Here is a 116,005-nt window from a genome sequence, read left to right as displayed (position 1 = left end):
ATAATGCTGGAAGACGGTTCAATGTTTATTTGTTAATATAAAGTTGCATAGAATTGTAGGTCTTTTATAAAGGCATCTGTCTGTGTGGTAAAGTCTCCCTGACCTACTGTACTTTGTCCGACAAGCAGTACGGCAGAAAGGCAAGGCCAGTACTGCTCCTTTGAAATTCCGTCCAGCACCTCTAAGTAAAACAGCTGTAGAAAAGCACCATGCCTGAAACATCCAAGAGGACAGCACGTGGAAAATCTACTTTGCAAGGCTACCCATTTCTATATCTCTTAGGAACTGTTTGCCACCTGGGATCTATTAATACCTTAAACTTCTTAAAAACACCTAAGAACATTTGAGAGAAAAACACTTTTGGCCAGTCGAAATACTTCACTATATTAGGCATTTCACTTGACTAATGCCATTCCCTTCTGGGCTGACAAGAAACTCCTGTATATGTGTGCTGCTAAATTAATTTCTCTCATATGAGACTGTTAATCTAGTACTAGAATCATACTCATTAAAAACTGCCACCTTAATTAGGAAATCCAGCAAAATTCTTCCTTGCCACTCCTGCACCTGACTCACATGAATGAACAAAAGGCATGGAAGTGAGAACCAATCTCATCTAAACGTACCAGAAGCTCTCCCCAAAATTACTCTTCCCATCCCAAGTAACCCGAGCAGCAACAGTCCACACTGGCCAGGACCACTGACCGTTTTTTTGCTTTGGGAGGAGTGCAGGAGAACAGGGAACACAGCTCTAAGGCTGAAGGAAATAGAGGAAACAATATTTTGTCTTGAGTTTGACCTCTCAAGTGGTAATGTCAGCTGAGGGAACTAGTTCACGTGTATTTGTAACTGGCCTCTTGGGTCTTCAGAATAAATACGTAAAAGTTGATTTTCTTTCAAAGACAAACTTACCACTTGCTGTAAAACGTTAATTTCTTAAAAACATCCTTAGTGTTATTCTTTTTCACTCAATTTACTGTAGGATAAGGATTTGCTCAACTCCCTGTAACACCTTGTAGTCTCACATACTTTACTTAACAGCCTGCTCTCTCTGTGAATCTCCCAGCTTTGGTCCTACTACATTTCATAGCCACTTACTTGTGGTTGAACATTCCATCTCCTTTTAATTCTAATGCTATGTTAATTGTAGCAGTTTACACTGGCAAGTTGGCTGCTGCAGCTGCATCATTGCTCCCCAGCTGAGGGAAGACAGTCTTAGTCTTCCTCCCCACTCTCCCTGCTCCACAGGCTTTGCTCTCCCTTTTCCAGCTGCAAAACTGCTATTAGAAGCAACTAAAAATACAACTGCTTGCACAGTTACTGGTCCACCTGAGTAACAGTTCAACTTGCTCTCAGCACAGTTCCACCTGTGAAGAAATGGAATTGATCCAAGTGTGACTGAGTATGAGAATACTAATAATACCAGTAATTCAGTGCTGGAACCTTCCTGTAACACGCTTTCAGCAGTGTCTCTCATCATCCTAAAATATGATCATGGCTAGGGAAGTAGCATTTCCAAGTGAATGTCTTCTCTTACACCAAGTCTACTACAATATTTGGACCCTTAGTTTTTATAAAAAGGCTTAACAGACTATTTGAGAGAAAGAAAAAAATTCCTTGCTTCTGCCAGCTGTTACTAAGAGCTGTGTAAAACATGAGACTGGAAAAGCTAAAACTAGATAAAATATTAACATAACGGGCTATTTAATTGCAGCCTAGTTAATTATAAGACAGGCAAAATGATGACCGTACTTAAGCATACACCACCCTGGGAGTGGTTCATTAGTGGAGGAAAATTTTAAGTGCAAAATAGTTACTGACACTAAGGAACGGGATTAAGCTTGAAGTAACTGGAGGGTTCTGATGGTATTAGCTGGTATGTGCCCATTTAAAACATCCCTGCAAGTGCTTCTTTTCTGCTAAAGGAAGCCCACGCTGGCAGGTCATTCCAGCAGCAGGTGGGCCCAACGCGTTGCCACATTTCAATACGGGAGGTTCAGGCTCTCCAGAGCTGGCAACTAGAAGCTATACAGATTGTGCAGCAGAAAGTCCTTCCTTACCACCCAGGACATGTTTTCTCACACAGTTTCAGGTCTGTCACTTCCCGGGCAGACAGGAGACCAAATGCTAAGCAAATATTAAATAACCCTATTATTTCCTATACTAGAAAGAATTTAGTCACAAATAAGTGGGTGAAATTCCTAAAACAAAAAAATGCAGAGACCTCATTATGGAGGAAGCACAGAGCTAATACTTGTTTTTTTTTCCCGTGGTCAGAACAGAAAGGATTGGGTGATCGTCACTGCACTTCAACTTGGGAAAGTGATCCAGCTCATCTGAGTTCCATAGGGTTTTGAAGGAATTTTCTTCTTTCCCATCAAGCAAAATAGATAAAACCACATCACGGAACCACACAGTTACAGTACACAGAAAAGCACTGATGGATTCTAACAGCATGAAACCTGGTGTTGCCGAGAAGCTTCAAAATTAGCGTGAATGCCAAAATAGTGTCACACAGACCACAGAAACTAACAGCTTGCTTATTTAGAACACACGATAATAAAAGCATTCTTACCTTCTACCTACAGCTTTAATATGCACACTGATGTATGTGAACTGGCCACTGAACGTTCAGTGTGAATGAAGATCTTCCCAAATTACAGCTTCTGTTTTACTGTTTCAGATGGTTAAACAGCTGCTTAAGAGATGTGCTATGTCACGAGTCGGTGAGACTGCTATAGTGACCTAAATACTGCTAATGGCTGTAATTTAACCTACAGTGTAGAGTAATATTCTCCAGGTATGTCCAAGTAAATATTTGGACATAACTCTTCCTATGAATCTTTTCTTTCAGAAAAAAACCAACGAACTTTTACAGATGAGTTGTGTCAGTTTTTAATTGCACACGACCTGAACATGTGCACATCTGCTCTACTAAAGAAACAGCAGGTTAGAAGGATTTATCAATGCCTGAAATTAAGGCAGCTCTGACCACAAGTCTTCATAGTGTAGTGTATGTGCTCAAGAAGGTTGCTGCCTCTCTCTTTGGTTATGCTGTTAGCCATAGAAGCGTTGCTCTGAGTGACAGCAAGGCATGCACAGGAACATATTTGCTTTTTAAACTATAAAATTAGCTTATTCGGATTGCTGCACCTGCACATGTTTTCCTGAAAACTTCAAAACTGATTTAGCACGTTCAGTAAACAGGAGGCCAGGTTCTCCCCTAGTTACTCCACTGAAGAGCTGCAGTGCAGGACAGCATATGGCTTGATTATAGCACTGAAAACAACATGAACAGTTTAGAGAAGAGTCTTGGAACTGTACAGATTTCGGATGCAGTCATTACAGACAAATGCCCCCTTGATTCAGTAACTGCAGGTCTGTTAAAAATCCTAACTCTTACACAGTTGCAAACTCGAGTACTAATAAAGATGTCCAAAGTCCAAGTGACTGTGCAAATATTCGTCTGTTGTGGATATTAATGTCCAAGTAGCCTTAAACCTGCCAAAAGAAAATTAAGGATACTCAAAGTATTTATATATGCTTTAATGATACTGAGTACTGACTGGGCTGGTCTTCAGCTTAAAGGACCCTGTAGAAATAGTTGATACATGAAAGCTTCAAATTTTTAAATAAAATGCAGATGCAGTCCCACAAACTCCAAGTTACTCACACATCTATTTAAAAGGTTTTAGGTGACTCTATTACCTTGGGCTTTCATATTAGTGTCTTAAGTGTGTATCAGACTGGCAAATTAGAGAAAGTCTAAAGTAAAAGTCAACCATGCCTGAAGCTGTTACACAGCAGCAGAATTACAATTTAAAGTGCTTTCATTCCATCTTTCAAATATCCCACCTACAGACTACGAATACACAAAATCTATTACCTTCTATTGCTGACTTAGTGACTTTTCCGAAAATTGAGTACATCCTAAACATCATTAATGATGATCACAGTTTCTGTCTAAACTTAAATGGACTATACTGGACCAGGAAGAAAAATTCTTTAAGTATCTTTAACTTTGAGAGGTTCTAGATTTCAGGATTGAAAGACTCCCACAAATGATACACTGAAGAGATAACAAATCAAGTCTCCTTCCCCTTTTTATGAAAACATTAGCTAAAAACATATTTGCAAATCACTAGTTTTAATGCCCAGTGTTCCCTAAGAGAAAATTCCCTCATTTGTTTTCACATACCAAGAGAAAAGAAAAGTAGTAATCTAGATTTTAAAAGAAAGCAAGTAAATCAGAAATGATATAAAGTTTACTAATCATTCATAGAAAGCAGAAAAGTTTGCCAGATGGTCACAGAATTTAAAGAAAATGCTTTTTGAGCTTACTTCTGTTCAGATAACTGTAACTTCCCTAGGTTTTCGTTTTACACTCTCTAGTCGTGTCAGAGGGCGGAAATTTGTTGACTTCCTGCTTCCTTCTGTAGTAGTTAATCGACAGTCCTTCTGCAGCCCCTTCAGCAGCTCCATTAATTCCCGTTTTTCCAGCTCCGCCTGCTCCAGCTCTTGACGGTGTTGCCTTTCTGCAGCCATCAGAGAGCGTACATCTGACATCATTCGTGACATCTGACTCTGAAAAGCAAATGCAAATTTATTGCAAGAAATGAACTCTTTTCTAATGATGGTGGTATGAAGCTGAATTGGTCATGCATGCAGGGTGATGGATTATAAAGAATAAGCAACACTGAAATAATTTTTTAATAGCTGAACAAAGGTAAACAATCTGAGACACAATCCAGCAGTAACCTACTGAAATGGCCTTGTTTCAAAGATTCCAACACAGTTTTCCTAAAAGTGCAAAAAGTTTCTTATAAAGTACAATAAGAAACAGTGGATTTACCCAGTTGCTCCTTAAATTTTGTATTTCAAGACCCCAACCAAAATAAGGTTTTGGTTACGTTCAGATACATTCTTCAAGGATTTAACATCAAATCTAGTAAAAACAGAAATGTAAATTATAAAGCACATCCATTGCTTTGGGCTTTAAAAATCATTATTCTGTGACACACTAAGAACTGGATGAATGAAGAGATAAGAGGGCCTTGCTCGTTACTTGGTTAAGTCTATGGTGCAGCTTTCCAACCTTTTGACCACAGCTGAACCATAGTGTAAACACCACTGTCTGCAGTAGGGCTCTGTGTCAGCCCTGGATTAAGCTGCTTTGGACAGCACTAAAAAAGGAGCCGGATATTTAGTTACAGCTGATTTGTGATGTATGCCCTATGTTTAGACACTGAAAATGAGTTTCAGACTGATTTGCTGATGTGTAATGTACGCGCAGAGCAATGCAGCCCTGGTACGGGGTATAGAGGTTAGCTCCAAACAAATTTGAAGTAGATAAACCACACGAATACAGCACTTGGCATGCTTCTCGGCAGACCTGATTAGCCCAGGCAAAGTGTCATGCTAACACCTGTTTTTGTTCCCATACTTAATGTAATTCTCATCTGTACGAGACTACATTCACAAAATAAGAGACTACTACTAGGAAAAGCAAAAGGCTAGACTGTTAGGAGATGGGGAAAAAAAAGAAAATAAAATTATCCTATTTACCTTTAGTTCTTCAATTTCATTTTGCAGAACACTCTCTTTCTGGACCATATGCCTTCTCTGTGAATCTAACCTTGACTCCATCTCATGCTTTGCCTCCTCCACTCTGCAGATCATTTCTGACCTAAAAAGTTTATTTCTCCTTGTTAGGTCTTGTAAGCATGAAAAAAAAATAATTTTCAAATTTCAGAAAGCCTTCTTGCAGCCGAACAGCCTGATCCGATTCCCATCATACTCTACAGGACACCTCCCTAGAGGCATGATAGTACTATTTATTAATTTAAATAAAACTAGCATAAGAAAGTGCGTTGTGCCCAGGGGGCACTAAAGTGACCACGGACAGCCTACAGAGGGGACAACTGTATCGTAATCCCAAAATAATTCTGTAAGTTCAAGATCGTGTATTTATGACTTCAAATAATTTACTGCCTTTTACTTACAGTACATGCTTGCTTAGTATTACTATGCACAGGTCGTCACGATAAAAAGCGTGAATACTACAGTATTGCTCAGCACGTAATCTTGTCACTTTCATGGTGGACACTAAACTATCATATGCAGTAAACTGTAACAACTTCGTCACTCACACAGAATCAGAGCCAAAACCGAGCTGTTACTACAGCTCTACTAACAGCCTTTTGATAGCAGAATCCTTTGTGCCTCAAAGCACTTAAACCAGATTTCAGCCTGACTTCACAGCAATGTTCAAAGAGCACAAGACTTAGCGAGCTGAAAGTTAGAAATGGGAGGCAGCATGGAAAAAAAAAAACAACAGTCCAACCAGAATACCATGGAAAGGGAAAGCTATGGAAACATACGTAAGAGGAAAAAGAGGATGCCGGTAAGAAGAGTATTCATCAAATGTTATTAATCTGTCAGGATTTTAATCAAAATTCAAAATTAGATCCTCAGAGGTTTAATCTACCAGTCTGTACCTGCCAAAATAATTAGAGATTTTTATATTTGAGACCTGTAAAAATATAAACTAAATATAATTATTAAATAATGTGACTTTGGGTCTATATCAGGCCAATGAAAAAACAAAATTGCCAACTTCAATCCAGTTCTTTTCAGGTATTTTTTAATTTTATATAGTCAGCTCACAGTCTGGTTCAACTGCAAGCAGTGGTATTTTAGGATTTATAATAACTTGGACCAACAAATAAAACAGCAAAAAAAAAAATGAAACCAGTAAGAATTTAAAGTCTATGCCAACACGTAATAACATTCTAGCCCATCCGTACCAAGTAATTAACAGACTATTTAACACAAACCGGAATCCACTGCTAGTATGTGAAGTGCTTTACGCAGTGATTTTGGGCCCAGACTAACACAGACACCAAAGAAACAGAAGATTTTGTACCGCAGTAGTTCCAGCTCGGTTCTCAGCTCCGCCACGCAATTGTGCTGCGTGTCTTCTGCGCCGAGAACGGTGTAACCACAGCCGTTGGGGCACTCGCGGCTCCGGTGCTCACACACTGCCAGGTGGCCGTCTAAGTTACGTCGTTCGATCTGAACCGTACAGCCTGAACAGGGGGCAGTAAGGTAACGTAAGCCAGTCATCTACTACTTACAGAAGCATTTTAATTAATTCCTAAAAAAAAACCCAACCCACTCAAGCAAACAAGCTGCAATATCTTGAGCTAAGCAACTGTCAATCTGTTAAGGCAACGAAAAAAAGTGTTTTCTCTAGAATATGAAATGCAATAGTCATAACACACATACTACTAATAAAACACACTTAGAATTTTTCTATCAACTGAAAATACATATTAAAAAGTAGGTACTGTCTGTGAAGTCTTCTGCCACTGGTCTGGCATTAAAGCAACTTCAGTAATGACAACACTGATGTCAAGCTAAGACTCTAGCAGCTTGCCTGCACTCTCACCGCAGATTGCAATGACTTGAATCGAAGACGAATGCACATGTGTAAAAAAAAAAATTATGTATTAAATTTAGAAAAAAGGTCCAAGGACACGCAGTAAAACCGTGGGTGAGATGGAATGTAACCTTGTTTTCCTTAGCATCGGTTGGTCCTGTGCATAACATTCTAGACCACATAAACGAGAACATTTATTTATGAACATTTAATACCTGATGCAAAAGGAGAAACGTTTCCACAGAAATTCTAGAACAAAAACTTTACAAATCTGTAGTGTAAAATGTGGAGAACCAAAAATGAGCACTATATAAACTATTGCTACATTTAACACTCTAAACTTTGTCGTCTCTAATCTTCGAGTCACTGTTTGATGTAATATGTACTATAGCTCCTTCTATTTCATTTGAAGACAAAATAGATGTAGGAAAACTGAAATGATGGAGCAATGAAACTTGCCAACAAACCATACCAGAAAATTCCAAAAGACAGCCCTCTGGAAGAGCTTTACTGATAAATATAATGATTTGTAATTGGAGATACTCAAAATACACTCTGATGTACTCTTGAGGAAGAGTTCAACAGATGCAAGAGCCCTCACACCCTGAACAGCAGACATCAGAGATGAGGTGTGATAACTCTGTAAATGCTACTGTTTCTGTAGAAAGTAAAGCAGGAAGCATCTGCAGGAGCCACTTACTGCTGAGAGGAATTAAAACTTCTAGTGGAGCAATTCTAGCAACTTAATCTTCTTATAATTAATTACAATGGCAGACTTGACTATGTCCTTAGCATCATTAATTAGAAGTTAACTTTGTCTAGGAACATAAGACATTTTGAATAAAATCTGACTGAGAAATTTTAACAGGATGTTTCTTTTCAGCAGTATGTTTCTTCCTCAGGATGTGTCAGTTTGTTTTAAACAAAGGCCTTAACATGAACACACCAATTCTAACCAGAATTTAGCTTAAAAGAATTCTCATTTCCAAGATACATTTTTGTTAAAACCATGAGACAGAGCGAGCAGCTGCACATGCACCAGGCAATGAGACGTTTTATAAATGAATTGTGGCCCATAAGCATTCTGTAGGTGCTATTACATTGATTCAAACATCAAAACGAACAGCCAAAGTTGAAAAACAAACTCAAAACTTGACAGAAAGCAAAAAACCCCACACTACTGTATTTTCCTAAATTTGAAGCCCACCATTCTCATTCGTCTTTGCTAGCTCTTGGGTAAGAAATTGTTGCTAATGATCATGATTGCCATAAACTGGTAACAAATTTTGTTCAAGACGACTGCTGTACAGAGTAGACCATGGTAAAGTTTTGAATTTCTGTTTGGAAATAACAGCCGTTATCGCCATTCTGTTGACAGAAAGACGACCAACACATGTTTTCTGAATACAAGGGATTCAGCTTCTTTGAATGTCACTCACCGGCATTGGAGCAAGGTATCCGACTGTATTCACACTCCCTTTCGTGCCTGTCTATAGACTCCAGAGAACAAACCATTTCACAGCCAAACTCTCTGTTTTTGCAATGTAGCTGAAGGCGGTTCAAATCATTTTTCATATATCTACGTGCAAAAAAGATTAATTTGTTCTTAAATCTGGGAAATTATTGAAAAATTTGTATTGCCAACTTTTGGCAAAAGAAAGTAAGATTCTAATCTCCGTTAGGAAAAATTGTGAATATCCAGTTTAATTTTTTTTTTTTTTAGAATTCAAGTGACTGTATTGGAAAAGAACAGGCTTAAAAGAAGCAATGTTCATGGAAAATTCAGTCTCCGAAATTAAATGTGCAAATGAAATCTTTATTTTTGAATAAATCTTTAACTGTGACCTTTCACTAGCTCAGCAGATATTACCAATAATAAACACTAGGGCTACTCATTCATCATTTAAGTTTTGTGTTTCTAAACATGCCAAGCCAAACTGACTACAGTGAATACAGACAAAACAACCTATAAATTAAACTCTAGGCTTCTGTCCACACTGTACTTCAACTTTCCACGCAGTAAAATCTCATTAGGAACAAAAATACTGGGAATACTAATGGAGTTAATTTAACGTCTGTGGCTGAAGGTTTTAAACACAACATAACCGTTAATCTGAGCAAGATTAGACAACGCAGGGGTTAAACAGGAAGCAGTAACTACTGATGAAACTCTGTGCTGGGAAGGAGTTAAGGAAGACACTTGACAAAACAACCTGCTTTACATGACAATGTGGCTCAAGACAGAAACTTATGGCTAAATAGCTTTTTAAAAAGGATTTCAATGTGAGAAGTTTGGCTCATATCTACAGGAATTATTCAATACAAACCCCACTACAGTATCTAGGTAAGACTGAAAAGAAAACCAAAAGATGCACAGTGTTTAGTGACTGTTGTTTGCCTGCTTTCTCTAAAAAAGCATGGGAAAGTTTTGGTGCAGTAGAAGACTAAACTCGTGTAACTTCAACATACATATTGCATACCTGTAGAGAGGTCGTAGCAAAGACACGTCAATCATCTGTCTGTCTTCCGGGCAGTTACTGTGATGAACAAGCCATCCATGTATACAAGCAGTACAGAAAGCGTGTTCACAAGGAGCCTGTAAGGGATCTTCCAGCACATCACGGCAGATGGAGCATAACAGCCCTTCATTCACGTAGCCAACGAAACGCTCGATATCATAACCCATGCTCTCTGCACACTTCCAACCTACTAAAACAATGCAGAGAAATAAAGCAGTCTTTGTCCTGCATCTGTATAGCTAGGTCCACAAAAAGGCCTGGAAGCAATTCTAGAAATACGGAGAACTCAACATGAATAAACAACTTCACAGGTAAGAATGCGAACATGTACGTACTTTGGAGACCTTGAGATTTAAGTGAGAATTTCAGGATTGTATTGCTGGATGCCAGAATCTCAATTTTATATCAAGATTCTCTGAATTCTGAAAGAAAAGACTTTAGCAGACAGTTGAGCTACGCTTGTTCTGAACTCTGGTACTGAACGTAGTTCTAGCAGCCACTGTGAAACATACGGTTTCTATTTACCTGAATTCTACCTGAAGCAGAAACATCATAGAAGTTCAAATTACAATGTTTGCTTTCCATTTTACTGCCTTTCATATAATTCCTTACAAAACAGCGTTCCTACAGACAATAGCTGTGGTACTTTCAGCCAGCAGATTTTGTAATTATGAACTGCGCATCACTTCATGCGTTGCTTTCACGCTGAAAAAAAAAAAAAGGCTAAGATTCTCTGCTCCTTGTAGACTTCCTTTCCAGAGGGAACAGCATGAAATCTCCACACGCCTAGAGAAATACTTAATATTTGGGCAGAAAAAAGCGCCAAAACTGCACCAAACCCTAAAATGATGAGAAGCTACTGTCTTCTCCTACACAGTCTATTTTATAAAACTGAGTAGCCTTTAAATGGATTTGAAAGCTTTGTGAAGGCGAACTAACAGGCAACCTGCCTTCATTCGGATCCTGCCATGAGAATCCTGGTAGAACTTGGTAAGACTCCATAGAACTCACTTCAAAGAACATGTTTTAGGCTCTGCATTCCTCCTTAATACACAGAATTACTTTTGTAACCTCGCTGAGGCTCGCGGAAGAGGTTTTCATTAGTTAGGAGGTTTTCCAAATAAAACAGAACAGGAAGATATCCTACCTTTTCAGATCTTGCTACATATATATGTAGTTTGTCAAAATACTTCAGAAACAGCTTTCTGATCAGCAAGACAAGGAAACTTCCTTCAGTTTCTCTTCACTGCTTTATTATGCCTATGAGACAAATTAGAAGGAAAGAGGCTCAGTAGTGTTTCCTAAGTTACTGAGTCCTATGTCTGACCAGCCAGCTGCTGAACAGATGCTGTCCTAAGAGCCCATTAAAACAAAGCTTTTCAAAGCAAGCCACACTAAAACCTACAAAGCAACACAAGAGTTCTGACTAGATTGGTGGGGGCAGGGGAACCCATCACTTTCTCTTTCAATTATTACTGATCCAGATACTCATCACGAAACTGAACACCCTGCTGCCATTTAATTTTGAAGCCTTACAGTTTTGTTTGCAAGATTGATGAGAACAGAATTCAATATTATTTAAAAGTAGTAACTGAAATCTGATATAATTATATTCCTTCAAAAGATGAAAGTTTCTCGTCTAACCCGGCTTTATCCAGGCATGATATACAGTTATTTTTTAAAACAAAAGCATCACAATCAAGTTCATCGTACCAACAAATAACTTGGCTCTGATTTGTGGCATAACTAAGGTTGCTCACTTAAAACACAAAAGGAAAAAGGATGTCATCACTTAAACCCTTTAAGTTGAAATCTAGCAACTGCAATATGACACTCAAAGAGAATTTCAATTTGAACTAGAACTGTGTAAAAACGATAAGGATCTCTAAGGACTAGTGTCAAATTTTGCTCTGAAGGGAAAAAAGAACTTTGCAATTCCTCTTCGTGAACACGGTACAAATCTGGGATTTAGCAGATCTTGTATATCTGAGTATCAAAGCATATCTTCACTGATTATGAAAGCTGGTTGTGTTAAAAGGGTATTTGCTAAGATTAAAGTCAATACAACCTGCAGTGAAAGCATGGATGACACCAGCAAGCATGCATACTACCCAAACACAAACCACATCATCTACTACACAGTTTCCATATTGTGTTTTGTTTCTACTGGCATGTTTATCACACAGCCAACACCCTGGCTTGCAGAGATGCCTGAGCTAGCTTTAGATGAGCTGGAACACCTACTAGCCAGGTGACCTAGTGACAGCATTGCCACAGCAGCAGGGAGCACGACCCATGGAAGACTCCTGGCGAGGTCCCAGGCAGATTTCACAGATTGCATTCAGCTCCATGCTTCTACGGCTACGTTGTTATCCACAACACAGGGAAACTAGATTTACAAGTATCTAGGATATGCTATTCCTTCTGCCACAGCATGGATCTTCTACGTCTTAGAAGTCTGCTCAAGAAAATACCATATTATGAAGATGATAAACAATTATTTTTAAACTGTTGTTTCCTTGTGTGCCTACACAGGTCTCCTGCAAAGACAGGAATACGCAACTTTGCTATATTCAGCGTGAAAAAAATTAGCATTGTGTTTGCACACTGTGATTGTAAGGACAGCAAGGACCACAATGGAAAACTGAAGAAGTGGAGAACAATGCTGATAATCAGGAGCAGAATGTGAAGTCAAGTACCAGTTCCCAACACTGATGAAAGCATTAAGACATAGAGTATATTTATGCTGAAGGACTGTTAAACAGCATATATACATTCTGTAATTCGAATTGCAAGCCTAAAATTTTGATTTGGCTTGGTGGATCCCAGAGTATTCCGCTTTTGGAAAACTTTCAGAGGTATGAGATATATCAACAGAACTGTGAGTATTTTTTGCTGTCCGAGGGTTTCTGCTCTACTCGAATTGTGGACGCTGCAAGCTACATTTTGCACACACACTGCTGATCCCTGAGCACTAAGTCTTCAGGACACTCTTCGGCATATTTTAGCAAGTTTGAAGTCTATCAGAATGCAGGAAAGATTATTTTTATCAAGTGGGAAACAAAAACTTTATTTGTGCATGACAGAAAAATTAGGTGCAACAAATCTCTCTCTCTCAACCCAAACAAAACTAGAGTCCAAATGGAGACTGGATGTGAACTTTGAGGCAAAAAAGTAAAATCAAGGGAGGTTTCTGATGAGTCTTTCAAGACTGATGTTGGAGAAGCACCATCCCACACAGTGACAGAATCCTTGTGGCTTTGAGTCCGAGACGTACAACAACAACTGCCACTGAAGTATCAGACCTCTTCCAGTAGAAATTTCCTGACCTGAAGAACTGGAGATATTTTACTTTCTGCCAACTTCAAGACATGCACTTTAGTCAACAGATAAGCAGAGGGAGATCATCAGATGAATGCCACGCACTCTAGCAGTACAAATCACTTTACTCAGTACTTCCATCACAAAACAACATCGTTTTGAACTTCTGTTCTTCCCCAGAAACTTCTCTCTTCTCAACTTGGCCTCAAAACGTCTTCTTCTGTTTCTATTACAATTCACCAATTGTCACACTCCTTTTTAGTTTCCACCTAGAAACTACAATATTTATCACTGCCTTCCCACAATCCACTAAAATTTCCAAACCTTGCCTTGTCTTTAGTTTCGCTGGTCCAGAATTTTGCCCATCACCTGGCCATTACCAGTGACACTGTCCACTATGATATCTGGAATTTGTGGATGCCAAATCTGGAAGGCAGAAGAAAACCACACTATTACCTGCTATTCTACTTCCATTGTTTCACATATATTTTATTTCTCCTTGTAGTTTTTCACAGGCAGATGCACACCTAAAACCAGCCTTGAGCTATGACCTGTACTGCCTTGAAACAGAGATGCTGTGTGGCTATTAATAGCAGGGAGAATACAGATGGGATGTAGTTCTCAATAACATGACAGCACAGCTGGCTAAACGTTTGGCACAAATCAAAGCTATTCCATTGTCAAAATCAGGGCAGTGAGATCAGATTAGTGATTTGTGTTTTCACTTCTACAGTACTTTCTGATTTTTAAAAACTGCTTCTTTTCCACGTGACAAAACAAAGCAAGGCTGGAGGGAATCACAATAGAACTACAGATGTGCATCATCAAGACAGCATTTCCAGAAGTGCCATGTGGCTGGAAGAACAAATGAGCTATGCAGGGCCCAGGGACAAGGTGACATTAAAATACACTATTGCTTCAGCTTCTATTTTCACAAAGATACACTGTGCTTTAAATCCTGCAATACAGAAACAATGTTTTTGGATGTCTTATGCCATTCTGCCACAGCCACAGTCACTGTAAACCAGTTTAAGTCAGCATTAAAGCCCAAAGAGGCAGACTCACCCCTTCAACCCTAACAGCACAAGCTGTTTCTACAGCCACTTGATGTATCACACTGGGTAACTAACCTGTTTTAACACCAAACTGGAAAAAAAAAGTTTTTAACTTTGACAGTTGTCCTGCAGTAGCCCAAGCCAATCTATCCACTAATTAATGTCCTCCTAGCCTCCCTCTACTTCCTCTCGATTCAGTTAGAACATTTAATTTGGCCCTTTCCTGAACTGGGTCAGACAACTAACCATACAGACAACTACTCCCCTATTTGCTAGGCAAGATTTTCTTGTACAGGGCTCAGGAAAAGCTCCAGTGACAGTGGAAATGAGGCAAGACAAGGGATGAGAAACCACAGCCAGGGCAGAAAGGAAAGAAAGATAGCAGCAGTGTCTTTGGTTAAGGCTGCTGTAGTGCTACTCCCTCAGCTAAGCTCCCCTTACTAAGTATATTGTGGAGTTTCATGAACATTCATGTAAAAAAAAAAAAAAGGGAACAGAAGTAGATAAGCATGAATGGATAGCAATATCAGCTTACACTGATATAAAAAACTGACTTAATGAACAAAAGCTTCTATAACAACCAGTACGAGACACATAACTAATTTAGAGCCTACGCCTCTATCAGGAGCTACCTAAGAAACTAGAACTACTTCAAATATTTTAACATAACGCTTCCACTTGCTGTCCTGCAGCAAAACCTACTCAAAACAGAGCAACAAAAGATACCGATCTCACAGACCACCTTTGAGGCTTTGAAGGGCTGGACTCTGCCAGAGGCAAGACCAAGGGCAGAGGAGCTCTCCTCAGAGGCTCTGGTGGGGAGGGGGTTACTTTGCACAGGTAGGAGGAAGGCCTCTGGGTCATGCCTGGGTAGGCTCTTCAGGAACGGCCAAGGATCTTGGTCACAGAGACCAAAACTGGTCTGGAAACACCTGGAGCAGCAACGCGACGCCAAGCAACCACGCCTCCGCGGACTCCGACAACTCACCGTTACCTTCCCAGCAGGACGGCGAAGCCGCCCCCAGCCCGGCACAGGGGCGGAGGGTGCCGGCGCCGGGCCTGCCGACAGCGAGCGACCCCAGACAAACGCCGAGGTGCCCGCGCGACGCCTCCCGCCCCACGGCCCGGCTCCGCACAGACACCCGCTTCGGTCCCGTTGCCTCCGGCAGCGCGACACCCCACAGCCCGCCCCGTCCCAGCCCGCGGGCGGCCCTCACCACAGCCGCAGCCACTCACTCACTCACCCCGCCCGCCGCCGCCGCCGCTCGCTGTCGCAAAACCGAGGTTACTTTTGCGGCCGCCCTTGCTTGACGGCCGCAAGGAGCGCGGCCCCTCCGCCATGCTGTGTGTGGCACAAAACGCTCCGCGCATGCGCCGCTGCCGACGACGTGCGAACCCGGCACCGCCCACGGGTCGGCACTACGCGCGCGCGCACCTCAGTGTTTGCCGTCCGGGCTCGGGCATGCACAGTGCAGGTAAACACCCCCTCCCCCGCGCGGCCTCCGGAGCATGCGCGCTTGGCGGGGGGGGGGGTGGGGAGGCACGGCTGCGCGGGGCGCATGCGCGGCGCGGCCAGCGGGCTGACGGGAGCCAGCGGCGGGATAATTGAGTGCCGAGCCAGCGGCCGGGCCGGTGGCGGGACGGGGGGCTGAGGTACGCTCGGGAATGGGCGGGTCCCTCCGGGCGGCGGGTGCAGGAGTAGGAGCCGGCCGCGCGCTCCTAGCCCCTGTACTTGCCCGCAGGGAGATTCCCGCCCCGCTCCCTGCGGCTGTTGCCGGCCGGCTGAGGCAGGGTGGGCCGGGCTAATGAGAGTTTGAATAGCATCGCTTTTTGGGCCGGCGCTAAATCCTTACAGATATTACTCGTTTGAGGTGACTTTTCCCTAATACTGATATCCAAGGCGAGGCACTCGCTGCTTGCTGTTTCACTGAGGAAAAGTTGATCCTGTTGCCTACAAAAATCATTTAGCCTGGTCATCTATGCCGGAAATGTCTCTTCAAATGTTCAGGAGAGCAGCCTGTTAAATTTGTGCTAAAATGGCTGATGCTTTTAGCAGGACTCCATTCATACTGTGTTGAGTTGCATGTGTAAAATTTTGAAATATTCTTTGTATATGAGTTTCGGCTTAATGCAGCTGTTAAGGTACTTGTAAGGAGAAGAATTCAATGCTTGCAAAAACAGGTGTGTTCATGAGGCGTTTTAGGATGTGGTTTCATGGTACGCTTGGTTTGGTCAAGCTAGGTTGCTAATAAAAGGCAGGAGCAGTGCTTTTCTCATTACCTCCAGCTGTTTCCCTGCAGCCATATCTAGCCGTATTGCATGTCCAAGGTGATTCGGCATATTGGTGGCTGTCTCAGAGGAAAGGGCATATTTGCTTGTCAATTCATTTAGTGGTAATGCTATTCCTTCCCCTAGCTACACCTACTCTGATCCCATCTCAAAGATCTAGCATCAATCAGTTGTTGCACATCTGTAATGACCTTTTTTCTGTACAGCAAAGGTACAAAATATAAACATTTGGTGTATTATTTTTGAAGGGTTTTTTTTGTTATCTTTTTATAAAGTTTATATTTTCAAGACAGCGAGAGATGTATTGCTGGAAGCAATGTTACATTTTAAAACCCACAAACTCTAGTGTTTTTTGTAGTTGCAGGTAGGTAATACTGGTAATATAGAATCATGGAATGGTTTGGATTGGAAGGGACCTCAAAGATCATCTAGTTCCAACCCCCCTGCCATGGGGTTCTTAAATTTAACAGAAGTGAAGTCACTGAGTTATCAAGGGTCATATCTTTATATTTCTTAATAATTTGCAAATCTCTTAATGAGTCTGTTTTTGTGGTTTAAGAACAAGTGACAGTGCAAAGTCCAAATGGATTTGGAAATCAGAACACTTTAATCACAGATGCATGCGATCTGTGAATTGCACAACTCCCCTGTTCCATGGGAGATGTGACAAGCTCTAGAAGTGAAGTGAGCCGGGTCAGTGTAGCAGTTCAGCCGTGCTGTGCATAGTCCTCATGTAGAGTCGTGGGATGTCCTGGTTTGTCTTCCCAAGCGTCACCATGCATTATGGGACTGGGTAGACAACTTATTCAAATTCACGTGGCACCTGAAGCTGGCTGTGGTCAGCATTCGCACTCGAAGTCTACTCCTCTGGAAGGTTGTTAACACCTTTGCAGCTTTGATAGTGACTATCACCTGTTTACGCTACAGATAATCCAGTTTAATAACCAAGCTACTTCCTTATTGCATAGGATTAACTAAAGTTCATGTGCCAGCACTGTTGTCAAGTAGACCTAAGGTGTGTGGACTGCTGTTGACACAGCCAGAGACCTGTTTCCTTGTATTTTTAATAACAGCCACCATGGAAGTGACAACACTTCGAGCCACTTTGCCATTAAGGTTTACATCTAGTAACAGCATCGTATATATGCTAATCTTTCAGATATGAAGGGGATAGCAGTACTTATGTTAGTGTTTGCATGTTTGCAGAGTATTTTTACAGTACTCTGTTAGTACTTCTCTGTAAATCTCGGAAAGAAAGGTTGTTGTGCCCTAGTATGCCACTGGAGTGCAGGGTGGCGTCAAAAAAAAGTGCAGAAACACCCTGGCTGTTGCAATCGGATGCAAACATGCTTTCATGATGGTATAGGTAAACAAGTTTGTCTGCAATCAGTATTATGGCTTATTTTTACCTAATCAATTAATTCATTAATCAGTTAATTGAGAGGATCAATTAAAATAAATAATCCTTGTATGAATGGAGAGTTAAACCAAAGTTTGTTCCATAAGTTGCTGTACCATGCTCGTCTTCATCATTCCAGTTGTGAGGTTATTCTATTGAAATTTTCTCTTCTTGTTTTGTTTCTACTACTTTGAAGTATTAAGATCATAACTTGTTATTCTAGTGGTTGCAAGTATGCTTTGTCACGTTAATATTGGGGTATTTTTGGTTTTGTCCTGAGGTTGTTTAGGGGGATAATGGTTGAAAACATATAATTCATTCCACTGTTCAAGTAGACATAATATGGAGTGATAATCTCCACTGTAATTTTGATATAATTATCTGATGAATTAGAATTTTATGATAATGCATCTGAATGACCAATATAATTGACTGTTTAATAGAAAATACCACTCCCAGATATGAAACATACCTTCAACATTCATTGTTCATTGTGCACTAATAACGAGCTCTTCAAAATTATGTTTTAAGGGTTTAGAATAGTTAGTTCTGTTTCATATTGTCTTTCTTTTTATAAACTGGTGTGAATTTGTGAAGAAGCCCTACATTGTGCCCCTTCAGACCACTTCTTGCTATTGAGAATTGCATTATTGACCTTTCAAATGAAAAAGTGTTTGCTGCAGAATTTGCTGTAGTCAGTATTTCTTAGTACTTAAACAATACATTACAATGATACTACTTTTTCTGAAGTTGTATTATGCTTGTGAATTGTTATTTGAAAATCTTTTATGCTATCTTTTTTGTTTGTTTGTTTTAAAATAGTGCTTATGTTGTTATCTATGGATATATTTTTACATTTAAAGCCTATTCTGGCTACCGTTATCTTTATCTACTTCCTTCCTTCCTTCCTCTCCACCCTCCAGAGCAGTACAACTAAATATGAGGCGATCAGCAGCTCCAAGTCAAGTGCTAGGAAATGTAGCCAAAAAGCCAAGGTTTATACCACCGGGAAAAAGTATCACGTTTTGTCTCAAGAACGAAACTAAGGAGATGGACCAAGAAATGAAATTAAAGGAGGTAAACTGAACAGTGCACTAAATAGTATATATGTTTGTACAGTGTTATTACTAAAAGATAGCATCTGAGCTCACCACGAACAATCCCTGCTTAAATAATCAGTCTATTCAGAATAGATTTAGAGACCTTTGCTCTTACTACCTTTGATCTGGCTTCTCAGGTAGGTTTCTGTCGCTCTCTGAAGTGGATGCAGAAAAATGTTTTTCAGATAAACAAAAGTAAATTGTATTAAGCCCAAATACAATCCTCAGTGTAGCTGAGGTATGGATTGCATCTTGGAGAAGGCTTTGTTGGATTCAAATGTTTGGAATGCTTTGGCAAAAGCACTTAAAAAGCCAAGATACTGAGTAATGAAATGTCAGTACATTGAGTTGTGGTTTTGTTGCAAGGAAGTTTATCTGAAACTTTCAATGTTAACCAAAAAACGCATCACAGTTTTTATTGATTTTATCTACAGAAGACTTCTGTAAAATTCAGTTCATAAAGTACTTGCACAATTGGTGTTTGGCATTGTGTGCACATGCTTTTTGTTGTGAGCACTGAGATCCATATATTTGTGTAGATAGTTTGATAATGAGGATGAGCATGAATTAGGAACCCTTCTCATTGCATTTTTCTCCATTTCTCTTCAACTGCATGAAGCAAATGCTAGTGTGAACTTGTTTCTCTTTTGCAGATAGATGAGAAAGAGGGAAGTGCTTCATTGCTTTCTAAATTATATGGTGAGAATCAAAATGCAAATTTTACACAGTCTGTGGAGTCAACTGGAAAAGTAAAGACTACAAAAACATGTTTCAGCATTAATAAGTGTAGCAAGGTGGAAACAAAACCACTAAATACGCCCAAAGCTGGTAAGTTGCTCTTTCTTTACTGCCATGTATCATAAGAGAATTTTAAAGCTTATAAATGATATGCTACTTACTAAACTTTTATGAAGTATGAGGTTTTCTTTTCTCCAATGCAAGTTCTGAGCTGTTCAGTGTCTCCAGTGGGCACTCAAGGTTCAAGCATGGGCTGCTGACTCTAGTGTAGCATCAGAGTAGAACTGGCTCCATTCATGTGTGTGCACTTACTCATTTGTTACCCCCGGTAGTGAATTTTACTCTGAAAAACTAGGTAGTAAGCACTGCAAAGATACTGAAGTGTCTGAACTGCAGCAAACACACTTTGGACCTGAACGACTCTGTGGGGTTGATTGTCTTCGTTTCCCACTCTTCGTGTGCCCTGACCACAGACATAGCGCAGGGATGTTCTGCATTGTGTGAATGCAGGTGTGTGACCTCAGGAGCCGAGTGCATCTTGAAAGCGTTGCGCTTCAACTGGGTAACTGACATTGCTGGATGAGAATCACTCCTCTTGGAGCCAGCTCAGGCATTTCAACATCTGTTTTACAGTTAGTTCACTGTTGTTTCCTCATAATTAATTACATTGATAGTGATCTTTCTCTTTGTTTTAGGATTCATTTAATTGATAATACTTTGTGTAATGAGTCTGGAGTTTTAAGAGAGCATTCATGACCTCTTATCACCTTGATTCCATAACACTTGAAATTATAATTCAAAAGGCTTCAACAAAGTTATATTTATTTTTGTTTGTGATAAGAACTGTTAAATCTGCAAGCCCGATGGAAGCAAAGCTGCCGTAGCTCTGTGTCCAAGGTCCAGCCAACAGTGAGGCTGACCACGTATTCCCAATAGGCATGTGATGTACAATACATGTATACATTTACATTTGGCTGGCAACATAGGCCAACACAAGCAATGCCAGTGAACACGTCCTGTTCCCCTCTCTGGCTGATCAGAGTGAAAGCCTGTTTGTAGAAAGTGAATATACATATATAGACACAGAGAATATAGATCCCTCCAGTAACTGGTCTTACACAGTCTGTTCAGTAGCTCCTTGATTTGTTGAACACCCCAGCTGTGGGCATGTGAACCACAAAGGCCCACAGCTCCCAGACCAGTTGCTGGTACTACTCAGACCTGCGCTCCCACAGCTGAACACGCTATAGGTCCCTCCACTAATTGGTCTTAGACACTTGGTTTTTTTAGTAGCTGGCTCCTGGATCCACTGGTCTCCCAGTTGCCTCATGCATAAGAGATGCATACATACAAACATGTCTCTCTGGCAGCTAGACTTACCAGTAGCCAATGCTCAGATGTCCTGGTGTCTCCAGTAACTCACTTGGACTTCCTGGTCCCTCCAGTAGCCAAATCTCAGACTCTCTGGTATCTGGCCCAGACTCACGGCTGCTCTGATACTTGGCTCCTAAGCCTCTTATCCTACTCACCAGATACTCCAGCTTGGTGTTTGCCAGCGATCACGCAGTCGTGTGTACCCAGGCCGAATGGATGGGCTCTGGCCTCTCCACTTGCTGGCACATCAGGTACCTGAGCCTATGTGAGGTCCAGCTCCAGCTGCTGGCGTGTACACTTCTGTACACACTTATGCATGCAGAATAGAGTCTGTTCACCAAGGAAAATATTTAAAGTGTAGTTTAATAAGAAGATGGGACAGACTGTGGCAATAGGGTGCAGAGCATTGCTGGACGAGCGTACTCAGCAGTCACCCGCTTAAAGCTGGTGCCTTTCTGCCCTGTATTTTCCCATGCTTGTTCCTTCCTGAACCACCTTCATTCTGTCCCTTTTGCCTGTCTTAGGTTTTTTTTTTTTTCCCTTTAAAAATCTCATTATAAGCCTTATGGTATCTCCAGATGCTCCTCTAGCACCTTATGAGTTCCAGGCCCCAATTGGCAGCAATCCTCTTCATTCTGTAAGGTGCCCTTCCCATTGACTCTTCTTGTTGAGTTTCATCCCCAGAAAATAGGGGCTGCTCGGTCCCCTGTGATAGCTTTGAGAGGATGCTGCCGTTATCATGTTATGTGACCCAGGTTATATACACTCTGCTTGTCAGAGCTGATGTGGGAAAATTCAGCCTCCTTGTATGTTTTAAGTTCCTCTGGTCTTACAGCTTTTGTGTTTATCTGCTGCATGCTGTAATGTCCAGTTCTTCTGATGATTCTCATACTCGCTGATTTTCAGTGTGTACGGGACAAGTTGTTTGAGTGGTCCTGCTTCCCTATATGTACATCTGCAAAAACTTGTGTCTGCTGGTTCTGTCTAGCAGTGCGCTTGAAAGATAACTAGTGGATTTATTTCCAAAATAATCTTCCTGTGGCCTGGAGGGGAAATCGGCAGTCTTGCCAACAAAAAAAGTTGTGAAGTGGAAAGGATGCTAAATGCTTTTTCAGTATTATGAATTCTGGGTGCAGCTGGTACGGGTTTTCTGTGATGACTTCAGAAAAATAACCAAAAAGTTGTGGAGTGAGACTGGGTGAGCTGTTTCTGTTCATGTTGTGCTACTGCCTTTCTGAGTGACTGAACTTTTGTGCCAAGGCCTTTCTATGTCTGTAGAACGGCGCTAACCCTGCAGGTCTTTGTAAAGCTACAATGAAATGTGGTATAAAATAAGAGTATCTAATGTCAGTGTTAGTTATGGCCGTCAGGTTCACTGGTGATGAACCAGTACTGTGAAAACAATCCTGTTTTCACTGTACTGTGAAAACAACCCTGCGTCGAGGCTCTGTTAAATCTTATGTAATTTTTTAATAACTTAGATTTTCCAGGACAGCTTCTGCCCTTCACGTCACTTTTGTCTGCTATTCATTACAGCCAATGTAGCAATTACGTAGGTTGTGTAAACCATAACCTCCTTTGTAGTGTGAAATGAAATTGTTTTGTCAAAGCTGGTTTTGGTATGAAATTCAGAAGTAATGGAAACCAGTTGTGAAAGCCAGAGTCAGTTTGGAGTTTTTATTATTATTATTGTAATGGAATTATATCTGACTGCCAGCTTCTGCAGCCAAAGATGACTTCTCTATTAAAGGGGCATTAAAATAACTTAAAGATTGAAAAAGTCTGTGTGTATGCATTGTTTTTGGTTTATTGTCTCCATATCGTTTAATGCAGATGATAAACAGTTTGTTAACTTTATATCATGCTCAAAGCTGCTGTGTTTGGGTTTCCAGCGCAGCAGTGGAATGTGTAAATAAATATCCTAGTTTCCATTGAAATTCTTGTGAAACACCTGTGGACCATTGGACAGCTGCACTGTTCATAGAGCTAATCTTTCTGAAACCCAGCCCTGAAAATGCTGCACATTCTTTCAAAAAAACCTTGTTATCTGACACATGGTGTCCGTTTCCTAGAGTAGACAAGTAAGGGTTTGATGAGATAGCATCAATCTAAAAATTACAGCATGTCTGGCTTAAAAAAAACCCAACAACTTGCTTTTCTAGGCTTCTTTTCAAAATAAACTTTTCCCTAAAATTTCACTAATAAAAGTAAAATGAAAGGGACTCTGAAATTCTGTAAGATGAGATATTTCTAAAGAGGTTTTAGTAAGACTGTAGCAACTGTTCTAGAGTGAAACCTACCTATGTGTTGTAATTTTAAGACAGATTTGGTGATATCAGGGTTTGAATTTTAAGGTACTGGCCATGCTGTTGAACAGGCAGTTTACTAATTGTGATTATGATGAGTTGTGAATACTGGAAAATGATGTTTTTTCCATAAATACATATCTTTGTAGGAAAATGAACTTTACTACTGCTTTATGAATCAATGTTTGCTTGTTTTTAAGACGCAAAGAGCACAACAATCTTTAGCACCTGTTTTGTGTTCAGAATACAGTACTTGCTGACACTGATAACAGATGTGTGTAGGGGAGGTAATTTATTTGACATTGTCATTAGTGCTTTTCCTTACATGCTTCCAGAGAATTGTCTGATATGTCTCTGCACTCTTTAAAAATGAATCTTTCTTTAACATTCTTAAACTATTTAAAAGTAGTCGAAAACTAAATCATAAATGTGTTTGGAAGGATATTATTGTGGCTCTTAAAAGTGCTTGTCCTCCTTACATTCTGAGATCCTATAAGCAATAACAAAAAATACAAATAATTTTAATTGGAAGAAACAATGGACAGGCAGATCTCTGAACTATACTTAATATCTCCTCAGTCTTGCTAGGAAGCGGGACTGGCAAGGACTGAGGTTTTTACCTACATTACGGTCTTCAACCTAATATTTTTGGGTTTTTAAATATATATTTAATTATAGAAAACGTGTATATAATGAATTTAATTCATGCTTATTAGCTGAATTTACAGCTTGTTTTCTGTTGGTGTTTTTAATGTAGGAGAGCGGTGTCCTGTTTTAACTTTGGGCTTACCATATCACGTGTGGAGATGAATAGCTCTTTCACCTGCACACTTAGACACAACATTCTAGTTGGACTGAGATTTCGTTGTTTGAACCTGATGTATGTGAACAGAGAAGCTGGATATAGAGTCTCATTCTGCTACAGCTCACTTCTTGTTTGGTTTTTGGTTCAGGAGTACTTTCTTTTGTCCATCACTAACATCTGCTATACTTCTTCCAAGAGGAACTTTGTCAGAAGTTGCACTCAACTGCTACCTTTGAGCTAACAATGCAGACAGATTGTAACTGTATTTCCTTACAGAGCGAATGTGTTCACCCTGTGTCTCTCGACAGATGTTTCTGAATGTTTTTCATGCCTGTGATATTAACCATATTTATTATTTGCATATAGATTTGAATATAATGTTTCTAACTTAATGTTTGCTGAGTACATTAGTCGATAAGGTTTAGACTCTTTATTCATTTAAGTCAGTTTTATTTTCATAATAGGAATGTTTGTTGGCTCCTTCAGCTTTCTAGGACATTGTTACAAGTTAGTCTGATATCTCCTGTCACCTGGTAAAAATACAAAACTCTCTTAACCAGTTAATTTAAATATTATAAAGGAAAATCCACTTTTCATTCTGTTATGGTAGCAGCAATTAATTGCCTATCACTTTTAAGCACAGGATTAAAAAAATGTTATTTTGGGGATTTTCATATTGTCTAATTTCAGTCTAAGGGCCTACTTTTGGTTTCTGGATAACACAACTAAAACATTCAGCCCTGACATCTCATAATGAAGCATATTATTGCTAGAATTACTTGGGTATCTGCAAAAGTAGAAATATTAATTGTAATTTCTATTATTGCATTCATTTCTATTGTTGCACTTCACAGATTGAACTGGAAAAGATGTTCCAGTCAGGAGTATTTTTACTGTCTGTCTATTTTAGTGATGGAGCTGCATGTATAGCTGCAGTTCAGTGGGCCCCTTAAATACTTTTATAAACAGTTGGTAAAGCAGTTAAGTCTTTGGGTAAAAGATACTGCATAAACATCTGTAGCTCTTAATAATTACCAAGTACACCTTAGTACTACTAGAGTGTTTATTGCAATTTATTACTGCATTGTTTGTCAGTTAGATTTTACAAGTTTGTAAATTTTGTTACTATTTTGAATAAGTATCAAATTACTTTGCTTGCTTTTTATGATTTAAAATTACCTCCTTCTCCCTGCAGTGCTACAGACAGACAGGTTTATAGTAGTGAATAGACAAATGAGTAGACAAGCTGTTTCTAAACTCAGGATAGTTTCTTTACTGTTAAGGTGTCATCCGTACCTGTTTGATCAGTTCATCTCAGGAGATGGGGATTGGTTAAGAAAACTAGATTGATGTAAATGTATCAGAAGAGAAATTGTCTGTGTTTCTGATCTGATGCTGGTTGCAGAAGCGTTCATTTATACATCAGTCATGGTGGATATACACACAAATTGTCATGTACTGGCCCAGTACCCCACTGCCCAGCAGTCAACATGTTGCAGGTAGACTTCTCACTGAGACTTCTGTGATTTAGTCCTCGATGGCTTGCGTGTTCTGGTCTACTGTTTTGGGACTCTCTGGCATCTCCTGAGGACAACACCTTTTTCTTGGTGCTCTTCCTTGGGATATGAGATGATGTCTTCTACTCTGCAGCTGGCATAAGACCTAGTATTTCCCCAGCTGATTATGCACACCCAGAGTTCCCCTTGACTGTGGTCGTGCATTGTTTACAGTTATGCATGGAGATGGTATGATAGCAAAGCAGGGAACAGCATTTTAGCAAAGTTACTTTACTACTGTAATCTTAAAGTGTTCAAAGCAATCAGGTCAAAAAAAAAAAGAGTAGTTCTTTGATCTGACATTGCTTGTTCTCATGACTCTCAAAGGTTTTTCCAGGTTGGGTTTTTTTTTTTTTTGCCTTCCTCTTCCTATAGATTCATCACCTTCTGTGTGGTAGTGACCAGAACTACATACAAAGCAGAACACTCCTCAAGGGCTTCTGTTTCTGTGCTTAGAAGCACCAGTACAGCAGCCATGAATTCCCGACTTTAGTTTTAAAGTCTATCAGCGGAGAAACCATTATTGTAGCAATAGTCAGGTAACGTGGAGTCAGTTGCCAAAGACTGAAAGCCACAAAAGAGTATAGTGTGCTTATTGGATACACTAGCCCGTTGAAGTTCCCATCCTAACCAGTGTTACTCATCTTGAATTTGGGTGGACCACCAGCAGAGTGGTAAGATACGCTGTGGAAGTAGAACTAGCAACCAAGAGTGAGATGGGAAGAAGGAACTTACACCAGCTTCACCACCAAAGGCGATGTATCGTATAACGCCCAGCAACTGCAAAGCCGCTTTCCTGGATAAGGTAGCCATCTGCAATGCAGTATAATAGACTGCTGTAAAACAAATCCAGCCTTGCGTAATTCTGGTGTGGTATTTCTACAGTTAGTACAACATGAATTATAATTTGATATGACCATATCTTGCTGTCATGTGAGTAACTAGGCTTTATGTAATGATAGGTGATATAACCAGGATGTTCACACATTTGAGAGAACGGCAGTGAATTGACACTGAAATAAACTTTTCGTTTGTCTTAGTTAAGTGTGCTCTGATATGTGTATTTGAACTAATGGAGATAATGAAGGAGAGGAGAAGGGTATTACATGGTCAGAAAATAAAGCAAAACAGAGTTATACTATATGTAAGATATTCAACATTTTCCGAGAAGTTGGAGGGATAGAATCATAGAATGGTTAGGGTTGGAAGGGACCTTAAAGATCATCTAGTTCCAACCCCCCTGCCATGGGCAGAGGAATCCTTCACTACACCAGGTTGCCCAAAGCCTCATCCAACCTGGCCTTGAACACTTCCAGGGATGGGGTATCCACAATTTCTCTGGGCAACCCGTTCCACTGCCTCACCACCCTCAATGTAAAAAATTTCTTCCTTATATCTAATCGAAATCTCCCCTCTTTCAGTTTGAATCCATTGCCCCTTGTCCTATCACTACACGCCCTTGTAAAAAGTCCCTCTCCAGCTTTCCTGTAGGCCCCCTTTAGGTACTGGAAAGCTGCTATAAGATCACCCTGGAGCCTTCTCTTCTCCAGGCTGAACAGCCCCAACTCTCTCAGCCTGTCTTCATAGCAGAGGCGCTCCAGCCCTCGAATCATCTTTGTGGCCCTCCTCTGGACTCGTTCCAGTAGCTCCATGTCCTTCTTATGTTGGGGACTCCAGAGCTGAACACAGTGTTGCAGGTGGGGTCTTACGAGAGCTGAGTAGAGGGGCAGAATCACTTCCCTCGACCTGCTGGCCACACTTCTTTTGATACAGCCCAGGATATGTTTTGCTTTCTGGGCTGCCAGTGCACATTGCTGGCTCATGTTGAGCTTCTCATCCACCAGCACTCCCAAATCCTTTTCCTCAGGGCTGCTCTCAATCCATTCTCTGCCCAGCCTGTACTTGTGCTTGGGATTGCCCCGGCCCACGTGCAGGAGCTTGCACTTGGCCTCGTTGAACTTCATGAGGTTCTCCCAGGCCCACCTCTCCAGCCTGTTGAGGTCCCTCTGGATGGCATCCCTTCCCTCCAGCATGTCCGCAACACCACACAACTTGGTGTCATCTGCAAACTTGCTGAGGGTGCACTCGATCCCACTGTCCATGTGTCCAACAAAGATGTTAAATAGCACTGGTCCCAGTACTGACCCCTGAGGAACACCACTCATCACTGGCCTCCACTTGGACATTGAACCGTTGACCACAACTCTTTGAGTGCGACCATCCAGCCAATTCCTTATCCACCGAGTGGTCCTCCATCCATCAAAACCATGTCTTTCCAGTTTAGAGACAAGGATGTTGTGTGTGACAGTGTCAAATGCTTTGGATAAGTCCAGGTAGATGATGTCAGTTGCTCTTTCCCCTATCCATCAATGCTGTAACCTCATCATAGAAGGCCACCAAATTAGTAAGGCAGGATTTGCCCTTAGTGAAACCATGATGGCTGTCACCAATTATCCCCTTATTTTCCATATGCCTTAGCATAGTCACAAGGAGGATCTGCTCCATGATCTTGCTGGGCACAGAGGTGAGACTGACTGGCCTGTAGTTTCCTGTGTCTTCTTTCTTCCCCTTTTTAAAGATGGGAGCTATGTTTCCCCTGTTCCAGTCATTGGGAACTTCACCAGATTGCCACGATTTCTGAAATATGATGGATAGAACTTCATCTGCCAGTTCCCTCAGGACCCACGGGTGCACCTCGTCTGATCCCATGGACTTGTCCACCTTCAGGTTCTTAAGATGGTCTCGGACCTGATCTTCTCCTACAGTGGGCAATTCTTCATTCTCCCAGTCCCTGCCTTTGCCTTCTGTGACTTGGGCTGTGCCACTGGAGCTCTTGCCAGTGAAGACTGAGGCAAAGAAGTCATTGAGAACCTCAGCCTTCTCCATATCCCGGGTAGCCAGGTCCCCCGTTTCCTTCTGGAGAGGGCCTACATTTTCCCTAGATCTCTTTTTATCACTGACATATCTATAGAAGTTTTTCTTGTTGCCCTTGATGTCCCTGGCCAGATTTAACTCTATCAGGGCTTTGGCTTTCCTAACCTGATCTCTGGTTGCTCGGACAATTGCTCTGTATTCTTCCCAGGCTACCTGTCCTTGCTTCCACCCCCAATAGGCCTTCTTTTTGTGTCCGAGTTGGATTACAGTGAAAGTTTTGCAGTAGTAACTTGCCTATTGAATGATACTGTCGTTGCCTCTTTCCAGTGAAATAAAATAGAAATTGCTAGGTTCTCTACTTTTGAGTAGTGATATATCCACTATTGAAGAGAGCTGTGCTGCATGTAAGGATAATAATATTTTATGCATTTTTCTTTATCTTATTAAGTTTCGGAAAAATGGAATTTGTAAACAAGAAAAAAAACCTTAAATACTTTTTCTTGTGCAGAGACAGAGATCTAATTTTGAAACTGCAGGTCTAAAGCAAACTCCCGTTTCCAAGGGATGGCGGGGCACATGCTGGGAAATGAACTTACTATCCCAATATATTGTTGTGGTTTAACCCCAGCTGACAACTAAGCCCCACGCAGCCGCTCGCTCACTCACCCCCGGTGGGATGGAGAACAGAATTGGAAGGGTAAAAGTGAATGAACTTGTGGGTTGAGATAAAGACAGTTTAATAGGGAAGGCAAAAGCAATGCACACAAGCAAAGCAAAACAAGGAATCCCTTCACTGCTTCCTGTGGGCAGGCAGGTGTTCGGCCACGTCCAGGAAAGCAGAGCTCCATCATGCGTAACAGTTACTTGGGGAGACATACACCATCGCTCTGAACGTCCCTCCCTTCCTTCTTCTTCCTCCAGCTTTAAATGCTGAGCATGACATCATATGGCGTGGAATATCCCTTTGGTCAGTTGGAGTCAGCTGTCCCAGCTGTGTCCCCTCCCAACTCCTTGTGCACCCCCAGCCTACTCATGGGTGGGGTGGGGTGAGGAGCAGAAAAGGCCTTGACTCTTGTGTAAGCACTGCTCAGCAATAACGAAAACATCCCTGTGCTATCAAGGCTGTTTCCAGCACAAATCCAAAACAGCCTCATACAAATTAACTCCATCCCAGCCAAAACCAGCACAATAGTTGTTACAATTTAGCTCCCAAGAGTTGTATGCAAACACGTCATGTAGTCTGCAATATGTAGAAAATGAGATTATCTAATACCGTAACTTTAAAAATGAGGAACGTAGGAAATACTCTGTATAGAGACTGTTTTCAAGGATTTAGAATCATAGAATGGTTAGGGTTGGAAGAGACCTTAATGATCATCTAGTTCCAACCCCCCTGCCATGGGCAGGGAAACCCTCCACTACACCAGGTTGCCCAAAGCCTCATCCAGCCTGGCCTTGAACACCTCCAGGGGCATCCACAACTTCTCTGGGCAACTTGTCCCAGTACCTCACCACCCTCAATGTAAAGAATTTCTTTCTTTTATCTAATTGAAATCTCTCCTCTTTCAGTTTGAATCCATTGCCCCTTGTCCTATCACTACACGCCCTTGTAAAAAGTCCCTCTCCAGCTTTCCTGTAGGCCCCCTTTAGGTACTGGAAAGCTGCTATAAGATCACCCTGGAGCCTTCTCTTCTCCAGGCTGAACAGCCCCAACTCTCTCAGCCTGTCTTCATAGCAGAGGAGCTTCAGCCCTCGAATCATCTTTGTGGCTCTCCTCTGGACTTGTTCCAGCAGCTCCATGTCCTTCTTATGTTGGGGACTCCAGAACTGAACACAGTATTGTAGGTGGGGTCTCATAAGAGCAGAGTAGCGGGGCAGAATCACATCCCTCGACCTGCTGGCCACACTTCTTTTGATACAGCTCAGGATACGGTTGGCTTTCTGGTCTGCCAGCGCACATTGCCGGCTCATGTTGAGCTTCTCATCCACCAGCACTCCCAAGTCCTTTTCCTCAGGGCTGCTCTCAATCCATTCTCTGCCCAGCCTGTACTTGTGCATGGGATTGCCCCAACCCACATGCAGGACCTTGCACTTGGCCTTGTTGAACTTCATGAGGTTCTCCCAGGCCCACCTCTCCAGCCTGTCAAGGTCCCTCTGGATGGCATCTCTTCCCTCCAGCGTGTCCACAACACCACACAACTTGGTGTCATCTGGTGATTTAGGTTTAGCAGTAATAATTTTTTCAGTTTCCTTGTTTGTTCTGAGGGAAGTTGTACACGCAATTTCTTCTTGTTTTCTTCTTGATTATCAACATTTATTATCAGGTGCTGTGTGTTTAAGGAGGGAAGATGGGCAAAAGAGAAGTACATGGCTATTCTAAATTTCTCAGATGTGTTTCTTTTCCACTCTCCCACCTTTTGGCAAGCACTAGTTTGGGGGGTAGGGGTTGGGGTTGTTTTTCCTCCCCCAGCTCTCCTGTCTCCAATAGATACAAAGATGTATTTAAGGGAAGATAGAGAGACTGTAGCTATCAGGTGGAGGGACAAGAAATGCCTTATCGAAGGGAACTGGAAGGGTTTTTTTGAGCTATCATGAGTATTATTACAGACTTGGACTGCATCCCTTCAAAGATAGTCGCCAAATCTTTCTGTGGCTCTGCTGATTGTTTGGGTCCCCTTTGTTGCCATGCCAGCACAACTAGAATTCAGTCCCAGCTTTTGGCTTTGGGCCTTAGGTTTTCCCCTGAAACAGAAGCTTTGTGGCAATATGACTTTCCTAAAATCAACAAGATAGTGTTAAGATGGTTATCTCACTGTCCTCAAAATATTCACTGAGCAAAATTAGAAGAATGGGGCAAGCTGCTCCTATGTCAAATGCAGGGAATAGTATAAGGGGAAGTATTTTGAGGTTAGTATTTAAAAGCATAATCTCAATAATTTTAATCTCTATGAAAACATGGGAGAATTGCAGAAACTTGGCTTCTCTTACAGTTTCTTTTTCTAGAGGCTATCTTGCTAATGGGGATTTAAGAATTTAAGCAAAATATCCTGAGAAAATCATACTTTCAAATCTTTCTGTATTTCTCGGCTGCTTCTGATCAGTCATCAAAAAGCTTGTTGGAATAGAGGATCAGAGAAGACACAAGCATGTGTTAGGAACTGGACACACTTCTGAGTTTGTAAAGAATGGTGCTAAAAACTTTTCTTTTTTTTAAGGATGTGACTTACAAAGCAAAGAACTAATTCATGGTGCTGTATAGTCACTTAGTGTTATAATTCCTGTAGCTTTAAGACAAACTGAAGTTTGAAGGATGGTTACAGATCTGAATGTGCAGGCCCTGGAATGTCAGACTGAGATGAAGATAAATTCTTTAAAATTCGGCAGGGGGGGCGTTTTAATTGTCTAATTTGAATATTTCCCATTTCAGTGGGCTAAATGTTGAGAGAATGCCTTACATGAGCAGAGAGGATGGAGGTGCGGTTAGCTTTTAGGCTAACTGATTTGCTGTGCTGATAAGAGCTCTGGAGCAGGCCATGTGTAATTCAGGCTCGTTTGGAAGAGTAATGCAAAAGTAATAAATACACTAATGTCTGTGTTTTCTGTGCTCGTCATGCTGTACATGCAACCTCGTTCTTCCAGCAGTTGCAAGAACTGTCAGATGTTAGAAGTTGATACGTGCTGGTGATCACAGAAACAGATGCAGAAAAAAAGACGTAAAGCTTCCCCTTGTTCTCCTTGCCCTCAGTGCAGGACAGAGGTTTAGAAATAATCGTGCAGAAGAAAGGAAAGGAGTGGTCTGAGAGGTTCAGGTACAGCAAGGATAGGAACAAGAAAGTGCAAAATTGATGGTGAAAGTGTTGATGAAGATGAGAAAAAAAAATCAAGTGAAATGAGAGTGCTATTTTAAACACAACTTAAATGATCTAAAAGTATTTCTAAAAACTCTGGTGAGAATGTATTTAAGCACTGTAACTTCCAGGTGAAGTCGTCTTGCAACTTTTGACTCACAAAACGTTGTCGCCCTCAGCCCTCTCCTTGATGAATAATGCTTGCAACCCTCAGTTTTGGAGATTACCCATGAAACAACTGTCCCTATGGGAGACTTTTGGAGTTGAAAACTTTCTCACCCACCCTTTGCTGCAGTAGGCTCTTAAGACAGGCGGATCGAATGACTTGGCACTGTCTTTGCCATCATGTCAGTAAAGAGGACTATATGATGACATAATGGAACTTTTGCAGCCCTTACTACCTATAGACATTCTCAAGTCATTTTATGCAGCTGCCAAATTAATTTGCAAGAGTGAGCAACTGCCTCAGTACTTGCCAAATGTTTCTGCTGCCAGTGTGCCCCAGTATATTCAGTGATATGTAACGTGCCCCGTCCTAGCTGCTGAATCTTCTTACAGTTTCTCATAAGCACAGGGGCATCAGGGTTTCACTTCAGCTCTGATTCAAATCTTGCAATCATCCTCTTGTTCTTGAGATTTTCAGGTTCCTAGGTGATTGCAAATGCTAAACCCGGGTCTCTGCAGAGCTAGTTTGCTTGCACATTATGAAATAAGAACAGATGTCCTTCAGACTTATTCTAGGGCTGCCACTTTGTGGGCAAAGCACCTTCACAGAGTTTAGCAATCCCTTATCTGTTGAGTTTATATTTTTTGCACTAGAAGGTTCCAGTCTGAATCACTTAAGCCAGTGTCGTACCCTTCCGTGTTCAAGTTTGCTGTCTAAGCCAAACTACATTTTTCAAGGTATCTTCTTTCTTAGGGCATCCTTTTTTTTTTTTTTTTTTTTTTTTTTAAGTCTATCATGGAGAGATTCTTCCTCAATTCTATGTGACAAAGGATTTTTCCTCTCCGTCCATCCAAGATACTCCCTTGATTTAAGACATTCTCCTTTACAAGGTGCTCTGTCTCATAATGTGCCTAAATTCACACAGGCCACTTGATGCAGTTATTTGCCATGATACAAATCTGTTACTGGTAAAATTTGGGCCCATTGAGCTTTTTCAGTAATTCATAGTTTTTTGGCTACTTTAATCCCTGACTGTATTATAGTTGTGATTCATTCCTCTCTTGGTAGCTCTCCAGGATGCACTATTTGTATCATTTTTGGGGTATTCTAGACTTTTCCACAGCAAAACCCTGAACTTAACTCTTACCTGTAGTTTCGAGTCTTACTTCCCAACTGTTGAAGTTCTGCAACTTTAGCAAGCAGCTGTTGCTCGGTTTTTGAATAATCATGCTGATTTTCCTTTCCCTGGAGAAATACTCTGATCTGCTCTCACAGCTCCCATTTGTCATGAACTTCCAGAAACGAAGATTTCATCCACTTGAAAACCAAGGTTTTAAATATTAAAATTTAAATTGGGAAGCATCTGGCTTTTTTAAAGGAAAGAATCAAGCAAATTAAAAAACAAATCAAAACAAAACGCTGAATCCAAGACTGTTTGCTTTTCAGAATTCTGAGTACAATAGTGAATTCCACCTTGAAGATATGAAGGAAAAATGAGCTGTACCTTGTGCATAGGATTAAAACAGGAGGTACAGAAGGCAGTGAAGTGATATGAGGGGTGCATGTATGGCAGTCTTCTTCAGCAGTGGAAAGAATTTCCTCCTTGCTATCTGTGGTTTGCTGTCCCCTCAGTAACGCTAATGCAAGGTTTTATAAGGTGCATTGCAAACCATATTCGTAAAATCATCCAGATAGGGTCTGAAGAAGCTTTTTTCAATGTATTTCTTTTGTGCAAGTTATTTGTCCTGTCGCATACTGGATCAGGGAACTGCTGGTGTTTAAAACCGACCCAGCTCAGAAAAAGATATTAATTTGCAGACAAGTCAGTTCCCTGATGTGACTTGCTCAGATTTGTGAGTGCTCATATCAGTGCAGTGAAGGGGCAGGAACATGACAGGGTTGGAGGGAAGCAGAAATTCCTGTTTTGGCAATGCTCCACATTTATGTTGACTTAAACCACTTATTAAACTCTATGCTTGTCGAAAAAATATAAATTGATTAGTCTGTAGCTGAATCATCGCCCTGAACTGGCTGTGAACTGTGTTGCATAAGTACTAGTGGTGGTTGAAGGTGTAGGATGAAGGGTGGACTGTGGTAATGTTTCTTTTTTTGTAATTGTCTTGGAGCTACACCTATTGTTTTAGCTCAAAGAGGTCTATATGTAACAGTAATATCCGGGCTTCTCACCTTCTGTGATTTCTCGTCCATTTCTCATTCTGATCTCAGGCTGATGAGCAGAGCTATTTTGAAAAGAAAAAGAAAAAAAAAGAAAAACAACAACAAAAACAACACAAAAAATGAAGAAAAAAGTCTTGGTTGGTAGCCAGCTTCGTTTTTACAAGGGTTATTTTACACTCCTGCAGAACAATATGTAATTCAGACTGATTCCTTCAGGCACTTGCTCAAAAGAAATCTTTGTAGCAGTATTTTGCTATAATTGCATCAGTGTGGAAACCTGGTCTCTCTAGCAACATTAAGCAGCAAGGCGATAGAGTAACATAAGTTTAGATACATCTACGTGAGGAGTTGCTGCATCTGGTAGCCCAGTATAGAGGAGACTGCTGCAGCTCCTGTGGCCAGGTCCACAAGGATGTAATCCCAAGCAGCACACATGCACATTGTGATAAATGATTTAGTTCCAAACAGGATTTCAATTAAAGTTTGCAATTTATTAAATGAATAGAGGCAAGCAAACAGCGCTGGGTGCGCTAGGAGTCTCTGCTCCATCAAGACGCACACCGTACAGTTCCTGTTTCTGGTTTATATTTCTTTTACTAATACATATTCTTAATTATTTCTGAGAAAAGGTGGTCTTATTACAATGAGTTCCGAGAAGTCATCTCCATAGTCTCCACCTCTAACCCCCCCCAGTTGCGTGTGCACAGTGTCTCCTGGCGGTCATGAGTAGGGGTCTCAGGGATGAAGGCTGTATGTCTTCCTCGTGATGACCTTTTCACCTCCCCGAAAACCAGCGAAGTCATCATGACTGTTCTCTGCGAAGTCATCAGGACCGTCCCTGTTCTCCATCTTGGCTCCTGCTTATCCTACACAAGGGTTGTGCAACTTAGAGATATATGGCTTGAGCTGAACTGACTTAAAAGTGGTTAAGCAAGATTAAGCACGTACAGGCTTCTCTTGTTTAACACTATGTGATTAGCAAAAAAACAGGCTGGTATACTAAAATGTTAGGTGGCTTTTGCAAGAAGCGAGAACTATATACGTACCATCCTGCTTCCTCTAGGTCTGTGGTTATACAAGAACAAACAGAATGGTTAAAGGTTACATATACAGAGAAGGTCATATTTCACTATGCGGCCCTAGCATTGTTTTATATTGACACGAAACAGGTGAACACATTTCACACACATGTGCATGCTATACGTATATATTCAGCCAGCCATACAGAAAGTGCAGCACTCGTGCAAACACAAGCAGCCTTAAGGGCCTCATCCTTTCCCTTCACTGTCTGACTGGAATGGAAGTTTGTTTGTGGAAAATACATAAGTATACAATATGGATCCCTCCAGCAAGTGGCCTTAGACTCTTATTCTGCTCAGTAGCTGGTCCTTGGATCCTCTGGTCTCCCAGGTGCCTCACAAACCAGCACTGGGTCTCTTTGGCAGCTGGTCCAGATTTATGACCTTACTGGTGGCCAGTCCCCAGGGGTCCTGGTCCCTCCAGTAGCCAAAACTCAGACCTTCTGGTCTCTCCAGTATCTGTCCCAGACTCATGGTTGCTCCAGTTCTTGGCCCCCAAGCCTACTTGCGGGCTAGTCTGACTTGGTGTTTGCCAGAGATCGCACACTGACATGAGTACCCAGGCAGTTTGCATGGGCTCCAGCCTCTGCCTGCGAGTGCCCCAAGCACCTGGGCCCCTGTGACCCGTGGTACAGCTCCGGTTGCTGGCACGTACAGTGCCATGTACAGTCATGCATGCAGAATAGAGATTCCCCTCACCCAGGAAAACAGTTACAAATGTAGTTTAATGGGAAGACAGGACAAACTGCAGTGATGGTGCAGGGCAGCATGGCTGGACGACTGTACTGAGCAGCCAGCCACCTGTTCACATGCACCTGGCCTCTTTTAACACTTTCCCCCCAGTATTTTCCTATGCTTGTTCTGCCCCAAACCACTTTTATCCCTCCCTTTTCTTGCCTTTGGTTCTTCTTCTAACTATCCTGTACTATGCCTTCTGCAATCCCAAAATACTCTTCCTGGCATCTCATAATGAGTCCCACACCCAGTGGGCAGTAACCCCTCCCTTCAGTCTGCAAGGTGATCTACAGAGAGCCTCTCCTTTGGACTTGTCCATCTGGGTCTCATCCCCAGCCCACTGGGCTGCTCCTGTTTCTAACAGCCCTGGGAGCAGCCGAACTGACGGCTCTGTTTCATTTGTTTTATTGGGGTTCCTCTGTCTGACACTGTTCATCTGTGCTCTTTGTGTCTGTGAGGAGGAGCCTTTAATCACACAACTTAACACTGACTTCTTTCTTTTTGTCATTAAAAAGTCAAGAGACTGGGCACTGCACAACTGCTTCAACAGCAGAGGGTACGGCGTGGGCTCGCCTGTGACACCTTCATTCTAATACTGCCAGCAGCCTAAACTATCTGAGGCACATTCTTCTTTTTTTTTTTTTTTTTCCAGTTACTGAAGAACAACCAAGTGTATAAATTTAAAAAAAAAAAAAAAGATAACCACCAGCTTTCTGCTCTTAATATTAGCAAAGTGTGGGGAAATAGGGAAGATTAGGTGTTTAAAAGTGATCATTTTCATGCAGTGCTTCTAACCACACGAGTATTTTGTTTCTCAAATTCTAGCGTAATGGGCTTCAGACTGTAAAATGCTTTATTTAATCTTGGCTTGAAAGCAGTTCCAGCAAAGTGGACTGGTCGCAATTTTGTTAGGTGGTAAGGACAGGCCAACTCTCAGAAACGGTTCCAAACGTTCTTGTTATTCTAAATGCTAATTGATTTTTAGCAGTTAAAAGTCTCCCTTTGTTTAGTTTGAATTTCTTGCTTTGAGTACGGCTTGTGTCTGCTTTGGTTTTTTTTTTCCCCTTAGAGCCAACAAGTTTATACCTACATCTTTATAGCCTTAAGATATTTCAAACTATAATTAGATTTCTCTTTCCCTCACCCCCCTTCTAGGCTCCCTCGTTTTCAAGGCTGAACACGTTAAGCTTGAGAAGCTGTTGCCACTATCTCAAATGGTGTTTGTTTCCACCCTCCGGACTCTTTTTCAGTCGTGTATGTCATTTTGCAAACTTAGTTTTTCCTCTTTGTATTTGAGAGCACCTTTCCTTATGTCTGCAGGTTTTTCTCCTCTTTCTCCGATTTGTTGACTTAGTTTAGACCACAGAAATTTAAAGCCTTGGATGCGTTTTTAGGCGAGGGCTCGGCTTCAGGTGATATGTTTTCGAGCAAAGATTTTTAGAAATGCATGCACATGGCACGCACATCTTGTTAATAAAAATCAGATTCCAGAATGCCTGGAAGTATTATTGTCAAAGTGGGTTGTTTCCTGGTGGTTATAACAAAAAATCCCAGTATCCACAGGCTATAATGCACTCGGCGAGTCCGAGTCTCTCACGACTGACTGCAGCCTTCATGGCGCGCAGCCCCGGCGTCAGATCGTGCCGTTTCCCCGTCCCGGCGGGCCGGAGGCCGATGACACCGGCGCTGGACGGCGGGCGGGTTTCTGCGGGCGCCGCTGCCGGCCCACGTTATCGTAAAGAGCCGATCCGGTGCCGCGGCGGCGTGCGGGGTCGGCTCCGCTGGCGTCTTGTTGCCGTTCCCGCCGGCGTCGCAGGCTCGGCCGCCGAGGGAAGCGGCCTCTTTAAGAAGCCCCCGTGTCGGTAGCCGCCGCCGGCTGCCAAGTGCGGGAGAAGCTCAGCTTTACTGGGAAGCCCGCGCCTGAGTGTAACCTAACCGGCTGGGGGAGATGCCGCCGCTGACTGACAGCGGGACCGGCGCTATGCAAATGGCGGCGCGGCGGCGGCGGCCGGGGGCTCTGCCGGGGAGCTCTGCCCGCGCCGCCCGCGCCCCGCAGCGCTCCGCGCGTTGCACAGAGCAGTTGTGGCTTTTTTGGGAGACGTCGTGTTTCGTGTAAAAATCATCTCGAGCGCGGTTTCAGTTCGAGATTCGTGCGAGAGAGCTGGCGAGATGTGTCAGAGCTTGTTACTCGAGCTAAATTAGGTAATTTTTAGCCGGGTAACGTGCTAATCTTTAAACCTTTGTGTTTTTAAATCCTGCGTGTGTCTGGTCTCTTCATACAAAAGTGTGTTTTGCTTGTTTCTTCTCGTCGTCTTCAGTCTGAAGCCTTATGTAGGTCAGGCTTGGCTTAAGCAGATTTCCTGAACCTGCGTCAGCTTAAGCTGAAGGAATTTTAATAAACCCTCCCTTGTAGGCGTGGGCCTAAATGAGACTAGCCTAGTTAAGCCTGATCTTTTTCTGTTTGTGAAAAAGAGCCGAGCAGAGCTAGGGACTGCATGGTGGCGTCAGAAACGGCTGCCTTAATTCAAAGATAACAATGGTTGGGAAGGCCAGATCTTCTAATTTCACCTTATCTGAAAAGCTCGATTTGCTAAAACTCGTGAAGCCGTACGTTAAAATTCTCGAGGAACATACCAATAAGCATTCCGTAATAGTGGAAAAAAACAAATGCTGGGATATCATAGCTGATAACTACAATGCCATCGGAGTAGATCGCCCTCCTCGCACCGCACAGGGCCTGCGCACGCTGTACAAGAGGCTCAAAGAATATGCCAAACAGGAGCTATTGCAGCAAAAGGAGACCCACTCAGATTGTAAAAGCAGCATTTCCGAGCCAACCAAGAAAGTTGTGGAGATGATTCCACAGATTTCCAATGTGTGTTTAAGAGACAGGAGCGGTGTTCAAAGGTGAGATGATTCTTTTTATTTTGTTACTGAATGACCGTGATGGCGCCTCCTATCTACTCTGTAACGCTTTGCTTGTGGTCAGGCTCCGAGAGGAAATGTTTGTCGGAGACAATCCCCAAATGGGGAACAACGACAAAATAACGTTGCTTTTGTTTTATGGGAAGCTTTACGGTGACTTAGCACTGCATTCGTTTTTCCAGCTCTCTTTCAAAGGCTGTTTCAGAGTCTTTGTCATACTCTGGAAAGTGAGGGTTAAGAGAGAATCAAAGAGAAATGGTAGCTCCAACCTCCACCCCTCCCCTACCTTTTAATAGGCAGATTATTCAAACACTGGCAAAGTGATGGCTATTCTCCTCCATTTAAGGTAATACTGCAGTCATTTTGCAACATATGGAACTATTACCAGTTTATACAGGATTTTTAGGAAAGTTAGTTCACAAAGCTAAGAAACCTTACTCACACATCTTTTTTCTCTCATTTACTCTGATGTTTGCATGTTACGTTTTAACTGATCCAAATCCTTTAAAAAAAAATTGACTCCCCATACCACAGTGCCTTTGTGAGTGCAAATGTTTGTTTTTTTTTAATTGTACTTTTCTTGCATTGACGGTGGTTCTCTGGAACTGGAGGAAAGCTAATTGCAGTCTGAACTCCAGGCAGTTCTGTACCATAGGTTAGGTAGTTTAAATGCAGAGAGACACTGAGAGGTGCTGCACTAGAAGTTTTCTCCTTTTTGTAGTGTTTTCTTTTTTTCTTACTGCTCAGTAAAGTGAGACACAATGTCTAGATTTGAGCCAGACATAATACAGGCAGGCAGCACACAGGCTTTCTCCCACAGCTGGCTAATGCCCCTCGTATCTGACTTGCAACACTCTGCTGGTTCTGTATTGGTCCTTGAGGGATCAAAAAATGCCTGGGTCAGGATTTGGTCCCTCCAGGTACAAAAACTAAGCTACGGAGGAGGGGAAAAAAAAGTCAAATAACTCCCCAGCAACATTGAGAAAGCTCTGATTTTTCTTATTTTCCCAAGCAGATTAATGGGAAGCGAACTTTCCGTATTTTTAATCAGATATACTGATAGCCAGTGCAGCAGCAAAACACTCTTAAGAAAAGCTGGCATGCGCACACACGCTGAATTGGATTCATGGTGCCACTGGTTGAACTGAATGGTAACAATTGTCTAAATCCCAACATGCCAGATGCTCTAAAAATATGCTGTTGTGAGTCCTTTGCGTAAAGAAGTCTGAAGCAACTGGGCTGTGCTGCTGCTCCTGGTGAATGCCCCTGAAGGAACCGTTCCAAAGAATTCTCTGGAACAAAACGAGGCTTTTAATTGCACTAATAAAGGTTGCAGTGTCTTGACTACCAACTTTTGTGAGGAGGAAAAAAAAATAGTGTGAGAACTTTGGTTTGTAGATCGGCTTATAAAAAGCACTGACGCTTTTCATGGATGATTAAGAGCTAATGATCTCCATAGTTTGTCTCCTATAATTTAAACATTTTTTGCAGTCCCTTATGAGTCTGGGAACATTGACTTGATTACTGCTTACCCAAAATGGTTGTTCCTAGGAACAGCCAATACACCGTGCGCTGAAGGAAAAGACTCTTATTAAAAAAATTATTTTTTTTTCCCTGCCCAAATAGATTATTATTATTTGATGGTTCTAATTTTAACTCTGAGTTGCATTTTACCCTAATTTTCAAAACCCTGTATTGGGTTTTAACTCACCAGGATATGGCTTAGGTTTTGTAGGAGGGAAATACAACTTATAATGAATCCAAATTTTTAATCGCACCTTTAAGCAATTTCTAGCCCGCTCTGATTAAACAAAACCCGCTGAATCATGGGTGCCCGCAGGGTTATAAACACCATCCCCCAATTGTGGTAACTGTTGTTTGTCTTTCTTTCAGTCAAGTTGTCAGAAACATTACTAAGCACCATACAGGCGGCTCTTTTGTTTCTCAATTCCTTCTTTCTCACTTTGCTGTCTAATTGTTTTCCTCTTAAGACTCTGACTCTAAGAAGAAAAAAAAAAAAGCCTCATCAGAGTTACCTGAAGATTTGGTAATTTTCAAGTTCTGTGTGGATTACACTTTGAGAGATGGATTTTTCACTGTTTGGAGGCTCTAGTCAATGTTAGACTAAATCTTACCTGTCTGTCTTCTCTTTATCCTCTCTCACTTTCTCTTTCTGCTCTCTGTTTCCTTTTGTCAGAATGACCTGCTTCTCCTGCTGGTTGTTTCCACTCTACTCAGGCTAGAAGCTGGCTGAAAGCCAGCAAATAAGAAGGAGGGAAGCTGTATTAGAAGCTGCGGTTGTGAAGAGGGGGAAACCCAGAATTACAGTCAGCACTGGGGAAAACAAGTGAAAATTTGTGTGCAGGAGAATACTTCCGATGCTCAATGAGAGGAGCAAGAGGAATGTGAGGAAGAGGTATATAGGGAAGGGTGAAGCTTTGTGGCATGAGGAGGAGGGAGTAAGGTGATATAATTGATACATCTATAGGCAGCTGAGGTAACAGTCAATAGAATTAAGATTATCCTGGCATTTTCTTCAGGGAATAAGTGAAAGGTCTATTTTCAGTACCTGTTTCAGATGGACTTTTTTTTTTTTTAATCTTTAGTTAAAATAGTTTAGGTGGTTGACAGGATTAATTTTTGGAAAATATATTGCTTTGATGCTATAGAACATTTTTACAATTGAGTAGTGAGAAGGTTTCATGCTTTTATTCTAGAAAATGCACTTTCATGTTAATGCATGGCGGGCTAGATCAGGGTCCTTTGGAAACTGCAACGGTGACTGCTTAGTTCTTTTAAACCGAAATTTCTAAAGACCATGGGAGATGCAGAAGAGATGATCATGCCACTGTTCGATTAAGGAGTTAGTGCACTTACACGAGAAGTGGGATGTACAAATTAAATTTCTCCTTTGCTTCGGGGAATTTGAACACCCGCCTATTTCTAACCAGGACAGTGTTTTAATAATCAGATAATGTTTCTCAATTTGTGGATTGTAGGGCTCGCAAGAAGTTTAAAAAGTGTAAACAAACCCCTTTCCACCCCCCAGTTTAATGGACAGCAACTCCGATCCTCCAGGGTTGGGGAGCATCCGTGAAAGTCATATTAATCATGGATCCACTCGCTGCCTTTAGCTGCTAGAAACAGTTCAGTTCTTCAAGGGCTGGGGAATGTCTCATATCTGCAGCCACCGGTTGCCTCTGTTTTAGACAGTGATGGCTGTGATGGTGCACCGTCTTCAGTATTGGTACCAAGTTAATATATTCTGGTTCCCATGTTGCACTATACTGCTTTACCAGTCATGCTGAAAGTATTCTTTGTAGATGTGTACTGTAAAATAGATCAAGAAGCTGATCTGGCTTAAAAAAGCATTGCCTGAATAAGGGAGTGATGTGCAGAAGTGTAGCATTTCAAACACAACTGATGGTAGAGAAGTGGCAGGAACAGCTTGAGCCATTATTATCATCAAAGCCAAATCATGATTTGAGGTGCTGCTGACTCAGGGGTTTACACAAAGGCAGATGAGTCAAGTGGGCGTTGTACTTTCGAAAAGAAATGCGCAGAACTATAGGCTGTTCTTAATGGAAACATTTCTGTGTCTTCTCTCGAGGCTTCAGAAAAATGCTGAGGTCACCGATTCAAAGAGAAGGAGCAAGGATTAGCTTGATTCCCTAATCTACTGGCAGGGTCATCGTTTGGGCTCTGGTTTCTTCTCCCAAGGCTCTTCGTGTAATTTTATTCAGTGATTGTTTTACATAAAAACCTCCTACCAAATACTTGAGTGGAGGAATCAGAAACGGGACGCCATAGAACAGGAGGAGATTAATAAGTTTGGGAGATGGAAATGTTTCTGCCACAGTCCACTCAATCTAAATCAATGCCCTTTTAAAATCACATCATATATTGTATAAACTCTTTCCTCTGTCACTTGCATGACTTGCTGCTGCTTTGTTTTTATTCTCATTTGTCACTAATAGCCTTTCTTGCTTCTCCGGTGTTAGAAGAAGGGCCTACCAGGATAGTTCTCTGTTGGCTATACTGGCTTTATAGCAATCAAACCTGAATGAGACAGGGCTGTGTACACGAGGTGGAAAGAAGGAGGGGTAGAGGTGGTGTTCGTGTAAGGAAATAAGAGTTCCCAGGCATAGAAGTATTTCAAATGAAGCTTTGGTTACTTAGAGCTGCTCCTTTTAAAAATAGTTTTTAATGGATTATTTAAATATGATTTTGTGTGTTCTAGTGCTAGTATCGATAAAGAAACAATTGCTGGTACCAGTTCACCACAGGCAATGTTGGATCACCATCCTGTGACAGTCACGATGGAGTTGCAATCGGAAGAGGACGTGAAACCTCCTCCTTCTTTGATTATAGACTCACAGCAAAATGAGAGCTTAGAGCAAGAGGAAGAACACCAGCTGGTGCGTATTATGGAAAGGTCTCCTTCGACATCAGTATCGTCAGTTGATATGAGAGTGATGATGTCTCCCTCTCCTGTACCAAGAAGAGATGAGTTTTTTAGGCTTGAGGTTGGAGAACGCTTTAGACCAGTATGTGGTTATGACCCACAGATGTTACAAATGCTGAAAGAAGAACATCAAATAATATTAGAAAATCAAAGAAAAATTGGTCTTTATGTCCAAGAAAAAAGGGATGGTTTGAAAAGAAAGCAGCAACTGGAAGAAGAACTGTTGCGAACAAAAATCAAAGTAGAGAAGCTGAAGGCAATACGACTACGCCATGATCTGCCAGAATACAGCAATATCTAAATATTTTATTACTTCTGTCGTATTCTTTGACATACTTAATAATGAATGCTTTGCCCTAGCAAAATTGCTCCTTATGTTAATATGGATGGATCAGAATCTGGGCTTGAGAGATGAAAGTGTATTTTCCATGTTGTTGTTTATGTACCTTAGAAAAATACCGTGTATGGGTTTGAGTGCACCAATCTTCTGAAGTGTAATCAAATCCTGTATATTTAAGTGTTTAGGTTGATAAAAAGCCAAACTTAAAAAATATTTCCACTTATCTCTATTAGAGTTGTGATGAGCTACTGGAAATTTAGCTCAGCTCTTTTAAAAAAAATTTCATCATATGCATTATTTTTTCTAATAATCACCTATCCTTTAATATCTTAATGAAGTTACAAGTTGATAAATACCCATAAAAGGAGGAATAAAAGGCTATGTTTAAATGTCTTATTCTTTTCAAGTTGGTGAATCTTATGACAGTGGTGAGATTTTGCTGATATATCAGCTTGGAAAACAAAATTACTGGATTGTTATATTTTTTTAAAGTTCAGTAGACAGTTGAATAATTGTACATCTTTTTAAAAGTTAATACTTTTTATTGTTTCCAGTGGAGGAGTGTTTCCATAGGACGTTACCGGAATAGAGACAATGAATGCAACACTTGGTTTTAAAACTGCATGCATGTGTAATTTGTGTGTACAGTTACCATGATCATATATTCAGTTAGAGTAATTATACTGGTGATCCACCACAAAAATGTCTCATTTCCTCATTTGCATGCATAATTACTACAGTGCATGTGCAACCAAGACAGTTGCAGGTGCCTTTGATCAGTATCACTATGACTATAAGCTACTGAAATGAAATAGTTTCTGTATGTAAGTAATATGTGACTTGAAATCAACTGAAGATTCTTTGTTATTCTGGGTACCTTTTATAAATGCTGTTGTTCTGGTCTTTTGATTAGTTTCAAATAAAAAGCCCCAAATGAAAAAAAAAAAGATTCTTCTGTCTGTTCTAGTAGCAGCCGTTTCCTCTGCAGTTACAAGCAACATTCGTAACTGGAAGAAAAGTACCTGGAAAGCTTAAGTCCCAGATGATTCATTTCTTCATAATTTTTAGTCTTCTGCCTGTTATGAATGGATCCACAACTGTCTTAGACCTCTGGCTCCTTATTCCCTGTAACAATACTTTCTCCTTCCTCTAACCTTTAGCACAAGAAAAGGAAATGAAGCACAGCATCAAGGAAAAAGAGAGAACAAAGGAGATAAAATTCTTCCTGTGCCTCCTATCTCAGAGAGCCCCAACAACAGAAAGAGCAAAAGCAGTAGGAAGGAGAATGTTTCTTCCTGTGGCTGCTTGTAACTGTCGCTCCTGTCACCGTTGTTTTTCCCAAAGTTGCTTCTCTCTGCATTCTCACAGAACCTCAGTATGCGAGCATGGGGCACTGGTCTGCATCAGCAGACTCTGAATGAGGTAAGCCTCGCACCTCCTTGTTGGTCTTCCAAGTGAATCAGGTTACCTTTGTAGCCACAGGGATAAATGCTTATTAAAAACTGAGGACTGGAAGCGTGTAAGTTTAATTGAGGGGCTAGTGGAGCTTAAAGAATTGTAGTGGTGGTGTATGATGGTGGTACGAGAGAAGTAATCTTGACTGTCGGTGCCCAAGATAACTTTAACAGGTGACAGGTGGGAAGAGTAGAGGAAGCAAGTCTTTTGTTTACAGACTGAGGAAAAATACAGGCAGCGAAAACAGATGTCGTCAATATGGAGTTCCTCGATACTTTTCCAGTTGTTTTCTAGAGAAGAAAGCACTGTGTTTGTTCTGTCGGGAATTTTCACTTGTGCTGAAAGTAATGATGCCTGAATAAGTGGCCTCTGTTTCTGTACAGTCCTTGGCTGTATTTTTCAGTTCAAGGACATCGATCTGTTTTTGTGTAGCTGGAAACACTTCAATGAGGTACTCACTTGCCTGAGTTTACAAGAATCAAAATATTAGCTTGAGTAAATAAGGATTTTATTTGTTCTACTTCTCAGAAATGGGAAACGGCACTAAATTCTCTGCACTTGTCTTATAATTTGGAAATGCCCAATCTTATCCTTTCAGTTGAAAATTGGAATTCTGGTTTCCAGTGGTAAGGAATTAATTTCTATTTGTTGTTTCTGTCCTTACATATTATGCAAATGATCAAATTTTTAATAGTTTAGAAAATACTTTTCACACAGCTCATCGTCTTGCAGTGGTTTTGAATTATAGCTGCTCTTATGTTGGCCACCAAAATGCTCTAGAGACTTTAGGATATTTTCTGTTGAGTTCTCCGTTCTCCTTGAGCTAGTGGAAGAGGTGACCTCCAGGGTTTCTATTGGCATGGTATTTTTATTTTGAGGGCTAGAAACAGAGGAATTTCCAGTCTTTCAAAGCTTGCAGTCCTTTCTGAACTGACAGACAAAGTAGATACAAAAGTAGGACTCTGGTTAGAGCAAAGTCTCCCTTGTATTCTTGATATTGGAAGGGGAAGGATGCAAATGAGTAAAGAAATAAAATGCACTGGCCTGGTCAGAACTGTCTCCCTATAATGAGTGTTCTCCCACGTTTGGTTGTTCTGGCTTTGTCTCGTTTCTTAGTGGAAAGCCTTTCATTCTTACCTGCAGGCAGCACCTCTAGTTCAGAGATCTCTCATGCTTTTTGTTTCGTTTGTTCTTGGCTGCGTTTCTTATGTTTTTTGGGGAGCTTGAGGTGGGGGGAGACACCTCTTGAGTCTCTGTGGAGCTTGCTTGTTTCTTTACAAGTGACAGGACATATATTTTCTTTCACTACAGAAATGTGTCCTCCTTCAGTGACATTACAATGCTCTGTCAGTGCAGTGTGGTGCTGACTACATATTATACCTCTGTGTGCTGGTGGATCTGCATTTCTTTCTCGCTCCACATCTGCTATACAGTATCAGGTTGTCTGAGTCAGACTTCTCACTTCTCAGTGCCTGTTCCTGTTTTGTTTTTTTTTTTCCATGTATTCCTAATGTGGGTACATGCACCACAGCTGTGGCTAGTCCTTCTGGACCTTGAAGTGCTATGAATTTTTACTGTTCCAGCAAATGATATTTTGTCAGCATGTGTGAAAAAGATGGTAGGAAGCCCTTCCCTCCTTCACTCCCATTCTTATCCTCTTATTCCCTTCACTACATCTGGCAGTGCCATTCCCTGTCTGCGTGTTTATAATGTACATAGCACAAGCAGAGTAATTTTAGGCAAGGACAAATTTCTACCATATGTTCATGTCCTTCTACTAAGATAACTGAAAAAAACAGGCTCCAGGAGTAATTTAATTTCTAACATCTAATGGACTTATGTTTAGAATTAAGACTGTAACTGTGATAACTTTTGTGATAATTGTGATATCTGCTTGTATAACTTCATCTATCTGAGTAATTGTCTAATGATCAGTCTTTAATTTTGTCGGCTGCTCCCTAATTATCTTGGTTTTTTTTGTCCCTCCTTGCTTCCTCCTGTAAGCTTTAGACTCCTGTGGAATCATCTCAGTTGATGTGCTTACCTTAGATCAGAATTCTTATCAGGTAAAAATGGTAGGAGAGAGAAGTACTCCAAGACCAGGAGAGATTACTTAGAGCTAATCTTGCTTGTCATACTCCTGTTTTCTAACATCTTCCACCTCAGTAGCTTCAGTTCCTTTCATTTATATTTCTACATATTTTCGGGCTTGGGATTTTTTCCTCCATACAATGAAAATGCATAGACTAGAGCTTGTGTACTATCTTTTTTGGGCAGACTTTGTGTCCGCTGAATTTCCAATGGGCAAAGCCATTAAATTGCTTATAATTGAGAGAGAGTTGTTTGTAAGTGGAGGAACAAATCAGGAACTGTGATACCCAGGCTGGCTGGCTAAGCTGTGTTTTAAAATTTTGTATATCTTATTTTGAAGGGCTTTAGGATGGTTCCACATGAATTTTAACTTTGGTAAAATCATAAAAGGTTACTCATGAAGATGATAAAGTGTTATTTTTCCAGGATGTTGATTACTTTTCTATTTTGCAGATGAAAATAAAGAGAAACCTTTAAAAAGAATGCCTTTTAGCATTTTTCAAGGTTTTAAAATACATGAAATGTAGCTTCTCAGTGTGTATTCCTAACGAGTCATGTTATTATTCTGTTTTTAAATATCCAGGTCTTAATTTGAGAAACCACATTGTCCAAGACTTAGATTTAAAAAAAAAAAAAAAAAAAGAAAAAAAGTGTACTGTTTAGGGTAGCTAAAATAATAGTCTGTTAGCTGGGTGTGTAACACATGACTAAATTCCAGTTATTCTGTGACCTATGTTTCTGTGTTTTATCTCTGCTAAAAATGAAATCGTTTGCCTTGATGTCAGCCAAGTTGCCTGTGTAGTGATGGTTGCCTTTAAATGGCATCCAGTTTGTCTGGGCATAGTTTCCTCCATAATAGAGAGACAATTTCCTAAAGTTTTACTGAATACCAGCTAAGAAAATTAGTTTCTGTGAATTCAGTGCAGAAGTAGTTGAAAACCTCACTTGTGGTTCGTGTGTAAGGGGAGGAGGCGGATGAGGGTCAGGGAACCCAAGGAAAGCTCAGCTGTCTGCAGGCATTTGCATTCCCCGCTGCCCCTGACTTTCGTCTGTGCTATGGGGTTTTCACACTGTTTTATCCTAGAGATTACACAGAATGATTTGTTGATGTATCCAAATATTTCTGAGGGAACATAACACCTTGTTTGACTCTGTATTATTCACACAAGAAGAATATAATGTGATTTTCATTGAATACTTACTCAGCAGTTACTCCACATGATTTATGATTTCTATTTGCTGTTTAGCAGAACGCAGACTTGAAAAATCCTACTTATTTTTTTTGTATTTTATGTATGCAAATAGAATTTTTTTAAAAAGAAGTCATTGTTTCCTGGCTGTTTCCTATCGGCTCTTGATTGTCATCTATAGTTAGCATAATCACAATAATTAGCATAATTTAACATAAATGTTACCTAAAGATAATTCCACTGGATTATGGTGCCCCTCCGTGCTCAGCTGATGTCAGGACCCAGTTTGGGTAAGGCTGAGTCATTTTGTTTACAGTATTCTGTGCGTCGCCATTTGCTTACTTTGAACGTCTTTGTATGATCCTTGTCTGTATTGCTAATGCTTTCTCAACATACAGCAGTTTTCTAACTTCAGGCCTTTCTGCATGCTCGAAATAAGTAAATCAGTTTATAAATTATTGATTTTTTTTTTTCTTTTAGCCTTAATTTAACAATGAAACATAGGACAAACTGTTTATCTAGTTTGGGGATGGGGAGGAGTGATTTTGGACTGCCCATGGATAGTTACTGCAATATTATTTGTTTCCTCTATTGTATCAGGTAGAAACTGTTGCAGTAGTCTCGAGTTGTATCTGTTATTAATCACTGAAGATGTCATGTGAAAGAAAGTAATTTATCATAACTCAGCAGCAGTTTGCAGGTAAATTTTATTTAGCCTGCTTGTTGATACAGTTAAGAATACCATTTTGTGGAGTCTAAGCATTTATGTGTGACATGTACCAGAAATACAGAATTAAAATTGGCTATGTGTGACATTGCTGTTGCTATTGATATATTCTCTTATTGTAATATGGCATTCACTTAGGAGTGCATTGTAAGCCAAAAAAAATTTTTTTTCTGACCTGTAAACTCTTCAAGTTTCACCCAGGTGATGTATGCATTTTTTGCATTGTAAGGAAGCTTTGGCAGTAGGTTGTGCATCATGATGGACTTCCAGGTGACATTAGTAGCGTCAACTTTCTATGAATTCTATGATTCTATGAACTTATCAGTTTGGCCTAACTACTTTATGCTGGGTTACTTCCTGTCAGGCTATAACGTGTGTGTTCTATATATGCATTAGTGTTTATTTATGTCTCAGCTTTTTTCTGTGGAACAGATTGCAGGGAGAAAACTCTGGTTTGGATATATGGAATTTTGATCATCTTTCCTTTGTGATGTTCTAGTTTCCTTGTGCTTTTGGAAAAGTACTTGAAATTTGGCATCCAGCTGGTCTTTGGCCGTTCCTATAAAACCTCGCTCAAGTTTGTCTAATTCCTAAGTTGTTGGCAAACACAGAATTTGGTCGTTTTCAGTACGAGTATGCTATACTTTGGATGTAGTCCCTAATAACTGAATTGTTAGGAGAGCCTGTCCAACCCAGGCCTCTTGCACTGTTGAGAGCAGAACAGGGAATTCTCAGCTGTAAATGCCTTGAATGAAAGCAAGAAAATGTATCCTTTGTTTTGCCGCTTCAAGCCAGGCAGCCTTAGTGAGGAAGCCACTTTGTTTAGATCTAGAGAGGGTGACAGATAACAGCAAGGATCTCGAGCACAACTGCTCTTCTTTTGGGGTGGTAAGGATTTCAAAGCTGTTGGACTGTATAGCTGGATAGGTAATGGCCCAGCTCTTCTACAAGAAGACCAGCAACAGCCTGGAAAATATGGGTTGTAGTTGTGATTCAGAGCACTGCATAGTGCGTGTGCAGAAAAGGACTGAACTAAGCTTGCTTAGGGAATTTCACCAGTGTTGTTTATTATAATTATTTCTGCTAGGTACAATCTGTTCCTTTCAGAAGAGTTTTTGTTATATAACTGTATGTGCCGATTCGCTGCAGTTGAGTTTTGAAAAATACACAATTCCTAAGCGAACTTCCAAGACGATACTAAAGATATTTTCCAATAGTCCAGAAGTTAAATATATTTTGAGAGTTTCCGATACTTAAGCTCTGAATATATAGTGGGCACCTGTAAAGACTGTTTTCAGATGAAATAGAGTAGAGATAAGTTTTATCTTTTTTTTAAATCTCGTCTTTCTCTGATGAGTATGCACGTGTACATACGTACGTACACACACACATACACGTGCCCAACGAGATATACATACGGTGAGTTGATAAGAAGAGCTGTGCATGCTGCAGAGGTTTTCAGGAGACATCAAGGATCAAAGCAGTCCCTTGGGAGTAGCAAGCGGACCCAGTCTGCTAGTGGAAAGCTGCCACATCTCCGTGTCTTCTAGCATTTCCTTGTATAAAGTAGTCTGCTCAGGACCAAAACCAGGCAGGGTTAACACCGAATAGGCTCTGTTAAAGGCATCCTGAATCGTATTAATTTGCATTGGAATTTCTATGCAATTTAACTGATGTTCAATTTTCTTACATCCAGAGCCAGCAAAGGCAGCACAGTACGCACTGCTTACCTCCACAAGGATGAATTTCTTCTCCTCCCTCATCTTCCCTGTTCCAGTTTTGCTTTCCTAGTAAGAATTACAACTAGAGCTCTAGGTTTTTGTGCTTGGGCCATAAATATTACTTTTCTGCTTGGACTACTGAATGGATTACATTTATGTGAATCAAAGTTATGTAACTTGATTTGGAAAGATTACTCTTTCCCTTTCCAAATATTTCGTCAGCCTCTCTGAAAGTAATCATTGCTGCCTAACACATGAAAATTCTCAAAAATATGACTCATCCTTTGTGTGCCTCTTTCCAGGGTAATGTCATAAATTTTAAACAGGACTGTTTAAATAATTTAGAATAGGAATATATTGTGTTTCCTGCGTGTGACAGTAGGCATAAGTTTTATTGATTATTTTTATTTTAAGGACTCTTTATTATAATCCAGAGAAATCAAAGACGGCCATTAACAAACACAAAGAGTACATTAAAAGTGTTTTTCCTTCCAATATGTGCTAAACCAGATGTTAATACCAAGGGTACGTAATCTTAATAAATCCCTTTCTGCCTACTTGCTTTTTGTTACAGATCTAGAAGTCTTTGCATTTTAGGAACAGAGGTTTTGTACAGAACAGAAATAGTTTTATTTTTAATAAAAAACAGTAGGTGTAACAGAAAATGCTTAAGAGAATGCCAAACTATATGTTTTCAAACTACATGTTTCAAAAACATATGGATTTAGCTGTGTACCCTCCATTAACATTTAAACACAAAAAGATGCATACTTGCATCTCTGCAAGCTGCTTCAGAGATTGACTGCTTTTTGAGATGGCTACAATTAGCCTGTGATTGTGTAATAGCCTAAGAATGACTTCTGAGTAATTTGGATTTTTTTTGTAACTTAAATATTTGTAATTTTCCCACTTACATCCCATTTAGACGATCATTTATCGCAGTAGCATTCAATATTTACAGAACTGAAGTATGTGTTGCTTTCTAACATCACTTTGGCATTCATTTTTTTTTAAGTAAAAGAGCCTTTACTTGACAAATTAATCAAAACAACTTTTGGTGTGGATGGCATCATTAAGAAGCGTAGTAAACAGTCAACTTGGATGGCATTTGACTGGTTCCAACATTTCACCGAGCTGATCTGGCTCACTGCACCGAATGCAGCCTTTCAGAATTCTCAATGCTGCTGCTTTTTCCTTTGATAATAGGACTTGCATATCTATTTCTGTGGACTTGACAGAAGCTTTCAGCTTAGTTCATTAAATTTTTATGGTGGAAGCTGGAGTCAGTTGGATTTTAAGACAGTTGGGAGGTTTAGGAAGAATAGTTTTCTACCATGGAGCTATAATTTTGAAAGTGTATGGTCCCCATCCTCTCTTCTTTGGAGTTGATACCCTTAAGAGGTAAATGTTTCATTAAACAATGATGAGAGGATTGTTCCTGCTTGTTCAAATAAAGTGCATCTACCATCTCTATTACTGTATATAGAAGGTTCGTATTAGAAAAGAAAATTAAGGTTACATACTCAAGTACCCAAAAATTTGCAAATAGGCACAATCTGAATCCAGCCTTCACGTGCTGTTGGATATAGTCATTAATTACATGATTATGGATTATATCTCTGTGGGCTTCCTTGCCAGTTTCAGTTCACAGAATGGACTGTGTCCACTTTAGTGAGCCACTATTCAGTATTTTCTTTCCACCCACCTCTTTGTTCAGTTATAGACTTACACCTTGTTTTCAGCATACTTTTCAAACTATTTTGAATTAATTAGCTAATGTGTTTTTTTTTTTCTCTGGTGCCCATTATGATAGGATCTGAGTGCTTCACAGATGTAATTACGTTTCACAATATCCTTGTGAGATAAGAGGTTGGTATATTTTCCACTTTCTAGGAGATAAAACATGAATTGTGGCACAGAGAGAATAAAATCAAAAAGTCCCGTTATTACTGAAGGTGCAGGCTGAACCAGCTAGGACTGCGTTATCTCAGTGCTTTAGTATACCCTACAGTTAATCTTTCCAAACCACAACTTCCAGTTGCACCCGTGAGTGTTCACTATCACTACAAATGAAGTTAGGCGCTCAGACAAATGGTTACTGCTGAAAAGCTGGGGTTAAGTGACTTTCCTTAACACCACAGAGGAGCTCTGGGAGACATGCAAGTAAAATCCAGTTCTCTAAGGCACTATTCAGCTTATCTGACCACAAAGTGGACTTTCTGTCCTTGCGGTCTCGGCCTCCTTCATCGCACACCTTTTGAGTAAAGCAGCCGAGGGATTGCCTAGGCAGCAGCCGCCTCTTTTTTCCTGCTGCTGCTGAGCAGTTCGGTTCTCTGCACCAAATGAGCAAGAGGTCCTGCAGCGATGTACTGCAGCATGTTTTCTGTAAATACACACGATGGGGCAGATTGGGTCACTGGAACGGTCTTGCTTTTGACATCTCCAGACTTTACTCAACTTCACAACCTTAAAACTATGCACTTAATGGAAGCTGGGTTTTGTGGGTGGAGGTGGATGGGTGATGTAATTTTGTGTCACGAGATTGTACATGTTAATCTTTGGGCTTTTAGAGCAAATTAACATTTCTAAACAGATTATTCCATATAATTTGATGTTTTCATCTATGTGAGACAGACCAAGGTTGAAACTCTTATCTTTACCCTTGGGGTAATAAAGTGAATTACTGCATTAGGAGGTCACTGAATTCAGTGTAGACCATTAATACAGTGGTGTGCAGTGTTTTGCCCAGTGAGTTTTGCATGTGCTTGCTGACAGAAAAAGAAACTGAAAGACGGAAAATTTTTCAGGTTGAAGAGCAGAATGTACCAAAGGAACTTTGGGGAAAATGATATGATGATCCAAGCTTTAGCTCCTGCTTTGCCTTCGCCGACTTGTCCACTAGAAATTATTTGTTGGATTCTGGGTCCTCCACCAGTTCTAAACTCAAAATTGATTTGGGTTTGTCTTGCAGGGTGCAATCAGTCAAATGGATCCAGTTCAAAAGCTTAATTGCCTCCATCTCTTATGTTGCACCTCAATCTCCCCTTGTAGCCCTTCCCAGCTGGAAAGCAGCTGCTGAATCTTGTTCTGTAAAATGATACGGAAAGGTGTAACAATTATAGTAGTTTTAAGTTGACTACCTTTGAGACTCCCTTGTAGTCTTGAAAATTGAATTAGGGAATAAGTTAGACTAGAGGGATGGAGTAGGAGGAGCGGACCCTGTTTTACCAGGAGGCTGAGTTGCTCTGAGTGCCCCTCATGTCTTTGCGCAGGCAGTGCCCTTCTGGGTTCACCTGCTTGCTGTTTTTTGTGTTGCAATGCCTTGTTTTCCTTAGCTGGTTTCTTCCATTGTCATTTTTCACTTTATTTTCCCTGTCGCTGCCTAATCAACTCTTGTTCTCATTTCTTCCTCCCAAGTCTTCCCTTGATTTCCCTCAGTGGCTTCCAGGCATATGTTTTTTAGAAAACCTTGGATTTTGAGGGTCAGAAGTGAGGGGCAGTAAACTTTTCTTGCACCAGTTCCTGTTCAGAAAATCCCAACTCTCGATCTGTCCCTTGACTCTTATGCTGGACTCTGGTCTCAGTCTGCCCCAGTGGTTCTCCCCATCCCTCCCCCTAACATAACCTGTTGTTTTACTATTCCTTTTACTCCCTGCCTGGTTTCTAGTCTTTCCCTGTGTGCTCTGCTTCCAGCTCAGACTTACAGTCTTTTACCCAGTTGTCAGTTTTCCACTGGTTTAACATCAGCCTTCTTTTCCAGCAGTAGTCTTTCTTTTCAGGCTGCTTCTCCCTAATTTTTCTTCCTTGTAGGTGGTCCTTGTTCCCCTCTTCCATCTTTCCCTGTTTTGCGTCAGGAGGGGACATGATGTCTCTGAAGGAGAGGGACAACGAAAAACTCCCTGCCGCCATGCTTGGAAGAGACCTAGCTTTGGTCTGAGCAGTGAGAGCTGTGACTACAGAGAAAGCTATTCTCGGCCTTGGTCAGAGCCTGTCCAGTGTGTAATCCTCAGGAAATTAAGCTGCAGAGAATGTGCAAACTGCATTTATTTCCAAGAGCTTTTAGCTTTCAGGAATGGAAAAAGTTTTACCCCAGCCAAAAGACAAAAGCAGCGCTATCTTCTCCCCAGGATTTTAGATTCTTCTCCAGAGTATTGAGTTATTAGAGCTTCTACAAGAAATAATAGTTTATTGTGACTAAAACTGTATTAATCTGTGAATTTTGTTCTCATAGAGTGATTTTTCTTTCACTGAAAGTTTGTGTGGACATTGTATGTGTATGTGAATATGTGTGCTTAAACTGAGACAGCTAGCATGGAAGACGTATGGACAGATGAAGGCCTGGCAAAGTTATCAGCTATGTGAAGTAAGATCTGCTAATGGAGATCCCCATAGTAATGCATGTTCAGCAATCTAGAGGCTAGTTTGATTGGAGATTCAGATGAAAGATATGCATATAAAGTGACTTTGACATAGATATTTAAAAATATTAAAAAACTTTGATCATTTGCATTTGTGTTTAAAAATAATTTTGGATGTTAAACAACAATGCGTTTTTCAAAGAAAATATTCATGCTTGAAATATCAGTCTTTAGGTGAGTGTGCTAATGATGCTGGTATGTGTGACATGAATTACATACATATTTTGTGTTTGAAAGAGGGGCAGAAAGCACTGGGTTGTAATCAAGTGACTGAGACGTAATCCCAGCTGTCATTCATTCCTATGGTTTTAGGGCAAGTCAGCTCAACTCTTGCTGGTTGCACTCCTTGTAAAAGTCTCATAGAAGTGCCGTGAGAAGAGTTCTTACATATTTTTCCATCTTTGAGGAACACTAATATAGATTTACATGTTAGCTTAGTGTTAAGTTTATCATTAGACTGAAATTGCTTTGCAAACGAAGGATGATGCTATCTGTCTCATATTTCTTTAGATATTCCTGGGATATCTTAGGAATATTTAGCATACAGATCTTTCATATGGAACAAGGCACGTAACTACTGTGTAAACATCTGTTCTCTAAATTTTATGAATTAATTTGATTAAGGCACTTTCCGTTTACTTCCTCTGCTCAGAAGATGGAGATGACGCTGGCTCTGCGGAGCTGATCGATGGCACGCGTGCAGAGTGGCTGCAGAGGCTGCAGCAGAGCACTGCCATCGAGTTTTGGCTGTGATTCATTCAGAGCCCAAATCTCCTTTTACCTCAGACCAGATTTTTGGCTCTGCCTACCTCTTTTTTTAATTCCTAGCACCATAGAGCGCAACTTGAATCAAAGTTGTCTTCTTTAAATTGTAATTTTTGCATTTCAGCAGTGGTTTTTATTTAGCAGATTCAGAGCGGTTGAGGGAAAACTCCCCCTTGTTCCATACATGCTTTCAATGTGGAAGTTCAGGTACAGAGGCGTTGGGTAACTTGACAGGTGCCGTGGTTTCAAAATCACCCCAATCTAACATAGGTGCCACAAAAAAAGGAGCAGCCTCCTGGTCTCCTTTTTCTGAACCGCACATATCCCTTCCCTGTATTGACTGTAGTTGCTGCTGGGATTCGCTGAGCTGGCTTGCCTGCAGCTGGTGGATGAGAAGCAGAGAGGGAGAAGGAAGGAAAGGTGAGCTCGTGGGCTTTGGCAGCAGCCCGCAGTTGGATGGGGTTAAGCCATCCATTAAACCACACCTCAGGCCAAGGTGCCTGGTGCCCTGCTCGCTGGAGCGTGCCGCTCTCCTTGCAGTCACACATATTTATGGAGCTGCAAGCTACAGCGTGTAGTCTACTGGAAATGCACATTTGAGTTACCTTTTGTAGTCTTTCATAATGCAGCTGCTTTCTTGGTGCATTGGGGAGTAGTCTAATGCATTTAATTGATGCATTTTCTCAAAATCCTGCTCATCTGAAACTGGTTAAACTAGTTTGCCATTGGAACGCTCCCCCGTCCCCTCTCCTGGATCCTGTCCCGCTTTCTGTAAATCATCACCTTCCTGAGGCTGCTGAAACTCTTCCTCATCTCAACTAGGCTATTGTTTATATCTTGAAAATCAAGCCCTTTCTTTCTCAACCAGAGAGAGAAAGCTCTTTCATTTGTGGAGGCTTTTCAAAGCCATGTTAGCCACGTCTCTAAAGTTCTGAAGCCCTTCATTCTGGGAGGAAAGGCATGTCACTTGCTAGAGTTTCTTCACGGTTAAAGAAACCAGGCTGGGCAGTTTGTTATCTGGGAGAGAAACGAGTGGGCATGATTTCCTCATCTTTCTCTTACTATGGTGTACACATAGTTCCTGTTACTTATTGTTTTTAGTCTAAACTGAGTAACAGCAGAGCTCAGAATTTCCAATTACAGTTTATCTTCCAGGGTCTCGGCAAACCCGGCTGTATTTAAGATACTGCCTATGGTCAGTGAGCAGCAAGGGTTTTACTGTTGAAACCGTTCCTCTCTGTACCCCTGTATCAAACACTGAACTTAGTCCCTGTGCATACCATACCAGTCTCATTTCAATTCCTGAATAGTTCCTGACGCTGTATTTACTGAATTTGGATATTTTGCTATTGCACTGGGATAAATCTTTGAAGTTAAATAGGTGTGATGCTGAATACAAACAAAAATGACAAGATAAAAAGAAGGTTGGATGCAAGTACCTGATCAGCACTGTTGGTGAACAGGTTTAGATTTTCTATTCAAGGAATTCTGTAGAGGATAATTTTGAGAGGATGTAATTATTCTTACATAAAAATGTGTAATTTAAAAAAAAAGAAAAATACCTTAACACTTTTATCTGAAACTTTACTGTAGTTATAGGTAAAAGGAGAATATTAGAATGTAGCACAGAAACAAATCATTATTGGATATTTTAATAAACAGAAATTATTATAATTCAGAAGACAAATTGAGGGAAGAAATCTGAGCATTGCAGAGGCTGTTATTTTTCAGTTTTCCCATAGGAACTTGGTAGTATTATATGGAATATTAGTGCCCAGTTTGCTTCTTACTGGGGCAGGTTGCTTTAAAAATCCTTTTTGGTAAAAGTCACTATTACAAAATGCTAGCAATTTCCAGCCCTGTTCCTAAATTACTGGTTTTCTTATTATTTTGCACGAAGTAGGGATAAGAAGAGTTGGAAGAGTTGTTATTGACCTGAAAGTTAATCTACTGGCCATTCAGATAACGCCATGCAGGATAACCTGAGTAAAAGAGCAGTGACCATAAAACAGATCTCAGGGGTCACCAAACTCATGTGGGAGGTCAGTGGAGGAGACGAGGAGGTGGTCATTTGTTTATGGATGGCCATCCTTCAAGAGAGAAGAAGAAAGTTCTGCAAGGACAGTTCTTGCAGTAACAGTTACTTGAAATCTTAATACGAGGAAAGAAGTTGCTGACTAAACTAAGAGAATCAGTTTGAAAAGCAAAGAGAAAACAATCTTGTATTTATCTTGTTGAATCAGCTTACAGTTAGAAATTCAATATAGAATCAAATTAGTCTTTTGTATTTTTAGCAATATACAGGTTTTCTCTCTTCCTCCCCCCCCGCCACCCCTCACTCCTCCAAATCTTATCACTTGTGATTACTGAAGATCCAATAGAGCTCTTACACCTTCTGCAAAACTGCAAGGATTTGTTCTTGCTCTCTGGCTCATTTCCCGCGTTTCATCTACAAAGACTCCCCTACACTTCTAAAAGAGATGCTCTGTTCTGTTTTCTCATCCTTCTGCGGTGCGCCAGTGTTCAGTAGCTGCTACTCCTTGGAGATGGGGGCATCTGTTGCGTGAAACACTACAGGTGTTGGCTAATGCCCTGAAGAAACATCCACCCACCACCTACGGAAAATCCTACCTACGTTAGGCACTGTGTTAGCATAGAGTTCTATACAGATGATAAAACTTTTAGAGAGCTTTGGGAAGAAAATTCTATTCAATAAATATACCATTTTTCATTTAGATAATACCTTTTTAGTAAATGCTAATCTGAGAAATTGCACTTGTTTTAGGCATGTAACTTATGAGTGTTTTGCAGTTTTAAGAATATGTAGACTTGATGTACAAGTGATAAAGTTGCTCTTTATTGGACCTTATTTTGAGCAAAAATTTACTCTTGCTATTTCTCCTTTAAATACCAGCACACTTGGAAATTTTGGAAAGGTTAGTCTGTGGCATAAGCACTTTTTTTGTAACAGATTTGTATAGTGTTGAATCCCAGATAGAATCAAAGGAGCAAACTGATTTAAGCCTTTAACCAGCATGCAAGGGTATTTTAATGAAAATTAGTCTGATTCTCCCTTTGAAGCTGTGCATGTGCTGAAAAGGAATGCTGCAGATATTCCTTTAGGTAATGCTGGGGATTTATCTACCACTACTTAATGTCAGATTGCTAACTCTTGAAAGCATATGTTTATCCTTAATCAATATTGTAATCAACTTCTGCCTGTTCTATTATGATATCTTAACCTTATTAACCTAAATATTTCCTGTTAATATTTACATCCATGACACTTGTAATTAGGTAACTGCTGTTACCTAAATCAATCTAAGCCTAGTAACAACATTTTGGTTGTTGCAAACTGAAGAGACAGTCTGTTTCAGGATTTGCACAATTACTAATTTTTAAAAGGTATAAGGAAAGGAGTTGAAATAATCTTTTACATTTTCGCAATTAGGGTTATTCTGCCACTTCAGCTAATGACTTCAGCTCCAGATCTGGTTATTGGCATCCTTTGCTCCCTTTCCTGAATTTTGTGTTCCGGTCTTGCTTCCAGAACATCGTCCAGCACCCTCTCACCAGGACCCTGTTTCCATTTTCTCCTGTGCTCATTTCTCATTGTTTTTTTCCAGTCTTTCATTTTATTCTTTCTCAATTTTCATCATCTTGTATGTTAAATCAGGAGCTCTCTTACTAATGTACCAAGTAAGGTGCTTTTCCTGAAAGTGCATACTTTCCAAAAACAGTTTGATGGTTCCTATTTCAGGATGAGTCCTTATGTCTCAGTCCAAACCTACTGTAAGCAGCCCAGGACAGGAAATACACCACTTTGTTTACATAAGATGAATGCATAGATTGTCCTTGATTTGTTTGAAGTGCAAATGACTGTACGCTTGTCAAGACAACCTGAGATATTCTTTGTTATTTTATTTCCCTTTTAGATGCACTGTATTTACCAACATCAGGGACAGCACAGGAAGAAGCAGCTCAGGAAGAACCTGGCTGCCTTGCGAAATATTTCAGTGTTGTGTGGTGTAAGGCATCAAAGAAAAAGCACAAGAAGTGGGAAGGCGATGCTGTTCTTATTACAAAAGGAAAGTCAGTAATATTGAAAGATATGGAAGGCAAAGACATTGGAAGAGGTACTGTCGATTCGCATAGTTGTGTTAAGTGAACAACTGGCTTAAAATTATTGTTTTTTGAATAATAGAGACACAGCTCTTTAGATAACTTAGTTCTCCATACCAATGCGACCACAGGAGGAAAAAAAAGTAGGGTTCGAGGGAGAGAAGGAGACAGAAAAAAAGCTTTATATTTCTTACATATAAGGCAGATGCATGGGGGAGGCTGGGGCAGGCTGAATAACGTTATTCACAGAAACACCAAATGCTAGCGCAAGGAGAGGATCTGGAAATGAACGGCTGTACTCCTTCAGCAGAGATGCCAAATGAGGGATAAGTAGTTGATTCCGGTTGCTCACATAATGCATTGGGATTGTTAGAATTAGGGGAAGATATACAGGTAAGTTTCTTGTAGGTATTCCAGTCAGTAGTATGGCAACTGGGAACCTCAGAGGCCAGATCTGTGCTTTTCAGCCAGTCAAGCAGCTAAAAATACTACCTTTGTCAGAAAGACAAGCAAATGGCAACATTTTCCAGCCAAGCCAAAGTCAACTACGGAGCAATTTTTAGTCTTGTAGTTTTAGCAGCAGCTGTTGCTGTAAGACACAGTTTGGGTTGATAACAGAGTTAAAAATAAGACTTGCAAACTATAGGCTGCAGTCAGCTTGAAGCAGTAATTTTTTACTGAAAGCAAAGCAAGAATTAAGTTAGCTGACTGAGCCCAAGATACTTTGTAAGGGAGTAGGATTGGACAATGTTGCTACAAAACATAATTTGATTAATTCTAGGGCTGAGATGGCTTCTCTGCTCTTTTGTTACAATCATGACATTGTGAGCCTTGTTAGGACCAGGCAGTTTTGATTTGCAAATCAGTCTGTTACTTAGAAGTTAATTTGAATTTATTTATAGCAAAGCAATGTATGTACAGACTAGCTTGTTTTTGAAAAAGGCAGAGAGAAAGAGAGTAATGCCTGGAATGCATCAGCCACCACCCTCTTGTTCTTGCATTTCTTTTCAAGTCCTGTCTTCTTGAATTAGCAGAGAACACAACAGAAAAACAAATATTCTGATTTTTGCTGGTAAAAGTCTTTTTGCTGTGTTTGGTATCATTGTGCTCCCTGACACCATTAATGTCACTGGTGCTAACTTGTCCATTCAGAGTTAATGTCAATGCTTGTTGATTCTAAGAAAATCATAAATTGACCAATTTAAGCAGTGTAAGTTTTAAATTTCTGCAATTGTTTTACAAGCCCATTGAGTGAGAAGGAAAGATCTGGTAGTGGTGCTTATCTCCAATGTTGATTTAATGCTAGGAAATTTACAGTGAATGTGAATGAGTATCCAGGATTATTATTTTTAAATGGGAAGGAAAGGGCAAAAGTAGATTTTTTTTTTTTTTTTTTTTTTTTAACTTAGGCATACCAGGGCTGGATCTAAGAAGGGGCATGGGAACATAAAAACAGTACAGGCTGTAGCTTGTTTTCAAGGCAGCAAAACATCTCACTTTTCTACCCTGCAAACGTCCTAATTCCTTAGTAATGTATTACAAAGAATTTAGGAAGTGCTCTCTTGTAATTTGCTGTATGTTGTAGAAACAGTAATTTCTGGCAGCTGCAAAAACGTTTGGGCTTTGTAGGTTTACTTTTTGCCTTTCCTAAGTTCCCATCTGCCCTTAAACCCAACCCTGTCTTAGAATTAGACTCTTGAGACCAGAGTCCAAAAGATCCTGCACAGCGATACACCTGTTTTCAGTATGCTCAGTTTGGAGCTGTGTGGAGGCAGTAACAGAAAGCAAAAATGCAGAGCAAAGGAGAGGTCATAAATGCCCTCTCCAGGCACTTCATTTAGGAAGGCCCGTGCGTTCTCTTGTGTTCTGGCATCTTCAGCTCTTGCCTGAAAGCAAGTGTTCCTCTTTCAAGAACCAAACAAGGATCACTGTGTGCTTTTTGCATGCGTTTCGAGGAGGGAGAGAAAAATATCTCCCTTTCGCTTTTGGCCAGGCTATTTTTCAGCACTTCCTTAGACTGTGAAACGGCTCAGTGAATTTATTCTCTTAAGGGAATTTCAATCCAGATCTTCACCGTCCAGCTCTTTGGGAAAGGCACATTCCTAGAAGTGGGAGACCTGAGCTTTGCAAACAGCTCTCAGCAGTCTTTATGCGTAGTGTTTGTTGGATAAAATACGTGTAAAACCTTGGGGAGTTTGCCTCTTTCACGGGAGAGTGCTTTAACTGCTGGTCTACACAGTCATGCTTTATATTTTCTGGCCCAACTAAAAATCCAAGCCTATTTATTCAAAGTGGCACAAATTCAACATCTAGGGTAAAGAATGTTCTGCTTCTAATTTCGAGGTAGAGTTGTGGCTTTGACCTCCCCCGTTTCTTATGTCAGACTTCCAACCACTAGAATGCTACTTAAAAGAAGGAACCACCACTCTTTGCTACGTCTTTATCTTAGAAGAAAGTGGCAGCTGCAGCTGCAGAGGCTGCTCTGAGAATGCCCACCCAATAGAGTCCCTAAGGTGGCACAGAAAAATGCATTGGGTCCCTGATAGGTTTTTGAATGAGCAAACTATCCTGGCAAAAATCAGGCATGTATCTTTCAGAGCATACGTAGAAGTAAAGATTTCAGATGCGTATGAGTCCTTAATTGTAAAAAGCTAATTTAGAATGATTTTAAAAGTAGAATGTTATGTGTAGATCAAGAGCAAGAGGGGCTGGTGGTGTTCATGTCAGGGCATAAAAAGAAGGAAGAAGGACCTCAGATGGTCATTAGTTTTGGGCAACTTTAAAACTATGGCAAGCTGCTATATTTTATGATATGGGGCTGTTTTTTGTAAATTTCCTTGAATGGATAGTTGACATTCAGTAGAACTGATTGTGAATGATGATGATAGAATATCTACTTATATATTCTAGTATCTAATTCTATTAGCACTGAAATATCGAGCTCTGTTAAGGAGGGAAAGGCTTTATAAGTCCATATGTGTAGTAATTCAAATGCTTAAGAATCAAATACTATTGACAGTTTTGGTTTTGCTTCCTGCAGATGGGTACAGATGTTGAGGAAGTAGTATGTGTTGTGTTGTCCTAATTGTTACATTTCTATATTATTTTAGGTACTGGATATAAATCTAAAGAACTGGACAGTCTTGATGAAGGCCAAACACTGATGGTGGGAGGAAAAGAAATTGAAGTGATGGGTGTGATTTCAGCAGATGACTTCAGCAGTGGCAGGTGTTTTCAGGCTGGAATAGGGACTCATGACACGGTCCCAACTGCTTTATCTCAGACTAATATGAAACCATTCTGTAAACCATTCAAAAGCGTCTGTCAATCTAATACTAAAGAGAATGTGCTTAAAGAGTCTCAAAGCTACAAACCTCGCCACGATCCAAACGCTTCAAGTAAGGTTCAGATTTTTAAGTTTCTTTAAGCATCCTCTGGCTCTCAAAAAAAAGTATTTCTGACATACAGCACTAGTGTTTCTATCAATATCATGTTAGGATTTTATGGTGTGTGTTTCTAACACGTGAAATGCTCTGCACTGCATAAAGTTTCTCATAGTTGTTACAGATGGCTGTAGAAATAAGCTAGAGTGGTTTCTGAGAGTTTTGCCAAGAAAAACAAGTACATTGATCAGAGAAACACTCTGACACATGCTAAAAGTTCTAGATGAGTTCCAGCTTCCCACTGGGGTCAGTGAAGCACTGACATAATATGGCAGCACAGTAATTACAGTGGAGGATCAGTAATCAAGAGAGGTTAAGCCAGATTCAAAGAATTGCTTCTGACAGCGCCAGATCCTTCACAGCCAGCGAGTGTAACTACACTGGCCAAGCTCAACCAGATACATTTTGGAATAAAACTTCTGCTTTATAACACTAGAAGTACCATGTGCTGAAGGGCCATGAGAGTTCACAAATTGCAGAGAAATAGGCTGGTTAAGCAGTTGTATAAGAGGGATCCTGTGAACATTTGATAGCTGCAGGAAGTGTCGGTGCTTATCTAAATGACAAGTACTGTTTTATCTGTCAATAACAAACCATTTAGGAGCTATATTCTGCTGATGGCTTTGTCTTTCAGATGAAAGATAAAAATGAGTTTAAAAAAATGTTACTAAGTGGAGTAACACACATTTTAAAAAAATACAAGTTTGTTCTATGTTCTTACTATAGTTATACCTCCATCCTACATCTTACTTCATATCCTGATACTCTGGGACTTTTCAAAGCTGCTACCTGACTGCTATGTAAACAAACAATGAAATCCCAAACAAGTGGTAATTAGTGATATCATTGACCCTCTTCTGGTCTGAATTCAACTTGATTATGTTGTATCTAAGAATGTTCCTTCCTATGGTTGCAAGATAATACTACATTAGCGTTCTGATCTACAATCTGGAAAAGACTTGATACATTCAACACTCAAATTAACTTCTTTGTTATTTTTGCACTAGTCTGTCAAAAAGCTATAGTTTATTCTAGTCCTTTGTCTCCTGTGACTTTTCATCTGGTGAATTTGAGTACCTCCTTTGAGATTTCCCTGAACTGCCTCATATGGCAAGCCCTGAACATGTCAGTAGGTTGGACTCTCAGTCATTAGTGTTACTTACACAGGAGAATCACGTAGTTTATTTAACTCCTTTTTACATAGGCTCTTTCAGAAGTAATGGAGATACTTTCCTGGACCAGGACCTTGGGACTGGAGCATTCAGAGGTTTTCACGTTGGGGTCCGTGCCAATAGTTGATTCAAATGCAGGTTCTTCAAAATGGAAAGCCGTTTATCCTTGTGCTTAGCAGAAGAGAGCACAGTGATAAAGATGAAAAGCCATGTATGATTTCTAAGCTTTTAGTCCATTGCTCATCTAAGCCTGGTTTCTCTCCCATCTCTGAGGCTGCAAAATTTTGTCAGAAAAGTTATCTTTTTGTCACCACTGGCTCTTATATATACAGGCATGCAATTTGATGTAATCTATCAGAACTCAGCCCTGTGTCAGTAGGAAACAAAATCTCCCTGAGTGATACAAGCCGTCAACCAACCTATTCCCATGAATAAATTATCAGTATAGATCTACTCTAGTGACATAACAATACCAGCAGCTATAAATTGCTTTCTCATTCTGTCCTCTGACAATACAACTTTTCAGTGAGGATGTAGCATCAATATAAGCAAAGCCGTATGGACATTGTCTAGAAAAATTATGACATTAAAATTTGTAAACAAATTATGACAAGAAAACCTGTTATTTGGATGTAGCCAAAGGATATATTCCTGTACTTCGTGCTCTCTTTGCTTCTGTGTGTCTTCAAGTCTGTCGACTTCTTTTATTCCTTCACTGTGGCAGCCTTTGTCAGCTCACTCTCAGTCCTTCCCTTTTTTTTTTTTTTAACAAATTGTTGTCTTTTATCTCTGTTTCTCAGGCAGAGAAGTCTTTCTGGGCAGCTACGAGAATATCCCCTTGAAGTGCAGTGTTTAGACTTTATGGAGGTCATTCTTTATGTTCTTTTTCTTAAACTTTCCTCTAAGAAGCTTTTTAGAACTACTTCTGATTTAACTCTATGCATTCAAAGTCATCTTACAGTATTTATTATATAGGCAGTTTCACCTCATCAAAAAAAAATGCTCAGATTTCTTAGATTGTCACCTTTACCTTTGACAAAAGTGCAAACTATTAGGGAAACCTCTGTAAAAGGATTTTTCATTTGGAAGGCTATCTGGATGCTCTGTTGGTAAATCAATTTTCTGTCTGAGAATGGTCAATATATTAAACAGTATTTCTAGCAGTTGTTAGATCATTGACTTTATTCTGTGGCTGAGTTAGAGAAATAATAACTTTTGCTAACAGACTAGAAATAATGTTGTATACGTTTTGAACTTCAAGATTCTCTAGTTATGCCAAGACCAAATGCAAGTCATCAGTGGACGTTCAATAAGGCAGGTTTACCTATGGTGGATGTCGTTGTGGATCCTTACATTGCAAATAATCTCCGACCGCATCAGAAAGAAGGAATTATATTTCTATATGAATGTGTCATGGGAATGAGGTAAGACGATAATTATCCTTTTGTCTTTCAGTACCTGTAATACTTTCATGCCCGTGTTTGAAATTAGACAATTTGAATGGGAAGATTTGAGCAATTGTTTGATTAATTAGTATTAGTAATTTTCCCCCAGTAAAGGTTGCTCAAGTTTTTCTGACCTGTAGCATCATGCGTGCTGTGACTTTGCCAGATGTGATGAGAACCTAGTGCACCAAAAGGCCTGTCAGTTCTACTGCAAATACCAAGTCTTGTAAGCATGGATGCAATCTAGCCCATGCTAAAGCACACTGCTTTCTGGGATTTATAATTCATAATTATTCATATAATTTATAATTCGGGTATTTAGAATAAAGAAGCTGTTATACCAACCTGTTGAATAAAATACAGTACTATTTACAAAAGTGCTTTCTCGAGTCATAGATTCCTTAAGGTATATACAAGTTTTGAAAATATTAGATAATATTTTTAATTCTAAAAGAAGATTTAAATTACTTGGGTTTGGAGGACTAATGCATTAATCTAGAAAATGAGGAATTTCACTCTCAGGTCTTCTGGTATAACTGAATGAAAACCTACAGTAGAACATAATAAGTATAAATAGATTATTTATACTTCAGAAAACAACTGCAAGAAGCAATTCCCTACACCAGTTGTAAATAATTATAGATATATCTTTTAAAATGTTACCACCACCTAATTATATCTTACAGAGTTAGTGGCAGATTTGGAGCTATTCTTGCTGATGAAATGGGCTTAGGAAAAACATTGCAATGCATTGCGCTTGTCTGGACTCTTCTGCGTCAAGGGGTCTATGGATGCAAACCTGTACTAAGGCGAGCACTAATTGTTACCCCTGGGAGTCTGGTAAAAAACTGGAAAAAAGAATTTCAGAAATGGTTGGGAAGTGAAAGGATCAAAGTCTTTACAGTTGATCAGGTAAGATTTATTTCCAAAAGGGGATCAGGTCATATTTGGCTTGGAATATAGGACTTGTGATTTTTTTTTTCCTTTTTTTTTTTTTTTTTTTTAACCAGAGACCAAAAATAGTAATTCTCTATTAATATTTATTTGTAATATTTCATTTCTCCTTCAGGTAATTGTCTATATGGGCATTTAGCTGTCAGTAACCAGGTTGTAACTCAAGCTCACCTGCCCGTGTAGCGTACATCTGTCTTATCTTTCCTCAGGCTTCACCTTTGAAGATGTAAAAGGTGCCATGCTCCTCTGTGTGCCTCTTCAGTTTGAGGAAGAGCTTTCTGTTGTCAGGCAAAGTGCACATCTTCCCTGCTTTGTGTAATGGAGCATCTACCTTGACTGGCTTGTACTCCGTTTCCGTGGTAGTTGCTTTTATTCTCTACTGAAAACTTTCTCCTCTTTATGTTGTCTGTCTGTTTCAGGTTACTTCAGAAAGTTGCGCCCTTTACTGTCACTATCAAGAATTAGGTTTGTGTAGGGATGATTTAAAGTCTCATGAGTTACCAAGCCTAGAGGGTCAGTGTTAGGTGATGTGGATATCTCTCGTCTCTAGAAGAAAGCAGACAAGTACTTATCTTACTAAGGAAGCTGATGACGCTGATCCCTGTCCCTCCTATAGTGGAGCTGTTCCCACTGGTAATGACCCTCCCAAGTTCCTGTAGGGCCTGGATGAATCCCATGTGCTGACAAAATATTTCATCTTTTAATCTCCTTGGCATACATTTAGAGTTTTGCCTTTGGTTTTGAAACACAAAACTCTCTCTGTCCTTTACTGCAAAGACTGAAAGTTTTAAGTGCAGACTCTGTGCTTCAGTGGTCTTTATTGACCACATCAGACAGCAAATCACCTGGCAAAGTAAAGGACAGGGGAGTTCAAGGAGTGAGGCTGTAGAATCGCTGACTGGGAGCTTTGTCTGGAGGAGAGCCACATCTTGCTCTGGTTATCCAGTAAGGCTTTCTTGCCATCTATATTTTTCTATTAAGCATGACTCAATATCTCAGTCAGAGAGTTGAGTCCCCTCAGGACTGGCGTTCATGAAGCTGTGAACAGGAGACTTGCTTGTGCTTTCGTTAATGCTTCTGAAGCTTTCAAATTCAAGCTCTGCTTTTTAGGATTGACTATGCAGTATTTCTTTTCCTAAGATTTCTGATCCTCATGTCCGTATGGAGTGGGCATTCATAGCAGAAAGGAAAGAGAAGTTGTTTAGCAAACTACGGTTTCTCTATGTACAATCTGCCATACCCTTACTTTTTCCTTGCTCCTATATATTTGAATTGTGCCAGTGGGAGGAAGTGGAGAACTTATAATATCTGCATTGGCTCTTGCAACAAAGATAAAGATATTTATTTTCCAAAGCTGTTTTTTAATCTAATAGTTCCGTAAAATAGTACTTCTTTCTATAGATGACGCCATTCTTACATCAATCAGATTTGCTTTTAGTTTCTTGCATTATCCTTATTGTCTGTATGGAAGAGTAAATATTTCAGAATAAATGGAAGTTTTCAAACTGCTTTTAAACTCTTTTGTAGAGTGTAAAAAATTTTGTAACAATAATTATTTCTTTGAATTCTACTCATTATTGTCAAACCCTTGAAAATACTGAATCTACTTGTCTTCCATTGAGGACAATCCACATGTAATAGGTTCTCTTTGCATCTTTCGCTTTACTTAGTTACTTGCTTCAAGATGTGGAAACGAAACCAACTGACTTGTCAGGAACTGTAATGTGATATAGATTAGGATGAGAAATATGGAAGTTTCGGTGAGAAGTGGATTCAAGGCAAAATACAATATGGCAACATTTTAACCTGAAAAGGTGATTAGAAAGAATTGAATGTTTTCTTGCAGTTTTTATGAATAATGTTGGGAGGAGAAAACCTGAATTTGCTGACAGTTGCTATGACCCAAAATGACAGTTGCCTTCATTTTCTCTTAATTTAAATAACTAATATTCTTACTAATCTTGTTGAAGCCATTTGGATTGAGGATACTCAGCAGCTTTTAAGATTGTGTTCCCAAATAGCAAGGAATACGTTGTCATGCAAAAGGAAGACACAATATGACTTGCCTGGGGTATAATGAGGTATTTCAAAATAATTTGCTGTCTATCTTCACTGGAAAACCAGCAATTACCATACTGTTATTTCTCTAGTATAACTTAAAAGGAAGAGCTTGTCTCAAAGGTTTTTTTTTTTTATTCTTGCCTATAAGGAATACATTCAAAGAACTGGCAGACTTTTAAAAATGTGTAAGGCATGTTTTTCTCACTTTCATGCTGAAACACTGCAGACTGATCCTAACCCTTCAGTAACAGACTCTTCAAAAAAAGCAGGACGTTATCTGCTTTTAAAATGTGATTAGTTTACTTCTGTTAAAATGCAAATGTCATGTAGAGGATATTGCTTTAAAATGAAGGCGTCCTCACAAAGGTTGTATTTAGGTCTTGTTAATCCATGTTACCAGCATTTGGGACGTGTTTGAGAGAACAGCTCCTTTATCTGTTTGCAGAGGATCACTCCTACTGGGGTTGTTTTGGTTTGGTTTTTAAGTCAAAATATCTGGAGAATTAATTAATTCAAGGTTTACATTGCTTCATGATTCAGCATTTTTTAATTTACACTTCACCAGCTATATTGGATTTGGACTAGTGCAAAGAAGGGTCTGTTCAAAGAGTAAGTCTGAGACATTATGGAGCTCTAATACTGATTGACAATTTCTCCATATGTAGCTCTGGGCAACTCGCTTAAACCTGCCAAGTCACTTTGGGTAATTGTGCAAATGGAGGCTATAATAAGTACATATCTTGCAGCCAGTTAAGAGGATAAATTAATTACATGAAATTAGCTTGTAAATTTATTTTAATTTTTAGTCCATCATCCACTGCTGTTGTTATAACAGCAGTGAACATGTTATATTTGGCTGCAGGAGGCTTATGATATGTCAGGGCTCTCCTGCGTTTTTTAAGGGGTCCAGAACAGCTGATGATTTTACCAGGGAAGGGATGTTGGAGGCAGTTCCCCAGTGCTGCCACCACTTTCCCCATAGTTTCGTCTCATACTCAGAAAGTGCAGGAAAACAAAATTATTTCTGAACCCTAGGCGTCTTCTGATGCTTGACTATCCCAAGAGAAGGTCAGAGAGGCATTGTGTCTGTCTGCAGGGCTGCAACGTGGAGCCTGAGTACTGGGCAGGGGCAACACTGGGTGTTGCCTATGGAGCTCCTCTGTGTCTCTCTTCCTGTGTTGGGGAATTGTCTGCTCCTATTTTGAATCTGGCAGTAAAAATACTGGCCAGAAAACTGGCAGTTAACTACAGTCCTGGAAACAACAGGAATGCTCGGATCTCATCCAAACACCCGGGTAATCCGTGCATGCCCTTGTTACCTGTTCCTCACTACAATTTGCTTCCTTCGACGTGTGCTGTGCCTCTTTGTGAGCAGCATGTGGGGACTGATCTACTGCAAGGTACTTTGTGGGATTAATGTGCCAGATTCGGCCCATAGTTTCATCTGATTCACCTGCTAGGAGGCTCTAAACATTGTGTTAATTAAGTGGTGCTGCTTTTACAGTGTACTACACCATCTGGCTCCAGACTTAGTTGTCTGTGTTTGGTAACTGATCTTGTTTGGAAATAAAAATACCTTCTGAAGCCTTAGCTTGATTTGCTTTCACAATTAAAGAGGTTCTCCAGCTTGTCAGCTGGCCCCATCGCCTGCTTAGTTAGTGAACAGCATCAGGAAATAGGAAGGGGCGTGCAGGGAATTAGTGTCTGGAGCTAAGCGGAAAGGAAAGGGATGTGTCCACAGAAGATTTTTCCATTTTTATGCATAATTGCAAGACAAGTAAGCAATCCTAGTACATTCACAAGTCTGTACAGAAATGTAACTATTTCTAGAAAACTTTTTTGGAAGAAGCTCCCCATTGCATTACAGTAACTTTTTAGTTTAGTGTGTCTCTTTTTAAAGCTGGTTTTGTGTCTAAGGTCTAGCACTGCACAACTCCTATTCTGTTCAGACTTGAGTGCTATTGTATGGGCAGCTTGTTGGTTGTTCTTATTGTCACATTTGGTAATAAGCAGACTTAGTTCTAGTTATTTTATTTAGAAATTCAACAAAAGTCTTGATGTCTATTGAAGGAAAAGGATTTGAAGAGTATAAAAGGGAGGAGGAGCTTACGGCCATTTTCTGACCACGGGTTTAGAAATTAATTGTATTTATTTACCAATAGACAGGCAAGGTTTTGGGGCTAGTTTTGGGCTCTGTTTTCTGAATGCCAGGCTGCTGTTACCTGTTGGCCAGCCCATCAGTGTTAAGGGCTTGTAAAAAGTTAATACCATATTCAATTCAAAACTAAAAGAGGAATTTTAGGTTGATGGAATGTTGTAACTTCCTACTGGACCACGTTACTGCACCTTGCAGCTTGATATCCCAAAGTGAATGTACAGGCAGCTACTCATGCCTCTTCGTTATCTTGGCTTTAATTATGCGTTTGAAGCTTATCTAAATGCCAGGACTGGGAAGCTATTATGGGGAGCCTGTGCTTTTCACCTTCACGGTAATGTATCTCAAAGGATTTGAAGGCCTAAAAGAATAATAATTTTTCTTTTAATGAGGTGGTAAAACTCTAAATTGCTGTGTCAGATCCCGTATTTCCTTTGCAAATTAGGGAACAATCAATAATCCAGCCTCATGGAGGAGATAGTAACTATGTCTTGTGTCATGCTAGAAAAATTTCTGTAGACACTGGATGTTTAAGGAATGTAATGAATGATCTCAAAAGAAATAGTCATATGATATATTTTCCTTTATATTTGCAGGATCACAAAGTAGAAGAATTCATCGGTTCTCCACTTTATTCAGTTTTGATAATCAGTTACGAGATGCTATTGCGATCTTTGGATCAAATTCAGGCTATAGAATTTAACCTCCTCATCTGTGATGAAGGACATCGTCTGAAAAATAGCTCTATTAAGACAACTTCAGCCCTCACTAGTCTGTCTTGTGAGAGAAGAATTATCCTTACTGGTTAGTGTCTATAGCTACTTTTGATATTTAACTATGCTAATGGTGTTAGATTGGGGTAAAGGAAAAAGCCACTGTCAGTATGGCAGGAGCACCTATAAATTTTGGCAATGGGTATTAGATGCACAAATCTAGGGTCTTGTAAAAACAGATTATTTCTTTTTTTTTTTTTTTTTTTTTTTTTTTTTTTTCTTAATAAATGCAAAATTTGTCTAACTTCAGGGACAGGCAAGGAGCCTGGGAACTTCTATGAGGTAATCAGGACTCTGTTTACATACACTCATTGTTTTCCTTTGTACTTACTTAATGAAGTTGACTTGGAAACTTGACTTTTTAAATTTCTTTGTCAAAACTACCAGGCGTGCAGTCTGTTTAGTTAGGGGGATAGTAGTTTATTAATCATGATAAAGTTCTAGATTAATTCAGTACTCTGAGTAATTTACATTGAAACAAAACATCTGTTTTCAGGATGCATTCTCAACATTAAACCCTGCATTCAATGATTGTGCTTCTATTATTTTCAAGAAAAATCTACCAAATGCAGAATTTTTTTTTTTTTTTTTCTCTTTCCAGGTACTCCAATCCAAAATGACTTGCAAGAATTTTATGCATTAATAGAGTTTGTGAATCCAGGAATACTTGGTTCTTTATCCACATATAGAAAGATATATGAGGAACCGATTGTCAGATCTAGAGAACCTTCAGCAACAGAGGTATATTATTAAAAAAAAATGCAGTTATAGAAGAAAATTCATAGACAGCACTGTGAAATTTGCTTTCTATGGAATAAAATACAGTTCAGGACTAATAGTAGCAAAAGCTTTTCACCTTCCTATTTGAAATAAAATCACTTGTTCTCCAAAGGCAGATGAAGGAATATATGCATGTTGAGATCACAACATTTCAACTGTCTATTAATTATGAGGCAAAAATTGTTCTTCTAACACCTTGCGTTCCCAAAGATGCCATGCAAATTACCATAGATGATACTTTGTTCATTCTTAGTTCCTCCACAGTACTGCAAAATCTGCATGATTTTATGCCATCCATCAAAACATTCTAGAACGTTAATTTGAGCCTTGGCTGTCTTCTGGGACATCATCTTCCTTCGTATAATACTTTAGAAACCAGTCCTAGAACTAAGCTAAGGCAGTGGTGCTGACTGGAGAAGAATTGATCATTACAGTCTCGTGTCAGAAAGTGGTATCATACATTTAAAATATTCTCTAATTACCTTATTAAAATCATACAGAAAATTATCGTGATGAAATGCAAGATTATAATGAATTTTGTGCTTTGTTCTTTTAGGAGGAAAAGGAATTGGGAGAAAAAAGAGCAGCAGAACTCACACGCCTCACTGGGCTTTTTATTCTTAGGAGAACACAGGAGGTTATAAACAAATTTCTGCCACCCAAAAAGGAGAGCATAATCTTCTGCCAACCAACAGCACTGCAACTTGAATTGTATCGAAAACTTCTTAGTTCTCGAGCTATTAGGTCCTGCCTACAAGGCAGGCTAGAAAACAGCCCTCACCTAATATGTATAGGAGCTTTGAAAAAACTTTGCAATCATCCATGTCTTCTGTTTAGAGCTATAAAGGTATCTGTTTGCATGGGGGTGGGTGCCTGCAAGTAGTCATTTCAGCAGGCACTAAAACTGTGCCATGGTCAATGTGTATGTTATTTAAGGTCATTTCCATACTCTCATCTCACATACTACTTGCTTCGGATCTGCTTTCAAAAACATAAATGTTAGGAAATCTGAATGTACTCTGTGAAGATCTCTCACCAGTTTCCTATTGCCTTACGGTATTTTCTTGTTCTTCATGTAGTTCCACTCTTAATCTTGTCTCTGAATATTTGTAAGAATACATATAAATATGAATTTTACAAAGAACACTGTTAGCTAGAGATTATTCAGTGTACTCCGTCTGCTGGTTCCACTGAAACCTCCCTGACCACACGATAATTTCACTCTATCAATCTCAGTGACACTGGGAGCTGCAGGCTCAAGATGTCAGTGGTACTAGATGTCTCCATTTCCACTTCTCCTGGGATCCTATCACACTGTGCACCTTGTTATTTCTATAGAAATGTTCTCATTTTTATAGGTAAATAAAGTGATAGTTAGAACTTGGTAATACTAACTTCTGTGGCCACTAGTCAAAGGCCAGGTAAGGTGAGTGGAAGTGTAAATCTTTCTTAAAAGTCGTTCTCAAAAGATGTTCTTCATGGCTTGTGAGAATGTCCACAGCACAGACCTCCCTCTAACTTTCAACGCTGCCAAGTAAAGTTCAGTGCCTTTACTTCATAGTATAAGCATTAGAAACTTTTCGTACATGACAGTGTAACCCTTTAGAAACCATAGGAATGGAAGTAATTTATTATAGTTCTAGTTTTGATGTTTGAGTAGTTTGGCTTTTTCCTCCCTGTGAAACATTGACTTCAAATTACAGCAAAATATGACATGATTTCTTCTATTTTATTGTTTTCACTTGTTGGCTTTTCTTCATTTCCACTTGCATAACTGAATCTTAATGACAGCATCTTCCTAAAAGAGTCAATGACTGGGAAGTTCCATAATAAGGTGTTATGGAATTTAGAAAGAATAAACAGGGTATTGATTTTTTTCCCCAAGTTTTAGATCAGCTTCGCTGTGGGTGTACATCTGTGTGGTTATTTAAGTAGAGAAGTAGAAGTAAAACACATTTTTCAGTTTTAATATTTCAACTTTCTACTCAGCAGCAAACAACATCTTAGATTAGAGGTTATAAACAAAAATAAACGCTGCCAGTATTTTAAAACTGTGCTTTCAATCCAGTATTGGGACATTGTCGTTCTCACATCATGCACTACTTTGTGGCAGCTTTTGATGCCTCCTTTTGTCTTCGTAAGAAAAATATAGCAAACTTTAAAAAAACCCAAAACATACATATTAGAGGGGATAGTGAACTTGAATCCTTTTCTTTTCAATAGGAAAAAAGCTGTGATCCTATGTCCAGTGAACATGATGAGTCCAGTCTCTATGAAGGTCTAACAGATGTCTTTCCACAAGATTATACTTGGGATACTTTTTCTGAAACAGATTCAGGGAAATTGCAGGTGCTGGTGAAGTTGTTGGCAGCAATCCATGAGCTCAACTCTTCTGAAAGGCAAGTGTGAAAGAAAGATAAAAGGGAGATAATGATTCTGCTTTTCAAATGCATGAGGACCTAATATTCAAAATAAAGGTGTTGCAACTGTTTGCAGAGGTAGCAAGCATATTTATGCACTGTACTCCAGGCTCTTCCTTGTCAAATTACTAAACTAGCATTTGCAGCTGACATAATTTCCAAAGTTGCTCTTCATATTTTTTCCAGATAAAAATCCTTGTATTTTTCATACTGAGTTCCAGCAGCTAAGTTTGCTACAGCCCCTGTACCATGACATATTATCTTTACTTGCAAAGACTTTCCAATGCTTTGTACCTCCTTGAGGAGATATATTAATTTATTAAATATTTTAAATTGCACTAAAATATTTTTAATTACTAGATTATAAATTATTTTTTCTTTAATCACGTTTAACTGCTTAGTGCTTACTGCCTTTTTTGCTCAGAGCAACCAGACTCAACAGGTGAACCTGCACAGCAACTGCTTTTTTTCCCCCTTGGTAAATGCCACTGACATGTAGGAAAACCTCTGCTTATCATGGGATAATGGGATGCACATGGTTAGTTACTGTGGAATTGCTGATTCATGGAAATCTCACATGACCTTGTATCCCATGATGACTTTTTTATGTACTGATGCCTTAAACCCCAGCTATTCCAAACGTACTTAGCTTTTAACTTTTATTTAAATTGATGCTTAAATAGGATACGCTGTAATTCAGTAGCAGGAAGTAACAGCAGCTCTCTTGGCACTGATGTAATGGAATTTGTTTGTTCCTGATGCTCTCTCTTTACAAATCAGAAAGCCGAGCCTGTCATTGGAATTTATGTGCCTAACATCCACTCAAACCAGTGACAGCTAAATATGTACTGGCTTTATTTCTTGTAGGTCAAAAGAAACAGGGGTATCAAGAAAAAGCACCTTTCCCTGTATCAGTGCTATAGGAGCTACTGAGTTACAGTTAGTATTGAGGCATTATTTTACATCTTTAGAAGTTTTGTTGCTTTAATTCAGTGCTGATCATGTTTCTTTTTCTTCTATTTCTCTGCTTACATTAGTACTAAATAGTTTTTGCTATATACAGACTCAATTCCAGTCCTCTTATAAAGCTTATATTCTGGTTTTGAGTAAAAACAAAGGTATGAATTTGGGATTGATTGACAAAAAAATCAATCTTGCAAAGTCTTTACAAACAAGTCTTGCATATAGTTTGATTGTAGAGTCAACTATAATAATAAAAATACTTTAAAACAATTAAAAAATGTTAATTTACCATTTTTTCCCTGAAATTATTTGTCTAGTTCTGCAGTACTTGTTTCTAATAAAAAATTATTTTTAAAAATGAGGCACCTTTGATGGAATTTTGTACAGTTATTGATATTGTGGAGCTCCAAACAAGATCTAGCAGAAAATGCCCTAACTGTGCTTATTATTTTATAATAAGCTTAAATTCAGAAGAATATTATAATATTAAAAATGAAGAATATTATTTTATAATAGGCTTAAATTCAGAAGAACTTTCTTTGTCTTCTCAGTAGAATCATCCTCAATATCCAGGAGGACAGTAATTCTAGATTGGCAGAACTCTGAAACTTATTTAGTCAAAATTTCAGAGAAAACCCAGACATAGTATGGGTCATTAGTGTAAGGGATCAAGAGACTGATTTTGCTTTAAAAAAAATAACAGCAACAAAAATCCAGACTATGTTCTTTGTGATATCTTTCACCATCCTTCATCCCAGTTCTTTTCAATCATAAAATGTAGGAAAGAGTAATTGCTTTCCTATTTGACTTTCATGATTTTGTTTAGCAGAATTTTCCGAGGTTGTCTACAGAAGTTCCAGTAGCTTTTTCAGTAAGTAGAGTCATATATATATATTTTATTTTCTACTACGACAACCTCTGCAAATGCTGCCTTAACAACAGCTGTTTTGTATAAATAAGATATTTATTTTTTTAAAAAAATCTGTCTCTGTGTTTAGTTCTGGATCCCTGCAATCTGTGCATTAAGCCAAATTCTGTTGCGAAGGAAAACATTCATTATTTAACATGTGAATGCTTGACATTAGGTGCAATGCATCCAAATCTGGTATGTGCTTCATATTAATAGGAAATGATGTATTTCTCAGGAAATATGAGTAGCCTCAGGTTAGTGTGTAATTTTTGCTTGACTTGTGATTTGATTTTCTTAGAGGTCTTCAGTAATTTGTTATTGGACTTCACCAAGGTCTAAGATGATAAAATAACTTTATTCTACTGTTTGACAGAGTCGTCCTGGTATCCAATTACACTCAGACATTAAACATATTGCAAGAGACATGCAAACGTTATGGATACTCTTATACTAGACTTGATGGACATACTCCTGTCTCCCAGAGACAACAGATCGTTGATGCTTTTAATAGTAAATTCAGTCCAGCTTCTGTCTTTCTGCTGAGTTCAAAGGCTGGTGGAGTAGGACTGAATCTGGTTGGAGCATCTCATTTGATCCTGTATGACATCGACTGGAATCCAGCTACGGATATTCAGGTTTGGTAACAACTGCGTACATGGGGGTCGGGATGGGCATAAAATGGTTTCTTGATTGATTTTGAAATGTCTGGCTTCCATGTCTTATTGCTACCCAATTATCACATTGCATCTGGACAAGTACAATACTGGAAGAAAACTCTTTCTGAGAAGAAAAGAATAAATATTTCTCTGTCACATTATATATTGAGATCATTAGAAGCCCCCTTGCAGTAAAAAATGAAAAGACTAAATTCTAGTTGTTTTGGAGGAGTGAGTTATGTATCCCCTTTGTCTCCTGACCTCTTTTTAGCTGGAAAGTTGCCGTGTTTCTAAAAAGAAAAGAAAAACATGATTAGACTGCATAGCAAATGTTACTGTCAATTTGCCATACCTGAGAAAAAGGGAGAGGTTCTGATCAGAATTAAGAGAATGAGAAAATCACATGGCAACGATGCCAAATGAAAGAAAACAAAGCCACTGATGTGCTCTTCCTGTAATGGCACTGTTGGACTCAAGAGATTATTTAGTTGGCATAAGAGTGTTCTGTTAAAACAGTCATAGAATCATAGAATCATAGAATCGTTAGGGCTGGAAGGGACCTTCAAAGGTCATCTAGTCCAACCCCCCTGCAAGGAACAGGGATATCTCCAACTAGATCAGGTTGCTCAGGGCCTCATCCAACCGGGCCTTGAACGTCTCCAGGGATGGAGCATCCACCACCTCTCTGGGCAACCTGTTCCAGTGTTCCACAACTCTCATGGTAAAAAATTTTTTCCTAATATCCAACCTGAATCTACCTCCCTCTATTTTAAAACCATTACCCCTTGTCCTATCACAACTGGCCCTCCTGAACAGCCTCTCCCCATCTTTCTTGTAGGCCCCCTTGAGGTACTGGAAGACCGCTATAAGGTCACCCCGGAGCCTCCTCTTCTCCAGGCTGAACAGCCCCAACTCTTTCAGCCTGTCCTCATAGGAAAGGTGCTCCAGCCCTCTTATCATCTTCGTGGCCCTCCTCTGGACCCTCTCCAACTGGTCCATGTCCTTCTTATGTTGGGGACTCCAGAACTGGACGCAATACTCCAAGTGAGGTCTCACGAGGGCAGAGTAGAGGGGGAGAATCACCTCCCTTGACCTGCTGGCCACGCTCCTCTTGATGCAGCCCAGGATGCGGTTGGCCTTCTGGGCCGCAAGAGCACATTGCCGGCTCATATTGAGCTTCTCGTCCACCAGTACTCCCAATAATGATTGGATTGTCCTTAACAATAATGATTTAAAAGGATCTTTTTGTAAGCACAGTAAGAAACATTTTATTGTAGAGTAATGCTATGTGCTTAATACCTGAAATAAGCTCTGATTCTTGGCCCTGCTCCTGTTCCAAGTGTGAATTAGTACCCTCATGTGGTCACTTGTCTTGTTGCTTTGAAACACAGTTTGCTAAATCAGTCAAAATTGCTACAGGTTGCCAAAGACTGCACACTATGTTGCGGGTACTTGTACCTGGTATGTAGGTGTAACCCTTACCTTTATGGAAAAAAATCATATAACAGTACTTAGTTACATTTTGTTTGTTTTAAGCATTAAAGGGAGTGTGAAACACTAATTTTACAATTTTAAAAGAAATGGAAAAGTCATTTTTAAAGATGTATTGTGGCAAAAAACAATTTTGGAGATGGGGGAGAATGATGAGTATTCCTGAAATATTAAAAACAGTTGCTAATGTTTGGAAGATAGATATGAAGAGGGGATTTCTGGTGGGAGAGAGGTGAAACCCCTACTTTCCTACTATAGTACACAAGAAGAAAGGAGAGCATAAATTGCAGAAAGTAAATTATGTTTCAAAATTATTTACAGTTAATACCAAAAGATTTTTATATAAAAAAAGACAAGTACTAAGGAATGCTTTCTTTGAACAACACCTTTTCGAATGAGCTAGCAGAACTGGTAGTTTGATCAGTGGAGGCTACAAGTTTTAGCTGCAATACCGTTGTATAGTAGACTGTTAATGCTCTTCATCTTTTTGCTTTCTTCAGGCAATGGCTAGAGTGTGGAGAGATGGTCAGAAACACACTGTATATATCTACAGACTGCTAACCACAGGTCAGAGATGGTGCTCAGATACACCGTAGATTGAGACAGCTATTGAAATTTTGTTCGTAAAAGAAAGGGAGGGAGTGTTTTTAGAAATAATTTGTTTTTAAGAAATATGTATTATTTCTTCTGAGTTTGGTTAAAATAGACATCACATTGATTCATTTGCCTTTGTTTTGCTTTGCTTTTGCTTGAATAACTGAAAATAGTGGCTTAGTGTTTCCTATGAATATTGTTATCAAGAAACAGATTTGACTTTTCTTCTTGACAAGCACTGGTCAAAAATTATCCCAGTGTATCTATTTTTTTTTTTTTCAATACAGGTTCAATAGAAGAAAAGATTTATCAAAGACAGATCAGCAAACAAGACCTTTCTGGGGCAGTTGTAGACCTTTCCAAAACATCTGAACACACCCATTTTTCTGTTGAGGAGCTTAGAAATCTCTTTACGTTTCATGAAGATTCCAGCTGTGTTACCCATGACTTGCTCGAGTGCGACTGTATGGGAAAGAAAGACCATCAAAGTGAGTTTATTTTTCATTATCTCTGGTTGTGGCTGAGGAAGTACATCCATTCTGAATATATGGTCTGTCACTGGAGAAAATGGATGCTACGTAAAATAGAATTGAAGTTACAAGGTTCATTATGGCATCTTCTAGATATTGGCTGATTTTTCTAATCCATTGGAGCCCTTCACAAGATGAAGAGGAGGAAATACTTATTCCTTGCAGTAACAACCAATTTGTGTATCATGCCTCTTAATTCCTTGAATTAGCTATGGCCAGCTCAACTAGTGATTTGTTACAACCAAATGACGTTATATGGTGTTTTGTTTCTAAATATTCTAGGACAGTAAGGAGAAGTTCAAAAGCTGTTTATCCGAGGACAGATATACCAGCCTGTATGATTCAAAAGATAAACTAAAGAGAAGCCAAACAATATAATACAGGCTTCACCATATATGAGTTTTTCATAATGATCTTCATTAGATATACCAATGAGACTGTATATTCTTGACCAAGCTCCTGTTGTCCATTCATACTGGGGTCAGCTTTAGGAAGCCACAGGAGTCTTGAAGCGATTAACTGTGCATGGATCATGCATATGGGTTGCTTGCTATTCTTCTGGCTTTCAGACCAGCTACAAAGCTGTAACCACATCGTTTTACCTGATTGTAGTTTAATTTTATGGAGTTAGGAACATAGAATCTGTGAGGATTGAGAAGTGCATCTCTTCAAAATTTACTTCTGGCCAGTAAAGTCTCTTTCGAGTCTAACGCAAATTATGCGTCATGTGTCAGTGAAAGGGGAAGTCTCGCATAGATGAGTCTTTATGGGCTCTACAAAAGTTTAAAACACTCAGGAACACTCTGAGTCCTCGTGCAGCTCATATCATTGGTCTTGCCTAAGGAGCACCTAACACCGCTATGAAAATATTTGACAACAGGTTTTAAACCAATAACAGCAGTTATTGGTTAAAGTCAGCAAACTAATTTCTTCATTTGTCACATGCATCAGATGAATCATGAAGCCAGCAATGTGTGACATACCCTGCAATGACCTGGTACTGTTGGAGGCTTTAGAATCCTTTGTCCAAAGTTAATTCCTCTCTTTGTGCTTCACAGAGAACAGTCTTTTCCTTACTGTGATATGCAGTATACAATATTGTGTATATTGAAAAACTTGCCATAATCTGGATGTACAGAGTGCACTAGAGATCCAGCTCTAGTGTGCTCAGTCAATGAAACAGCTATTCAAACTATTCCTAGCTGGTTGGAATGACTCCTCTGGGAGGAAATAGAAGCTAGCATGAATTTTGCTGCAACACACTTCTAGATTCAAGATTTACTTAAAGAATGAAGGCAGCCCAAATGTTACAGAATTAGGAAGACAGAAGAGAGGAAATTGTCAGATAAGATATTTCCTTTCCCATCCATTTGTAAAAGGATTTGTCTTTATGCTAGCATATGGTGATTTCGATAAATTCAATGAGCAAGAAACAGCCTTTCCCCTCTTACTGTGAATACTTACGTTTGGTTTTCATTGGCATAGAAGGATTATATATGTGCTGTTCTATTTTCTCTCATTTGTTATCACCAACTGGTTTATTGATTCAGACTGAAATTTTCTTAGTTTTCTCTGATGAGTCTACTGCATCATTTTTTTTCAGATCCTTCCCCAGAAAAGCCTTCTGTGTCTAGAAATTGCCAGCTTGGACAAAACCATGGGAAGCCTAATTCGAAGAAACCACTTTCCATGTCACAGCTGATGCAATGGAAACATTTCTCGGGGCAACATCAGACTCTAGCTGATCCTTTCCTTGAAAGGATAAAAGAGAATGTTTCTTTCGTTTTCCAGAACGTAACCAATCCAACTTCCCCCACCTAATAAAACTTAAGTATCTTTCCCTACCACTTGCATTCTCTTCCTCATAGGTATAGCACACAACTGATGTGCAGTTACATCTTGTTCTTTTTGCCAAGTTCTGTTCTGTGTATTTCTGAAGAGGTTTCTGCATAAATGTGATTCCTGGTGTTTATACATAAAGTTACAGTTACTACTAGGTTAATCATACTTACTATAATTGTAACACAGCTAGTTAAAAGTAACTTTGCTTTCCAGTCTTTTGTTCCTTAGGTATGATAATTAGTAGGATTGGTTTTATGCATATTCCTATGTAAGTCTACTTTGTTTTATAGTTTTCATTTGGTTATAATTATTTATTGCTTGTGAATCTGGCAACTCTTCAGCCAAATTTTATAAGATTAGGCAATTCTATATACACGTACACGCTGTTAACAAGAGTTTGGTTAGATTTTCATTTTGACAGTGAAAAGTTACGTATCTGTGTAACTGCAGTTTTATAACAAGGCAGGTGTTTGTTCCCTTGAATTAACAGTTTAATGAAACATGGAGCAATAGCCACTGAGGTCCAAAATTCTGAGACCACAGGTAGATACTGTATCAAAAGATTCTGAAATTCACTTATTGCTTTTACTTGAGAAAATAAACCTCGTTTCTCAGACATATAGACTACAGGCTTGTCTAACTAACTACATTTCAGGACACTTTTTGCCAAACACTGCACACATTTTTTCACTCTGTAATTTTTTTAATGAGTTGTCCTGGTTTCAGCTGGGATAGAGTTAATTTTCTTCTTAGTAGCTAGAACAACGGCTGTGTTTTGGATTTAGTATGGGATTTGGTATGAGAAGAATGTTGATAACATGTTGATGTTTTTAGTTGTTGCTAAGGAAATCAAGGGCTTTTCAACTTCCCGTGCTTTGCTAGTGTGCAGGTGCACAACAAGCTGGGAGGGAGCGTAGCTGGACCAACAGGCTCACAATTCCTGTTTTAGGATTTGAGTTTAGGTTAGGATTAAGGCCCTAATATTCTATATCATGCAATGTCATGCTCAGTATATAGATGAGGGTTGGCTGGGAAGCTCAGTCTCTCTCTCTCTCTCTTGCTCTTCCGTGATTGTGGTTTCAGGATTTCTCTTCTTCGGGATCATTAGCTGAGGCCGGGCTGGTGTAGGTCAGCAGATCGTGAGCAACTGCCCTATGCATCACTCAATTGTATATATTATTATCATTTCTATTATTTTTATCATTATTACTTTAAATTTTGTTTTACTTCAATTATTATATTGTTCTTATCTCAACCCACAGGTCTTTTTCTCTTTTCCCCTTCGATTCTCCTCTTCATTCCCAGAGTTGGGGGAGGGTGAGCGAACGGCTGCGTGGTTTTTAGTTGCTGGCTGGGTTAAACCGTGACATGACTATATTTTTCTTCTTCTCTGAGGGCGCAAAAGTTCAAAGTCAGTTTACAGCTTTTAAGTGAAGTACTTTGAAAAGCCTAGGAAAACAGAATATTGAATAATTTTCAGAAATAGAAAGACCTTGAGCAAGAATAGGGCTGCATTGTGATATTCCTGCATTGTGCCACATGATGTTCAACCTCTGGATATTTGGTACATGTGGCTAAAAGCACAACCAACTTGCAGAAAACACTTAAAATTGTTTTTTTCTCCGTGTTATAACAGTTAGTGCTCTCTCTTTTCCTAGACTGTCACTGGGTTCACAGTCCATCATGAAACATTTTCCCTGCATTTTGATGCAGTTTGGGAACAGAAAGCCATGTGCACTGACCTTCCTCTACCATCCACATTGGTTTCAGAGAGTTTTTTTAATTTCCTTTGGCTCTAAACGCTGAATGACACCAGGAAATAATGAAAACCAAAGTGAGAGTATGATTGAGAAAGTCATCAGTTACGAACATCTTTTTGGCATGCCAGTTGTGTAATTGGTAACAATTAGAATTATGCTAATACGTAGAGTTTAATTCTTTAACATTTTAGGCTGGCTGTTAAAGAGCCTGTTCAACACCCTGTATATGGGGCAGCGTGGTGGTCACGCTTATCGAGGTGCTGTGCTGCTGTGGTGCCTGCTCGCCAGTAGGCAAAGGCTGTTGGGTACCTCACAGCTCCCACAGCTTATTTTAATTAGCAAGGGCAAGGTTTGCCTGCAGCTTTGTAACTCAAGAAAGAGATTCTAGCCAATCTGTATAATAATGATTATTGTAATTAGTAATTATCTGAGACTGATCACATTTAGATCTGTGCTGCCCATAAGTTTCTGTAAGTTGAGCTCCTGTCCCTGTCTGTAGGAAGCACGCTGGCATTCTCAGCTCTCTGCTGTTGCTAATCTCATATGTGGTTTCTTGCGTCTGCACAAACAAGTAGATGCCAGTTTTGTTCCATGCTGCTTTGTTTGTGGGACCCTGGTCATCTCCACTGGACACACACAAGCCCTCTCTGGTTTGGAGCAAACCAACTAGCAGTGCCATTGAGGAAACCTGGGCATATGAGAAAAGGAAGTTTGCTTCAGGATCCACACCATGCCATGTTTTATCTTCTCTGCCTAAGGCAGTCCCTCAGGAGCATCTCACCTTGCCTGTTGAGTCCTCCCCTCAGACAATCCTACTTGCACCACTCCGCACAATACAGCTGGAGCTGCATGCTGGCAGAACACAGGTCTGGCAGAGAAGCCCTTTTATTGTTTGGCCTCCAGGCAGTTCTTAAATAAATAAACGCTGGTGCTGGACCACCGTGGAGCTTCTGGGAGGGCAGAGGAGATGAGCCCCCAGACATAGACTGCTGGATGTGTGAAGGTGATCCCGGCTCAGATCATTGTTCTGGGAGTGATTTCTGGCGGATGGGCTATCACACTAAGCGATGTTGCTTCAAGGTTAAGAAGCCCAAAGCGGCCTATACAAACACACATGATGCCAATTCAGCTTCAGTATGATTCCCTGTCTGGGCCCTGCTGCGCCAAGCTGCCCCAGATCTCTGGCAGTGGCAGCTGCATGGTGATGCTCAGTGGAGAGCTCCTCCAGCATCCACCCAGCCAGCCAAATGTACACCCCTGGTTAACCCTTCATGACTTCTGGGCATGATGGAAGTATGCACGTGCTTCTTGGTTGTTTGGGTAAGATGATGCTACCCAAACAACAGGTTGCCCACGGCATTATATGTGATGCAGATTGAAAATCTGATTCTGACATTTGATGTGTCCTGGAAAATTATGTTTCTCACTGGAAGAATAGGTTGTGGAAAATATAGGGAGCATGAATACAGAGTCTAATTTATTATGCCATCTGTGATTCTCCCACAGTAGTCTGCAACAGCCTGCAAAGTGACACTAGCCCATCCTGCTCACATAATCGTAGTATAATAATCAGTGTTTCATACAGAGTGCAGCACATGGACAAAGGATTTCTCCACCCATAGGTGAGAAATGTCTACTAGAAAAAGTCCCTGTGGTGAATTTACCCTAATCTGACTGTTGACTGATAAGGTATATCGGGGGTTTCAAGTCTCTACAAGGTCATGTTGACCCTTCTCTTAACAATTGTGAAACCCTAGAGGATGGGGAAGGTGGCTGATGCTGAAAGGCAAGTGTCAGGTCCTAGCAGATGGTCTCAAATGTGGCTTCTGGATTCACTGCCAGTGATGCCAGCTGTAAAGCACTACGTAGTTTATGTTGCATGGTCCTACCAATCAGTCTTAGTCTCCTAGACTGAAGATTTACTTTGCAGGAAGGGGGAGGCAAGGGCTGTTTAAACCATGGTTGTGTTCTAGTGCAATGCTTGAAATACAAGGTATCGATTAATGTATTTGGTTGCCTTTTTGTCGTGGGTTAGGTTAAACCGTCCCCCCCACACACAGCCGGTCACTCCCCCTCCCCCACCCCCAGGAATGAGGGAGAGAATTAAAGGATAAACGTGAAACCCGTGGGTTGAGATAAGAGTGATTTAATACAAATGATTTAATACAATGTAGGTGCTCACCACCCCTCGTATGCGAAGCCCGTCTCGTCCCGAAAACTGCAAATCCCGGACGAACGCGAGGCCCCGAAATAGAGAGGGGCAGAGAGGGAGAGATAGTACTCCGAGAGTGGGAGTACTGGGAGAGAGAGAGGAAAGGAAAAAAAAAAAAGCAATAGAGCGAAAAACACAGCAAGCGCAAAAGAGCAAAAGCGGCAAAAGCCAAAGCGCAAAAGCCCTTCTTCCCAGCTGACCCTCACTTTTATACTGGGCATGACGCTGCATGATATGGAATACTAATTGGCCAGTTTGGCCCTCAGTCTTAAGTTCCACACAAATCACAAGGGGAATCGTGTCCCCCTTGTCCCATCTGTGCTCCCCCCTTATCCCGCCGTGCTTCTGCACTCCGGCACACTGAAAAGTCCTTGGCAGCTTGTTATCAGCGTTCTTCTCAGAGTGAGCCTCTGAGTAAAACCAAAACATGGAGCTTTTCTAGCTGTTAAAAAAAAACCTCTGTCCCAGCTAAAACTAGGACACTTTTCCAGTTTTTGAAGGATGCAAGCGTTCATCCACCAAGTGGTAGTTCTTATGGACCCACACCAAAGAATATGCAAGTCTGTCTAACAATAGGTCTCAAATGGTGGCTTCTTCAGTGCAGCACGAAGAGCAGCAGAAACTACAGGTGTAAGCACAATGGCAAGCAGTGTATTTTTTCAACAAATGCTAAGCAAAGATTGCCAGTATTTGACATTTATTAATGGTACAGAATCAGCAAAAATGCATAGAGGTATGCCTGAGGCAGCAAGCGGCGAGTGCGGTGCCAGCTAAACGTCCCGGTGCCTTTACAGGTGTGAGATGTTGAAGGTTATCAAGTGGGGTGTGCTCCACGTGACCCTAGACATGTTGTAGGGCACTCCGTTGAACGACACTGATGCGAGCTGCTTTGCACCAGCAGGCCCAGAGAGGAGTGCTCACCCTGTCAGGAGAACAGATCACGAAGACACGTGCTCTTGGGGAACGGTCTCCTAATCTTAGAATGGCTACTGCGGGGCTCTGAATCACACTGGGCAGGGAGGGTTGTCAACCAGCCCTCAGATTTAGCAATCGATATGGTGTTCCTTGCCAGCTCTTAGCTGGGAGGAGGGGATTTGGGAGAAATTCTGTTACTTCTGGTATAGGGCATACTGCCAAAGAAACAAGCGTACTGTGTGTTCTCGACTGAGCCCGACCCTGATTTTAAAAAGCAGAAGGGGTGGTGTTTTATTTATTTTTGTATGTTGCAGCAAGAGTTTTTTTTTAAACTGGTTTCATGTGACTGTTTTTGTTGATTAAGTTTTTATCCATCCTGGCTTAGGGTTTTTTGTGTTTGAGATGGTGACTCTATATCATTATTCACTTGCAGAATAGCAGTCTGAATTATAACTGTATTCACTTGTTGTCAGACAAGGAACTGCACAACAAGCTTTGGGTGTCATACAAGTTTGTATGGCAACTGCAGTAGATATATTCTGCATTCCGACAAGGGGTTGACATCAAATCTGGTTAAGGGTCTGCCTTTTCCAGAGAGCATGAAGTTCTTTGACTCATCATCTGGTGCAAAAAGGGTGCCAAACGGTGACTGAATGATTCTGTAATGGAATAAGCTCACGGGAATTTCTTAAAACGCCAAATATGGAACAAGCTTTGACAACTGCTTGGGATTACCACCAGGAATTTGCAAAGAGAGAGTCCAGCCCTTGCAGGCAAGTAACACACTGAAGGAGAGTAATTCTTTCATGTGCTTTCCATTGAATGAAAAGTTGACGTAAATCATGGTTGTTTATATGTGGCTTAAATAAATGATGTGTTTGTGGCTAGAAGATCTGAGAAAGCTATAAAGAACAATGAGGAAAACCACTTTTGGCTTTATAGAGTAACCAAAGAGTAAGCTGAATGGAGATCTGTTTTTAACAAGGCCTTGTGTGCTATTACTTAGTACAAAAGCACTGCTTTTGTAGACGTAGGTACTTGCAGGACTTAGAACATGTGAGGCAGTGTTCCACTCTTGAGGGGCAATACGTGTTTGCACAAGCACGAGTCAGGACCCAGATAAGCAATACCAAACACTGCAACCAACCTGCAGGCATTCTGCTGGAAACTTCCCTGGTTAGGCATATTGGTTGCTGCTGCCTTTCACCAACAAGTGGAAATCTAAGTTGATTTGAAGGAAATATGTCTGTCTAAAAGCATCTGCAGCTGTTGCTGCTTCCAGCCTCTTCTCCTGTTCTCTCTCAGCCTTGATGTCAGCCTGAGTTCTCCCTGTGCTCCTTTGTTTGCTTGGTTTGATTTACACCCACTTGACAACATATGCTCTTCATTCTCCTCTAATTCATTTCCTTCCAAACGGGCAAAATGTCAGTCACTGTGACAAAAGCCTGTGCCCCTGCAAGCTAGATTTTGGGGTATTTTCTGTCAATTAGCCAAAGACCTTATCCCTCTCTTCATTATGACTGCCTTGGCCTAGGCTTTAGTTTTCTAGAGTGTGAGTTACATCACGTAAGTGAGCTCCCTCGTAACCCTTGACTTTTTGAAGTTCCTTCTGAGGGCTGGAGTTTGCTCAACAATAGAAGTGCAGCCTGAAATTTCCTCCCTCCAGTTGGAAGGTGTTGCCTTTGATGGGGTTTTCGTCCTGTCGTGTAGCTGGCTCGGACACACCGGTGTCCACAGCCTCATTGAGTCAACAGAGTTCTGTGCAGGAGTCAAGGCTTATCCAAAACCTTGCAGACCAGCAATCTGGATTAGATGCCCAAATAACTGAGTTAAGTAGATGAACCTTTGTGGGTTGTTCATGCTAATGTCGTATTTGATATATGTACTACAAATGTAGAAGGGGTTAGCGGTACTTCCTAACACTAAAGCCAGCCAGCACTTCCTGCTCTACAGCGCTTTTCTCATTCGCTTTTTACTTTGAAACTTATCTTGTTTGGACTAAATTCTCCCTCCTTCCCCCCAGTTTTCTGCTGCCAGTCTGATCTATGTTTGTGTTGTGTCAAAAGCTTCAGCAAAAATGGCTGATCCATTCCTAAGACTGTGGGTAGGAGAAAACAGTTTGTTTTGTGCTTATTCCAGAAATGGAAACACTTCTGCTGAAATGCCTTCTTGCCTTCATGTTTTGGATTAGGACTTAAAATAAAGGTGGGAAGAGATGGAAGGAAAAGGCATGACTTCTGTATTAGCATGTTTTTCACTATTCCTTTTAGAATCTGCACCAGTTTATAAATATTTGCAAGAAAAAGGCAGTAGGAATATGTATGGTAAAGACTTCTTTCTTCTGAGCAGCTAAAATGTCTCCTGATTTCTTCCACACCACGCTTGTATGAGACTGAGAACTCCTAGGTTTTACCAGTTTCAGCAAGATGCATTCCCTCAGAACTTTTACCTGTCATCAGGCCCTGAATACACATCCCACAGACAGACTGAATCCAGTCTGATCTGAGTTGTTTCAAAGAATTCTTCCAGTAATTCTTGACTCCAGTTGCTCACTGCTGGGGAGGGCACAAATGCAGCAGCTGACAGTCTCATCTACATGTTACATCAGCCAACCGACTTCCCATCTGCCTCAAGGAGGAAAAAGAACCAGGTCAGAGCAGTAATGCTAGACCCGAGATGGTATGGGATAAAGAAACTGATGAGATCAGGACTGGCACAGAGAGAGACAAAGTGGAAGTGAAGGGGATCTAGGGGAGCAAAGAGATGGTCAAGTAGGAGGAAGGGCTGAGACTGGGCAGACAAAGGATAAGATGGCTTATAGAGTCAGGTAGAGAAGCTAAAGAAGACCAGGTCTTGCTGAGTGAGCAGGATGGGTGGGGATGAGATGGCTGAGAAATCCAGGTTGGAACGAGATACTGCTAATAAAAAGAAAGAGGCATCAAGTTTGGTAAAAAGAGGGAGGATGCTCTTCTCCAGATCCTGTAATGGACCCTGTCATTCCCAAGTCTCACCATTCTCCTGCCCTTGGCAAGTGCCTGTGACGTCACTGGTAAAGCAATTGCTTCTTCTCAGCTGACGTCTATAAGCTTTTACAGAGTCACTGAATTCTATTTGCTATTGATTTGTAAATCACTGGAAATTTGAAAGTATGATCCAGATGAAAATGTTTACAACTTTCATCACAGCACAAACTCTTAAAGGATACAGATACTATTTTGCAGGCTGCAGGCATTCAATATTAACCTTGCCTTGTGGACATTTAATGCCCTTGTACATATGCATCATAATGAAGTCTTGCGTGAACAGGTATTCTCTTTCCTTGCTTCATCCAGCTGAGAGGATGGACAGTGATCTGGGAGTAAGCCGAGCTGCGGCTGATGTGAACAGAATTTGTGCTTTTTACATATATGGAGATCTGGTACCGTTTATCTCAAATGAAGCATTCCAAATTAGCCAATGTCTTTGACTTTTAGTTTCTTTGACTTTTAGTTGCTGTCTCTGTCTCTATGCTCCACCTCATAAGTGTGGTTAATAACTCTTCATCTGATAGCAGTGGTGTGAAGATAAAGTAACCGAACTGCATGCAACGTTTGACTGTATAGAGTGGAGGTCAGAAATCTGACCTGCGGTTTAGAGAGAAGATGGATCTGAACTCTTGTCAGAGGTGCACAACGAAAGGATAAGAGGTGACAGTTCTGAACCGCAGAAGGAAAAATTCTGACGGAATATAAGGGAAAGAAAAAAAAAAAAACCACAGCAAGAGAGATTAACACAGAGGCTCTCCCAGAAGCTCTATCCTTAGCAGTTTTCAAAGTTGGATGGAACAAAATCCTGAGCAACGTTGAAGTTGGCCCTGCTCTGGGTAGAGGGTTGGACTAGACCTCCAAAGGCTCCTTCCAATGTAAGTGATCTCCTGGACTGTGTTAGGTGTATGGAGAAAGTACAGATCTGCAAGGTCTGTGACTGGCTAACAGTCACTGAAAATCTTCAAAAGCTCCTTGGGATCTAAAATCTGTGATGGATGCAGAAAAGCAGAATCTGCTCAGGAACAATGTGATTTTAGAAACCGATAGGATGAAAGAATTCAGAAATCCTGCTTTGTGGAGGGAAACACATTACTACCAGTATGAAATCGGAGGCCTGGAAAGGGTTGTGGGATCTTTTACTCTGTTGGCAGTTCCCAGAAGCCAGAGTTAACCAAGGAGCCTGCACCACACAGATGAACAGTGGAAGGCTGCCTAAAACTGAGAGCCACTTGAAATTGTAGCACCAGCTTTCCTCAAGCTGCTCTGAGCAATGGCTCTACTCTTTGTCTAGTCATCGAGTCTCTGTGTATGTATTGTTTTGCATAGCTGTACAATAAAGAAAAGCAGAACTCAAAAGCCATAGTAATCCGTATTTCCCCTCCCAAAGATGTTGCAAGCTTTAATGGCCTGAAAAGGTCTTTAAGAAACTGCTGAAGTGTTGCAAATTCTGAAATCTCGACTTTGATTTGAAAGCTAAACACCGCCCAGAAATTACCTGGCTAGAGCTTTTGTTCCCTAGCAGCTGTGATGGTCTTAGAATCCAACAGACAAAATATTAGCAGGGAAGAACATGCCAGAGATGAAAATACTGCTGACCCTGTCGCTCTTATGAACAAAACTTGTTTGGAAAAGAATTTCTGCTTGCTCCCTACTTCAGCATGCAAGCAACCTCTGAAAATAAGCTTCCAAGAAAAGTCTTTATCATCAGAAAGGACCTTAAGTGTACATAGTCGAGAGGACATAAAACTTCCCCCAGGACATGGCTTACTTAGTTCTGCACTTACATGTGCCAATAAAAGTGATCTCTGGACAATTAATTTCTTTTCCTCTCCCTAGGGGAACTTCAGAAATATCAGAGAGGTGAAACAATCACAGGTACGGCAGGAGAGCCTTAAGAACAAAGATCTTGTCCACCTTCAATTTGATTTTTGTTTAACTGGCTGGGCAGTAAAAGCCAAACCCCTGGCTACAAGGACTGGCAGAAGCGAAGTTTGCTCCGCAGAGCTCATCCCTCCTCCCGCAGCGCGGCGGCCCCGGGAGCGAGGAGGGGCACGGCCTGCGGCCGGAGCGGCACCTGCCCCGCAGCACCGGCTCGTTCCCCTCCTGCTGCCTTGTCTGAAGCGTGTCAAGACCTGCGCCCTCACTGGTACGAGCTGATGCAGTCGTGGTGCGTGCTGGCACAAACGCAAGCTAAACACTTGCTAAAAAGCAATTTAAGACGGCTTGACGCAGCCCTCTTTTCCAGCCCCGGCCACAGCTGCCAGTCTCGCTGCACACGCGCTGCTGCTGCTGGGAAAGAGCAGCGTACGGGTGCGAGCGCCTAAATCCAGCCGGGGATTTACCTGGGGGTTTGGAAGCGGGGAGTTAAAGTGACTTCAGGCCACCTCCTTCTTCAGCTCTGGTTTCCAATTTCCCTCGTGCATTTCCAGCCCGTGCAGGTGGCATTTTCCCAGGGCGGGTGCCGCTTGCTTTGAGCTCCTTACTGCAGGGCTGTGCAGCCGCCGGGCCCGCCGCCCCGGCACACCAGGCTCCGAGGCGGTGTGGGCGGCAGAGAGCGGAGGCGTCGCGCCGCAAGGAGGGAGCGTGTGCTGCTCCCCGGCTGCGGTCCGCACCGCGCCCTCAGTACCGGACGCGAAACTCAAGCGGTGCGACGGGACTGCGGCCACGGCGCTCCTCCTGCGCCTGTGCCGCCCGCGCCCGAGCCGCCTCCGCTCCTGCTCGTACACAGGGCGCCCGGGAGCGACAGGCGTGACTCGCCCGCGACAGCCACGCTCGCAGCGCCGGGGCGGTGCCGGAATGGCGCCGGCCGGTGTCTCCGTGCCGCGTTCGCTTTGAGCCGTTCGCTTCGGAGGCAGCGTTCGGCGGGGCGCCGCGCGAGGCTGGCCGCGCGGCGGCAGCAGCTGCTCGCGGGACGCGCGGCTCGGGCTGCGCGCGCTCCGGTGCCCGCTGCCGGGGTGCGAGGGGATCGCGGAGCCGCCGCTCCCGGGGTGCGAGGGAACTGCGGAGCCCCGGCTCCCGGGGTGCGAGGGGAGCGCCGAGCCCCGGCTCCCGGGGTGCGAGGGAACTGCGGAGCCCCGGCTCCCGGGGTGCGAGGGGAGCGCCGAGCCCCGGCTCCCGGGGTGCGAGGGAACTGCGGAGCCCCGGCTCCCGGGGTGCGAGGGGAGCGCCGAGCCCCGGCTCCCGGGGTGCGAGGGAACTGCGGAGCCCCGGCTCCCGGGGTGCGAGGGGAGCGCCGAGCCCCGGCTCCCGGGGTGCGAGGGAACTGCGGAGCCCCGGCTCCCGGGGTGCGAGGGGAGCGCCGAGCCCCGGCTCCCGGGGTGCGAGGGAACTGCGGAGCCCCGGCTCCCGGGGTGCGAGGGGAGCGCCGAGCCCCGGCTCCCGGGGTGCGAGGGAACTGCGGAGCCCCCGCTCCCGGGGTGCGAGGGGAGCGCGGAGCTCCCGCTCCCAGGGTGCGAGAGGACTGCCAAGCCCCCGCTCCCGGGGAGCACCGAGGTACAGGGTGGTGGGAGCCCTCAAAGGTGACGGTGGCACAGGGTCGCTGTCGTGCGTCAGGAGTGGCCGTGAGCGGGAAAGCGGCTTTGCTGCGAAGGAGAGGCCCTGTGTGGACTGATGGCTGCTTCCGAGCGGGAGTGAGGCACCGTCTCCCTGTTCGTGTGTTGAAATCAGTGAGGTGCACGTTGGTCCGGTGACCAGCTCGGTCGTAAGGGAGTTATGCCGGGATTATACCTCCCCGCGAAGAAAGGGCACGCCGTGTGGGTTTGTGACTGGCGTAAAAGACCACGGTTCATAAAGCAGAGCTGCGGCCAGCACAGGGCTGTGGGTGTCTGGCAGCCCGAGGAACCGAGCGCAGGCACTGTGGGCTACGGCAGCCAAGGGATCTGGGTACCCGAGTGCTGTCCTGGTGCTGCTGTGGGCACCTAAAACCCCCTGTCCTGAAATCACTCTGCAGCTTCCAGCTGAGCTGCAAAGTATGAACACGCTAAACACCTACCCGAACTAATATATTCCCCGAGGGTAATCTCAGGTCCGTGTTTTGTTGCCAAAGACTCGCACCATAATTAGAAGGCTGGGAATGCCCTTATGTCTTTCTCTTGATGCTGTGGACCCCAGTTGATGCGCCCAGCTCTGCTCCAGTGTTGCAGAGTGTGCCTGTGCATCTAACTCAAGGCTATGGTTTCTGAACACGGAGAGGGGCATCAGAAGGCTTAGTGCCATAATGCTGAGTTTCAGAGGACCTGCATCTCTGCAAATCTGGCTGATGCTGGCATCCTTCTCCAAGGCTTGCTTATGAGCCAAGAGGGAAAAGCAGAAATGACTGCACAGAACTGCTCTATTCGTTTCCAGGGCCAGCAGAAGACAGTAAGATCTTGTAAGTAACTTGAAGCAGCCTGAGGGCTTCTCTAAATTACAATGCCTGGTAATAGTTCAAAGAAGTTGCTCCATCATAACCCATTATAACCTTCAGACGTGCCCTCAGTGGTGGTTAAGACCATGGAAGGTCTCTCTATCCATTACCAAATTTGGCCACTTTGCATCATTATATCAGGATCCAGGATCTCAGCGTTTCGTTTGGGAGGGCCAGAGTCCCTTGGGACAGGATTAATTCTTACTGCCTTACAATTAGGCAATAGTATCTTGAGACCACACACAAAATTTCCTTCAAGCTAGACTTCTCCTGAAATCCTTGAGTAGGAATTGAGCAGGAGAGGAACAATGCTTCAAGTTGGACCCTTTACTTTTTTTCTGAATCATGAATGTGCTCAGAGCCAGTTCAAGCAAGCCTGGCATTCTCCAGCTGCTCTCCTCTCATGTCTATGCGTCATTGTACCTTGAGAGTGCTCAGCTGCAGACAGAACAGAGTTTAAGATAGAGAGGGCTGACCTGCTAAAAAAGATATCTGAAACTAATGTGTCTTGCTCATTTTCTCTCTTCAGATAGGACAGCTTCTGTTCTACCTCCGGGTGCTCACCACGTGAATAGTTCACATCCTACTAAGTTGTATCTGTTACAGCATCCAAGCCAAACCTGGCTGGGTTGATTCCAGTGTGGTGACATCTGAAGTGCATTCCTAAGAACCAGGAAAGTACCCTCTGAGAAGGGCCATGGCGAAAAGTCTTGTAAAACGTGAGGAAATGTTTGTTTGCATCACTGATAATTGTTTTATCGAAGTGAGTGCTGCTTCCATTTCATCCTGCAATATGCTGGGCAGATAACTTCAAGTGACCGGAAATCCCCTGTAAAGGTTGTTTGTTATTAGCCAAAGCTACTTGCTGCTTTGTTTTTCCCAGACCCAGGAGAAGCTCCTGAGCCTCCTGGAAATGGGACCAATGAGAGCTTGTGTTTAAATGAGTGCAGCTTTTAAACAGTCTCTGCCAAAGGGGGCTGATGCACAGACAGGTTTAATGACAAGTTAAAATTAATTACCCAATGTCCAGCTCCTGGCTGCTACCAGCAGCTGTCAGCAGCAGATCCTGTTTTGGGGTGGCTGAGGGTGGTTGTGCTGCCAGCTGGAATGAAACAAAGTCCTTCTGAACCTGAGCTCTGAAGCTGGCCTGGAGACTTCCTGCAAGGAATCTGCAAGTGGGAGCTGGTTACTCCCTGGATGGCCTCTCAGCAGATGTTCTCCTGTGGGAGACATGAGGGGAAGGGGGAGGGAATTGTTAGAGGGGATGCTCCAACCCACAGTGCAGTCATCTGCTGAGACCTGCTGCCCTGTGAACACCCCAGCCAGTGGCTGGGCTGTGGGCACATGCTGGCTTTATCACTTCTTGCCTCTGTGGAAGGTGGTGGCTGCTAGACCACAGTCCCTGCTGCGTTTTGAATTCAGTGGAATGTTTGACTGCTCGGATGAACAATCTAACTGGACAGACCTGCAGAGGTAGCTCCCGCCTTTCCCAGACATGAGATGCTGCAGTGCTCTGTAGCTGGGAAAGGGAGGTTTCCCTGGACACGCTGGCTCCACCTGTAATGCCTGCCATGTCCTGGCAGGAGCCGTGTCTGGAGCAATTGTGGGCCTCCGCCGAGCCCTCCAGGAGAGGGACTTTTTACAAGGGCATGTAGGCAAGGACAAGGGGCAATGGCTTTAAACTGAAAAAGGGGAGATTTAGATTAGATATAAGGAAGAAATTTTTCACTCAGAGGGTGGTGAAGCACTGGAACAGGTTGCCCAGAGAAGTTGTAGATGCCCCATCCCTGGAAGTGTTCAAGGCCAGGTTGGATGAGGCTTTGCGCAACCTGGTGTAGTGGAGGGTGTCCCTGCCCATGGCAGAGGGGTTGGAACTAGATGATCTTTGAGGTCCCTTCCAACCCAAACCATTCTATGATTCTATGGGGAGCCCTTTTTCTCCACCTCCCTGCACCTCTTAGAAGAAGACACACACTGCAGTACTGCACTGTCATCCTGGGACACATACAGAGAAATAGGTCAGGAAGCAAAAAAACAGGAGCTGGGAAGGAGGATGAGAAGTCACAGTAAGCAGGTGTTCCTCTTAGACTGGAAATGAGTTGCTGGGAATTGTTTACTCTCAGTCCTGAGTTCCTTTGACACTCCCTGGTTCCTCCCTGGCCATGGGAACACCCCTCCTGCTTGCGGCCATGGCCAGTGAGAGGCTGCATCCAGATCGGGGTGTGGGGACTCACACCAGCCCCTGGGCACGTCAGGGTGGAAGGGTAATGGCTTTCTTTCAGCCAGGCAATATTCAAAGTAATTTCTCCCCGCTCCTCCAGCTCCCCACATGATTTGCAAAGCCAGGAAACACGGCCCTTTGTTCTCACCGCATCTGATCTAAAGAATTCATTACGTGATTTGCAACGAACAACAGTTGTGCCGGTGAGCTGTGCTGATAAGAAGTTCTGATCTTTGCGCTGTCTTGGAGAGAAGGCAGCTGTCTCCTGTCCTCCAGCTCAGCTCCTCACTGCTGTCCTGGTACTCCATAGCCGTGGCTGCGAACCGGCAGACTGCATCCCCATCTCACACCAGTGAGACCCCAGCCTAGTGTGGTGGCTTGTTTGCTGCTGCTTTCTGACACCTCGCTGTGCCCTGTGGGAGCCCACCTGAGTGTCTTCTCACCACCACCACAAGATTCCCACCTAATGCTGCTGCAAGTGGTCAGTTGAAGAGGAACAGCTTCCAGCGGTGGTTTGGCAGGCCAGCACTGTTAAAGGGTCTCTCCATCCTTTTTTGGAGGAAATTGCACATTTGTGGTGCTAGAAATGTGCATGAGAGGAGGTGTGCAGAGAAGATGGTGGTGTGGTTATTGACTCGACGCGCTGCTCAGAGGAGGAAAGTCTGATAAAGAACCATCCTTGAAGTCCTCACTGGGTAATGCAGTGATACCCAGAGTGAGGACCACCAGCATTTCCCAGATCATTTTGACATCCCTCTTGGTACAAGAGAAGAGTTCAGTGACAATAAAATGCCTTTTATTATTTTAAAATGCAGAACTAAAAAAAAGAATTTCTAGAATTAAAAAAAAAAATATTTCCAAGTGCTAGAAGCATACATTTATAATCACTGGTAACATTGGTGGACTCTTGAGACGTCCTTCTGCGCACTCCTGGCTAGCAGAATTAATCTGCAGCTGTTAAGGCTGTCCCAGTCCATCAAGTGCACGTTCATGCTCCAGTATGTGACACCAGGCAGAGGTTTTAATCTTCAGTGGTCTCCCTTTGTGTATATCCTTACTTCCTGGAGATTCACTGGTTATAAACACACTCTTCAGACTTCCTGGTAATGTAGAGTGTTGAAAATGAATTAATTATGATATAAATTTATTCTCCTCATGTTAATTAATTTCAGCAAAGAGCGTGTACACTGACCTTCTGTAGCTGGTGAAGCACAGCAGGTGGCTATGCATTTCAATGCAAAGCAGTTACCGGAGGTAAATCAACTGCATCGATTGCAGAGTTTCCTGGTTTGTCTCAAGTGCCAGTGTTGGAGCCAGCTACTTTTCTCCTGATGCTTCAGGATGGCTGAGATGACTCTTTCTGCTAGCTTTGCTTAGCTAAGGTTTTCTAGTGAAAGATGCATCTTACAAACACAAGGTTACAGACATACTAGAGTAACACCTTAACAACCTGTCAATGCCAAGTCAGGCAGAGAGATTTAATGTTACATTGCTGAAAGTGGTTTCAGGAGTGGGATGCCACATTGCTCGTGCTGGTAGATCTGGGAAGGCTTCGGTGCTGGAGGCTGCCGTGCTGTTGTAATGTAGGGTCTGGAGACTGCTCTTGCACAGATAGCGTGTGTCAGGGCGTCAAAAACTCATGAAAGTTCTGAATGCTTCCCGAATGGGCGTACCTCAGGTTGTTTGCCAGCACTTGACGCTGTACTCACTCAGTGGTAACACGTTCAGTGGTTTAGGTGCCTTCCAGAAAGGCATCAGTTTTGTGCTCTGAAATTCCTTGTAGTTTGCTGTAGCAGACACAGGTGGAGCCAAGGTCTGACCGGGTGGCTTCACCAGCCTTTTGGGAGAACGGAAGAGTTGCTAATTGTAACTACATATTTTGGCATTGGACCTTCTCTTCCTGCTTGCTGTGACTAGCCTGTCTGTTGGTCATGCTGTCCGTCCAGCCACTGGTGACACCTCAGAGAAAGCATCGAGGTAGGTAACGTTTCCTTTAAAGACTTCTGAGCTCATGAGAATGAGATAGTGCATTCCCATGTGGTTAAGTTATACTCTTGCAAGTCCCGGCTAGAAGTGTTAGCAAAACAACCTTTGGTTGCTAGGAGGTGCTGAGTGGGGATTAATTAATCAGGATGGTTGTGCCTTCTGTTTGCCATCATTACTGATGTAAAAGAGAAGTTTCCAAAGCTGAAAGTTGTGATGGACTCTTGCCGGGCTGAGAGCTTTACATATAGAAACACACACTAAGACAGTTGTGGCAAATGTTAGTCGTTACAAAATGCTGCGCAGAAAAAAAAATCCGAACTGCGAGGCCCACAAGAGGTGCTTGGTCTCTGCTCTTTCAAAGCTGTTCTTCTGTCCACATTGTTATGGGCAGCAGCGGCACAGAAACAGCTAACACTCTGCTAGTACGAAAGGTTTTCCTCTTCCACTAAACGGGGAGACGAAGCTGGTATTCAGCTCAAAGATTTTTGGTCTAGTTTTGAAGCAATACGCTAAATCTTCTTAATGCGCAAGTAGGAGATTTGGCTTGCCCCTTGCAAGAGCAGAGGACGCTACAACAGGCTGCAGCTCCCTTACTGCAGCTGGTCAAGCTGCCCATATGATTGCTTTCTGGTGTATTTGCATCAATATGGTTTAAGTTAATAGATGGGGAAGTTGGTGTGATAACAGTAAGTCAGCAGGCAAAACAGAAAAGCTTTGAGGAGAATGGTAAAACCTAAGCAGTGTCTTCAACTAGATGATGATGTGTGCCCAAAGTCTTCAACTAGACGATGATGTGTGCCCAAAGATCCACACTATAGTAGACACAATGCAGTCTTGACTACAGTCACACACACAGGATTGAATCCAGACAGGTTTTAAGTAGTTTTAGACATTAAACTCGTTGGACAAGCAAGCTTGCTGCTAGTTGGCTCCAAACATCCATTTCCTGGCAGCTACTATCCAGACAAAAACATTTAATTTCCCCTCAGCTGAAGTCAGGTGTGTCCTTGTCTTTTTGAGAAGCGTGTCACTGAGAGGCAGGCACAGCGTGCAACTTCCCCAAAGCCCTTAGCTTGGTGACACTGTGTAGCAAACTTCAGGGCAACAGGCTCCAGCGATCACATATTCAGTATGACCTGAACAAGGGATGAGTGCCCTCATTCTGCATCCCGGGGGCTAAAGCTCCTCGGGACCTGTCTGTGTTAAGCACTGTGTGAGGCTGGGACTCAGAGCCCCCCACCAGCGTCACTGGGTGCTGAACAGTTCAGTGGGTGCAATCACACCCGCATGTCCAGCACTTGTGCGGGGGTGTCACGAAGGGAGAAGGCTGGGTCTGAAAACAAGCGTGTGAGCTCTTCCAGTGCAGTGTAGGGGAAAGCGAGGCACCAACCTTACAGAACAAGCCTTAAAATCACACCTAGCCCCCGTCTGCACCCGAGAAGTATTTCTGTTATCTTTGTCTCTCTTTTATCCTTGAAAAGAGAGGCCTGCACAGAAGGTAAGGCAACATTTTGTGTAGTAGTCAGATCCTTACACCATTCATCCGTAGGGGAGCTCCTTATCCTGAAAGGATTCAGCTCTGCAGCTTCCTTTTCTCAGGAGCATGCCTAAGCTCCTAATTTATAGAAGAATTGCAGGTGATAGGGAGCAACTTCTTACCAAAACTGACACACTGGACTGATCATATTCATGGAAACGGTCTAATATATAAAAGCATGAAAGTGGTCTAGTGGTTAGAAGATTCATTTTGGAGGGACGAGCTTGAGCTTCAGCCTTGGGCTCTGCATTGGTTCCCTGGGGGTACATTGCAGCAGCAGCCCAGGGAATGTATGGTTGAGTCCCTTCCAGGGGAAGGGAGGAGTAAATACTGTTTTCCCATTTCCTGCGTAAGTGCTCTATCCACAAGGCTACTATGAAAAACTTGTTGGAATTCATCCTCTAGCTATTTTGGATGGAAATGACTGCTGTTCGGGGTGGTTTTTTGTTTGATTGTCTTTTGCTAAATGGATATTGCTGAATAGTTTAGATGTGTGCCGGCAATCCCTAAGGGATCGGGCCATCACAACAGTAAACAGTTTGTGAATCTCAGCGGAGGAGTTAGGATAATCTTGGCCACAGCAGCGGCACCCAAGGGCAGGCACAGCGCAGAATTTTAAAGCACCTGAGAACATTGTTTGGCAAAATCCTATATGCCTATATCCTCTGAGGTGTGCTGTTGGGCTAGGTGGGGTTTGGTAGTTTGTTTTATAAGCATTTGTCACCCAAATTCTCCCTTGCATCGCACTCCAAGAATTCATGCGCATGTTTTTGCTCCCCTGTGTCCCTTCCGTAAGTGCTAGACATGAGGACTGATACAGTCACTGCCTTTTCTGTACTCACAGTAACGTATAGGCTCCTACACAAGTGCTAGAAGTGATTGTATTCATTGCCTTCTCCTGTATGCTGCGTGCTTCCTGGCTAACTTCAGCATGGAAGACTCCCTACCCAAAGCTGAGAGAGGGGAAGACTGAGCAGTTTTGTCTCCTCTGGGCAATAGGACGTTTCCTCCTGGGGTTTGAGCCCGGGCAGTGCTGCTGTCACTGCTCTGTGGCACTGGAGTATGGAAGCGTCGCTCATGCTGTAAGCTGTTTTGCAGCCTGCAGCGACAACTGTCTGCTATTTATGATGAACAGGATTACTGAAATACTGTGAGAGAGCAGCCAACGGGCTTGCCGTGCAGGCGGTGGAGCTACGGTAAATCGGACTGCGGAGTTACCCGTGCACTTCCAGAAAAGGAAGGTTACGCTGCCTCAGGAATAACACATTGCCCCACTGGTGCTGGCACCTCTCTTTGGGCAATGTAGCTTCTAGCAAAAGGTTTGCATAAAAGAGCTGTTACCGTGCAAGCCTCTTTCATACCTGTGGTTTCCTCCATCTGCTGGTACGGAGGGCTTCTTCTCTCACAGCCACTGGGGTTAATGGATAGACTGACAATCAAGGGGCACGCCAGTACCTGTGGCTTAGCTCCTGGGTTTGCAGAACTCCGTGCTGCTGCTGATTTCTGTTAGTCTCTCTTAACAGTGGCCTTTAATGCAGCCAGGTACAAACTGGTTTTCACTTTGTACCTCTCAGGTGAGGGATCATGGCCTGATCCTGCAAGTTGTTTAGGTTCCTGCTGCTGAAATCAGTGAGGACAAGGTGTTTAAGTATTTTTCAGAGTGTGAGACCTGTGGGACTGTTCTGCCGACTGCAATTCAAATGCATGGAAAGATCCCTATAAATATTTCATTGCCCAAGGGACAAACTGTGATGCGGCTTCAATATTATGCAAAAATACAACTCCGGAAGAATAACCACATTGCAGCAGCAATGGAGAAACCTTGCTCCTAACCTGTCCATACTTATAGCTAACAGATGCAGAAAGACAAAGTATAGTTAATGTTTTAGAAATACGCTTTGCACCAATATAGGTTTTCAGTTTTCAATATGTCTTTAAAATGAAGCAGAAATAACATGCCTGTCTGCCCTCAGATTTTCCTCATTAACATTAATCAAGCACACTTGATTTGCTTACAGATGAATTTGATTAGGATCATGTATACTCTTAGGAACCAAAAATAATGAATCATGACTTGAGTGTACGTGCTGTGGCAGCCAACATTGCTGCTTGGTATCTGCTGCAGCAGAGAGCTAACAGAAAACTCCTAGAGCTGGAATCCAAACCATTGGCAACAGGAGTTGGTAAATGGCACACATGAAATAAAGAAAGCAAGACTACACAAAATGGAAAAGCTATAAAGTGCACAGTTATTTGAATAATGGTGCAGTTGGTTGAAATTCTTTATTTTCTGACACAGAAAGAGCTCTAATGGAAAACTTAACTCTGCCTACATGCATATGCAAATATTCTTGCATACGTTCCAGATTGTGGCCCAGAACATGTAGCTGTTAGAATTGTGACCTCACTTACACTTCTTGTTTTATAATGCCAACAGATTCTTCTGTTTGTTGTCTTTTAACACTGAAGAAAAAAAGATATCTTCAAAAAAAAAAAAAAAAGCATTTGAGCTGAATTTCCCTCTGCATGTACAGTAGCATAGCTCTGTGACCAAATCATGTTTTATGCTCTCACTGCCACACGTGTAAATTCATGCAAAGCTCGTGTGCACAAGCGTCAGTTGAGAGGCTGGCAGGGGATGCAGCATTGCACTGCCTGCAAAAATGTTTGTTGATAAAAAGGAAAACTGAGAAAAGTGTTTCTGTTTTGACGGTTGATTGATATTCCGCATAAATTATTCTGACTTTCTGTCATCCTCCTTTGTTTCTTTCTTTAACATTTAGTTTTATTGTGGGGTGATCCTTATTCATGCTCATCTCACCAGCGAGGTCGGTGAGGACTGTTTGTGTGATAAAAGGATGCAAGACTATGTATTATATGCTGTCCCTATTATCATGACAACTGCCTGGGCCTTTGACAGATTTGAAATCTTGTGAATCGTTTACCTAAGTGCCAGAAAATGCCTGTAAGAGGAGAAGCAGACATATGAAAAGTGAATAATACATAAAGAAACATCTGCATTGAGATCATTTGTCATTTTTGGAACGATCTTGGAGAACAATACATACATTTGGTATAGCGTCATGCGCATGACACTATGGGTCTTTAATTCTACTGGCAGGCCTTATCTGAACCTCAACAGTGGGTTAGACTGAAAAAACATGTATTGAGCTTTTATCATGTTTTTAAGGTCCCTGTGGTGTGCACTGGCTGCTGAGCCCTTCCTGACCCTACCTGGTTCTCACATCAAGTTACGAGGCACTGCCCTCCCTGCTATGCAATGCGTAAAAACCAGGTGGCACAGCCGGCCGGGATTGCCCAGGTTCAGCAGGTACCTTTTCCCTTAGCTGTTTGCTTTTTTTTCTTCTGCCGTCTCCCCTGATCATCCAGCCCCTTGGGCTCCCTGTGCCATTGCTGCTTTCCAATCTCCAATGCCATTGCTGCAGAATTGGCCAAGGGGTGACTTTGGTCCAATCCCCCTTGTCATGAGGACATCCTGTGCCCTCAGATCCTCTAAAGCACGCTTCAAGACCATGCTTTTGTCTCTAGGAACAAAAACTGCCTACGCCAATATACGTAATGACCAGAGAAGGTAACTGTGCTGCTAAGGAGCAGAGGATACTCTGGAAGCGAGCGTCAGTAAAGGATTTCCACGTTAATTCAGATCCCTGCCAGGGAGTTGCAGATACCTTGAATTTTCTCCTGTTGCTGTGATAACAGCACCAAATAAATGTTTGTGGCACTGCACAACTTCTCGAAAGATAAAATGTGCGGCTATAGGGAGTCACCTTGGAAGGGAACTGGTGAGGCAACATCTTGACCAGCCAGTGGGTGTGGGCTGATGTTGCAACTCCCACACTTCCACTGCTTGCTGGTTTATGAAACACCAGAACCGCCTCAGGGGTGGCTCGATGGCAAATGTTGAGCTATTAGGCCAATACACAAAGAAAGGAAAGTTAGAAAAGCAGAAATGTGTTTTGTACAAGACTTTTATAGATTTTTTCAAGTGCAGATGTGCCAAAATGTTTCCACTGGAAACTTCATATAAAATGATTAATGTAAAGGGGTTCTGCAATCCTGGCATCTCTTTCCCGTCTCCTGAGAGCTGTCGTGGCTCGTGACAGCTCTGTTCTGTGCCCTGGAAGCAACAGCAGCTGGAAATTATAATTTCTTAGTGTTTCTGAGACTCCACTGGTAATGAGGGCTCTTGCCCTTTTACCTTCAGGATGGATTGGAATTCCTCTTTTAGGGCCAGAAATCATTCAAGCATCAAATATATAACAAGCAGGAAAAAAGAAAAGCATTTTGTACAGTATTCAGACCCATTCTCGGCATTCCTCAAATTCCTTCAAAGGACAGTCAGAGGGACAGAGGTGTCATTGCAGCTCTGGGCTCTCTTTCACCACTGCTCTGCTATTGGTGGATGGTCTTCTTAAAACCTCCTCCTTGCTTTTTCACTCTTCCTTGCCTTTCTAAAGATTTTTCCCAAGAGTTTTCAGATGCCTCTTGGACTTATGGTCACTTTTTAATGTCAGGACTCTCTTATGAAAACCCATCCCTTCCTTGCAGGGCTGCGGTGTGTAGGTCCGACTGTCCTTGGCTGCCTCAGGAACTCAGGAACAGTTCCTCAGAAACTGCAGTTCCTGAGCTATGGTCTCCTGTTTTGGTGGCCACTTGGTAGAAAGCAGCATTATCCGAAGAGGGGGAGATTGGGAATCTGCAAGTTTGGGAAACACGGTGACTCCCAGGGCTTCTGATAAGGTGAATTCTGGGACATTTATTTTGATTACTCCTTTACTGTAATGTCAAGCTGTACAGGACAGAGAGTTTTCCTGGTGGCTCTTTGCCCTCTCAGGAAGGTGGGAGTAGTATATGTTTTCTCTTCCTCCCTGGCTCATGCGAACTGTTTCCATGAAAATTCTGAGATTAATTGAATCCATACATAGTAACCAGAGAGACCGCAGCGATGGTGTCAGTCCTACTCTGCCAGCGTTCCCTGTATGTCAGAGTTCTTGGAATAAACAGAGTGAAATAGAAAAAAGCTGTCAGCTGCAGGCAGTGACAGCTGACAAGGTGGCCTTTCCTTCCCCACGTTCCTCAGAGCCATCGTGTTCGCTCCCCCTCGCAATGCCTGTGTCCATACTCTCGAGCAACGCAGTATCCTGCGGTCCTCATCCCCCAGATGTTCAGACCTGGGACCTGTCGTGGCTCGCGCATGTCTCTGTGCCGGCATCTCCTTCCAGAGGGACGGGGATGCATGTTGGTGGCTCGTCCTCAGGACGTGTCCAGTATGTCCACCCTGCCCACAGGACAGCAGTGAGGCGGCACTGCCTGCAGGGACCCCGCTGTCACCAGGAGCCCCCCTTGCCAAGCAGCTCTTACTCAGCCCTTTTTCCCACTGATGCCGAGGGTGCCTGTTTAAGGAGCAAATGGGTCTGCCACAGGAATCTCCTGTGTCGGCATTGCATGTGCTCTTAATAAAAACTGCCTTCAACTTCTAAATTGGGGCACTTAAAACCCACAATGAATGCATTCTTCATTAATGAAAAAAACCATGAGCTTTTTTGTTGAAATTTAAATAGACCCGTGAACTTTTGCATCATATGTGCTATTTTTAAACTGTAAATCTATTCCACTTTTTCCATTGTGGTTGTTTTAATATTTCATTATATTCTAACATAGGCAAGTCTTTGGTCTTTTAATATAAAGGATTTTACGTTTCCAGGCACAGGTTTGCATGCCCAGCTCAATAGGCTTGGTAAGAACCTACTTTTCAGACATTCTTTTTTCTATGCTACAAGATTAAAAAGCGGAATCGAAGAAAGTGTTAAGACACCAAGGCATCAAGAAATTAGTGCTTACTTATGGAAATTCAGATTTAGATGCTAAACATTTTTAAAAAATGAAAAAAAAGAGAAGACATAAATACAGGCGAGTTAATTATTTTATGTGATTTCTGTTTTTGACAAAACCAAGTGAGACTCAGGCTAACAGACTGTCTAAGGCCAAATGTTGTGTTAGGTCATAGATTATGAACATGGTCTGAAACTGGATGATAAATTCTATAGGCAAAGTAAAGGCATGCTAAAAGCCCCAAAGCTGTTTACAATTCTGTCAGGAAACGTACTCAACTGTGCTCCATGGAAAATCTCTTTTATTTTCCATAGCAATGAAGGAGAATTTATCTACAGTTTCCACTCTTCCACGCTTTTCTCTGTGCTGTCTCTTGTGCCTAGAAGATCCCTATGGACCTCATAACTGTTTCTTTGTCTGTTAAAGTCTACATAAAAGTCTTCTTTGATTATTCTGCAAATATTTGATGACTGTTGTGATGCTGATTTGCTCTGGCCATTGCTTTTCCTATTGACCACTGTGCTCTCTTTGTTTCCTTCTCTTTTCCATGTCCCTAGTTTAATAATGAGGCTGACAGTTGTCTGGGACAAGGGCTATATTTTTTATATATGTTTGTATAGTGCTTGGCACGATGGAGCCTGGTCTCTGACTGCGTATGTCAAATAATAACGGTGTTGTTTCCAGTTCTCTCAATCTCCAACTTTTTTAACCATTTCAGAAGTTATTTTTTAAATAGTCAGAAGCAAATTACTGTTTTAGCAGTATTTTCCACATCAGTTATAATTTCTTTTAATAATCTCGGTGCTTTTTCCAACATTCCTCACCAGCACTGTACTATGTGCATATCATTTTACTGATTTAAAGCCCAAGACCTAAGGCTATGGAGATCTGCTCCAGATGTCTGAACAAAACTGCACAGCACAACCACTGGAACCCAAGCGCTGCTGCTCTGGGTGCAGTGCCTCGCTAACGAGAGGTGGGATAAGGAGTACAGCACGCACCATCTATTACCTGGCATATGCCCTCAGTGTCAGCGATAATTTACTCATTAGGGTTATTCCCTTGGACTGTTTACCTGTCTTGTAATACTTAAGGGATGCCCTTGTCTTAGCACGGGAAACGACGCAAACGTCAGAGGCGTCAGACCACTGTCAGTGGTGAACATCCCTAATTAGCGAAACCTACTGTGTCCTGGCTCGTCCCTGCGTCTGAGCTCTACTATTATGGTCTTGTTAATCTCTTTCTATTTCCTAAGTGGTCCGTCAGGATCTACTTCTGTATTAAGCCAGTCTCTAATCCTTGTACTCAGCTGAACATAACCACAACCTATTTATATATCGGGCTATCCCCAATTAAACTGAAAAATACTATAACCTAGTTCAGCCGTTGGGTAACACTGGGTATTAACATTGGCTGTTTGTACCATTAAGACGTTTCAGACTTTCTGTGTTAAATAACAGCTCAGGCTGAGCTTTTTTAACGCTTGCAGCCACATGGGCTTGCACACGTAGCAATGTGATGATGACCCCCAAATTTTCTGGGCTGGGCTGGCTCAGCTGTGGTCTCCCCCAGGTTCTCCATCTGGAGTGGCAGCTGAAGTCCCTGACCCTACAGGAGGCAGCTGCTATAGCAGCCGTGAGTGTTTTGGTGTGCTTTTGAACTTGGCAGCTCCTTCTCTCCACTGCAGCTGGCGAGGTGACAGCAAGCAGGAGGGTCTGTTCACCCGGCTCAGGAATTTCTCCATGTTTGTTGGTGTTCGGTAAATCAGTTTTCCCCCAAATGCAACAAGTACAGTTTGTGCGTTTAAACAGGTGGGTTTTGGGAACTTACTGCTCCGTTTGCAGGGAAGTACACACTCCACACGTGCATCACAGAAAGGCTATAACTAAAGTAGTGACGCAGACGTCAAATAAACAAAAAGGTTACTGCCAGGTGATTTGTGCAGCTCTAACGAAATTAATAATTAGTATGAGAGACAGTACATTGCATTTGTCTCTGTGAGGCACTATGTCTTACTTTCTCACGTCTGAGCTTGGGGTTGTTCTGTCTTTTGCTTTGCCGCAGGATGCGGAGAGCTGGTCTGGCTGCCAGTCTTCAGTCATGGCTACCTTTGTCACTGTCACTGGGTTTTGTTTTTTTAGAAAGGATAAATATATGGGATTGCTACTTCCACTGTTTCTAGACCAAGCCAGGGCCAGGCAGATGAGTCTCTCCTAGTATTGGGTGCTAACCTGGTGAAGGTGGAGCAGCATCTTCAGAAGGAGACTACCCTACGTGTAGCTGCCGCTGAGAAACCACTGACATGGTCTGGAGGTGAAATTAGAGTTGTGAGGCCAAGAGCAGTGTTACCAAGTACATTCAAGATGTGGAGCAACCCCATGAAACAGCTCGCTTCCCACACATGGTGTGTTAAGCCTTCCATGACTTTTTTATTGCACTTTTCTAAAATTCAGGAACTTTTCCCCTCACTGTGAAAAGTACTTTACAGTGTTCTTCAGAAATGGAAAATAAAATAATCTGAAAACCAGCTGCTTGAAAGGCAGGTATGTCCTTCACAGAAAGTTATTTTTCATGTCTGATGCCTCCAGAACTTGACTGCTTCCTGGCTGGGGAAGAAGTAATCTCATTTCTTCTTGTATCATCTCTCCTCTCATCATAGGTAAAAACGTTGTTAACGCAGGCTGTCCTCGTCTCCACATCCTCGCTTTCTCCCAGTTCTGCAGACTTTGGGCCTGAAGTTGATCAAATCTGTGGGTTTCCTTTTCTGTTGAGTTTAAACAAAGACTGCATGAGTGTGCATATTGGCTCCACTGCTCCAGCATGAGCAGAGTAGCCGATACTCTCTTCAGGTAGAGCTGCAAGTGTTTTGGAGTCAGTCAGTGCTAGGGCACCCATAGGGAAATTTTGTTTTTTCACAAAGCTAGAGAAGGGTCTCCCCTGCCTGTGGGCTGGGTAAAAATCCATCATGAGGACTGTTACGTTACCGATGGTTGAGGAATGCTTTGAGAAGCCAAAGTAGTGGAGCTCTTAGGTCTGTCTTAGCTGTTTTGGGCTGAGGAGGCCTGGCTCCTTAATATAGTCAAATTATCGTAAGCAATATGAGACTGAGACACTGGGAGCTGGGAGCCTAAGAACTTCCAAAGAGAGCACTTTCTAGGACGCTGGGAATGTAAAAAACTGTGAATGACACTCTGCAGACTATAGAACATCTTCAAATAAGGGACAGTGCTTGAACCTGTATGATCTCAAGAAGGCTGTTCTGAGAATAGGACATCTCTCTCTCTCTCTCTTTGTCTCTCTGTCTCTCAGCCTCTCTTCCTCTTCTCATTTTTTATTTTTTCATTCAGCTAGAAGGTTAACAAGTTATGTGCCACATGTAAGGACAATACTAATGATGTGGTTAGTCAGAAAATAGTCCAAAGGTGCTGTTGAAGGCCTCCTGCAACATGAGGGCAGACAGCAGGGAGAATCCAGGGTAGCGATGGCAGTAGATATGGTCTGTCCTTTGTGTGAAGTGTGAGAAGCATCCAGGCACGTGTGTTGTACAGGTTTTGCTGAACCAGAAACATGCAGGTATAAGAGGCATGAGGTGTTCATCCCCTCTGGAACATAGACTTTCACTGCTGTTTTCCCTTTAAGTAATTTGGACATGTTTTTACATCTCAGTTGTGCTTGATGTTGACTTATTTTAAGGGTGATGTCTGATATATACCAGCGTGAGAGGAGAAGGAGGCGTTTCGTAAGAGCAGATATTTGAAGATGTTCAGGTAAGCTGTCAGACAGAGTTTTTCCAGGTGATCTTCTAATGGAAGAACGTTTTGTCCCCTAGGAGCGCTGCTGATTTTAGCTTCATCTTTTCCCTAAGCTGCGAGTGAGGGTGAGCGAGGGAGGCGATTCAGCGCTGAAGCCTACCTTAGCTGCTCTGCTGTCCCTTCCGAAGGAGCACGTTTCCCTCCACTGACTCACTGAGCCAACGCTGCCCTTGTGAATGCCCTGCTAATGAGACAAGGAGCTCCTGGAGGCAGTGTTATACTGCCCAGCAGCCGTGACGTAATTGCCGGCAGCATAGTCTTGGGTCAGAAGTCAAACAGGAGTAGGCTTGTAACTAGGAGATCAAAATATTTTCTCTGCAGTGGGATGTGTCTGTATTGTTCCCCCTCATGTCTCTCTTTGTTCACTATGATATGTTTCATCATCTCAGTTCATGTTTCTGGTACATTGAGTCATCTTACTTTACAAGGTGACAGAATTGTTTAAAATCCGTCCGAGCGCGGTTGCAGAGAGCACGTAGCGTGGTGCGGGGAGAGCGTGGCTGTGCGGCCCACTCGCTCGCTCTGCTCCGTTGCCCAAATTGCGAGATACGTAGAACTGAGATTTGTAAAGCATCAACAGTCAGATCTAGTTTGTGAGTCACGCTAGAATTGCGTTCCTTGGGCTTGTGACTTTGAATTAGCTATTTTTCTTTTAGCTTCTAAATCTGCCAGCCTGGCCATTGATTAAACTTCCATCTACACAGGGGATTTATGAAAACCAGGGCTGAAGCTACTTCCACAGGCTCAAGAAATCAAAGCTTTTTCCTACCTGTTGCTCTAATTTTGTGCTTCACAGGAACAATGCTTGTCAGGCACACAGCTTCAGAGCAGCTCACCTGAGAAATGTGCTTGAGCAACTGATGGACATTCCTTTTTCTAGCCACCCACATCTTTGAATCAGTAGCATGATCAGTGTCCTTGGCTTCTTGAGGACAGTCCTTCCCTTATTAATGTGAAACTTTAGTAGCTTTCAGTGTAGAAAAGGCTCAGAAAACATTAAAGAATGTGTTAATTACCATGAAGAAGGAAAAATATTTGTGATGGAGACCTTGCAGTTCACTGCTTCTCAAAAAGGACAGTGTTGTCTCACACACTATCACCAAAACGTACATTTTGCAGATGCATGATTTGCACTAGAGGACAATGCAGTGGAAGCATTAAAGGTTCTGCTAATCATCAAAATGGTTGATTTTACTTATTAATGATGGCTTCTTAATTATGCCCAGCTCCTGTGTTTGCTGTCTGCTTTCAAAATGAATGCATTTTATGAAAACAGTAGAGAGAAAGTGAAAGACAAACAAGTGGTGATTGTAGGAGTTCACCCAGCAGCTTGAGCACGGACATACATGTGTGCACGTGTGTGTCCCAGCTAGAAGGCTCGAGAAGAGCCTGCTGTAGCTGTTCCACCCTTTTCTGGCTCCTACAGGAACGTGAGAGCCTTCGGTGTCAGGGAACTGGCTTTGCGGAGTGAGATTGAAGTTGACAGCAGCGTAGCTGCTAGAATTTTATTGACTATGTTCCCTGTAAAACGTGCTGGCTGTGATCTTCCTTTTTTTCAGGAGGATGGATGGATGGATCAGGACATGTCTGGGGTGATGCACAGTGATGTACGCACTGGCTGACAGAAGCAGAGCAGAAAACTCTCAGCCACGACAAGCCATGCTGCCGTATGTCAGAAGCTGTGAAGAAATAGCAGTTGGTGCCTGGTCAGCGTGGATGCCAACAGAAGTAATTCCTCCCCAGAAGTGTCCCAGCGGCCACTGGAAAAAGACCCCTGTGGCCATCCATGCTCAGCATGGCATGTGTACTTGCTTGTGCAGTTTTGTAGCCAAGTTGCTTGTGCATTTATCCATCTCCTGTACTACTTCATTTGACTGCCAGTCTAGCTTTCAGACAGTGCAGTTCAAGGCAGCGTTAGTGCAGAGACTCATCTCCCTGAGGTCCCTCTGCAGTCAGTGGGGACAAAGACATCTCCAGGAGTGATACATGCAACCTGTGTTAGATGAATCCCTCCAGAGCTGCCTGGTTAACCCTGTCTGCTTCCCTCCGGGAACTAAGGCAAGTAGTTTGAATGAGATGAAGTGAATGCTACCTGCAGGGCTCCGTTCTCTGTTGTCCTGTTATGAGCACAGTACAACAGAGATGAAGAATTAGATCTTCAAAAAAAGAAAATAAACAGCATATCTTCACTTATATGTTCATTTTCACATCTTCCATTTTGGAAAAGTGGAAAGAACATGCTGAAAGACATGGGAGTAAAGCCATGTAAATAAAAGAGATGTTGTTGTTCAATTAAATAGACAGTAATTATACCTGACTGTGTAGAGCATCTCGCTCAAAGGCATTTCGTACGGCTCCAATCCGCTTACAGCCTGACGCTGGAGAGTGCGTGTGTTTTGCTGATAAACATGAGCCTGGGAGCCAGAAAATCCAAACAAGGTGGTGAATCTCTGAGCAATCACATGAAGCATCACTTTACGAGGTGCTGGTGCGGTAAGCGGGCAGCCGAGCGCTGAACCAAGGGCACCAAATGGACGATACTGTAAACGGGGAAAGACGAGAGCTGTTGGCTCCCTCCAAGCAGACCATATTTAGCTGTGGTTTTGTTACTGCTAGTCGTCTCTGCAGTAAAGAGAGAGCTGGGGAAGGATGAGATGCTATACTCTAGCTGTGGCCCGATCTTGTTTTGGAAGAAGGGCGTAGCTGGTTTAGACACCATCACGTGTCATATGTTTTTGCAATTCATCTTTCTCCTGGTGCAGATGTGAATAACAGCCCTGGTGTGACCTCAGCTGAAACTGGCCCAGCTGAACTTAGCTCTGCCTTGGACAAACCTCAACCATGTGCCACCACCTTTCCTCAAGAAATGTGCCAAGTGGGTGCCGGGGCCCTGAGGACACCCACAGACCTGCCCATCCACTCCCCAGGGTTCCCTCACCCTGCCCAGGACTCCATGTCAACCCCCAGGGTTTCAGTCTCTGCCCCTCAATGGGATTTCTCCACCCAGACAATAACTCCAAAACACCCCTTAGTGATATGAAACTAAGAGGAGTTTTGCAAGCCAAGGCAGGTCGGAGAGCTCAGTGGGGCACATGGAAAGGTGTCACTCCCTTCCCATCCCAGGCAGGCTTGTTTTGTAGATAAATGCAATCAGGACCTGAAAGTCAAGCTCTGGCCACTACGTGGAATATTTTTGAAGTAAATTTGGTTTCATTGGCAGGATTTTTAAAGCTTCCTTTGTATTTTTGTGTGAGTTGAAACAGTATAACCCAGCCCCCCTGAGTATTGGTAATTATTGTTAGTTGCACTTGGTGTAAGAGTCTTGGACACCATGGTGAAGAAGAAGTTGCATTTGGAGCAAGACCTTTTTCTGGATCTTCTTTCAACAGTTCTGAAGATCAGAGGCCCAGATTATTCTGCTGAAGTTTCTCACCTATGGTTTGCTGATGCAGAAGTTGCCTATTGTGAAGTTACTACCATGACTTAGTGCTATCAAAGCAAGTGGGATTTGTTAGTGAAACCTACGACTCCTGCAGCTGGAGAGAGGACAGCGGCTCCCGAACCTGACTGCACTGAGAACTGTGATGTGCTACAAATATCCCAACTTCAAAAAATGGTATGCGCTGGTGGCATTTGCCTGAAGGATTTTTGTATTTGAAGAACGTTTATGACTAGCTCACACCTTACTCTTGTTAGAATATTATGATTTTTTTATTTATTTGCATTGATTCCACTTGAAAAGCACATTTAGTTATTTATGCCATACAAGGCTTAGTCCTGTTCCCTGGACAATTATCGGCAGAATTCATTAATGTCATTCAGTGCGAGTGTGGGAAATAGGCAGTCCTTTTTCTAAGTAAGTCTTACTGAAGTAATCCGGTTTTGCCATTTGCTCTTTATCATTGTTCTTTTTTTATCACAGCTGATACTTGTTTTAATTGTTTTTCTTTTCAGTTAGCTAGACTAAAAAGTAAATTGTATTTTATTACGAACTGAACTGCATTACTTCCTTTGGCTGCTCATTTCTCACTCTCTGCTGAGTATTCAACTGTGCCAGCTTAATGTGTTAACGGGGAAAATCCCTTTTGAACACCCATTACGGTCACCAAGTCTCTGCAGTGCACGGATATGGAGCACACCTTCCTTTTGGTACATCAGAATCCAGATTATCTGCAAGTAATAGACTAATGAGGGGTTCTCTAATGAGGTAGCTGATTAAAGGCAATCCTATTCCCTAAGAGATTTAATGCTGGCTTTTACTGCTATCTTGTGCACAAGGAGTACAGATCAGTGCTTCCCTATCCTTGTGCTCCATCACCAAAGGATCATGTTCTACTTTTAGTGTTCAGTTAACGAATTGTAAAAATGCTGCTGTGGTGTGGGAGAAAAGAAGGGGGTGGAAGAAAAGCCGTATCCTCTGCAAGCAACTGCTGGGAATAGACTCTATCAAATCTACTCTGAGGGGAGCAGTGTTTTTTTCTTGGATAGGAGAGGTCACTTTCAGGTGCTCCTGATTCTGTTTCCCTTAAATCAAAGTTTTATTATTCCTTAATTTCTGAGTGTCTTTCTCTTCCCTATCCCCCACTTAAGACCCGTGGTAGTTCTCCCCAGGCCCATAATCCTTCATTTACCTGCCTCATACCTCTCAATTCCAGAGTATTTTATCTTTATGTTACTGTTCTCGCTCAGCATGAAACTTCTTACCCGGTCATTGGATGTGAAGCAGAAAAGGCAAAGGCAAAACTGTGGACATGAATTGGTATAAACAAGCCAGCTGTCCCATTGCTATAGGCCTGATTCACCTTCATAACACAGATGTTTTTGCTTTTTGTTCTACACGTGCTGACCAAGCTGCCTGTTGCCTACTGTGCTGCAGGAATGGATGGTGACACTGGAGCATCTCGCCTAGGACGTACAGTAACTGCAGGTACTCCCACTGTGGCCGGCACTATCCAGCCTGACATCATGCCTAGACCCAAAACCATTTCTGTCCATAGCTGATGCCATTTGTAGGGCTGAGAACTGCCAAGGGCCAGTCAGCACTGATGGATGCATGACATCCTTGTCTCTGAATTGGAGAGACATGG

At 41.8% G+C, this 116,005-nt stretch overlaps 3 protein-coding genes across 9 annotated transcripts; 2 read left to right on the top strand and 1 right to left on the bottom strand.

Moving 5' to 3' along the window:
- Positions 1 to 884: 884 nt before the first annotated feature.
- LOC104382340 (RING finger protein 151) lies at positions 885 to 15,572 on the bottom strand. Of its 7 annotated transcripts, none has more exons than XM_086608739.1 (7): positions 15,554 to 15,572; positions 13,606 to 13,707; positions 9,922 to 10,147; positions 8,881 to 9,020; positions 6,926 to 7,088; positions 5,566 to 5,686; positions 885 to 4,584 (listed from the first exon to the last, which is right to left on the bottom strand). In XM_086608739.1, exons 3-7 carry the CDS (start codon positions 10,125 to 10,127, stop codon positions 4,348 to 4,350), a joined length of 867 nt encoding a protein of 288 aa, XP_086464865.1. In that variant the 5' UTR covers positions 10,128 to 10,147; positions 13,606 to 13,707; positions 15,554 to 15,572; the 3' UTR covers positions 885 to 4,347. The 7 variants fall into 7 exon arrangements, with proteins under 7 accessions (XP_086464865.1, XP_086464866.1, XP_086464870.1 ...); XM_086608740.1 differs by lacking the exon at positions 15,554 to 15,572 and adding an exon at positions 15,325 to 15,351; XM_086608744.1 differs by lacking the exon at positions 15,554 to 15,572 and adding an exon at positions 15,325 to 15,351 and having other exon boundaries at positions 9,922 to 10,150; positions 13,662 to 13,707.
- Positions 15,573 to 18,951: 3,379 nt separating this feature from the next.
- RAD54B (RAD54 homolog B) lies at positions 18,952 to 83,400 on the top strand. Its single transcript, XM_009987405.2, has 14 exons — positions 18,952 to 19,101; positions 19,778 to 19,952; positions 60,816 to 61,016; positions 64,113 to 64,400; positions 66,879 to 67,041; positions 67,749 to 67,974; positions 72,829 to 73,036; positions 73,607 to 73,746; positions 74,342 to 74,632; positions 76,009 to 76,184; positions 78,452 to 78,713; positions 80,726 to 80,792; positions 81,107 to 81,307; positions 82,953 to 83,400. Exons 1-14 carry the CDS (start codon positions 18,964 to 18,966, stop codon positions 83,168 to 83,170), a joined length of 2,754 nt encoding a protein of 917 aa, XP_009985707.2. The 5' UTR covers positions 18,952 to 18,963; the 3' UTR covers positions 83,171 to 83,400.
- On the top strand, positions 38,995 to 45,454 carry FSBP (fibrinogen silencer binding protein). The gene is made up of 2 exons (XM_009987403.2): positions 38,995 to 39,690; positions 43,949 to 45,454. Exons 1-2 carry the CDS (start codon positions 39,320 to 39,322, stop codon positions 44,472 to 44,474), a joined length of 897 nt encoding a protein of 298 aa, XP_009985705.2. The 5' UTR covers positions 38,995 to 39,319; the 3' UTR covers positions 44,475 to 45,454.
- Positions 83,401 to 116,005: the final 32,605 nt, after the last annotated feature.

This window comes from Tauraco erythrolophus, chromosome 3 (genome assembly GCF_009769465.1).
Source record: "Tauraco erythrolophus isolate bTauEry1 chromosome 3, bTauEry1.pri, whole genome shotgun sequence".
NCBI lineage: Eukaryota > Metazoa > Chordata > Aves > Musophagiformes > Musophagidae > Tauraco > Tauraco erythrolophus.
The sequence above is the reverse complement of the archived record's forward strand: the minus strand, read 5'-3'. Positions and strand labels throughout refer to the sequence as shown.

Bases quoted from the DNA above. Each gene is read 5' to 3' on its own strand.
- LOC104382340 (XM_086608739.1), bottom strand. From the start codon at position 10,127: ATGGGTTATGATATCGAGCGTTTCGTTGGCTACGTGAATGAAGGGCTG. The intron at 7,089-8,880 runs GTGAGTGACATT...CCCCCTGTTCAG, and splicing joins GATACCTTGCTCCAATGCCG to GCTGTACGGTTCAGATCGAA. The intron at 4,585-5,565 runs GTAAATAGGATA...TTTGCTTTTCAG, and splicing joins ATGAAATTGAAGAACTAAAG to AGTCAGATGTCACGAATGAT.
- RAD54B (XM_009987405.2), top strand. From the start codon at position 18,964: ATGAGGCGATCAGCAGCTCCAAGTCAAGTGCTAGGAAATGTAGCCAAA. The intron at 19,953-60,815 runs GTAAGTTGCTCT...TTTCCCTTTTAG, and splicing joins ACTAAATACGCCCAAAGCTG to ATGCACTGTATTTACCAACA. The intron at 61,017-64,112 runs GTACTGTCGATT...ATATTATTTTAG, and splicing joins AGGCAAAGACATTGGAAGAG to GTACTGGATATAAATCTAAA.
- FSBP (XM_009987403.2), top strand. From the start codon at position 39,320: ATGGTTGGGAAGGCCAGATCTTCTAATTTCACCTTATCTGAAAAGCTC. The intron at 39,691-43,948 runs GTGAGATGATTC...TGTGTGTTCTAG, and splicing joins GACAGGAGCGGTGTTCAAAG to TGCTAGTATCGATAAAGAAA.